Raw genomic sequence first — 144,179 nt, 5'->3', positions numbered from 1 at the left:
TTTGTGTTTGTGTTCAAAGTATGAGACGAGTCATGCTACGAAAGACGGGTTGTGTTGCTACCATAGTTTGGAGCAAATGCCTCGTGCTACTTGAGATGACACGTGCTTGTACGTTGAACACAACAATCCTCTTGATCAATGTTTCAAACTTTTAGTTGTGAAATATTGGGTAGTTCAAACTGGAGTACGATTGATGGTCGATGTTGAGTCTTATTTATGTGGTCAGTGGTGAATTCTTTGCCCTGAGATTTTCCCAAAAATTAGTATCTAAAACCCTAATTTTAATTGTCAATTTAATTTCTCAATTTTATTTAATTCTCGTTTAGTCATAATATTCATCAATCTTTTTATCAAACTTAATTTAGGAATTTAATAATTAAATTAGTTTAATTTCCCGTTTGTCCCTATGGATCAATACCTGGACTTGCTATTATTCTAAAAGAATTTGGTATAGTTTAGTGTTTATTTTTTGTGTGTGAAACGACCCATCAGAACAACCTTGAAAACTCGGCAAAAATAGGAGGGAAATAGTAGGAATCAATATTAAGGTGAGTTATATTATACTTTGAGTCACCATAACATATTTTACGTATATTTCGAGTTACCATAACTTATTTTATGCAGTTCATGTTCTATAAATTAGATTAATATTTCAATTACGTTAATGGTTTTTTGGACTCTATTTACTTAAATTGACACCCATGGATATGATTGTTTAAATTTTAGAAATTATTTGACAATGTTAGAAGTTATTTGACAATGATTATATAAATATTTATTTTTGTGAGTACCACCACGGGAGTCCCATGCTTTGGGAGACTTAAATAGTGATTAGCCTCTGATTGGTCACTATGTGGCCTTCTGTTTGTCTTGGATCTATTGACCCTTGTTTTAATTGTCACTCCAGTGACCTTTGTTTTGTTTTGTTTTATATCGTAGTTATGGTTATTTGTTTACATAACTTCTGGATTTCAGTTTCTGCCAATTAAATAATTTATGTACTTAAATTAAGTCCATATAATGTTTTAGCTTAAATAACTATCCATGGTTATTTTGAGCCCTACGCTCTTGGCATAATATCTCTCACTCTGTTGTGTGCTTATAGCTGTTATCCCTTTTAGGTGATGAAATATAAAGAAGGATTGCAACCTCGTGCAGTGGGACCGACATGGAATTTGATACGGATCTCTTTTTTTTTCTTTCTTTTTTTATAATTTCCTGTCATCGAATAATAAAATAAGAAAAACCCGATGGATGTATTTCCTTTTATTAAAATCGTAAAATAAGTAATGAAGTTAATTATCTATTTAATTATTTCTTACTTTCATTCCGCCTCCGCCTGCGCTACTTAGTTTGTTAAAATTAAAATTAACAAGTTACGATTCCAGCCCTAAGCAACCAGGGTTGGGTTGTGACATTGTGCTGTAATGGTCTATCTATATAAGTGTTGAGTGTGTGTGAAAAGTCATTTTTCCTGCTTTTTCCCTTCTCTTCTCTCTCCTACCGCCATTTCTAAAGCTCAAAGCTTCTATACTCTTGGTTTAATCTATTTCTATCCACTTTTGACTCCTAATCCTTGTGGTATAAAGCTTGAGCTCGTCGAGGGGAATGTTTTAATCTTATTGCATTGTGTTTTCGTCATTGTTGGATTTTTAGGTTTTTTCCCTCTTCGTGTCAAGAAGTAGGGATTTTTTTGATTATTTACAATACCTCGCTATAGATAAATGTGTGGTCCTTTTTATAACATGAAAAACATATTTGAGATGAGATTTTTGAAAAGCATATCCAAGAGGGTTTTTGGGTTTTATGAGATTAAGCTTACCTATATAGTTGATATGGGAAATTATAGATTATGTGAGCATGTTTAGGATGTTAGAAATGGAAAGCCCTAATTTTATTTAATGATTGTGATACATAGAAATGGTTAGTGTCATGTAAATGTTAAGGCATGAGTGTTATTGATGAATTGAGAGCATGATAATTAAAAAAAGTATTGTTAGATGACTATGATAATTTGGTTATGCATGCCTATGTAAATATAATGAGAAATGATAAATGAGAAGTGAGACAATGTTGATGGTTTAAATTAATGAATAATTGTACGTGTTGTGAATTGGGAACTTGTTATAGAAGATAAAGAGGTGATAATTGTTTTGGATCAAATTATATTGAAAATGTTAATAATTGAAGTCATGGAATCGATTATAGATTTAATTATGAGAGTTGTGTATTTATCATTTAGAAGTTTTGTCATTGCCTATCGGAGGAGGATGGTATTGACGTTGCTGAATAGATTATTGATGTTATATATTGTTGAATTAATTGTGTAATCTAGAATGTTGTATTATGTGATGAAGTGAAAAAGGAAAGTACTATATAGATTATTCACCCAAAAAAGTACTATATAGAGGGTCCATTTTCTTCTGGTCAGCACCTGGTAAAGGTGTGGCGCATTGACATAGGTTTCGTTCCTTTTTGGTTTGCGCCCGGTAAAGCATAGATTAAGGTTCCGTTCCCTTCCAGCTTTGGTCCAGTAAAGCATGGCACCTTGAGATAGGTTTCATTCCCTTTCGGTTGGCACCCGATAAAGCGTGTGTACTATTAGGCTATATGGACGTTTTGTTCCCTTTTGGCTAGCCACTAGTAAAGTGTGGCGCTTTGAAATAGGTTTCGTTCCCTTCCTTTTTGACTCACTCGCGCCTGGTAAACCATGTTGTGGTGATTGTGGCTGGACAAAGTCGGGTTATTTTATGTTTTAGTTTTATTCATTTATTTTTGTATGTGTACTGTGATACAAGGGGTGCCCAATTTGCCTTTCATGCCAGTGGCTAGTAAAACATGGGAGTACGTGTTAATGTTATTGTCATTTATGTTTTGGATTAAATTGTGGTATGTGCTTCATTTTCCCTTGTTCTTAAGGCCATAAAATATGGTAGACGTCCTTGTGAGAGTACGGAATTGGAATGCCGGACGAGTTTATTTGTCTAGTCGATTCACGAGGCTTTGGTAATGTATTAAATGGTTGAGGTCATAACCAGAATAGTTGGTATGCTTGAGAGTATGATTTAAACACGTGAACTTGTTTTTGAAAATAAACGTTACAGTGGGATTCTTTTGAATTAAAATGGAAAGATTAGAAAGATAAAAAATGGTTTGTTTCTTATTATGTTAAAGACGATCTTTTGAAAAAATGTACTTATGTGTGACGCCCCAAGTTTTTGGAACATCAAGGGAAATTAAATAAACAAAATGATTTATTAAATTAAAAACTTGATATTTTAATTGAAAATTCCAACTCCCATACAACCAAAAGTCCAACAACACCTAATAAAAACTTAAAATGTCCAAATACAATATTAAACAAAATCATAACGTCCTTAAATATTAATATATAAGATAATAAAATTTTATTCCACTATAGTCATGGCTTCAAGTTAGATAAGGCTCTATGTTAGCATCAACTCCATTTTCAACTTCCATTCCTTCCTCGCAAAATCTAATATTAAATGCTAGGACAAGCTTTGCAACACAGTAAGAAAACACAACAATACCAACCGTAACTACCAGGGATGACCCCTTCCAGAGATACATACGCAAGCAGTGGCATCCGTGTTCTGCCCCAAGGGAACGGTCTGTCAGGGGTACGTAACCTCCCTGTGTGCCACCTGTACATCCACCCTTATTCCAAAATCGATTACTGAAAAGGGTTCAAATAAGTCCCGTGCCATCTTAGGATTTCATGACACAAATTACGTAAGAATTCTCAAAATCAGGGCTCACCCTAAACAATCGGTACTAACCGTCAACCGTTAATTTCATACACTCTGTTGATTATTTTAGTTAATTTCTATAATAATTACAAAATTAGATCACCATTGACATTATACCATTTTAATATAATTTTTAACAAAAAAAATATTAGCAGATGTGTTTTACAATAATTTATCAATGTACAAATTAATGTAAATAGTTAAATCAAGTCATGATGTGAAATAATAATTTTAATTACTAAAATAAATTACGATGACACACATGCATGAACTACTAATTTTACAAGATCCAATTAAATAGACTACCACAACACTTATGTTTAGAAGTGGTAATCTTGGTTCTTTTAATATTTTGTCCAGAATTTTTAGAACACAAATCTCATAGTTAAAATTATAAATAAATTATTTAGGAAATTCTAAAATTCATGTAATTCTAAAAAAATCTTCAAAAAACACGTTATGGTCATTTTTCAAAAACAATTTCCCAAAAATAAATTATAATTAATTCTACAAAATTACAAGAAGTTACTTAACACAGATTGGTCACATTTTCAGAAAATAATTCCACACTGAAATTTATAAATTAAATCCATAATCTAAAAATTGAGGATGAAACTAGACTTCACAAGTTTCACTTTTAAGTTAGCAAACACCAGATTTGTCTAATATAGGATTTTTAGTAATTTTCCAAACATGAAGCAAAATTTGTCTAAAAATCCAGATTTAATTAAAATTTTATATAAATTCATACAAAGCTAAAAATAATTGATAAAAAATGTTTTGGTGATATAGACATCATTCTTAACAACTTTGTAGAAGAAACCATCTCAAAATTTTGAGTATAAAATTATCTAAAATTCGTACCAAATTCTAAAAGATTTAAGAACTTGTTAGTAAAAATTGAGCTAGGGCTGGATCGACATTTACTAAGAAATAATCCAAACTACACAACTTAAATGAAAACGATCAAACAACTGTGGTTCTGGTTCCAATGCCTTAAAAGACTAAGGACTTCTCTGGACTAAACAGTGACAGCAAAGTAAACAAGAAGGAAAACAAACTTTCTTGATCAAGAGATGGTAACAAAGTAGATTGAATAAAAAGAAACAACTTCAAATTGTTGTATCAACAGATGGTGACAAGGTAGATTAAATAAACAGAAGCAATTTCGTACTGAAATCACCCATGCTTACTCAACAAGTACAGATTACAATGATATATACTACTCCTAAATTACAATCTCAACTACTCCTAAGTTTAAAAGCTAAGTTGTTATGTTGTTGTTGATGCCCTCCTCTTTTCTGCCAATCTCTGGCCTTTATACTTCTTCTTTCACACGTCCTCATGATCTCCCCAACCTACAACTGCTGATGTGTAACTACTGCAACTGTTCCTTGACTTCTAGGCTTTTCAACTACACTAATCCTTTCCTTATGCCTATCAATCTCCCTTTTCTTCAGGTTATTTCATGCCCGCCAACTCTTTTAACCTTCTCTCGACAGAGAAAAGCTCCTACTTTGTCTCATACTTACTCCTGAAAAGCTGCCCACTAACTCCATGATCACTGCCAGTAACTGCTCCATCATTTATAGTCAGCCCATATGCAAAGACCCACTCTCAACTACTAGTCATGCTCCTCTGACGCTGGACATCCACTCTAGACTTGGCCACGTGTCCTCTATTAACTGGACCATTTGTTGATAGAACTTAGCAAAAATAGTTGCAAACAGAACCATAAGATCAAATCAAATAAAATCTTCAATCATCTATTTAATATCACAAATTACACATGCAAGATTATATCATAATTTTAATACTACTAATTGTGGGGATGTATTTTCTGAATACCAACACATGGCATGGTGACGCCGACGTGTCAGCCGATGTGCCACGTGCCCTGGTAGTTAAGCCGAGGTAATCTCGGAGAAGCCGAGGTCATCTCCGAAGATATCGGAATCCGAGATAAGGGGCAAGAGTCCTAAGGCACAAAGGGGACTGAATCAAGATAAGGATAAAACTCTCAAGGAGTTTATCTTTATCACTTAAAAGAGTCCAGAGTAAACAGTGAATTAGAGTTCATAGAAGTCATACTTCTAGTGGAACTTGGATTAAGTATATTATAAAAGAGAGGCACCCCCGTGGGTCTAAGGTATGCAATTTATACTTTGAGTATTCAGTTTAGTACTTGATTATCTTTGAGAGATATACTGACTTGATCGTCGGAGTGCCCCCGGGTGGAAGAACCACCGCCAGAGCCTTTTTCCTTCTGTTACAGGTTGCTAAAGCCATCTATTCTGCCTGTGCTCTCCAGCTGATCACTAAACGGGCAGTGTGGTCAGATTTTCACCCACACAATTTGGCGCCGTCTGTGGGAACGAAGGAAGAATAGATGGCCAGTAACGGACAGCAAAATATTGGGGATGACGCTCCCACTGGGAGTGGCAGACCAATTGATCTTGACATCGAAGGAGATAACCACAATACAGAAGCCCGTGACCAGGGTCACAGAAAGAACGACGTCATCCCAGAAGGCGACACGTCAAAAAGAGCAAACCAAGGAAAGTACTACAATGAAGATAACCTCCAGGTATGGAGGGACAGGTGCCTACGGAGGGATGAGGAAGTGAAAGAACTAGCAAACAAGTTGGCGGACCTCCAGTCAGTCGTCAACTTCATGATGCAGAATAACGTTATGCAGCCACCATACCCGCTGCAAGATACGCCGATGCCAGCGAACAACACTCAAAAGGATGGAAGAAAAACAATCCCCGAGGTCCCTCAGCATACTAGAAGCGGAAGGCATTCTCACCGGCCTTCCAGGGAAGTCGGACGGGAAAAGCCGAGGCAAGAAGAGTCCCGAAGGACACACCACATGAAGAATCCAGACCCCAAAGAACATCAACATGTTCAGGGGCAAGTACTCCATTTTGACACATCCCATGAAGAAAGATCCAAACGACCCCACCACGAGGCCGAAAGCAGTGTACCAAAAAGACTAAAATCCAAAGACAGCCGAGCTCCAAGGAGGAGCAAAGAAGACTTAAGGGACTACCTCAAGAGGAGGCAGCAGAATGCAGAAGCCGAGGTAAACTCCCCAGTGAAACCGAAGACAGCCTTCTCGGTGGAACTGGACAAATTCGAACCGCCCAAAAGATTCAGTATGCCGAGGTTTCAAATCTATGATGGTAAGTCAGATCCAAACTTTCATGTTGGGCTATACCTGAATTCAATGGCGTTATATAGCGGAAACGAGCCGTTGCTCTGTAAAGTATTCCCCTCATCCTTTGGGGAAATTGCATCTGATTGGTTCCATAAGTTACCAAAAGGAAGCATAAAGACATGGGAAGGCTTGGCCGAGATGTTTGTGGCCAGATTCGTGACCAACAAGCTACAACCCCTGAGGGTTGATGCTTTGATGGCTCTACGAATCACCAAAGAAGAAGGCCTCAGGGCCTATGCGAAGAGGTACTACGAGGTGTTCAACCGAATACTCGAATGCAACCAGGAAGTAGCAGTCGTGTCCTTTAAGAACGGCCTGAAAGATGACTGCCCTCTACGGAAGTCTTTGGCAATAACATTGCCAAAAAGCATGGAAGAACTCATGGCAAGAATTGAGAAATACGCCAGGGCCGAAGAAGATACATCGGGAAACAAAGAGGTGAAACAAGAAAAGGGAAACGGCTCGCCAAAGCGAGGTCGAGTCAACAATGGGCCGACCAAACAAGAAATAGAATTAAGAAATAAACAGGCGGTAACCACAGTATTCCGGATCCCAATCCATAAAATCTTGGATCGGATTCGAAATCAACCTTATTTCAGGGCTCCAGCAAGAGCACCAGGGGAATTCATGGAAAGAAACGTTGGTAGACGTTGTGCCTACCACAATGAAGAAGGGCATCCAACTCAAGGTTGCAGAGCCTTAAAAGCACACTTGGAAGACCTAGTGAGACAAGGCCTTCTAAGGGACCTGGTCGATGAGGCCAGAACAAGGGAAGAACAGGCAAGGTTGCCTCAAGCACCAGCGGCCGAGGGTGGTTAATGTGATCCACTCAAGGGTCAACGAAAACGAAGTCAGAGGAGAAACCCAGAGGGTAAGACATTTACAGCATATCTATCAAGTCGGGGAAAAGAGACATCGGCCAGAAGAATGCCAAGGGCCAATGATAGCCTTTACTGAAGCCGACCTAGAACTGGTCCAACATCCGCATAATGATGCCTTGGTAGTATCCCTCCAGGTTGGGGAGTGCCAAGTTAAACGCATCCTAATAGATCAAGGCAGCTCCTGTGACATCATGTATGTCAGATGTTACAAAGAGCTAGGCCTTCACCCCGATGACCTAGAACAATCAAGCGGCCCGATGGTCGGCTTTAACGGAACGCCGACATGGCCACTGGGTGCAACAAGCTTAGAAGTACAAGCCGGCACTAAGAAGATCAGGACGGAATTCCTGGTAATTGACACACCCTCACCATACAACATCATACTGGGAAGGCCGTGGTTGCATGCAATGGGGGCAGTTCCCTCGACGTTGCATCAACTACTCCGGTTCCCAACAGAGCATGGGATTGAAGAAGTCAGAGGGGATCAACTACAAGCCAAAAATTGCTCCATGGCAGCAATAAAGTCCACCTGTAGTATACGGGAGCCAAAGAAAGCAGAAGTTGAAGATGAGGACATAGAAGTCCTTGAAGACGTCGGGAAAGAACCAGCCGAGAAAAGCGAAGAGGCGCTAAAGAAAATCCTCGTCCAGGAGGGCGACGAAGAACGATTTTTTCTTCTCGGCTCATGCTTAGCTAGAGAAGAAGAAAAAGAACTGGAAGATTTTTTAAGGGCAAACATAGAGGCGTTCGCCTGGACACCATATGAAATGCCTGGCATTGACCCCGAGGTCACTTGCCATAGTCTGAATGTCGACAGATCGGCAAAACCTGTGATTCAACGAGCCAGAAGGCCGACGTTAATGCACGTCGAAGCAGTCGAGGAAGAGGTAGACAGACTCCTTGAAGCCAGGGCCATCCGAGAAGTCCAGTACCCAACGTGGCTGTCTAACACAGTAGTAGTAAAAAAGAAGAATGGCAAGTGGAGGGTTTGTGTAGACTTCACCAGCCTCAACAAAGCTTGCCCGAAAGACAGCTTTCCTCTGCCCAAAATCGACCAACTGGTAGACGCCACCTCGGGACATGAAAGGATGAGTTTTTTAGATGCATACAGAGGGTACCACCAGATTGCTATGTACCCTCCAGATGAGGAGAAGACCGCGTTCATCACCCCGAAAGGCCTGTACTGTTACAGGGTAATGCCTTTTGGGCTGAAAAACGCAGGAGCAACCTATCAGAGGTTAGTGACAAAGATGTTTAAACATCTTATTGGTAAAACGGTAGAAGTTTACATCGATGACATGGTCGTAAAGACCAAGAAATCAGAAGGTCATCTTGCCGACCTAAAAGAGGTCTTTGACATACTCAAACGATATCGGCTCCGACTCAATGCCTCGAAGTGTGCCTTCGGAGTTGGGTCAGGTAAATTTCTAGGATATCTGGTAACAAGAAAAGGCATTGAGGCCAGCCCAGACCAAATCAAAGCCATCCTGGAACTACAGAGTCCGACATCGGCAAAGCAAGTTCAAGTGCTCACTGGAAGGGCAGCAGCCCTAAACCGATTCATCAGCAGAAGCTCAGACAAATGCAGACCCTTCTTTAACCTGGTGAAAAAAGCCACAGACTTCCTATGGACAGAAGAATGTGAAGCTGCCTTAGCCGACCTAAAAAAGTACTTGACCACAACCCCGGTCCTTTCTAACCCAATCCCAGGGGAGGAATTGTTTTTGTACTTAGCAGTCTCTGAACACGCAGTCAGTGCAGTGCTAATCCGAGAGGAAAAAGGGGAGCAGAAGGCTGTCTATTATGTAAGCAAGACTCTGGCTAACGCGGAAACAAGGTACCTACCACTGGAAAAATTAATGTTAGCCTTGGTAATGGCCTCAAAGAAATTAAGCCATTACTTTCAGGCACACAAAATCGTGGTCCTAACAGAGCACCCGCTGAAGTCCTTATTACATCAAGGAGACCTAAGAGGAAGGATAGCAAAATGGGCAGTAACTCTAGGCCAGTTTGACCTAGAATTTAGGCCAAGAACAGCAATAAAGGGCCAAGTTTTGGCCGACTTCGTCGCAGAACTCACACCTGAAGCCATCACACCTCGGGCTCCGTCGAGCCAAGATGAGCATCGGCCCGACAAGCAAAAAGAATCCCAGTCAAAGAAAAAAAAGCAAGAGAAAAAAAAGCTCAGACCATGCAGGATCTACATCGGCGATTCATTCAGACTATTCGTCGATGGAAGTTCAAACCGCCAGGGAGCAGGAGCAGGAGTACTGCTGATATCTCCAGATGGAGAAATTGTAGAACAGTCCATCCGTCTGGGGTTCAAAGCCTCCAATAATGAAGCAGAATATGAAGCATTAATTGCAGGGCTAAAGCTAGCAGCAGCAGCAGAGGCAGACGAGGTAATTGTTTTTTGTGATTCACAATTAATTGTTAACCAGTCAATAGGAGAATTTGCAGCCAGAGACGAAAGAATGTCGGCATATGCAAAGGAAGTCATCCGACTGGCAGTCCTATTCCAGAACTGCAGATTACTCCAAGTAAGCCGAGATGACAACACCCACGCCGACGCGTTAGCCAACCTGGCCAGCTCAATTCAAACTGGAAAAACAAGGACAATTATGATCAACTACATGTCGGCCCCGAGCATAGACAAACAGAGCACTGAACAAGAGGCAATGTGCGTGGGCTTTGGACCAAGCTGGATGGATGCAATCATTGCATTCCTAAAAGAGGGAAAGCTGCCAGAAGACCATAAAGAAGCGCATAAAATAAGGCTGAAGTCGGCCAGATTCAGTCTAACAGCGGAAGGTCATCTCTACAGGAGGTCGTTCACTGGACCACTTTTAAGGTGCGTACACCCTTTGCAGGTTGAAGATTTTCTGTACGAGATTCATGAAGGAATCTGTGGAAGCCATACTGGGGGCAGATCGTTAGCCCACAGGGCCATTACCCAGGGGTATTGGTGGCCCTACATGCAAAAGGATGCCGAAGCTTATGTAAAGAAGTGTGAACAATGTCAAAAGTTTGCACCTTTAATACATCAGCCAGCTGCCGACCAAAACCCAGTATCCAGCCCTTGGCCGTTTGCCCAATGGGGCATGGATCTGGTTGGACAACTTCCCCAGGCAACTAGGCAGAGAAAATACTTGCTGGTAGCAACAGACTACTTTACAAAATGGATAGAGGCAGAACCTCTTGCCAAAATCCGAGATGTGGACGTCAAGAATTTTATATGGAAGAACATTATCACAAGATTTGGGATTCCAAGAGCAATAGTTGCCGACAACGGAACACAGTTCGACAGTAAACTTGTCAAAAACTTTTGTGCAAAATTCAAGATCAAGAATTATTTCTCAACACCAAGTTTTCCTCAAAGCAATGGGCAAGCAGAGGCATCCAACAAAGTAATCCTGGATGGAATAAAGAAGAGGCTCCAGGCAGCAAAAGGAAAGTGGGTAGACGAGTTACCCAACGTACTTTGGGCGTATCGAACTACGCCGAGAAGATCAATAGGAGAATCCCCCTTTGCCATGGCCTATGGCACAGAAGCAGCCATCCCATTAGAGATCGGCATCCCAGGGATCAGAACCCAGGGAGTAGAGAATGGCACCAATGACATACTCTTAGCCCGAGACCTGGATTTATTGGAAGAACGAAGAGAGAAAGCTGCAATTCAGCTCGCAATATACCAGCAACAGCTTGCCAGAGCTTACAACAAGAAGGTTAATCCAAGAGATTTTCAAGTTGGCGACTTAGTCCTAAGAAAAGTCGTCGGGAACAAGAAGGATCCCAGGGAGGGCAAGCTTGGCCCAAACTGGGAAGGACCCTACAGAATTACTTCAGTATTAGGCAATGGAGCATATCGGCTTGAGGACAATGAGGGCAAAGCATTGCCCAGGCCTTGGAATACTTGTAATTTGAAATTTTTCTATCATTAGATAAACATCATTGTTTGGCCGATATCATCAATAAAGTCTTTTCAGAATCTTTCAACATATATGATTGATAAAGTTATGCATGGATGTTTATTGAAGACATATCAAACCCAGGCAGAATTAAGCCGATGTTATTCCTTATCTTCACTTGTTGAAATTTGTAGCAATTTACAAGTTGAAGTTAAGCCGATGTTATTCCTTAATTCACTTGTTGAAATTTGTAGCAATTTACAAGTTGGAATTAAGCTGATTCCTTATCTTCACTTGTTGAAATTTGTAGCAATTTACAAGTCGAAGATAGGCCGAGGTTATTGCTTAAGTTCTCATAGCAATATGTGGGTTGTTTAAACCCAAGGGAAGATGCTTAACACTTGTTGAAATTTGTAGCAATTTACAAGTTTATGTTAAGCCGACATACGATCACCCGCTGAGGTACACAGAAAGTTACAGGTTAAAATAAAGGCTAAGTATATTGTTCATTACTTGTTGAAATTTGTAGCAATTTACAAGTAGGTAAGACTTAGATAACCGTTTAAAACTTGTTGAAACTTAAGAAGAAGCTTGGAAAAGTTTACATTCCGAATTATATGTTTTATACTTGTTGAAATTTATGAAAAGATTGCAGGACAGTATCCTGCCGAAGTAAAAGTTTTATGATTATACCCGAGGTATGAAACCCCGAGGAGATTGCACAAAGGAAGCAACATGGGGAAACATGCAAAAATTTTATAAGTACAAGACTATGCAAAGCAGTCAACAGAATATTACAAGATTGGAACATCCAGAGGAAGAACTGTTGCAGTTACATATTGAAGAAACCACGTCGGCCAAAAGAAAGAGTTTTGCATTAATCCAGAAAGTAAAAAAGTACAAAGCGCAAAAAATAGAAAAAAGAAAGAAAAAAAGTACAAAGGACAATTTTTTCAAGATTCTTCAGTATTAGCCACTGCAGGGACTGGGACCTCGGACGACTCTGGTGGTACCTCCTCGGCCACTTTCTCCGCTTCTATCTCGGCATCAATCTCAGCGATTGTTGACTCAACACTTCTTTCTACCAAGAGAAGATTGGACGATAGTTGCCCAGTGGCAGTCTCCTTGGGTGCCCCCTCAGCCCCATCACCCTCCTCATCCAAAGTCAAGTCCATAACCTGCTCAGCAGGAGGAGGGGACTTGGCTTCGACAGCATTCTTGGGTCTTCTCACCAAGGCGTCACCATCATCTTTTTCTTCTTCTTCATCCACAGCATCGGCCTCAGACTCTGATTCACCTTCAGGTGGAGGAGGAGGAAATGGCAAAGGGATGGCATCAGCATTCTGAAGGGGCGAGTCAACAGGGAGATCAAGCTTCTTTATCAGGGACATCCAACCTAGGGAAAATCCCCTGTTGCATGCCTGCCTGACTTGAAGCTTATAATCTTCTGCGACATCGGCCATACCTTGGGCATAAGCCTTTTCATCGGCCTCTTTGATTTCGGCCTCTTTGGTGGCCAGAGCTTGCTGGAGTTCTTTCTCCGCTTGGGCCTTCTGAACCTCGGCCTCTCTTTTCTCGGCCTCAGCAACTTTTCTAACGGCCTCAGCAGCTTCGGCCTTCTCAAGAGCTAAAGTTTGAACTTTAGTTGCAGCCTCGGCTTGATCCTCCAATTTTTTCATTTTTGCTTCAAGAGACTTGATCTCTCTCTTCATAGAAGATGCTTCCCTTTTCATATCAACCAACCTTTGACGATTTTCAAAGGATTGCATGGAAAATGAGTGGGCATGCTGAATGGCCTGCAGAAAAACAGAAATGTGAGACAGTACTCTCAGTGAAGAACGGAAGAAAAAAAATCGCAAGTACAAACAGAAATACTTACTTGAGCGGAATGTTGGAGCATAAGAGCGTAATTTTCATACTCACTAAGCTTGCTATTTCGCTCCAAGTCATTTGGTAGAAGAAGAGCAGTGCTAAGGGCGACAGCAACATTAATGTCGTCAGCACTTTCTCTAGCCATAATGGGCCTATCCTCCAGGGATAGATCAGGGGCCCAGGGGACGTCGGGTTTCTTCGAAGCCGAGGTCGTCGCAGACGATGACCTTGGCCTCTTTGTTTGTGTAGACCCTGAGGGTTGGCCCTCAGCAGACCTCTTGGTTGAAGTAGAGGCTGATTTTTTGCTTTCAGCTAGCTTCGAAATCGGCAGAGCATCCTCAGCCTCAGCATCTGTAGCCTTGGCCTTAGGCTGAGCCTTTTTAACTCTCTTTGGTTTGGGTGGGAGCATTGATTGCGTTGGTGCGGCTTCGGCGTCAGTTGGAAGGTCGGCAAGAAAGTCTTGGACAACAGGCCTTGGACGAACCATTTCGGCAGTCTTTACAAGCTTTCTTCGACATTTACGTTCAGAAATTGGTATTAAGTAGGGGGCCGAGGTTGATGGAAGATCGGCTGGGTTAGATGTGGACTCTTGATCTGTTCGGGATGTAGAAGCAGTTAAGGTTGTGGCTGTGGGTGGAGAAAGACTCTTCTTCCTTTTTCTTGGGACGTCGGGTAAGGTGGATTTGTATGTAGGGATGAAGTTTAGTAATACTGGGGCTTTTCGTTTATGGATTGGAAGGCCAAGAAGTGTTTTCAGATCTGTTCCTGGGAAGAAGGATTGACGAAAAATTTTCGGTGGCTGATGAAGATCTGCAAAGAAACAGACGTCAGAAACAAAAAGTATGAAAGTCTTAAATAAAAAACAACTAAGTGTTGACTCAGGGCTCTTACTCTTGCCCTCTGTGATTGTTCGAGGACGAGGGTAGAGGTGGACATCTTCATCTGGGCCAAATTCCCAATTTCCAGAAGCAATGAGAAAATCATCTCCAGCCCCCTTGTTGGAGTCTGGGAGGTCGGCTATAATTTTGTACTGAGTGGATCTCGGCTTAAGGTAATAGACAAAACCCCTATCCTTCAGATCAAGAGGGCACATAGTATAACAATATTGAAGGTCGGCTAGGGTGATTCTAAGGTTTTCTTGCCTAGCTAAGGCAATAATACCGTTAATTACCCTATAGGAATTGATAGTAAGTTGCATGGGGTTCAGCTTATAGAAGTGGAGAACTTGACGAAAAAGGGGATCAAGTGGAAGCCGAAGACCACATTCGGTAAAAGCAACTATTGGAAAAGGCATTGTATGGTCTGTGGGCACGATGGTATCATTATCCCCAGCCAGCTTAAGATGAACGTCGGCTGGGATAGAGAATTCTTGCCTAAAGTATTCAAGTTTTGTTGGGGTATTTACCCTATGCCTCCACATACCCATTATGTCGGCTTAAACTAAGAGGAATATGTTTCAGAAGATGGGCGTTTTTCAGGTTTCCCTAAAGATTAAGGGTTCTACAGACAAATCCCAAATCTATGAGGTATGAAGATAAAGATCGAGGGCACAGATCTGGGGCAGATACAAAAAAGAGAAAACAAAGACGAAGTTTCAGATTCAAGAACAGAGGTATAGTTCTCAGAAACAATAGAGATACAGAAAAAATCAAGAACAGCAGCAAAGAGAATGATGAAAAAGCATAGAAGTTCAAGGTAAAGCCACAAATTCAAGATACGAATAAATCCAAGACCTCGAACAAGATCAGTAATGGCAACAAACAGACAAAAGCACATAAAAAGAATGGAAGAATTAAAGGAAAGGGCCTTACCAGGACAAATGAAGCCGAGGCAATGCTCGTCGAACCCAGAAACCGGTTGCAACAGCAAAGAAGGCTTTGCGAGAATAAGGGATTAAGAGCAGTTCCAGAAAAGAAATTGAAGCGATGGCAGATTTGAGGAAGAAAAAGCTTTCAGAGAGAGAAAGAGCAAGAAGACAGAATGAAAAAGTGAAGGAAAAGAAGAGGCAAAAAAGAGTTTTGTCAAAAATTTGAAACGGCGGCAAAAATAGGGCAATTATTGCGCCTAGAGCAACGCACGCGTCAGACGGCGCAGACGAACAAACAGATAGCTTCCAGGCGGGTCACAGACACGCTCCAATCAAAACAAAGCACGTGAAAAAAAAAACAGTTAGATATGCATGACAGCTCATGCGCGTGGGAGAGTACGACCGAAGCCTTGTTCTCCGAAGAGAACACGTCGGCTGAAAGTAGATAATCTTGGCTAAATAGTTTTTGAGCCATTACTCAGAAAAGAAGTGACAAAATTTCGGAATAGGTTCCATCACCTCAGAATGCCGAGGTAATAGAACCTAGGGGGCAGTTGTGGGGATGTATTTTCTGAATACCAACACATGGCATGGTGACGCCGACGTGTCAGCCGAGGTGCCACGTGCCCTGGTAGTTAAGCCGAGGTAATCTCGGAGAAGCCGAGGTCATCTCCGAAGATATCAGAATCCAAGATAAGGGGCAAGAGTCCTAAGGCACAAAGGGGACTGAATCAAGATAAGGATAAAACTCTCAAGGAGTTTATCTTTATCACTTAAAAGAGTCCAGAGTAAACAGTGAATTAGAGTTCATAGAAGTCATACTTCTAGTGGAACTTGGATTAAGTATATTATAAAAGAGAGGCACCCCGTGGGTCTAAGGTATGCAATTTATACTTTGAGTATTCAGTTTAGTACTTGATTATCTTTGAGAGATATACTGACTTGATCGTCGGAGTGCCCCCGGGTGGAAGAACCACCGCCGGAGCCTTTTTCCTTCTGTTACAGGTTGCTAAAGCCATCTATTCTGCCTATGCTCTCCAGCTGATCACTAAACGGGCAGTGTGGTCAGATTTTCACCCACACACTAATATATAAATAAACTTAAAACATCTAACATATATAATCTCAAATTCATATGCACCTACAAATATAGCTATGTCAAGATTTTTAGCCTCATAGACATTTGAATAAAATCTGATTTTTTTTTTTTAAAATCTGAATTTGAAGAAAAAGAATGAGAAGGTTTTGAGAATTTTCTTACTTAACAATGAGATTGAAATGAGGTGGTAAAATAGTAGAAAAATTCTAGCCATCTTCTCTTCTTCTATCCTTCTTCCTTACTCTAGCTTTACTATAATAATAATAATAATAATTATCTCCGATCAGCAAGTGAAAAGAAAGGATGCTAAACACTCCCATATATAGATGAGATCAGCCAACCTCACTCATTAAGCATATCCCATCAAATTTCCTTTGTCCAAGGTTAATCATCACTCTACTTCTTAACTTTGCATGTAAAGGCACAAGTGGTGGGGTCACTCACCCTATCGGCCACTTAGTTTTTTTAAATTTTTTTTTTTTTATCAACAAAGAAAAAAGGAAACTTTTATTGATGAAATGAGCAAATACAATCAACAAAAACCATCAATAAAAGAAGTAAGTGCAAAAACATCATTGCCATCACTCCACAATCCCAACTAGGTTGGCACCAAGGAGGAAGCTTAATCATTTGTTTGCACAAAACCCACCAATTGGTGAGATGCCAATCCAAAACAGAGAAATTAAACAAGATACAAAAATGAAGACCCCCCATCCACTCCTCAAGCACTGCCAAGCCACCTACAACAAAACTCCACCAGCAATCTTATGAATAATACACCAACAAACTTAGCTAGTGTGTTGCAAGAAACACTCTGACTAACTGTAGCTTCAAACATCCTTCAACCTTAAGCATGAGATCCTTGTAGGATTTACTGGTACTCCAAACTGAGGCCTTTTGAAAATAAAATACATATCTTTTGTTAGTATTGTATAGACCCTCACCCATCTCTTAGCAGATAGCCAAAACATACTTACACTAATACTTAATCAGACTCCACACCTTTGTGCTCTTTACCAATCAGATTGCAACGGACACCTTAGCAGAGCATCAACAACAGCAGTAGCGAAGTTTATTCTCAACAGCAACAGAAGGCATTAAAGCTTAACCGCAGCAGCAGCCACAAGACAGACAACAACCGAAGCCAAACACCCAACCTACTAGCAGTAGCCTCTTCTTGCGGTCAATACATCAGCAGCTCCTCCATTACACTAAATAGAAAATCTGCCATAAATTTGAAATAATGTCATGCACAGAATAATGCAGATCCTTCAACCTGGACTTTGCCCACAATGCCACTCTAACCTTCACCAACTCCTCCAAATTCACAAAATGAGGTTGAGCATTATTAAACAAACAAGCATTTCTTAACTCCCAAACTGACCATAGCACAGCCATAGGAACAATTCTCCACAACATCTTTACCTTCTTTTTCACCTTAAAACCAGCCCACCAACTAAGCAAAGACTGAACTGATTTAGGAATGGCCCAACACAAACCCCACCAATCAATAATCCCATACCACACTTTCCAAATACTACTACAATGCAGCAAGACATGACTCTGAGTCTCCACCTTTGTCTTGCAAAGAACACAAAGAATGTTTGCATTAGACTTGAGCACCCCAACCCTTTGCATAAAAGCAGCAGACTTCATCCTACCTCTCCAAGCTAACCAAGACATGAATTGTACCTTAGGAGGTGCAATATTCTTGTAGATATTCATTACAAATCTGAGATTACACCCTTTATGCGAAGCCATTCAATCCCACACAGAGGCTATAGAGAAAACACCAGATGGATTAGCCAGCCAAGTGCACTAATCCTCCACATTACTCCTTAAACTGGGTACAACACGAAGGTACTGATACAAGTCAGCCAGATCCTCCTCTTCCCAAGAAAAAAGCTGTCTTCTAAACATAAGATTTCAATCATCACCATCATTTTTCCTTTGTACAAAATCAGACACTGAACCATCTTTATGAACTGACAAGGAAAAAAGTCTAGGGAAAACAAAAGAAAGGCTCTGGTTATTGCACCACACATCCACCCAAAATTTTGTCCTAATGCCATTTCCAATCACAATCTTAAAGTTAGAGAAAAAGAACTCCCTCAAAGATGGATTTCGAGCAGCTAAGAACGGAATATCCTTCCATAAAACAAAAACCCCCCCTAACTCCACTAACAATGGACTCCTCCTACCTCCAAGCTGACCATACTTGCTACACAGCACTTTTTTCCGTAAGGCCTTGTCTTCCCCGCCAAATTTCCACCACCATTTGATCAACAAGCACTCATTAAATTCACTAAGCTTCCTCACACCAAGCCCACCTTGACACTTATTTTTACACACCTCCTCCCACTTAACAAGATGCACTTTTCTCTTCACCTCATCACCACCCCACAGAAAAGTAGACTGAATTCTATCCGACTTGTTAGCAATGCCGACAGGCATTTTAAATAAAGACAGAAAATACACAGGCATTTCAGATAATTGTCACGACCTAAACCCGTCCCTATGGGTTTAGCACCGTAACTTGCTAGTAATTTGAGATTACCGAAGGCCTGCTTAACAGTAAGACAGTAATACTGAGTACAAAGGCTGGCGGAAGCCAAAACAGTAATAAAAGATGTCCAATGAGCTGTGACAGTATGTATGCAAAAAGACTTTTCATATCATATACACATTCAGAACAAAACAGTACATACATACATCATATACAGATATTCAGGTTAGGGACCGGATCCCTACCATAACAGTACGGTACAATATCATTCAATCTATACAGTAATTACAAAACAGATACAAAAAGGGGGAAAACTAAAACACCCCAAAAGCCCTAGCTTGAAGGACTTGGAACCTCTCAGTGAGGCACAGTGGTTGGCTCGACAAAACTGGAGTTTACCCTGATGCTTCTAGCAATGGTCCGGTGCCTGTACACATACATATATATATGAGCAGTGAGCTAAAGCCTAGTGAATAACATATACGTAAAGAGGTTAAGAATGAATGTCCTTTCAATATTGAAAATAGTCATTTATCAGCATATCAGTCATTCAGTTTGTGGCTCATAATTCATGCCATAACAGTCATTCAGAAACTATAATAGTCATATGTGGTACATCCAATAGCAAAACAGTACAGTAGGCCTTATCAGACTGAACAGTCAGTTGATGGCCATCATATCAGTAAACAGTAGTGGTTCCAACATGGGAACCGACAGAGATCTCTGTGATAGTAGCAGTACAGTACAGTAACAGTAGGTTGCTATGGATGCCACGAATACATTTCACACATAGGACATCATTCATTCAGTAATAGTATTATTTCAGAAAACAGTACAGTTCAATTGTTCAGAAAATAATCATTATTGAACATATATTTACAACATTGTTACTCACAGAGTTCTGGGCTACAAATAAGCTAGTACGCGTCCTCGGATGCCAACCCTACACAGTTACAGAATGAACACACACTAAGTTACACAGTTGGGAAATAATAACTTAATCCCTATCTTGACTCGGTGTGGTTCTACATCAATATCCTCACTAAGATGCCTTAAACTAGGCCTAGGAATGCCTAGGATAGAATGAGGATGCAAAGATGCACTTTAAAAATATTTTCAGAATTTTCAAAAAACAGAGGTCCCGCTCGAGCATGGGTTTCCCCGCTCGAGCGGACATGCAAACAAAAGGCTCTGCTCGAGCGTAAACTTTCCCGCTCGAGCGGACTGCAAAAGTACTGGATGTGTGAAAATCACGCTTGATAGGCGCTCGACACCAGCTCGAGCGTGTGACACAAGTCCTCGCTTGAGCGTGCAAAACCCCGCTCAAGCGGACTATAAACACAACAAAAGTGCTGGATACACGAATTTCCCGCTCGAGCGCCACTTACCCCGCTCGAGCGGGAGTCCAAAATCTGGAATTTCCAGATTTGGACTTCAAGCTCAAAATCAAGTTTTAATGCATCAAATTCGATCCTCTTGGGCCAATTTTCTGGAAAACACTTGTAAATTCATAGTTTAGCATGATTCAAAGCTCAATTTGTAAAATCAAGGCCCAAAGGTAGTTCAATTGAATACAAATTCAAACAAATTCCATGAACATGATGTAAAACATAACATGCATGAATTTAATCAACTTCAAGCTTTCAAAACATGAACAAATGAGTCAATTCTTTCTATAACAAGATGAATTCATGGACTAAGCTCAAGATATGAACATGCATGTGGAATTTCATGAAGAGCAACCTCAAAATGCAAGACCATGCACATGCATGCATGGATTAAGCTCCAATTCAACATCTACAACCAATTTATGATCTTAAGCTCCTATTTACCATGAACCATGCAACAATTAACTTGAATTCACAAACAAGAAGGTAAATGTCCTACCTTAGGTCTTGAATGCAAGATATGGGAGCTTAATTATGCAAATTATCCTTCAATTCCTATAATTTCCAAGCAAAACCTCTAAGTTGGACTCAATTTCTCTCACTCTCTCACTCTAGTCGATTTTAGCTCTCAAAGTGGCTGAGGAAAAGGGTGCTCAAACAATGTAAGGGTGAGAAGAGGAGTGGTCTAGCATAACCCACTAAGTGGCAATTTGGTGAATAATCAACCTAATGCAATTTAGCTTTATTTAATCTAATTTAGTCATACCAAATCACATTTCAATTAAATATACCAAACAATCACATAAATGCTAATTAACACAAAACATCAATCAATTTCAGATTCAGCCGCCGATAAAGCCTTCAATTTGCAGTTTAAACATAATACATGAACAGATAATTTAGCAGTCAAACAAATAGAAATGCATTTAAACTAACACACTCAATCAATCAGTTCAGATTTTCAGTCAATCAGTCAGTTAACATGCTTAATCATAGATTAGCACTAATCAGTGGTGTTATTAGTGAACAGGAGTGAGGGTTGTCATAATAATACAGACTTGATCAAGGTTAATCTACCTGCAAATGATAGACATCTCCTTTTCCATAGTGCTAGCTTCTTCTTGAATTTGTCAACTACTGGATGCCACATTCTCTTACACCTGGGATTTGCACCTAGAGGCATACCTAGGTAATTCAAAGGCAATTTCTGAGTTAAGCAATTCAGCTTTTTGGAAAATGCCTGAACCAATTCATCTTTAACACCAATTCCACATACTTTACTCTTATGAAAATTAATCTTAAGCCCAGACATTACTTCAAAGCATCTCAAAATTCTCTTCATCGTAAAGATTTCCTCCCAGCTTGCCTCACAAAAAATAATTGTACCGTCCGCAAACTGAAGATGAGACACCTTAAACTGACTATGACCCACTGTAGCTCCTTTGATGAGACCTAACTCTTTTGCACTTTCTAATAAGATATTCAGATCTTCCGCCACCAAGTTGAAGAGAAAATGTGAAAGAAGATCACCTTGCCTTAGACCTTTGTGAGGCGAAAATTCTGAAATTGGGGACCCATTAACTAACACAGAAACTCTAGCTGATGATATACACGCCTTTATCCAACCCACCCACTTTTCACCAAAATCAAAATTGTACATCATGGAGCACAAGAACCCCCAATTCACTGAGTCATATGCCTTCTCGAAACTCCTCTCTTCTTGGATTTTTTCCATCAGTGAACCACCTCATTAGCAATTAAGATTCTATCGAAAATACATCGGCCACTCAAAAAACCGGACTTCGCTTCACTTTTTATCTGAGGAAGAACCTGCCTCAATCGTCTAGATAAAACCTTCGCAAGAATTTTATACACTGAGTTTACCAAACTTATAGGCCTAAAATCAGACAACCCAACAAAACAGTCCTTATTTGGAATGAGTGAAATAAACGAACTATTTACACCTCTAGCCAGCATCCCATTTAAGTGAAATTCCTTCAACACCTGAATAACCTCATCCTTCATTATGGGCCAACACCTTTGGAAACAAGCTAGATTAAACCCGTCAGGCCCATGAGCCTTATTCCCATCACACTCTTTCACAGCAACCCAAATTTCTTCCTCTGTAAATTTAGATTCCAACATAGCTGCTGCTTGTTCACTTATTTTAGTACTGACACCAACTAATGTAGGCGTACTCTCCCACTCCTCTGAAAATAACTTCTCGAAAAAATTCACCACTACTTGCTTAACCAGGACTGGCCGAACCACCAAAGACCCATTCACTGCCACAAAATCAAGCATATTTTTCCTCTGTCTTCTACTAGCCATCATATGAAAAAACCTTGAATTCTTATCACCATTTTCAGTCCAAAGTAACCTGGATTTTTGCTGCCACATGTTCTCTTTTTTTCTCTTTAGGTCCCAAACTAAACTTTGCACCTCTCTTCTACGACTTTTCTCAAACTCCTACAAATCTCTAGACTCAGCATTTAGGTCTCACTCATGCAATTCATCCTCAGCTTTTTTCAGTTTTTCATCCACATCACCAAATACTTCACTATTCCATCTTCGTAATTGACCTCGCAAGTGCCCCAACTTTTTCATAATCCTATAACTAGCCCACCCACTTACCTAACAACTATCCCATGCAGTCTTAACTGTAACAACAAAATTTGGATGTAAGCTCCAAGCATTAATACACCTGAATGGTTTTGGACCCCAGTCCCTCTCATCAGTTATAATGATAACTGGACAATGATCAGAAATACTTCTATTTAATCCCCACTGCTTAAAGGAGAATTTCTCAAGCCAGCCAATGTCCAAAAGAAATCTATCTAACCTGCTCCACCTCTCACCCTCCGCATCATTGTACCATGTAAATGATCTTCCTAACATTGGCAAGTCCAACAACTCCATAGTGTCAATAAAGCCATTGAAGTCCTTCATCCCCCTATCTCTTCTTATGCACCCTTTTCTCTCACTCATAAACCTAATCTCATTGAAGTCACCCCCAATACACCAGAGACTTGAAAAAACTACTCTCAATTTGGACGATGATTCCCATAAAGTCCTCCAGTCACTAACATCATTTGGTGCATACACATTAACAACTACACATTCAAATGAGTGATTAAGTATTCCTGCCATCAAAATAAAACTTTTGTGGCAGCAGCACTCTTTAAGTTCAAATACCTCAGGATTCCATAAGCAGAGAAGACCACCTGCACTGCCGTCGGCACCCACCTTCAAAAAGCCCACATCCTCAGCTGGCCACAAAGACTTGATGAACCCAACTTCAACACTGCTTTTCTCAGTTTCCTGAAGTAGCAAAGCCTCTATCTTTCTATCATTAACTAGCTTCTTAATGCTCCTTCTCTTCTCTGGTTTTCCCAATCCCCTAACATTCCATGTTACTATCTTCATCTATAAATGTCAGACACTCACCTGACCCCCAGAGCCTACTGAACAGCCTAAATAGCCCCTTCACCCTCCTCCACCATCTCCCTATCCTTCAATTCCAGCATTACAATTCGGTTGACAACCTCCTGCTCCTTATCTTTACAATCCATCCCACAAGGTAGCAAGAGCCTCCTCCCGAATCTCTCTCCTCCTTCTTGAAGCATTACTATGTCAAATTGAAGCTGAAATTGCGGCCACAGCAGCTCAAAAAATAGCACCATTTTTTAGACTTAGACTGGGCAGAACCCCTTTTTGTAATGCAAGACTTCGATGATGCTTGACTCTTCTTCTCAATTGAGAACCTTGCTTCTTCCCCTTATTATTAGTCGTACCCCTCCTAGCCGCAATATCCTTATCCTTCTTTGATCTAGGACTGGTTTTGGACAAAGAGATGGCCCAATTTGATATTGGGCTGCACTTTCACTTAAATTTGAATCTACCTCAATGGGCCCTGCAACTGTTGCCCCAGACTGAATTCCACTTAAAACAACTTGAAGATTAATATTGGGCCTTACACGATCAAACTCACAAACACTTTTTACAAATTCAGATGAACAAACACGGCCCACCTCTTTTTGCAATTCAACTGGCGCCTCATTCCTTGAGCTCATCACCAACTCCAAACCTTCTACATTACCACCTTCATTATGTTGTATACTTCCTAGACCATGCTCTATTGCATTGACCACCATATCTGCCAACGCCTCATTAACTCCATTCATTTGTACCTACTCTCTATCCACTGTGTCCTTTACTGAATTTGCCACCACATCATTATCTGCCACATCCGCTAAATCTTTTGCCACCTCCTTCGAATTATCAAACCCATCGTCCTCATCTTCTTTGCTACCTTTATCATTGATTAACTTCTGTTCACAGGCAACACTCAAAGAACTTGACGCAAGAAACTCGAAATTCACCTCCCTTGTGCAATTTTTGGACAAATCAAATAGTGGGTAATCTTCACAAACTCGAACAGGAAACTTGCATTCATTGCACTCCAAAAACACCACTGTATTAATAACCTCCAATGTAGATGTAACAATCCTCACCCTACCATACTCAAAGGTGTAAGGATTATTGATAGCTTCTTCTAACTGCACCACTTCACCCCAAATGCTGCCAATATCACGAAATGTATTAGTACTCCAAAAATTGATTGGTACACCCATGCAAGAAATCCAAACACATCGTTCAGTTGAGATGGATTTTCCTTTCCCTCACTCGGTTATAGAGTCACTCCACCGAGAAATCCACGCATCCATACACGCTCTTTCTTCATTCATTTGTTGCTTTGAAGAGAATGTTAAGATAGCTAACTTACCACCTCCACTTCTGACTCAAACTCCTTTCATGCGCTCCTTTACCTCTGCTTCAAATTCGTGAAATGACGAAAATGCTTTAAGACTGACCAACGGGCTTTCATACAACCATCCATTACCAGCCTCTCTTGCTTGAACTACCAACTTTTCTTTCCAAAAGTCAGTACTCTGCTTCACAACTTCTGCATAGGATTGCCAATGATGGCTCTACATTCCTACTTGAGGAAATACCTTCTGCACCCCACTCATTATCCTCTTTTCCCCTGTAAGGCACTCCTTTCCCCCCATGCGCTCTGATTTCTGGACATCTGCTTGCTTCACCCTTAATGTCTTATTATCACACCATAGGCCATTCGCCTTTTGAATTGCCATATCAGCGGCTACCTTACAATCATACCTCACAAAACCAAAACGTGTTCCCAAACTTTTCCTTCGCTTTGACGGAATGAACACATCCTTGACAACTCCGAACTTTCCAAACAGAGAATACAAACTCTTAGGATCCATAGAGTTTGGTAAATCATCCACTAATAGTGTAAACAAACCTTCCTTCACTGATCGATTTCCTTGCAAGCCTACCCTTCTTCTACGAATCACCAGATTCCACCCTCCTCTCTCCATTTGTGAAACAGAACAAGAAAGATATTTGTGGATTTTAAACCTAATGATGTATAAGTGAGATGATTGAATGAAGTAAAATTTTCAACCAAAATATTTAGGAAGGGTAATTATTAAGTTGATCATTGTCAAAAATAGTTACAAATGAAAAATATTAAATACCCACAAAATTATTTATTCTTAGTAATAATTTTGTTAGTTACTAAGTTGGAATAGTTTAAAACTAATTTATACAATAATATATTTATTAAATAGTCTTTAGACAAAATTAATTTATTATTCATATCTTATATGATATTTTTAAGAATAATTAAATACTGGTTCTCACATATGTAAGTATATTTTTTATATGAAAAATCATATTACATATATTTATCTCGTGTAGCATTCATGATCATAGTTATTCATGTGCTGGTATTATTTTGAGTCATTAAGATATCTATTGGACTACATGCTCATGCTATATTGTTAAATACCTTTTTCAAGTACAAAGTTGAAGAGTAGTTCAAGATCAAGGGATCGTCTTTATTTGTTGGCCAATGGACCTAATTCTTGTAGACAGAGGTGGTGTTTAGAAAAGAAGTTTTTTGATTTTTTTTTTCACTAAAAGACAAATTTGTGACAAAACCAAAAAAAAAAAAAAATTAAAACAAAATATCACATCAAACCCCATAATTATTTCACTTTTTCTCTCACAAACATCACATCCAATCACAAAAAAACTCAACTATCTTCCTAAATACAAAAAAAAATTTCTCCAATAATATCATACAACTAAAAAAACTTACAAAAAAACACCCACAGAATGCCATTGATGTACTAAAGGTTAAGTCTTTTTTTTATTTTATGTATTAATGTAAGGTTAAGGACATTTTTATTTAACTATAATTCATTTTGCATCGTATGTATGAACTGGAATTAAATAATAATAATGTTTATGATAATGTTAACCGGATTATAAAATAGGGGGCCTGAACTAAAGCCCTAGCTTCCTAAGTATTATTTATCAACAACATAGCTCAACATAGCACTTCAGGAGTAAGACCTATATCAGCTAATCATTCTTTATCAAAGATATTCTTCATCCAAAATTTATCTCGCCAAACGCTCCAGCTAAAAGTCCCAACTCAACTAGGTATGATATTTTGATATTCAGACATTGCATAAATACAGTCAGTTAAAGTCACTTGGAGGGCATGTCGTAGCAATACAACAAGAAGAAAAACTTCCACTCCTGTTCACTTGGATCAAAGAAAGTGAAAGTTTTGTGGCATTTGTGGGGGGACACAATAATAGCATTGGAAAAGGGCACAATGGACTACTCCAAATCAAGAAGCCCAGCAGACAACACAATTAGGGCTGGGGACACTCAGTGGGGTGATTTCCAGCACTCCCACCTCTACGTCGGAGGCAGCAAGTGAAAGATTTAAAAAAAAAAAATTATAGATCAATAAAAAACAGTGGAGATTGTAGGGGTCACCCACTGAGGGCCTGGGACAATTTTCGACCACTACCTTTATAAAAGGAAAACCACCCTTTTGAAGAGACGTATGCCTTATCTTTACACGCAACAGACAAACTTTGGTTCTCTCATAGAGGATTACCATCTAATTTCATCATTGGAGGACTCTCGAGATGGACCCCACCAATCATAAAGTTTAACAGTGTTTTATTTGTGCGGTAGGAGTCATCTCTTCCTTGAATTTCTCAAGCGATCTATATGAGTAAATTTCTTGGTCTCACACAAATAAAACTAAAATAATGGTGTTGTGAATAAGGAGGGATTGTAAAAGAGTGTTGTTATTAACACCTTAATTAATATTTTAGACTTTCATTTCTTTCATTTTTTTATCATAATAATAATTTTAAATGAAATTATTAAAAATACATAAATTATTTTGAAACACTCTATTTCACAATTAACCCACTTACTCACTAAATCATAGGATAGAGTTTATGAAAACACTCACCTTCATCACCACTCACATACTCCAAAACCCTCAAAACCTATACACCCTAAAAACCCTTCAAATCCCTCTGGCGAAAACGGCGAAAATGGTAGCAACTATTCACTTCTCTAGCAACGACAATGGCAATGACAATGGCAATGAGTGAGTTTTTCCTGCAACCTCAATACCATGAGACAAATGGAGCATGACAATTGTACGGGAAAGAAATAAACCTTCTCGTATAATCCTATTGATCAAATCTGCGCTCCTTCGTACGGCGTCGCTTTATCACCTGAAAACACAAACGTGAGCTAGCCGGCGGGTATGTGCCGGAAACCTCTCCGATGCCTAAGTCAGTAAGCTTGACAAATAGACAAAAGCTGTGTATTCAGAAAACAAAGTTGTGTTACCTCTCCATAGGTGATATTGGTGAGCTTTTATAGGTTCCATGTGGCACAATCCAAGTAAGACTCTTACTCCTCCATGTAGAGTCCTCCTAGGATTCATACTCCTGAAGGATAATGCTTATCCTTCAACACCCCCTCACTGCTTAAACCAAGTGAGATGGTTTTACCATGGCCAGACTACCAATATGACCGAAGTAAACATGACTATGCATAGCCGCAGAATGAGCCGAACTAGCTCTTCATTTTCCTGCTCTTACGTCGGCTTCTCATGTACAACCCATGGCGTGGTTAGACCGAACTAACATGTCATGACCGGTGTAACTCCAAGACCGATCTAACTCCAAAGTACCGTTAGACCAATCTAACTTCGATCTTCTGTTGGACCGGACTAGCTTCAAAATATCCACACGACCAGAGTAACTTACATGGCCATTTTACTCGGCCCTTTGTACTGCGGCTCATAACGGTCCATTACCCAGCTCGGCCCAATTTTCACATAAATTACCCTCTCAACAATCTAAGCTTAGAGGAGGTTCGCAACTTGGATGAGGTTGACCTAGTGCGCTTTTTGCTCTAATTCTCAGGCGACGGACCCGTTTACGGCGATATTACACCAAGTTGGTAGGTGGGTCCTTACGATCGAAGCTATCACCAAGAGAGGGATTACAACCTTTTTTGACAAACTACTCGAATGGACAGGGGATCCAGCAACTGAACGGCGAATGGCAACCATAACCATAATGGTCCTAAGGTAGTGAAATTCCTTATTGGCTTTGTGTATAAAAGGTTTCCGATTATCGGAAGCAGTTCCCCTCCTGCAGCCAAAGTGATAGCGGATGTAGCGCATTCCATTTTTAAAAATAATAAAAGAAGAACTTTCAAACGTAAATCCAATTAAATTATTCAGTAATGATAAGTTTTTTAAAAAACACACAAAAAAAATGGTGAAACGATTTGATTTTTTTTCCTGTAACTCTGGAAAATATGGCATTAGTTCGGCAACCTCTAACCGAACATTATTATTGTATTCGATACTTTGGATCTAAACTTTTTTATTCATATGTTCAGCACTTTAGATGTAACCTTAATGTATACTTATATTTTTGGGGATTATTTACACAAAAACTCTCTAAACTATTGAGAAGTATCACTTTAACCCCATAAACTATAAAAGTGTACAAATTGATCACCTAAACTATTGAGAAGTATCACTTTACCCTCTAAACTATAAAAGCATATAAATTAGACCCTCTAATGGAAGGGGTCAAAGTGAAATATGTCAACAGTTTAGGGGATCCATTTGTACGTTTTTATAGTTTAGGGGGCAAAGTGATACTTTTCAATAGTTTATGTGGTCATTTTATACGTTTTTATAGTTTAGGGAGTCAAAGTGATATTTCTCAATAGTTTAAGAGATCTTCATGTATATAACCCTTTTTTGGGTTATGCGATGAATTTTAGTTTTCTTTGTTACTCAAACTGGTTGATGCATACTTATCTTTGTTTGTTAAACTTTGATGGGTCAAACTTGTTCACAGATATAGGACCTTACGCTTTTATAATGGTCGGTAACACAGGTCCAAACATGTACAAATTGTTCAATAACACAAGTCCAAACATTGGTAATTTGTTCGGCAACACAAGCCCAAACATGGCGGTAGAAAGAGGTTGGCAGTTAGAAATCGGCTGTGATAGAGATTGACGGTGGAGAGATCAACAACGCGACTCTTTCGATGGTGAGAGAAAGATTGGTGAGTTCAACTGTTAAGGGTTTTGGGAGATGAAGAGTTTTTTTGGTGAGTGTGATGTTTTTAGAAGGATAGTTTTGATATTATTTTGAGGGTTCTTAGAAATTTTTAAGGATTTGAATTTTGTAGGTGGGAGCCGAAAGAATTTAGAAGTTCTAAAGTGTTAATTGTTGGAATGTTAATAATCAGCACTCATTACAAAAAAAAATAAAAAATAATTTTGAAATTTCATTTGATTTTTATAATTTCTTTTGATAGCCAACATAAATAAGAATTATTCAGGCTGAATGACATTCATTAAAGGAATTTAGTAAATGAATAGTCTAAAATTTAATTATTTAAATGAGTTTTTTTGTATTTAATTTTACCCCCAAAAAGGTAATTTAAAATTTTCTAAAACTTTAATATTGAATAACTCATCAAGATTAATTAATGCAGTCTTTTCTTCATCTTTTTCTTTCATTTTTAATTTTTTTTTCTTCACATTTTCATTTTTGAAGAACTACTCAAATTGTTTTCTGTCATAGTAAACATAATATTGATAGCCTCTCACCTCTTCATATATGACTTGGATCTTTTCTTTTGTAAGGACGAAGACATCTTTTTCAACAACATCAGACCATTCATTTCTCTAGTTTGGGTTTCTCAGCAATTAGATCTAAACTTTGTTTTTATTTGCGTTTCATAATACACTTAATAGGTGTGCACACTTTGTATTTAATATATATATACACACATGTATAACCACCATAATCCATCACCAAAATAAAATAAAAAACAAAAACACACACAGATATCAACCCATCCATTGCCCTCTTGTTGTGATGACTTTTACCGTTTGTGATGAAACTTCCCCGGAAGGAGATGAACATGATGAGCTCTAGTCGTTATTAATCTATAAAACTTACATTCTAGTCGTTATTCACATTACATTTCGATAGGTATTCAATTTAATAAACTTGACGAATTTTTTAATCGTACAACAAAATAATGTAAAATAGACATATATTTCCATATATAATTGATATTATATATTGCAAAACAAATATGGATAAGAAGGGATTATGTATCCTATTAATCTAACTAGATAACCAATCCTACATTAATCTCTCATGTTTGTTTGGGCGGACTGGATTAGCATTCCCATGATTAATAATCCTGGGATTACAAATCCGTTGGATTATGTATCCTATCTTAACTAAAAGTCAAGTTTAAAATAATTAGTCCGTACTTCAATTGTTTAACCAAACATCGGATTAATAATTTTATTGGACTATTAGTCCAATCCCAAGCTCATGTCCACCCAAACAAACATGACCTTAAATTATTAATCGCCTCATTACTAATCCTACGTATCAAATAGAGCCTTGAAACCCAAGTTGAAGTTGAGGTAAACTAATGAAAAATGAAATTGCATCTCAAGGTTGGTATTAGGAGCCTAATATGTTTTTTCAGTCGTAATTTAAAAAAAAAAAAAATAGACATGCGTGTAAATCTTAATAAGTGAACTTATTGTCCAATAGATTATATGATAATTAATGGCGTTTTTCATCAAACACTATAAAAAAAAATCACTAATTGTTAATTTTAGGGACAATTTGAAAATATTGTCAAAAACATGTCACTTATTATAAGTTTTAACGACAATTTAAAAAAATTGTCACAAAAAAAATTTTATTTTTAACTTTTAGCGACAATTTATAAAAACCATAAAAAAAAAAATCACTAATTGTTAATTGATGGCAACGTATGCAAAAAATAGTCATAAAAAATTATTTTTAACGACGGTTTTACTAAGACTTTTTTTCAATAAGATTTTATGAAAATTAAATCCAATTATTAAGAGTTATGGGTAGTTTAGCCTAAAAAAATGGCACGTTTCAATTGGGACTTCTAAGATTATATGGGTCATAATTGCTGCCAAATCGGTGTGAAGTATGACAAAATTACACACTGCCATTAGCATTACTTAACCACATCCATTGACCGTTTCTGTCAAAAATGGTGGCTGTGATTGTCCTGTGCGGGGGTTTTGGAATTGAGGGATGGTGGTGTACTACCGGTTGAGGGCAGTAGCGGTGGGTTCGCAAATGACACTGGTGGTAGAAAAGAAGAAAATGGAGAGAGAGAGAGAGGGAGAGAGAGAGAGAGAGCTGGCACTGGTGGACGGCCAGTGGCTGGTGTGTGGCGTACAGCATGGGCGTCTCTTGAATTGAAAAAAGGTTAAGAGGACATGCCAACGGGTGAAGCTGAACTGAGAACTGTATCCAAATGATACCAAAAATACCAGAAACAAAGAATGGGAAAGAAAGGTTTTAGGAATCTTGAATAACCATAGAAACATGATCCCAGAACAAAGCTAGCTGCACAGTAATAACTCCAATTGATCTACAAACCAAAAAATCTTTTAGAAATCCAACCCATTTACACTCCGCCGACCCATAACAAGTTCAGAATTTTTAAAAACAAAAATATTGTTTTAAGAAAGGTGTCTTTAGTTACCACATGATTTTTATAGATAGCATTCTATAGATTTATAACTGCTCTTTCCATATGCGGCCAGCCACTTTAAGCTTCAGCTCCTGCCCATCACCACCGGAAAAGAAGAGTGCCAAGTTTCTCTGGATAATCAGTCCATCCAGACTATCTCTAACTGTCTTATGAGTATCACGAATGCTCCTTGGAACTCCTTGCCATGTTAGTTTCCTCCCATTCCCACCAACTTCCAAACTGTAACTGAACTTTTTGGCCTCGTGATCATCCCCCATAAACCGCAAGAAGGCCATGTAAACAGGTGCCATTCCTATATTGAATGCCTCAAAGTGCAAGCAAAACTGGTGGCCAAAACAGTTGAAAACCTGCACCAGATAACAGAACCAATCATGTTTCTCAATTCTTTTAGTGTTGATGGATTGAACAACAAGGTGTTGCCAATGTTTTAAATGAAATAAAATGTTTCTGGGGATGCAAGATGATAAAGATAAAAGTGAACCAAGCATTTTTGTATCGGTTCTTGAGAAAAAACAGGAAAAAAAAAAATAGAAAAAGAACTAATTAATCTCTTCTTTTTGTCTTCTTTCAGGCTAAACAAAGAACTACGCATAACAGGCTTCAAGGAAAATTATGTATCACCCATTGCATGGACAATACTAAAAAAAATCAGATAAGTTGGTCAATGCAAATAATCAATGTTTGATAGTGTAAAAAGAGTTGGACTGGTGATCAAACAAATTAATTGGACAGGTAAAATGAACTACCCTAGCTTAATTAAAGCACCAAAAAAATTTAGGATTTGATCATTATTTCCTCGAGGAAAAATTTATCAAATAAGTCAAAATCTGAAGGATGAAGTTAGTTGCATGGAAGGTGGATAAAGGATGCAAAAGTGGGAAGAAAAAAAATTAATTCAATTACTTTTGGGATTGGGATTTGATCCTTATCACTAGCACGCACAAATTAGTATAAAACCAAGGCTAATTGCTAAGACTAACAAAGTTTTGTCATATTAGGCTTGAGAAATAGATAAATTGATACACACATACATAGTAGATATATATATGTATATATATATAGAGAGAGAGAGAGAGAGAGCTCACTGTCAACATCCATGTAGCATTTTCAACATCTTGGGGATTGGATTTGACATATCGATGGTTGAACGTACAGCCATCATGCATGTCAACCTTGTGATCATCCTTGAGATGCGCAACAAGGAACTGGATATCACCATTGGCATTGCATTCAGCTCCAGCATAAGGGCAATTATATGGGCGGAACCTGCAATTCTGCTCGTGCCTGAGTCTGCTATGGTAAGGGAATATATCTTGACAACCCAAGAACTGGTATCTGCATGGCAGTTCAAGCATTTCTGCTATTTTCTCCAGAGCCACACACCTTATGTTTCCAAGCTCTTGCCGGCAAATTGGGCAGCAATTGTGTACTTTAGTCTTGCAGTTCAAACATATAGTGTGGCCATTGGGACACTACATACAGGAAAAAGAAGATTTTAAAAGAAATATATATATATATATGTTCTAAGGGTCTTGCTAATAAGTGCCCCTAGGACACCAGAAAAGGACAAAAGATATGTCAATCTCAAGGCATTAATTACAAAATTCAATACACTTTTTATGAATTTCAAAACACTTTATAATCATTTTACACTTTTTCAATACATTTTTTCTCAGTCTCAATATTAATTTGCCAGGTTATAACAAGAATGAGTTCTGAAATCAACATATAAGTCAGGCAGAAATGAAGACAATGGACCGCAACATCATAGCTACCAGGAAATTCAGTGTATTCTCCTGCCACTTCAGAAGGCAAGGTGCATGGTTCAAGCCACAATAGGGGGGAGAGAGAGAGAGAGAACTGCGTACTAGTCCTATTTTTTGCTTTCACACAAAGAAAAATGGAAATAGCCTAAATAATATCGTGTAATGGGTGTAATCTTGACAGTAATGAAAAAAAAGAAGCTTTTTTAAGGCCCATTTGGTTGAGCAAATTGAATTATTTCATTCGTGATTAAATAATTCAAAATAAATGCGATTGTAAATGAGTTCACTTAAAAATTTGTGTAGGCATTGAACTAACAGGTTTTGAATATCCCAAATTTAGATTAGGTCATACTATATTTTAAACAAAATGAAATGATCACTTCTAAATGTTCGTACAGAATGCAAAACATGCAGATTTTGAGTTGTTTCACTCTTGCAACCAAACACATTTAATTATCTAATTGAAAATTGTCTAATTTTGAATGGCCCAATTCACATTTTGTGACAACCATAAGGACCCTTGGTAAACTAACCCAAAAAATGAGATGAACAAGCTCTGTAGAGCTAGTTATCCTTTTAAGGTTTTTAAAAATCAAAAAAAAACAAAAACAAACAAACAAAAAAAAACAAAAACAAAAACAAAAACCAAAAAAAACAAAAAACAAAAGAAGACAAAACAAAAACATACATTGTTTTGCATCAATCTCTAACAATAGCTGCTTGCAAGAAATATCCATTTCCTTGTGTCCAAAGAAGAGAATTTTCTACAACATACACCATATTGACTTTCGTAGTGGCAGCATTGATGAAAAACATGAAAGAAAGAAAAGAAAAAAAAATGACAAATCTGAAATTTTACATAGAGCACGTTTACAGCATCATGGAATCAAATTTTGCAGTGTTCTTAAGCCTCTATGTTTATTTTAATTTAGTACGTTGTTGGATAGGTTTATCTCATGATAATTTCAATCGTAGATGAGCAATAGTCATAATCCTGTGAGAATATTAGTGTATCTCTATATACGGTAGTATATATTTTGTATATATGTTGAGAGATTGTGAGGGATTGTAAATATTCTCTTTCCTTTTTAGTCTTAGGGTTAGGATTGCTATATAATCACATGTATCCTAGTATTACATTCACAATTGAATATACAGATTATTATTCAAAAATCTTACATGGTATCAGAGCTATCACTGAAACCCTAGAAGTTGCTTGTCTCTCTACACCGTAGGTCGTGGTCTTCTCCCTTTATCGCGAGTGACTGCTTGTCTAGTTCTTTTATTCGTAGGTCACTCTCTTTCTCTCTCTCGATCGACTGGTCTGTCTAGGTTGATTTGTTCATCAGTTGTTTGGGTTCAACTCGCGACTCCTCTTAGCCTTAGCGAGTCACGAAACCCTTTCAAATCATCTAGGTTTAATTTCTGGTTTTTTGGTTCACTGGTCTTCTCTCTCTAGTTTTTTGGTTCGTTGGTCTTCATCTTCGGCTTCTCTAGTTCTCAACTTGCGATCTCTCTCCTTCTCTGATCATCGCATCTGCTAGTCGTGACCTACCTAGTTGCTTCGACTGGTATTGGTTCGAAGAGACAGAAAAATCATGGTCTCTTCTTTGCTTGAGACTCAGGATTCGTATCTCTCTCCTTCGGGGCTTCGACTCTGAGTGGTTTTTGTCTTCTCTGAGGCTGTTTTCTTCCGATTTATGAGTTGCCCACTAATACTTGACTTATCCAGTACTGTGTTTCTTGTGTTTTTGGCCTATTACAGTTTGACCCATCTAGTTCTAGTTCTGGTTCTGGGTTTATTACACTTGAACCCCTCAGCTTTCTGGTTATTGTGATGTCTCTAGATTCTAATGAGTGTGCCTTCTGCCATCAAAAGGACCATTGGAAGTACCACTGTCCCAAGAACGGACATCTGCCTGCCTCGTCTTCTCTACAGTCTCAGATCCAATTCCGCGCTCCTCCTCAAAATACTTTTCAGCCTTCCACTGCTTATACTAAATCTGCTCCGGCTCTTGATTCTGACTTGACTCCCTTGAGTGCACAGATTGCTCCACTTCAACATATATTGTCTACCTCACAGCTATCCCTGTCTGGCTCCTCTCTTTCCTCCCTTCATTCAGGTTTGCTTGGGTCTTCTTCAAGTATCTCTTTGTCTGTCTAGATTTTGACTCTGGCGCCTCTCATTATATGACTCCTCATGTCTCCTTACTTTAAAATTGTACGCCTTTTCCCTTTCATATTACTGTTGATACTACTAATAGGTCTGGTATATCTGTTATATCTGTTGGGTTTGGCCTATGTTTGATATGTCTGCTGTCACTATTCCATCTGTCTTTTATGTTCCTCAGTTATCTGTCAGTTTATTATCGATCAGCCAGCTTAATGTCTCCGGTCTTGATGTTATCATTTTTTCTTCTATCTATTTTGTGCAAAATCGAATGTCCAAGCAATAGATTGAGATCAGCCATAGAGTTGGAGACCTCTATGTGGTGGAGAGCTTACATCTGCCTATGACTACCTCTCCAACTGGTTTTTCCTCTTTTCAGTCAGATTATCTGTTAAGTCCTTATTTGTGGCCGCCTAAATTAGGATATTTGTCTGTTGACTGCTTACAATCTTTAGCTTAGTTAGGTTTATTGGGTAAAATTTCTCTTAATCAACTTACCAAGTGTCAGGGGTGTAAACTTGTCATTTTAGTCTTACCTTTTTGTAAAAGTACTTCTATTTAGTTCATATTGATGTCTGGGGCCTTTCTCTTGTTTTCACTAAAGAGGGTTCTATATACTATGTGTCATTTGTTGATGACTGCACTCGTTACGCTTGGGTTTTTCTTATAACTCATAAGTCTGACTTCTACCAGATATACCGTACTTTTCAGTCTATGATTGCTACACAGTTTGGATCTATTATTAAATTGTTATGGTCTGACTTGGGTGGGAAATATTTTAAAACTGAGTTCTGTGAATATTTGGTCAACTTGGATACCATCCACCAAACTTCTTGTACTGATACACCCGTCCAAAATAGTCAAGCTGAGCGTAAACACCATCATCTCCTTGAGATAACTAGGTCTCTTCTTCTCTCTACCTCTATTCCAGCTCCATTTTGGGGTAAAACAGTTCTTATCGCTACTTTCCTTCTCAACCAGCTGCCAACTCCCTTTCTCTCTGGCCGTTCTCCTTATGAGGCTCTATTTTCTCAAATGCCGAATTACTTCCTCCTTCACGTCTTTGGATCTGCTTGTTTTATCCTTCTTTCCCGTAAAGATAAAACCAAACTTAGTGCCCGGTTTGTCCTCGACGTCTTTTTGGGTTACAGCCTTCCCCAAAAAGGCTATCGTTCCCGTCGCCTTTATATCTCCCGCCATGTTGCCGTTTTTGAACGCTTGTCATACTTTCAACTTCCTCCTATCACTGCCCCGGTTCCAAAGAGGATTTGGTTAACATAGATCCATTTCCTTCTGAGGTCCCTCCTGATGAGTACATCTCTACTGTTCCCCATGAGCTTGTTCCCTCTTTTCCTCCTACCCACCCTCTTGTTGAATCCTTCTCTATTGTCCCCAATGAGTCTGTTCCCTCTTCTCTTCCGTTGTTAGTCTATTCTCGTTGCAAGGTTGTTCCCTCACCAATTGTCTCCTCACCTACTATTGCCCGTCCTGCTTCTAAAGACACTAATCTTGTTACATGCCGAACAGGTTGGTATTTTAATACATGTTTTTCTAATTCATATCGTACCTTCTTGTTTACTGTTCATTCTTTTTCAAAACCCCAATCCTACAAGGAGGCTCGTCAGGATCTTAATTGAAAACCAAGTTGATCACAGCACCAGCCTTTGTACTACCACCAAGTACGGAGGAATTTGTTATTTATAATGCTACATCTTATAAGGGATTGGGTTGTGTCTTAATGCAAAACAACAGAGTTATTGCTTATGCTTCACGCCAATTAAAATCATATAAAAAGAATTATCCAACATGTGATTTAAAATTGGCAGCCGTTGTTTTTACATTGAAAATATGGCGTCATTATCTATATGGGGCTACATGTGAAGTGTTCACAAACCACAAGAGCTTGAAGTATTTGTTCACGCAAAAGGAGCTCAACATGAGACAAAGGAGGTGGCTAGAATTGATGAAAGATTATGATTTGCAAATTTAGTATCATCTTGGCAAAGCAAACACCATGGCAAACACTCTTAGCCGAAAGTCAATGGAGAACTTGGCATGCTTATTCACCAAACAAGGAGACATACTACAAGATTGCAGAAAATGGAAGTGGAATTGGTCTTACATGAGACTGAAGGGACTTTAGCTGCAATTTCAGCCCAACCATCAATCATTGAAGAAATCAAGCAAAAGCAATTGGAGGATGCTTACTTCAAGAAAGTTTTTGATGATATTGATTCAAAGCCATGACCGGGATTCACAATCAAAGATCAAGTGTTGCAATCTAGAAATACCAAAATGTATCAAAACCTCAAGCAAATCTATTGGTGGAAAAACATGAAAAGGGACATAGCAGAATTTGTTTCTTGTTGCCTTCAATGCCAACAAGTTAAAAACAGAACACCAAAAGCCAGCCGGTCTACTTCAACCTCTCTCTATCCCAGAATGGAAATGGAAACATATCACGATGGATTTCGTAGTTGGCTTGCCTCGCATACCAAGAGGTATGGATTCAATTTGGGTCATTGTAGATAAATTGACCAAGTCCACCCATTTCTTACCTGTGAAATCTTTTTACAACGCAAACAAACTTTCTACCTTGTACATGACTATTTCTATTGTGTCAGATAGAGACTCCAAATGTGTATCTAGATTTTGGCAGAACTTGTAGAAAGCAATGGGAACAGAACTAAGGTTTAATACCGCTTTCCATCCACAAACCGATGGACAATCAGAGAGGATGATACAAACTTTGGAAGATATGCTTCGTTTGTGTTCTTTGGACTTCAAGGGGAGTTGGGAAACTCCTGTACCCTTGTCAGAATTCGCCTACAATAACAGTTTCCAAGCAAGTATTGGCATGGCACCGTATGAGGCACTGTATGGAAGAAAATGTAGATTACCAATTTGTTGGATGGACGTGGAAGATAAGCCAATGTTGGGACCTGAAATTGTTCAAGTCACCACTGAGAAGATCAAGATTATTCAACGACGACTCAAGACTGCCCAAAGCTGCCAAAAGAGTTATGCCGATTTGAGGAGGCACTTAGAGCTCGAAGTTGGATATCATGTGTTTTTTAAGATAACTCCAGTGAATGGCCAAACTCAATTTGGGAAGAAAGGAAAGTTAGCTCCACGCTACATAGGGCCATTTGAGATTTTGGAAAAGATTAGCCCAGTGGCTTACCGGTTAGCACTACCATCAAAGATGGAGCAAGTCCACAATGTATTCCACATTTCCACGCTACGGGGTTATACTTGGGATCTTTCCCATGTGATAGATTATCGCCGATTAGCCATTGATGAGGATTTAGAATACGAGAAACGACCTATTCAAATTATTGATTGTCAAGTGAAACAATTGGGAAACAAAGCTACACCAATGGCGAAGGTAGAATGGAAAGAACACTATGGGAGGGATGCTACTTGGGAAAAAAGGATGAAATGAGGATGAGGTATCCCAGTTTATTTCCAAGCTAATATAAGGTAAGTTTGGAAGACCAAACTTCTTATGGAGGGAAGAATGTGACAACCAACCATTCATGCATAATGCATATCATGCTATTATTGCTTTTGTCCGTGTGTTATATGCTGATGTGAAATAGGACTTATTAGAATTAGAAAGGAGGAGAAGAAGTTAGTTTGGAACCTCATGTTTAAGACTTATTTGTTTTGTGCAATGAATTAGGGGATGACTTTAGACTTGATTTGAAAATCATAGGATGTGCTATTGCACTAATTGAGGAGCTTAAAGATCCTGGTATAATACGCTTGTCCATTTCATGCTATATGAATTTTTGCTAATTGGGATTAGTGTTAATTAAGTATGATTAGTGAGCCTTAATTAGGATTAACTAAGTTAAGTGTGATGAAGTTAAACCTAGATTAATTAGTACAAAACTTAGTTAACTAAGTTAAATAAGCAAGATTAGTTAAGCTAAGCAAACAAAAATTAGATAATTTGATGAAGCATACATACACCTCCCCCCTTTTTGTCCCAATTTAGTCTTTGTCCTACCTTACCTTATAAAAGCCAAACCAAATCAAAGAAGAAAGAAAATCTGCTGGAAAAGAGGAGAAAGGGCTAGAGAAAAAGAGAAAAGCAAGAAAAGAAAAGAAAGAAGAGAGAAAAGAGGGGACATCCAAGAACACCAAAACTCATCCCTCAATAAAACTAAGGTAAGATTTTAATCTCAATTCTTGTAGTAAACCCTCCTAGCATCTAAAATCAAGAAAACGTTAGGATCAATTTGGATTAACAAGGAAGAATTGAAGGAAAGAATGAGGAAGGGTTGGTTAGATTGTAGAAGTAGGTAGGAGACCTAGAACTTCATCACGTTGAATTGGTTTTTGATGTTCGTGATGCATTTAAACTTTCATCTTCATATGTTCTTTTGATTTTCAATAGTTTTACCATTCAAGTTCGTGATTTGAAACAAAGATAAAGAAAGGTTTTGGAAAAAGATTGAATTCCTCAAATTCTTAACAAAACTTGTAGTTATAGCCTTTAATCTTGAAATCAAACTAAGTTTTGATGCTAATGATTTGGAAAATGATCATACTTTCATGTTTGTTATCAAATTTGCATGATTTAGATTGAGTTTGTATGAACCCCTAGCTTAGAACTTGAAAGGAGGAAGCTTAGAACAAGAAGGAATTTTCGAACTAAGCAAGTCATCCACTTCTGCAAGTGCGGAAGTGATTCCCGGACGTGCGGCCAGATAAATCACAAATTTAGTTATGAAAAAAAGGCATGTGCGGCCCACACATGCGGATTGAGCCCCGCACGTGCGGAAATGCCCTGTTTTGTGCACAAGTTTGTTTTATAACCCTCTCTCACATAAGACACTCCTTGTACGCCTTTGACACCTAGTTGAGACTTGAACTAGACCTAGAACAACACTAAAAACATGAAAGAAATCTAAGGAAAACACTTAGCTAAGTTTAGACACTCAAATTGTCATGTTTGTTGAGTTTGTTTAGCACTTCAATACTTTGTTCTTGTTTCGTATAGGTCGAGCTTCAAAAGAGAATACCTAGTGTTCAATGAGCCATTTGTGAGTAGTAGTGTAGTAAAATTATGTTTGTTAAAACTATGATTCAAAATGCAAACCTATGATATATTTAAGGAAGTTATGACATTGTTCTACTATGAATGAACATCCTATACCCTTGCATCATGTATTAAAATGACATCTTGGATCATGTTTGTTATTAGGAATCATGCCAATAATCTCTAGGTAACTGAGCTCCTCTTGCCACCTTTTGTGGACTCTTGATTCGAAAGTCTTGGAATGTTCATCGCTATGTATATGCTTGTAAGTTAAACTTGTTGTCTCGACAAAGTTATATTATGTTTGAAATGATCTTGTGCTTGGTTTTAATAAAATTTATCGTTGTTCATTCATTTACCACTTTATTGTATTACTATTCACTGGGCTTTGGGGCTCACCCCCCTTCCCTATGTATGTAGGTGATGATGAAGAACAAGTTAGAGAAGAAAGGTCAAGCCAAAAGTCTTTTTCTTTTTGTTTTGTACTTTTGGGAACGACGGTTAGAGACGATAGCCTTGTATATATGTTTTGCTTTTTGTTAAGGGTATGTTGTAAATGTTGCACTTTTCTTTTTGTGTTGTTTGGACTTGTAAATGTCAAAGTAAATAAAATGAGAAGCTTGCTTGTTTTATTTTCATATGACTTATGTTCATGCTCTAATTGGACTCTTGGTAATTAATGGACAAATGGTTCCGCATAAGCTCTAATGTTTTTAGTCCAGTCTTGTCTTGCCTTGTCTTGCTAGGCCTTCAGTAGTCAGGCACTACTGGCCGGTCACTACTGCTATCCTGTTTGGGGCGGGGCGGGGCGGGGTCGTGACACTTGGTTAGCTGGTTTATGGGTTAGTTGGGTTCGCTGAATTTAAGTGTAGTTTGGTGAGGTTACAGGATGGAAGGGTTAGGCTTAATGAGCCGGTTCATTTTAAGTTGTTTCTAGGCTGAGTTTCTAAAATATGTGCGCTGAGTTTGGGCTGCACTGACTGTTTGGGCTGAGGTAAATGGGCTGGATAAGGTTTAAGGGATTTTGGCATTGTTAATAGATTGCTTGCCTTGGATTTAAGTGGTTCAGAGGTATAGACTTGTTTTGGGTTTATTATATGGCTCGTGTTATTGATTTTGGCTGGGTATTTATTTAATGGGCTTGGAGGTCAGGATAAGGCTGTATAAGGTGGTTGAATTGCTGTGTTGGGTCTTAAGGATAGGTGGATCAGGTTTAAGGGTAATGGGTTAGGGTTTTATAAAACCTGGTTTGGGTTATTGGGTTAAACAGATCAGGTCTTGGTTAAATAGACTTGGGTCTGGATTTTTCCTTGGGTCGGGTTAAGTTTATAGATGGGTTGGGATTTGATTTGGGTTTGTGGGTTACCTGGCTCCAATAGTCTACCCAGAAATCGACTTCAATGATGGAGTGCGAGGGAGAAGACAATGCTAACGGTGAAAGGCGACGACGATAGGGTGGCGACACTAGGAAAGGATCAATGACAAATTGGATTGACCCAGATAGCCCCTTGTTTTACGGTTCGGGCTCTGACTCCAACCAACAAAGGGTTTCCCCAGCAATATGGGTGGCAGTGGTGCTTGCAGCTCAACACGAAACAGTGGGAGGGAACAGAAGACAGTCTATGACATGAAGATTTCAAACCCAGAGTTTCGTCGCAGGCTTGCTTCAAAATTCCAGGTTGCGATGGAGAGGCTGGTGATAAATTTCATTAACACTTCAACGGTGGGCAGCAAAAACAATGGGAATTGAGGTAGGATGATGGATTTTATTTTTATTTTATTTTTGGAGGAGACGGTGATCGGGCAAGGAAGAGAGATGGAGAACAGTGAATGGAGATTTAGCTTTGATACCAAATTGATGTAGGGTAAGATAGAGAGAAGAGAGGGAGAACTCAACAACAGTGTTAAAATTGATGTATTATTGATTGTTGTATGTTATTATGTTTACAATTCCTATATATAGAAGAGAAGAATAGGTAGTAGGTGGAGTAGGTGAAGTGGAGTAGGTGAAGTGGGTGGAGTAGGTGTAGTGGAGTAGGTGATAGGTTTTAACAGCCCCCCGCAAACTCAAGGGGGATAGAAACTAACCAACTTGAGTTTGAAGAGAGTAACAAAACAAGAAAATAGACTAATACATAAAATAAAAGAGGATAGGAGACACTGTATGGTCGTGTCAGACCGTTGGTGAAGACACTGGATGGTTGTGTCATAACGTTGTAGAGGACACTGGATGGTTGTGTCATAACGTTGTAGAGGACACTGGATGGGTGTGTCATAACGTTGTAGAGGACACTGGATGGGTGTGTCATAACGTGGTAGAGGACACTGGATGGTTGTGGCAGACCGTTGTAGCAGATAAAGTCTGGACAGTTGACGAGGTCACACCGGACCGATGGAGAAGCTAACCGGAATCAATGTCGGAACAGTTTATGGGGTCATGTCGGACCGGTGTAAAAGTCGCACCCTCAAAAGGTATGCCCAATCTTTCAAAAGGCGTGCCATCAAAAGGCGTGCCCAATCCATAAAAAGGTGTGCCGGACATTATGGCGAGGCGCGTGACTACCTTGGCTTGCGCGCCCGTTTTGTCGTCTGGCGTCAAGTGGCGCGCGATGCGCGTATCTGCCTTGGCGATTTAACCAAGACGGAGGCTGAGGCTGAGGCTGAGGCTGAGGCTGAGGCTGAGACAAGAAACTGCGAAAAACCTCTGAAAAAAACTCTTCGTTGTCTGAGAGAGAAACTCGGTAATATTCTGTAACACTCTGTTGCCCAGAAAATGGCCTCTTCTTCCTGTGGTCTGCTCACTCTCTTTCCAGACCTCAACGAGTCAACAAGAGAGATAACTGGTGCGGTGGCCCGTGAACCTCAACCAAACACCTCTGGTTTTGCTCCGTTGAACTTTCCGATGCGGTCTGTGGAGCAAAAAATGGCAGTGCAAACGGATATTGAGGCCAATCAGTATACATTGAAGTCATGTGTGGAGACCATGACGGCGGTCACAAACTTGTCGCACCGGCTTCAGAGTAGGACAAATGAGGTGCAACAGTTAAATGCCCAACTGGCTCTGCTCCAACGCATGTATAAGGATGCGCGAGCAGAGATAAGTGTGCTAAAGGCGGAAAATAAGGAGCTGAAACGGAAGGCCACCGTGATGTTCCGATTTGGAGGTCCGCCATATGCTGTAGTGGAGGAGCAGGGTGGAGTGATCGTGCCCAGTGGAGTAGAAAACAAGGAGGCAACACCGTCAAGGGCCGCCCAGGACGGAGGCAAGAAGAAAAGACCGGCGGAACGGAATAGGCGAAGAAGTGAGGTCGGTTGGTGGCCGGCTGCAGAAAAGAAAACAAAGCTGTTGGTGTTGTGTGGTGGTTTGTTGTTTTTTTTTTTTTTTTTTTTTTGTGTGTAAAATTGTGATCGGGGTGGATTCCTGAGATGAATAAAATATGGTTTGGTGTGCAAAGCTATATGGTATGAATGGAATTGGAAAAAGATTAAAAATAATGTGAAAGAAAAATAAAGAAAAAAAATAATAAAAATATATTTGAAATCAAAAATGAAAGATGGGGGAAATAAGGAAAGTGGTTTGGAGAAAATAAATAAAAATAATGGAGTTGGAAATCAAACGGAGGAGAGATGATGATGTTTTTTTTTTTTTTTTAATATAATATAATAAAAAGAGATATATATATATATATATATAATAAAGAAAGTGGGGAACAAGAGTGTAATGAAAAGAAAAAGTATAGGTTGGAGAATCTGAACATCGTGGGTGAGTAAAAGAAAAAAAATAAAGAAATGAAAAGAGGGGGGACAAAAGTTGGTGTCTAGGTGTGATGATAAATAAATAAGAAAAGAGGGGGACAAAAGTTGGGCGGTGGTAGAAGCAAAACAATAAATAAATAAATAAAAAGAAAAGAAAAGAAAAGAAAGAAAAGAAGAGAAGGAGATTGCTGTAAGGAATGGTGAAAGTTCTGATGGAGGTGCAGCCAAGAGGTGCAGCCAAAGGTAGTTGAAGTCGTGTTGAAGATTTACATGCACTGTGAAGGTTGTTCAGAGGATATCAAGTACCGCATCCACAAGATGCAGGGTGTGATGACTGTGGATACAGATATGAATAACTCCCAAGTGACTGTGAAGGGAATGTTTGAACCGAATAAGCTGGTCGAGTACATCAACAAAAGGGCAGGCAAACATGCTGTGTGCATGGAAGAAGAAGATGGCGCAAGTGGCGAAGCCGGACTTGGCGAAGAGGACGGAGGTGAGCTGAATGAGCCAGCTCGACTCGCAGGTGAAGCCGTGGACGACAGCGACTATTCCGATGATTCAGTTATGGGATTCGTGGCAGGAAATGGAAGGTATGTGTAGAGGTCCGGCGGGCGGCCAAGGCGAGGCTGCCGCCCGCCGGTGAAGCAGAATGACTAGATTGTTAACCTTGCTCTGATACCATGTTAAAATTGATGTATTATTGATTGTTGTATGTTATTATGTTTACAATTCCTATATATAGAAGAGAAGAATAGGTAGTAGGTGGAGTAGGTGAAGTGGAGTAGGTGAAGTGGGTGGAGTAGGTGTAGTGGAGTAGGTGATAGGTTTTAACAAACAGCCACAGCCAAAAACCTCTCAAACTATTATTCTCAAAACTGAGTATTACAATGCAAATCCTATAATTTATAACCAAAAAGAAACCTAACTCAAATAGGAAACAAAATCAACCATCTCTTGCTATTTTTTTTTATTTAAGTAAATCTCACTGAATAATTATAATAGGCTACCAATTACATTTATGAGACCAAAAAATCTTTGGGCCCATGGGCTTCACCCTAGACTTCCAAATCTGATAGTTGGATTCCAACCAGTTAAGGGCTGCACCATCACCTTGTGAGGGTGAAACACCTATTTCCCTCTTTTCTTCCCTTTCATGCTCATAAGCAGGTTACTATTATCGGGCTATTGTTTACTACCATAGAACAACACCATTTTCAGGCCATAAACCTTAGCCAATCTAGTTCAAATCGTCCACAACCTGTTCCTCTACCCTTTTGCCACTAAATTCACACTAAAAATTCCATAAAATAGTTGTTGCCCAAAGTTATCTTGCATCATGCACAACCTATGCATGATCAAGACACAAAGGACATGCATTCTGTTTACAATGACTACATATTATATAAGTGAAGGAACTTGGGCTCAAGCACAGTGAAGATATCTCTTCCAATTACCAAACCAAATATGAGAGTATCTAAAATATCTACATGCTCATCAGCATTCGCCGTGATAATTTTTTGTACAAAGTTTGCAAGTGTAGGTGAGTAAAATATATATTCATGTTATTTTTGCATTACAGTATACATATATTTCATCATATTATGAAACATAATGAAATTATTATATATACAGAAAATGTATGCCCATAGGGAATCATTAATCAGAGTATTTATTTTCAGGACACCTTGATCATTTTGAACATGAAGATCATATGCGCTTTGTAGTGTGACTAGTGTAAAAATAAGTACCAATGGGATACACAAACATAACTGATATTGTTTTCTTGTCATTTTTGTAAAACAATTTGTAATTCAGGAGTTATTTAGCAAGAAAGCAATTTACTTCAAGAAGCTTAATAAAATAATTTCCTGTTCGATAATTGTAATGGATCTTACAATGTTGGGAGAAGTAATGGATGGTTTGTAATATTTAGAATACTTGGAAATAATTTCACTGTTTCTAAAATAAACAGGATAAGTTTGGGATTTAATAATTTGTTGGAAGTATTCGGATAATTTTGTAGATTTTCAAAATTTGTTTCTGTGGTTAATTTAATTCTGCAGTGAGAAATGAGAACACATGCATGCACTGTCCCCACCCACCACCGCACAAAAGAAAAGGACAATTGAAAGGTTGGTATAAAATGTAGGAAAAAAATAAATAAGAAATAAAACAAAGGAATTCCACCCAACATAAAATGAAGTAAAATTTATTCAAAATTTTCTGTTTAACTGAATTATGATATCATTTCCAGACCCCACAGTAGCAGGAGCCTCATTCATTGGCCTTCCCTTTATGATATCCTTCAACTACATAAAATATTCTGTTCTATTATTGGCAATAAATAATTATTTACAAATTTTATGCATTATATAAAAGGCCTTTGACATTACATTTTACAATACATCAACACTGCCACTAGGCATCAATCTTGATAGCTGACATTATTTGTCCGGACATGTCAAACACCCAATGACGTCTTAAATCCTAGTTACTCAATTTGCATGGCTATATCAAATCATTAAAGTAAATATATAAAGTTTGCTTAACAATATAAAATCTCAAGCATTCTCAGTTTATCAGTCTCAAATGTTCAAGGATGTACCTGATGAATGGGAGGGTACATTAGATTTAGGCAAACAGGGCATTCAAGTAGCTCATGTACAGCACTATTTGATGCCATTCCACCAACCTTCCCACCACCAACAGAAGCCGATTTTCTGAAAGTGGAATTTCTGAATTCCATTTCTGTAGGTGCTATACCATAATCAGCAAATGCAGTGCGAGACTCAAGAACATCTTGGTAGACACTTCCTCCAGGAGCCATGTCTTATTCTTCAGTGTTTAGTTCGCTGATCTCCTTTCTCTTTCTGAACTTATACCACAATATTCCTGCTTCACTTTCCAATGTCCTTAGATGGTCCTATCCTGTTTAACATAACCTACATTAGAAGTTAAATTGGTAGAAGCTCTATGTAACAAGGAAACTTATATGCATTTGAAGTTAAATTCGTAACTTTATCTTACACTGAAATTTATTTTATCCACTGTAGCATTTTGTATAAAGGGCATTTATTCATAAATCCCTATTCACCTACTTATATTCTACTTAGTCCAAATTATTTTCTTATATTCCAATAAGTCCTATGTGTGACATAGTTACCAACATACCCTTAATAACAATATTCATATTGACAGTGTAAATGTTCCGTGATGGGAACGTTCACACTGTCAATTTGAACATTCACACTTTCAAATATGAATGTTTACATCACCAAGTTGCCAAGCATTCAAAAAATATTTGTAAGAGTAAAATTGTCCATAAAATATCTTAAATATGAGAATAAGGATTTGGTGGATCAAATGTCCAAATGATAGAACTTATTGGAATAATATTTAGATTGATAGTGTAAATGTTCTGTGATGGGAACGTTCACACTGTCAATTTGAACATTCACACTTTCAAACATGAATGTTTACATCACCAAGTCGCCAAGCGTTCAAAAAATATTTGTAAGAGTAAAATTGTCCATAAAATATCTTAAATATGAGGATAACGATTTGGTGGATCAAATGTCCAAAAAATAGAACTTATTGGAATACAAGAATATGTTATAGATTAATTGGGACACAAGTACTTGAAAAATGATTTCCTAATAAGTCTCCCTTTGTATAATTATGTAAAGCAAACTTCATATCAGATTAAGAAGACATGATATCGCAATAAAAGGAATGTTGTAGAACTGAAAAAGTGTAAAAGAAATATCAACCATAAATCTAATTTCACAATTAATATGATACTATATCCAGGGGAAATTCTTATGAAGAGATAACATCATGTGGTCCACAGGATAGGATTAAGTAATGTCATAAAGTATGCATATGCAATTATTTGGGACACACAACATGATCCACCCAAAAAATAAAAATAATACTAATGATGCGGGATGAGTGCAAGGACCACTCTCCTATGAGTTACCCAAAATAATATATAGCAGCAACAAATGGCTCTAGTTTTAGGTTTGCAATTAATCACTTATGAGGCTGTAGAAGTAGCAAGTTATAGAGATTTGGGGTTTGTATGAGGTAATATAAGAGTAGGGTTTTGGGAGTAAAAGGATAGGATTTAAGAGGCTGTCAAGGGGTTGTTCTAGGCACCGTGAACAGTACCCAAAAATAGTAATTAGGTACTGGTTTAGTCTATGTTTGTGTTTTATAGTTGGATGGTAGAAGGATAAATACATTAAGGCTGTAAATTAGGTTGAAGGTAGGAAATCTTTTGACACAAACTCATGATGCTAAATCCCAAAAGCCACTTCTTGATTTTTTATGCCTCTTTGTATTTATTTTTTTCTTGAACTCTTTATGGCATGCATCAACTAATTTCTAAAGCAAGAAGGCTTGTAAAATATTATCAACGGCAAGAAAATCAAGCCTTTTACACCATTATTACTCGTGCCCATAAATCTTGGTTTGAATTGTAAGATTTCTGAATGAATAAAGTATATTCAATTGTATAAAATACAAAGAGTACATCTGATTTAAATAGCAACTCTAGGACTAAGACTAAAATAGGTAACAAGAATAATTCAAAGAATATTCACACAAACAACCTAATATTCTCACATGAATATCATCTGCAAACTTTACATAACACCTTGCAAGGTCCCAAACCCATTAAAATCTGCAATAGAAAACCTAATCTAAATCGTAACTGTATAGGCAATGCAACATAGCCTTAAGAGTGGACCAAAGGTTAAAGCTGCTGTCAAGCAGTAATTCTTTGAAAGGACAGATCTAGCAATTTCCTCACCTTGTTTGGGGAAGTTCCAGCTTTCTAAGCTCTCAAGCCATTTCTAAGCTTAGCTCTTAAATCAAATCAATGGAGGCTTGTTACGTATTCCAATACTAAGGTAAAGGCACACACTTCCCTAAATTGCACCCTTTTCTTGTTTCTCTTTTTGCCTCATTAGTGTTAAATTCATCGTAATTATGGGTTTTATTTTTTATTTTTTCATATTATACATTAATGTTTGTCTTAATTATTTATATTAAGTAGTTATTGTTTGTTTACTAATTTAATATTCTCTAGTAATTACATATACCAAATTATGACAAAGTATTCTCAATTAAGTAATAATGAATATCATAACTAAATTCATTGGAATCATACAAAACCAATTTTATGGAATTCAAAGCTTAAAACATGCTTATCACTGATGTCTAGCAGGGCTGTGCAACCAATAAGAATTCACAGCTCCCATGTCAAAGTCTCACTACGTCCATTATATACGTCTTCGGCTTTGAAACATGACCACAATAGCAGCTGCAATCATGATTTAAAATCTAGCTATAATTCTAATAAAACAATTAGAGAAGATTCCAAAATTAATAGGACAACCATCTTTAAATGATTTAGGTGTGCCTGAAAAGGTATGAAAAGGACAAGCTTTTATAGAAACAAGCACTAATAAGTAATAGGATTTATTCAATTGAGAGATGAAAATTAACAATTTGGCAGGTCTAATAGGGCTACAATTGAGCCTTGTTACTTTTGACCAGCTTCAACTTGGGCTCGGTTCACTAACAAGGTCATTCAAGTTCCTTCCCTGTTTAAATAAGTCAATATTGAACATCCTTCTAGAGCTCCTTTAATGAAGAAGCTGAGCTCGAGTAGCCCTTGGCTTGGTTAGGATAGCCTATGTTCATGAACTGAACATGGATAATGCGGCATTTACAATGTTATCACATACTAAAATGTCTTCTAAAATTCAACCAACATAAGAACCTGAGTAAGAAAATCAAGCAAAATATATAATAATTCCATTGAGTCAAACTGACACCTACACAAGTTTAGATGGACACTACGAAGAACAAATACTTCCTAGAAGGTGTGGTGTCCAACATGGACAAATATTGGACTCTGACACTTGTGAGACACATCCTGACATGTGTCAGCCACACATCCAAAAAAATCCTACTATTTTTTTTCCTTTCTAAAATCAAACATGCTTTGTACACTTGGAGGTCATGTAACGTGTCTATTGCCTAGACATGCAAAAAATGATGAAACACATGGGCCTTTACGGATGTTTTAAGATAATAACTTCAGAGGCGATGATTAAAATATATGGATTTATATCTATTCATCTGTCCTCTTTTAAACTCGTTAAATTTAGAAACCTAAAATATAAAAATTTCAATTTGTTTGGAAATAGATATCAAGACTTCCTATCCGCATTTCTTCACAAACATATAAAATGTGAAAAATGATTTCTTCGTATATTGATATGGTAAAATATAAATATGCTTGTAACATGAACAATTTATTATTTTCATGTATATATTTATATATATATATATATTATTTGTCATCATATCTCATGACATGTCCATATAGTGTCTATATATGTCCTATGTCTGCTTCTTGCTTCCCAGGATGGAACAAAAACCACTATAGTGTTATCCTTTTCTCTTCCTAAAATGGGTATATTCCATTGCCAATTCCCTTTGCAATCTATAGAGTTACACCTTCATCATCTTCTCCGTCAAACTCACTTACCGTTATGTCTACAATTTGTACCATAGATGAAAATCAAAATTAAGTTATGGCAACCTTCATTTTCCAAATCTCATTATTTATGGTTTAAAATCTATAGATTTCGTTTCAATTCCTCACATTTAAAGGTAGATCTATGACATGGATTTGAGGAGTACACTAAATGCATCTTTGTGACTTTCATCTAAGGTTAACATACAAATGTGTACATTTTTGTACATCTCTCCATAATATATACATACACAAACATACATATGTGCATATTGTTTACATGAGTGACAATGTTTGATTGAGACTAGGGCTTTCTTTATTTTATCTAGTGGTGCAAACATGCTTGAGCTAGGATAAGCCCATGCTTGGCCAAAGATTGACATAACAAGTTTGAGCTTAACTAGGTGTCACAGGGTGAGACTGTTAAAATTTACCATCACCTACCACACACTTACCATCACCTACCACACACTCACCTACTACACTCACCTACTCCTCACCTGCCACCACCTACTCCACTACACCTACATCTATATAAGGAACCATTTGTAATAGACAGATATAACAATATTCATCAATCAATAATACATATATTTCTACATGGTATCAGAGCCATAAGATTTAGGTCTATATTCCTTTCTTTCCGGCGGGCAGCCAGCCGGCAACCATGACTTCGCTGCCCGCTGGAATTTTTCAACACCTCCACAGAGTATGACTCCATCCAAGCTCTCTCTCTCTCTCTCAACAAACCCTAGCCCCTTATCTCACAGATATACGTACATATACATCTATATCTATATATATGGCTTCTCTGTTTCTGCCATCGCCTTCGTCTTCTTCAACATCATCATCTTCTTCTCTGTTCTCTCGTTGCTCGTTCAACCACCGGAGCTTCCTTCTCAATAAATCTCGTTCTCGAATAAACAGCGTCAAATGTGATCTCGGTGAACCATTGAATGGAAAGCCATGTATTCCGATACTTGTTGATGGAGCTCCACCCAAGTTCTTGCATCCAAGCGTCTGGAGAGTGCATTTAATAGAAACAATACCCGGTTGAAAATTTTCTCTGGCACAGCAAATCCTTCTCTTTTTTTATTTAATGGCTTGCACCTCCCAACCCATGTGCACCCTTCTTTTTCCCAGAACCCAACCTATGTGTCCCCCTCTTTTGCTTTATTTTATTGTCCCCCTCTTTTGCTTTATTTTATTTGAAGTTGTATAATGCTCATTGCTCAAGTCATGAGTACCAGACCAAGCTACACGTAAACAACTACACCACCGCCCCCAACATTATCTTTATTTATTTTATTTTATCTTCTCTTTTTTATTATTAAAAAAAAAAAAAAAAAACACCCACGTTATTTCTCACTTTTCTTTTATTTTAATATATATATATATTTATATTTTTTTATTATAATATATTTTTCCTATCTCTCTGTTTATTTTATTTTATTTTATTTTCTTTTTCCATCAATATTTCCTTATTCTACAACTCGTTAGTGAGCATCCCCAAATATTATTATTTATTTTCTTTATCCGTTGTTTTATTTTATTTTATTTTTATTCTTAAACAACACAACAACACCAAATAACACCACAAACATTCCACACACTTGTCATTTTTTCATGCCGGGGATCAATCCCGATCACCATTTTCCACAAAAAAAAAAAAAAAAAAACCAAACAACAAACAAACAACGGAACAGTGGGATTTTTTCTTCTCTACTCTGCCGCCGGTCTCTTCTTCTTGCCTCCGTCCTGCGCGGCCCTTGACGGTGTTGCCTTCGTGTTTCCCACTCCACTGGGCACGATCACTCCACCCTGCTCCTCCACTACAGCATATGGCGGCCCTCCAAATCGGAACATAACGGTGGCCTTCCGCTTCAGCTCCTTGTTTTCCGCCTTCAGCACACTTATCTCTGCTCGCGCATCCTTATACATGCGCTGGAGCAGAGCCAGTTGGCCGTTTAAATGCTGCACCTCATTTGTCCTACTCTGCAGCCGGTGCGACAAGTTTGTGACTGCCGTCATCGTCTCCACACAGGACTTCAAAGTATACTGATTGGCTTCAATGTCAGTTTGCACTGCCATTCTTTGCTCCACAGACCGCATCGGAAAGTTCAACGGAGCAAACTCCGGGGCACTTGGTTGAGGTTCCAGTGTCACCGCACCAGTTCTCTCACTTGTGGACTCGTTAAGGTCTGGAAAGAGAGTGAGCAGACCACGGGAAGATGAAGCCATTTTCTGGACAACAGAGTGTTACAGAGTGTCTCTCTCAGGAATCTCTCTCAGAAAACAGAGTGTTACAGAGTATCTCTCTCAGAAATCGCTCTCAGAAAACGAAGAGTTTTTCAGAGTTTTTCTAGCAGGTTTTTTGTCTCTGCTTCCAAGCCTCAGCCTCTGCCTCAGTTTATAAAGACCCTGACGAAGAGGCAGACACGCGCATCATGCGCCTCTCGGTGCTCGCCGACAACTTGGGCGCGCCTTTTGATGGCACGTCTTTTGATGGCACGCCTTTTTATGGATTGGGCACGCCTTTTGATGGCACACCTTTTTTGAAAGATTGGGCACACCTTTTGAGGGTGCGACTTTTTAAGGGTCCGACAAGACTCTGTAAACTGTCCCGACATTGATTCCGGTTAGCTCCTTCAGGGGTCCGACAAGACTCTGTAAACTGTCCCGACATTGATTCCGGTTAGTTTCTACAAGGGTCCAGCAAGACTCCGTAAACTGTCACAACATTGTCTGCTACAACGGTCCGACATGACCCCATAAACTGTCTTCTACATCGGTCTGACACCCCCATACAGTGTCCTCTACAACGTTATGACACCACCATACAGTGTCCTCTACCACGTTATGACACCACCTTTCAGTGTCTTCACCAACGGTCTGACACGACCATACAGTGTCTCCTATCCTCTTTTATTTTTATGTATTTTCTTGTTTTGTTACTCTCTCCAAACTCAAGTTGGTTAGTTTCTATCCTCCTTGAGTTTGCGGGGGGCTGTTAAAATTTACCATCACCTACCACACACTTACCATCACCTACCACACACTCACCTACTACACTCACCTACTCCTCACCTACCACCACCTACTCCACTACACCTACATCTATATAAGGAACCATTTGTAATAGACAGATATAACAATATTCATCAATCAATAATACATATATTTCTACAGAGACAAGTAGACAAGACTGCGCACAAACAATGTAGACAAGACTAGCAAGATAGTGGGGAGTTACACTGCTGATCCATCCTTAATATAGCTTCCTAAGCCACAAAGTGGTAGGAGCTGACACCACCTAGCTTGAGGAGTCATAATGGCTTCTAATAATCACACACACACACAAACCTTAAAAAAAAAAAAAAGCCTTGTATTCCAATCAAGTGGGGTCAACTATATAAATCATTTTTCTTCATTCGACTCAATCAAGAATTATATGATCAATTAAATTAAATAAATTCACATCCTTTTTTAATACCGCATTCTATGTCATTTCAAGTCTTGCCTTCCCCCTAAATTTTCATTTATGATGATCATATCACTCTTCCTCACCGTTGCATCTACAAGTTTTCGTTGCACATAACCAAACCATCAAAGTTTGTTCTCTCTCTCAACTTAACTTCAATAGAGCTACTCCTACCATTTCACAAATATATTCATTTTTAATTTTGTCTTTTCTAATCTTACCATATATGCATCTAAACATCCTCATCTTAACTATACTCACTTTATGAATATGTAGTTTCTTAGTTGACCAGTATCCTATCCCGCAAAGAATCTTTGGGCTTACAGTTGTTCTATAAAATTTTCTTTTCAAATTTGTTGGTATTCATCAATCACATAATACCAAAAAAGCACTACTCTACTTGAGTTAGTCTACTTTAATTTTATAGATCACATCATCTCCAACGTTATTAATAATTGAACCTAGGTAACGAATATGTTCACCTTTTTGTAACAACTAATTTTCAATCTTCACTTCTCTATTATTTCTACTTCTATTGTTACTAAATTTACATTCCATATATGTAGTTTAGTTCTACTTATTTTAAACCGTTTAACTTGAGTGCTATACTATATTTAAACTGATTTTTGGACCCAAGGATATACGACAAAATGTCCATAGATTCTCTCATATATGCAATAGTAGAGAAAGTGGGCCCCTTGTTGCAAAAGAATGGACAATGTGCGCACATGGTGTTTTGGCATCTGACCTTCCTGAGGTCACCTAATCTGCCTAGGTGGGTGGACAGATTGCACTTCAGTGACTTAGCAGGCAAACTAGTATATTGATAGACAATTCGGGTTAAATTAACAAATTATACTAGTTAAATTCGCAAATCACGGACAGACTCAATGTCGACCAATAATTAGTGATTCATACATGTACCGTAGGTTTGTCACACATTTTTTTGCCAAAACATCTTTCCTTTTAAAAATTGGTTGTTGGAAGCATGAACACGTGACCATATATATGGTTATCCTACACTTTAATCGTCACACCACTATAACGCTAATGTAAATATTTGGTAAAAATGCATTCTTCATTATATTAACAGCATTTTCTTTGCAAACACCAAGGATAAGTATTTTTTTTTTACAAACAATCAATATAAAAATAATTTATATAAATGTATTTATGTAAATATATGTTAAAATCTACCATCACCTACTACACCTACCACCACCTACTACCACCTACTACACACCTACCACTACCACCTACTCCACTACATCTCCTATATAAGGAGCCCCTCACCATTTGTAATATACAATACACATCAATTAATAATACATCAATTTTTAACATGGTATCAGAGCAGGTTTAGAACCTAATATTTTCGCTTCCCCGGCGGGCGGCAACCTCACCTTAGCTGCCCGCCGGACCTCAACCTAGTCTGCTAAAATTTTCTACACATACCTTCCACAGCCGTACCTCTGCAAGAAGAGAAGCTTCGCTCCATCATTTCCTTCCACGAATCTTCTTCGTGGCTTTCGCACTCTTTCCACCACTCCCTCACTGTTGACTACCGACTGGCAGAGCTCGTGCGCCATTTTAGCGAGCAAGGTGGTGTCGCAGCAGCAAGACCACCGTGCAGAGCGGGAACGCCGACAACATCACCACCGTTACACGGCCACCAAACCCTAGATCTCGTCACCAGTCGAGAACTCCCTCGGCGGTAGCATCCACCGGAACTAAGATCTCCTCCTCCGCCACCGACTCCACATCGTCGGCGAAGTCCAGTTCCCCATTCACCACTGCCTTCTGGCCCTCCCGGGCGTCCAAAACGAGTACCTCACTCGCGTCATTAGCCATCCTCAGGCCTTGGCTCCTTGAGCAGACGAAGAGAAATGGCGGATGACTTGGTGATGGACTTGGAGGCACTTCGTCCACTTCAAAGCATTGCAAAGAGGCCCCGTGTTGTCTCTCTCATTTCCTCTGAAATTCGCAACTTGGAAAAGCTGTCGAAAGGGGCTGCCTCTACAGTGACCTCTCAAGCACAAACTCCAAGCCCAGCTGTTGCACCCTTCCACAAACAAATATAATATATTATATAACTATTATGTTAACTATTATATCATATAATATATTATATTTTGATATATTATATAACTATTATGTTAACTATTATATAATATAATATATTCTATTTTTATTGCCAACACCGGCCCACGGGAAAATTACACTTGAATCTTCCTTTATAATGCACCACACTCTCTCTCTCCACTTTATCACATGCGCTTGTCCCTTTTCTCACCTCCGTTTGCTTTTCAAATTCATTTCTTTTATTTATTTTTTTTTCCAAATCACTTTTCATCTTTTTTTTCAATACCCACTCTCCAATAATCTCTCTTTTGTAGGGGCCCTCACCCCCACTTTATTTTGAAACCATCACACTGATGTTTTTCATATAATCCATCTCCAAATATTTTTATCTCTTTTCTTTATCCCTTGTTTTCTTTCCTTTTATTTTTATTTTTAAACAAACCAAACCACAAAAAAAAAAAAAAAAAAAAAAAACAACACAAACCAAACTTTTACAAACTTGTCATTTCTTCATACCGGGGCTCAACCCCGATCAGCATTTTACACCAAAAAACAAAAAAAAAAACAAAAAAAAAAAAACACAAAACACACATCACAGGCGGGATTTTTCTTCTCTACTCTGCCGCCGGTCTCTTCTTCTTGCCTCCGTCCTGGCCGGCCCTTGACGGTGTTGCCTCCGTGTTTCCTACGCCGCCAAGCACGTTCACTCCTCCATACTCCTCCACTGCAGCATATGGCGGACCTCCAAATCGGAACATCATAGTGGCCTTCCGCTTCAGCTCCTTGTTTTCCGCCTTTAGCACACTTATCTCTGCTTGCGCATCCTTATACATGCGCTGGAGTAGCGCCAGTTGGGCGTTTAACTGCTGCACCTCATTTGTCCTACTCTGCAGCCGGTGCGACAAGTTTGTGACCGCCTTCATGGTCTCCACACATGACTTTAAAGTATATTGATTGGCCTCAATATCAGTTTGCACCGCCATTTTTTGCTCCACCGACTGCATCGGAAAGTTCAACGGAGCAAAACCAGAGGTGTTTGGTTGAGGTTCACTGGCCACCGCACCAGTTATTTCTCTTGTGGACTCGTTCAGGTCTGGAAAGAGCGTGAGCAGACCACGGGAAGAGGATGCCATGTTCTGGGTAGCTGGACGGGAAGAAGAGGCCATGTTTTTTGGGTTGCTGAGTGTTTCAGCGAAGCAGCGATTTCCGACTGGTACTTTCAGAGAAGGACTGGGCAACAGAGTGTTACAGCGTATCTCTCTCAGAAAAGGAAGAGTTTTTTTTCAGAGGATTTTAGCAGGTTTTTTTGTCTCAGCCTCTGCCTCAGCCTAGGTTAAATAGCCAAGGCAGTCACGCGCATCGCGCGCCACTTGACGCCAGACGACAAAACGGGCGCGCCAGCCAATGTGGTCATGCGTCTCGCCATCATGTCCGGCACACCTTTTTATGGATTTGGCACGCCTTTTGATGGCACGTCTTTTGAAAGATTGGGCACACCTTTTGAGGGTGCGACTTTTTAGGGGTCCGACAAGACTCTGTAAACTGTCCCGACATTGATTCCGGTTAGCTCCTTCATGGGTCCGACAAGACTCTGTAAACTGTCCCGACATTGATTCCGGTTAGCTCCTTCATGGGTCCGACAAGACTCTGTAAACTGTCCCGACATTGATTCCGGTTAGCTCCTTCATGGGTCCGACAAGACTCTGTAAACTGTCCCGACAATGATTCCGGTTAGCTCCTTCATGGGTCCGACAAGACTCTGTAAACTGTCCCGACATTGATTCCGATTAGTTTCTACAAGGGTCCAGCAAGACTCCGTAAACTGTCACAACAACTGCCACAACATTGTCTGCTACAACGGTCCGACATGACCCCATAAACTGTCTTCTACATCGGTCCGACACGAGCCAGTGTCTTCTACATCGGTCTGCCATAACCATACAGTCTTCTACAACGGTCTGACACGACCATACAGTGTCTCCTATCCATTTTTTTATTTTTCAGATTATTTTCTTGTTTTGTTACTCTCTCCAAACTCAAGTTGGTTAGTTCCTATCCCCCTTGAGTTTGCGGGGGGCTGTTAAAATCTACCATCACCTACTCCACCTACTACACCTACCACCACCTACTACCACCTACTACCACCTACTCCACTACATCTCCTATATAAGGAGCCCCTCACCATTTGTAATATACAATACACATCAATTAATAATACATCAATTTTTAACAATATATATCTATGTATATCTTAGAATACAAATATACATGCTCTAGCAGTGGTCCCTCTCTCAAGGTATTTTCACAAAGGATGCTATCGTGTTCTCGCTCTTGCTTTCACCTTTGCACGGTTGCACCTGCTTCGTGAATTGATTATCTAAATCCTACCTTGGTGCTAGCACATCTTGGGAATATGATAAGTGAACTAAGTCGCATGTGTGACTCATCGTGGGCTCTCTCACTGGAATGGTTACGTTCCTGATGTGTTTTGAGCTAATTGGGCTTCGCTCCCCTCTGCAAGATCCGTAAAGTCTAACTTTATTCAACTTATTTCATCATCACCAAGACCCTTCCACTTTATAAGAAATTCCCAGAATGTCTTCCTTGAAGAGTTGGTCAATAGATCAACTAAGATGTCTTTTATACTATTCTTTTCCTTGGTTGTGACGGTCTCCAATGTAGGCACATTGCAAAAGGGGTCTTCCATCTTAAGAGTAATAAGGCTTGAGATAGCTCACCCGAAAGACTAGGTGAGTCTTCATCCAGCACAATGGGTCAATCTTGTAAGCACACTTTCCAATCTTCTTCACAACGGTGATCCGTCGCTCATACTGCAAACGAGTATCTTGTTTAGTCATTGCATAAATGTAGGTAGGAGTTTGACAAGCACTTGGTTTCCTGGCCTAAACTCCAAGCTATGTTACATGGACTCTTCAAATTAAATCAAATACCCGTGTCGGACACCCGACACTCGGACAAGGGTATGGGATATGTGTCGGATACTTTTCAACGGATACTTCTTATATAATTGTATATAACACTATTATTATATGTATATATTGTTATATAATTGCTATAAATGTCATTTTGACACTATAAGTTACATATAATACCATTTTATCTCACATATTAGATTAAAAATATAAAAATATGACATTTTTTTGCCGAGTCCGCGTATCCTTAAATTTATGATTTGATGAGTCCGACCTCTAGATACATACCCGCACCCGACACCCGTATCCGAGTCCATGTAACATAGACTCCAAGGCATCCACCCACTTCATCTTGCTTGTAATTTTATTTAAGTAGGTGTGAACAAGGTTGATGTCCTTTTGCCAATCTCAAGCACATTGGAAGGCTCTTGGTGACCTCCATGTAAGGTTCCCTCACTATGTGGGGGCAAAATTGGTTGGTGTCCAATGACTACCTTAAAAGCACTCATGCCCACCAAGCTACTCTTTTGGGCGTTCAAACATAAGTAAACCACATCAAGACTTGCACCCAATTTTAGTGAATAGCATTGATAGAGTAACACAAGTACTCCTATAGGATGCAATTTAGATACACAATATGGCCATCTATATATGGGTGATAACTCAATGACAACTCGAGAAGCTGAAAGAGCTTAGTCCAAAAGGCACCAGTAAAATGTGTCTCTTGATCATTAACAATATTCTTTGGCATCCCTAATAAGCTCTTATAGTTTTGGCAAGGGCTTGAACCACCTTGCTTGTGATTCTTGGGCTGGTCTTGTTAGCAAGTGAGACAAGTGTGCATGTACTCTTCAAAATCATCACATATGGGACCAATAGTATCCTCACTCCAACAAAGCAAAGGTCCTATAGTACCACGGATATCATGCGCATTTCATGTCATGACAGACAAGAGTGTCATCAAGCCACAGGCCTTAGGCACAAAGATCCTATATTACCCATTGTTAGAAGCAACACATCTTACACCCAAAGCCAGAGAGTTTTCCCTGTTCGATAACGTTCATTTTGTTTTGCACCAAGGAATCCTTGTCTAAGGTGCTGAAGTGGTGCAAAGAATATACTAGCTTCAAGTACTTCACATACTCCTCTAGTATAGAACTATATACCACCATATCATCAAGATAAACCACCACAAACACACCTCATTCATGAGAGTGCAAATGTTACCATACATTGGTAAAACCAAATGGCATGCCCCAAAACTCAAAAGATCCATACCAAGTGACGCACTTTGTCTTAGCTCAGCCCTCGGCTTCTTCCACACTCAGTAATATAGTAGCCCGACCTTAAATCAAGCATTGCGAATACATTGCCTTACTCAATTGATCAAATGAGTTGACAATGAGGGGACTTAGGTACTTGTCCTCGATGGTTATCTTATTGAGACACGATTGGAAGAAAAATATAACATTTCATTAAGTAAAAGGATTATTTACAAGAATATAGCATTGCACTAGCATACCCTGCGACAACACATAAGCATAGGCAAAAGATTAGCAAGTTAATGGGAAGAAGTAGTTACACGGCTGACCCTTTTCTAACCCATTTACAAAGTAACAATAGGAAGCATCACCCTTGCTTAAGAAGTCATAATGGATTTTAATAAATAGAAGAAAAATAAATCACATCACATCTCAAATACTACTCCAAAGGTCTATATTTACCCTAATTTTTTAACCCAAGTTTGTGTGGCAAAATGTCTCTACATTCTTTCATATGCTCGATGGTGGCGTCGGTGGGCAGTTGCACAAGTGGGGGCACATGGCTGCAAGGTTTGTTGGGCATCCATCCTATGTTGGTACCAGTAGTCTTGGGAACATGTTAAGTGCACTAAGGTGCGTGTGTGAGCCATCATGGGTCGCAGTGGAGAGACCTTTGACACTAGGCAACCTTGCCCAGTCACACGACTTTACTGAGCCAAGTCCAAACAAAACCTGAAGCTCACTCTCAGTTCATTTCCACCACTAAGATCTACCATTGTAAGACCAGCTGAGTACAAATGCCTTTCCCCCATTACTGTGATAATCTGTAGGGTGCAAAGTACATGCCTCATCCAAGAGGAAACAGCCTCACCAACAATATTTTATGCAAGTGACACAAAGTTATGTTATGTGTGCATTCTATAACGGCAGAAACATGCACATAGACACAACAAGACATGGATAAATATCACATATGTCTCTGCCAATTGCCATTGTATGCATTTTTTTCTGTTGGATGAAATATTTTAAAATGAATGATGTGCTTCTTTTTTTTTTTATATACTATGCACAGACATCATTAAAATTTGGGTGTGTAAGACAAAAAATACAACACTTACCAGACAACATATCCAAGTTGCATGAGATTTCAACGAACCTTGTCCCAATCCTAAGACATCTCGCAGCAAGACATTTACCCTAGTCCATGTAAAATAGGCACATACACAGCACCCAATGCTCTTTCCAAAAAAGGTTTGAGAGATTTTAATCCATAGCTTCCATAAAATTTAAGTTTTCCATTTACAAAAATTCTAAACACACTGACAGTGCTCCAAATGTAAAACACATAACAAAATTCCTGGTGCTTCATATGCATACAAAAGAATCGATACAAATTCCCAACAACAGTAACCCTAAACCCTAAATCAAGTAAAATAAAACCTGTGTAATTATATAACATATATTTTTATCTGGAACATAAATAATATCGAAACAATGAACATAGGAAAATCTTCTTCTTTTTTTTTTCCATAAAACAATCACCAACTTGACAAGAGAGTATCTAAATTTTCAGATTGGTAATAAAAAGATTCTGAAATCTAGTACAGGATATTTAATCTACAACACTAATTCATAAAAATGAGTGAGCATTCTAATCATCTGACCATATTCAAGCAAACTAATAGCTGTCCTAGGAATCAAAATCCGATATGTACCAAAACGGAAACCATAAATGCCACGTTTCAACAGGAATCAAAATCTGATATATACCAAAAGTGAAATGGTAATGCCACCATTAAATTTGTTGGTTCCAGGGAAAAACAAGGTATATAGAGTTAAAAACAAAAAATAAAAATAAAAAATACCCGGCCACATATTTAAATGAGGCCTTATCTTATTGAGCCTTTGAAAATCGGGGCCTAACGGCAATAAGAATTTTTTGAGATTTGCTTGGTGGGTCTTAAGACAAACAAGGTTGAACCAACAAAATATTGGTAACATTGAACACCATCCATACATACAGAAATGATAATTTCAGTCAAACCACCTCAACAGAACAAATAAACAGGAAAATTTAGTGCTTTAAATATAGTTGTTTACAAGTAGAAACATGCATTAACAATACATCCAAAATAATGCAATAACACAGCAATAGGATTGAATTCACCTAAATGGTTATACGAAAATTTTAAAAATCACAACTAGGAACATTGGGGCAAACACAAGATTTCAACTCCATTGCTAACAAAATAAAAACGGAGAACCAAATTCAGAAGCACATTGAACATTATCTCAGTCTTTTCCACACGATTCTTGCATTTTATATCAAATTCCACGAAAACGAAGATTACCCAGAAGAAAATCTAAACCTGGTAGTGTGCTCAGAAACTTCAAACAAACAAAATCGCCAAGATAAACCTAGTCAAAATCAATCGCACTCCATCAATCAGCAAGAGAATCGAGCAGAGAGAGAAGTGAACTGATCGAGTCGGGAAAAACCCAGATCAGATTCTGAGCAGAAAACCCATGTAGAGAGAGAGGGACAGAGAGAGAGAGAGAGCATCAATCAATAATTGGGTTGTGAATGTGATTGGGCTCCAACAAGGTGACACGCACAGTAGGAGAGGGGCTGAGGTGGAGCACAATCCGAGAAGCCGTTTCCCCTGAATTTACGTGCGTTGGCCGGATTTGGTATATATAAAAACAAGAGTCAAAGGCTTCGGTGTCCCAATCTATGTAGCTCATATTGGTTAATATCCATGGATACACGAGCATAATCTATATAAATATTTAAATTTTATTATTTTAATATAATTATATTGTACTCTATGATACACAAGCATAATCTATATAAATATTTAAATTTTATTATTTCAATATAATTATATTGTACTCTATCAAAATTGTAAATGCATAACATTTTTTTCCCATTTCGTTATAAACTAATAAACGAGAATAAACCATATCATCAAATTTTAAATTCAAACCTCAATTTTATTAATTATGTCAATATAATGAGTTAATTTATATGTCTGTCTCTTTCCTCTCATGCTATTTTCTATGTAGTTATTTGCCATTAATAAAATTGAACACAAAACACATAATTCAAATAAGAAATATAGAAAATCTTTCCTACGTCTTAAATATCTAGTAACAAAATTGTTATTCTCTTAGTGTCACCAAACCACAATAGAGAAGAAGAGTCGTCAATGGACATCGTCACCCATTTGTTTTTCTTTTTCTATCATCATCAGCGAATGACAATAGACGTTATCTTTCATTCTTTCTCTTGTCGGCAACCAACAACAACACAAATTTCATCTCATTCTCTTTTTCTCATTGCACTTTCTATATTTTACTCCTTTTTTATTCTCGTCGTCATCGTCTATTCATCGCTCCATTCTTTCTGTCCTTCCCATCTGTAACCAACATCTACCTCCTTCATTCATTTAGCATAATTGACCCCTTATCATCTTTCCCTTAGCACAACTCTCTTCAATTTTCTTCTTCCCTTTAATGTAACTTCTTGCCTCATTTTATTTCCCAATTCCTCCCATCGCAATTGTCCTTATGCTTCCCAAGTTGATCGCGATGTGAAGGTGGTGGTAGTAGAGGTGGTTGTATCCGATTGTGATAATGCTAATGTAGACTGTTGCGTTTAATTGTTATGATGGTAGCGGAGGTGGTTTGTGTTTGATTGTAATGGTGGTGGTAAAGCGATGACGTCCAATCATAATGGTTGTGATAAAGGCAACTTCATGAGATTTTGAGGTAACGGTTCATTTTTATTGTCTATGCTAATAAGAAGAAGAGAAAATGAAAATATATTGGAAATTGGGGTTCGGTTAAGTGAGAAATAAGGTTGTAAGGGTAAATTTATTATAAAATAGAACGTATTTTATAGAAGGCTAAAAATGTAAATTTATTATATAAGTTTATTCTTCCATTAACTTTACCTTTATTGTAAGACAATTTAATGTAATTATGTCAAAACCATGAAATTTATTATATTTTTTCAAACAACAAGTGTAAAGCTGTAAATGAATCAAGTTGTTCATAAATAGCTCAAGGTCGGCTTGTTTATTATTAGAGCGTATGTTCAATTTTTAGGCTCGTTTATTAATTTAGCCGAGTTTGAGTAGTCCTAAGCTCAGCTTGATAAGACTCGTGAACATAAAGAAAATAAATTAGTATTTATTATTAATAATATATCAAAAATTTTAATATTTTATTTTATTTTTCTATTTGTATTTGATATTTGTATAAATTTACATATTTGATTGATGAAATTTATTATTAATATAAGCATTTTACTCATAACTTTTTTTTTTTTAATCTTAATAAGTAAATTAATTTAAGTTTAGTTTTTTTCAAGCTCGAGTTTAAGCCGAGTTCAAGTTTATCAAATATTTGACAAACCAAATTTGAGCTTGAGCTCGACTAATTTTTAATAAATAAGTCTGAATACTTAAAAGTTTGGTTTGGTTTAACTCAGCTCGTTTATAGCCCTATTCAAGGGTGATCGGTGTAATTTATTTAAATTTTTATTATTATATAACACATTAATTAATAAATAAATAAATCTGTATAATAATTTTTAGGGTAAATTACACTTACACCCCATGAGGCTTGGGTTTAATACATATCACCCCCTGACATTTGAAAAATTACACTAACCCCCCGTCATTATAATTATTTAGACAGAATGAAGACATTGAACTCATACACTCCCTCTTTTCATGCTTTACTTTACTTCTTTTGTTTTTTTTTTTCTCCTTTTCCTTTGCTTTACTTTACTTTTTTTTTCAATGAAATTTTCTCTTTTTTTTACTAAAAGTTATTGTCTTTATACAAATAAGAGTTTGTGAAATGGACTATTAATCACAGAAATGTAAACATAATTTTCAAAATATCAAAAAATAAAATATAATTAAACCAAACCTCAGAAGAGTCAGTGTAATTTACCCCAATTTTTATATTTGAATACACATGCCTATATGGTCCATATTGGTGTTGTCAGTTTAATTGTGGAGTTTGTACAGCTCACAATTGAGAATAGTTATAGCAGAAATTCATTTATGAGTAATAAATATTAAATGGGTACCAGATGAGTTGTTGTCTTTAATGCGTGACATGAGTGTTATAATTTTTTTATATTTTTTTTTCACTGAGAAGGTGACATTTCGCGCACGCAACGTTTGAAATATTGTTGATTTGAAAAATATATAAGTCTCAAATTTTTTATTAAATAAATGATTAATACAGTTATAAGGTCTATAAAATTATGGATCTCATATTTATATGAGATATTTAATTATTTATTTAGTAAAAAATTTAATATTCTTATTAAAATAAATAATACGAATATTATGTAAATAATTTTTATAACCTACTTAGGTCATCTCCAACGGTTCACCAAAGTTGACATCAAATTTAAATTTTGATGAAAAAATTACTGTTTGGTGCTCCAACGGTTGCACCAAATCGATATCAAATTGAGATTTTACCAAATAATTCATCAAACTGAGGACAACATACAGATTTCACCAAAACACTGTGTGTGACCGTTGGAGGGAGAAACCGGTCAACCAGCCGGTTGCCCGGCCGGTTGACCAATCGGTCGACCGGTGCACCATTTAAGCCACTGGTTCGTTTGAATCCTCAGTTGGTTGGTTTGAACTGGTTGGTTTGAACTGCTGCCTCGCGTGACCGTTGGAGAGCAACCGGTCAACCGGACGGTTGACTGGCCGGTTGACCAACCGGTCGACCGGGTTGGGCAATTCGGCTACAGTGCACAACTAGCAAGAACAGGTTTGAACTGGTTGGTTTCAACTTGTTTGAGCTGGTTTATTTGGACATAGGCTAATTTGTGGATTATGAATAATTTGAAGGTGATATAAATTTAAATTCCCTATATATTTGACATACATATTTCACAACTAGCCGTTACAAAAAAAATAAATAAAATTGGCTGACCGGTCGACCAACCGGTCGCCCCTTTCCCCGGTTCACAAAGGTGGGTTCAAACAGTTCAAAAGGGTATAAAAAAAAAAATTACACTTACCAGTCGACCAACCGATTGCCCCACGGGATTTGACGCACCATTAGAGCTAGTGATATCATATTTGATGAAATGAGTCATTTTTTACTCTGATTTGCTGAAAAAAGAAGTTCACCGTTGGAGATGCTCTTAATTTATACATTAATTTGGCATTTTGTTGACTTTTACTACCAAACACTCCGGGTGCGTTTGGTTTGTGTTTTGAAATAAATTTTTTTTTAAAAATTATTGAGAGCATTTGGAATTTTTTTTGATTTGTTTGGTTGTATATTTTGAAAATAGTTTGTACGTTTTGTATGATTTGATATTTTGTTATAATTGAGTAGATGTGTGTGAGAGAAAAAGTGATTGAAAAAGAGAGAGGAGAGAGAAAAAGTGATTGATTAATTAATATGTAAGAGAGAGAGAAAGAGATTTTGGAAAAAAAAAAATTTAATTGAATAAAACAAAATTTTGAAATTTTTTCTCAAAACTTGTATCTTGAGATACAAATTAAACAAATCATTTGATACCACACTCCATCAAAAAACAAGATAAAATTTTTTTAAAAAAATTAAAAAGTTTAAAAAGATAAAAATGCTAAAAATATTGCGTGGTGATTAAGATGTTTGGCCATTGCATATCATGCATTTTTTTTTTTGTTTTCTAACGGATTTTTGGTGGGAAGCTATAACTTGGTATTTTTGGCTAAAAAAAGTTATAAAATTTATGATATATTATATTTTCTATCCCTAAATTATTATTAAACTAGCAGATGATCCATGCCTACGGCACTCCAAGTTTAAAAAAAAAATAAAAAATAAAAAAAAACCACATTCAAGTTAATACACTTTTGACCAATGAAAAATAAAAGTTAAGACAAACTAATGTAGCGCTTTCATACTAGTAAAAATTCACCACATTGTAGTTATGATCCATTCAATCCATTAAAGATTCTTCATATTCAAGATTAAACTCCGTGTCACCATGTGTACAAAACTTTCAGTATACACATATAAACAATTACAACCATTTTGAATTCCCTTGTCCTTTTACTTTGTAATTACAATATGAAATCAGGAGAGATTAACTTAACACATATAGTTCATGAATTAATTTGAAACCAAAAAATAAATAATCATATATTCTGTATGTATAGCCTCAAGTGTAGTCCCACTTTAAACTTGGTTCAACTTCTCCCATATGCATTTTAGATCTAATTATTTCTTATTGCCAGTAGCACACCACTATAAATGCATGATGCTTGAAAAAGATCAAAAGATCCATTTGCAAATCCAGATGATATTTCGAAAGGAATTACAGTCTCACAAACTAATATGTTTCAAATGGAACCAGTTGATCTTTTCACGTTAAATAAATTCATTCCCCCCATTACATTATATGCATACATATGTGTATGCGTTTATAGTATTTAAAGAGGGACTAACAATAAAAAGAAAAGGCTTTTTACTAACAATAAATTCGTCTCCCAGTTGTGCAATCCATGTCACCTATTTGTATATTCCGTCACCTAACAGCCTGTAATTCAAGTGATGAAAATGAACAATAGAAGAAAAAAAAACCAGAGAAAATTTTAAAGAGGAATGGAGAGTGGTACTTTAAGAAGAGCAATTTGATAAGGAAGTAGTGGTTACATGCTGGCAAAGAGAAAAGACTGAGTGGGTGAAGTGGCTATTGGGCATGTCAACATCGTTAATTCCTCTGTATCAAACTGATAAACATCAATCCAACTTCGATTTCGGTGGCTGATGTTACATGAGTGAGTGAGTGAGTGAGAGAGAGAGAGAGAGAGAGAGAGAGATAGAGAACTTAGCCATTCAAAAAGCACCCAAATGGTTGTCATAGCATTCAAATTACGTTCTAAAATCTCCTTGTTACTCCATAATGGCACATTAGCAACTACAAATTAAAAACTAAATTGATATTTGAACTGAACATCCAGAGTCATCGCCTAGATGTTAACAAAGAAAAATTTGGAAGAAGAAATGATAAAGTTCACAAATTACAATTTAACGATCAACTAATATTAAAAACTCAAATTCCATAATTTAGGAAAGTGGGCAAACTCCCAATTATGCCAAATCCACTTGGGAAAAAATATTATTCTGTGTTCAAGTAAAAAAAAATGTAATTAGCATAATCACGCTTTTTATCAAAAACGTGATCTAGTCAAAAACCCACAAATGAAACCAAATCAGTAGTAGAAAATGCGAGAAAAGTTATGATGAAATTCAGTCAATGGTGGAAAGTACTCCAAAACCATATGGATAGAAGGTAAATTTCAGTCATTACCACAACTTCTCACACTTTCAATTCAACTTAAAAAAATGACAATTTTCTATTTTGAATTCCACGCAAACTGAATGCACCCAACCAAACCAGTATAAAATTAAAAAATTAAAAATTAAAAGGCAAATTACGATTTAGCTGAGAGAGGAAAGAAGTGAATCAACAATTGTTAACAACTCTATTGAAGCTCTATTCAAAACAAAGGTTACATGCAAAAACAAAATAAAATGTCCCAAATGAGCGATACTCAACAAAACATCCCCCTCCACAAAACTTTTTAGTTCAAACTTCCCAATTTCATTTGATTATTCAAGTAAAAATGATAAAATTTACGATGAAATCATGAAATTGCCCTATTTATACCCAAAAGACAGTATATATTCATTTTACTATTACCCAATATTATTAATTGAATTGAATTGAATTGAATCAATCTGACAAAGATATGAGCTATATTGCACATTGTTTTCCTATGCATTTGTTAGTTTCTTTAGACCAAGAATCAAACCATCTAATTCAAGTAATCAATCAAAACCATACACATATACAGATGCCAAACTAATAATATAAAATTTAAGCTAAAGATGTACTGTTTTATGTCAACATCAATAACCTACCAATCAATAATACCAAGAACAAAAAGAGATTAGATTCCACAATGAACATAGTTAAATCATTACACTATAAATAAATAAAAAAATAGAATTTGGAAATCAAATTGAAAGCAAAATAGAAGGCTTCTCTATTAAATCAACTAATAATGATGAAGTTTAAAACAACCAATTAGAGGATTCTATGTAAATAAGAAGACTTTTGTTAATGAGATTAATCAAAGATTGAACAGCATGATATTACAAATCCAAATAATTAAGTTATGAAATTCAAAACCAATTAACTGGAAAAAAATTCAAATATTAATCATTAACACAAAGAAGCCATGAATTTTAAATCTTAGTAAATAAAACCTCAAACTCAACTTCTATAAGTATAAAACAAATTAAGTCATGAATTTACCTTTTATGTCTATAACTCATGCCTCAACTTGAAATTGCTTACATTGGTAAAGTTTTGAATTCCATGGAAATTGAATACATTTGTACCAATTAAAAATAAAAAAATAAAACAAAAAAACCAAAATTTTATTTAGGTATGACTGAGATAGGCCGTGGGAGTGAGTGGGAATCATTCCATTATGAATCTTCAACCTAAAACAAAATCCAAACACACGGGGGCTCAACTGGTGGTGTATGATGAGATTATAAATGTACATTAAATATTGGGGAGGAAAAAACAAAGGTGAGAAAGGTTCAAATGAAAACCTCTTTATACAATAATACAATAACAACATACTAAAAACCCTAAAATCCCGTACTAATATACCAATAAAAGCATGAAATAACAACACATTCACATGAAAAATATATCTAAAAATCTAAGTTTGGGTGCTCACCACAAAAAAGTTATTGAATATAAATCTTGAGAGAGAGAGAGAGACAAAGAGAGAGAGAGAGAGAGAGTCGACACAAATCAACTCTGTAGAGCATGTGTTGGTCTTCAAAATCAAAGAATCATGGAAGTCAAAACTTATTGAAGTCAACTTCCAAACTGCCTATAATAGCTATTGACATTGGTAGATAAAAGAAAATAATTAATTATCAAGAAAAATAAAAACCAATATAATGGCTCATAACTCTATATAAGCAAAGGAAACCAGACCAAAGTCATTTGAATTTATAAGTGAAAACAAAGCAATATCCCCAACAAATTATAAACAGAAACCCCAATCGATTTTAATTGCCTTGAAATATTAGGGTTTCATTTGGGTTTAAAGTTCTATATATGGTGGAGAGGATCACCACTTATATTTGAACAAACTTGCATGTGCTCAAATCATTAGAATGTTATTATTACAACTAGAAACTGGAAGTTATACCTTACCTTTTGAAGAATTTATGGATAGGCACAGAAAGATAATTGAATTGTTTTCTAAGGGATGACCAACAAAAGGAAACATTAAAATGTTTTACTAAGAATGCAAATCAAATACTTACCACAATGTTCAGATGCGAAAGGTTGTTAAAAAGTTTCACTTCTTCCTCAAGCTCTCTAATGTGAACCTATTAAGCAAATTTAAAGCAATGATTCATATATATAAGACCACAAACACAAAGCTTCATATAAATGTAAATAAAACAATTAAATTGGAAGTGATTTTCTACTTTGAAGCACTCGTACTGCAATTGAAACATTCTTAGATATATACCAATACCAAAAATAATTGAAAAAAACGAACACAAAATAAATAAATATATCCAAAAGAATCACCATAAGCAAAATATATCTTTTAGAAATGAAGGAGCACCAAATCCAAAATCAGTAAGAGCACTTCTCAAAATAATAATAATAATAATAATAATAATAATAATAATAATAATAATAATAAAGTACAAGAACATTACCCCAAAACAAAACCCACTGCTCTCATCCGCTGTGCACCACGACTTATCATCATTCTACAAATCACCACTGAATAATGTTCTAGATAAAGCTTAAGTAAATACAAAAGTATTCAATAAATACCAAAAATATTTTGTCTAATTTGAAACTATGAGTAAAATTATGACCATCTATTTTATTTTCAGCTTAATGTTGACAGTCAGGTTAACCTTAATGTTCACATTAACCCATTTAATATTAACAATCCTCAACCCATTTGACTAACATGAAATAAAAATGGGTGTTAACATGAAACCAATATTTTTTCTTTAACCCCCATTTGATTTGATAGAGAGCGAGAGCTTTGTTAGTGAAGGTGGGGATGATGGGATGAAAAAAAACAGAGTATCTAAATTTGTAGGAAAAATATAAGTTAATTACTGATACTATTCATAGATAAATTCAGCACTGACAAAGTATCCTAATTTCTAAAATTTTGGGCTGAGATCTAAGTACCGAAAATTGGAAAAGAAATTTTAAATTACAATAAGGAAAAGGAAAAGAAATTAAAAAAAATTAATTCGTCCAATAGACTTGTAACATTAAATAATTAAATTATACTTGAAAAATTATTGAATATTCTTGGAATGCCATAAAAGTATATACACATGGTACTTCTGATAAATGAGATTGCAAAAATAAAAAATAAAAAAAATGAATGAGAATGACTTTATCTCTATTTAATTGACCAAAGTAGGTCAAGTCAATTTTGACAATTGCTTTTCTTGTACAAAAAGCCTAAGTTCACGTTTGATTTGTTTTTGTATAATTTATTTTTTTAATTCTGACCCATAATTTATTTGTTTAAGGTTTCTATCTTGTTCTTTGATTTTTTTTTTTTAATGCATTCTCTTGGCTAAATATTGGCCCCGTTTGATGTAACTGTTAAAACAGCTTATAAATTATAACTTAACAGATTATAGATTATGACTTTAATTAGAAGTTGTTAATCTGTTTGGTGTAACTGTTGAATTATAGATTTAAGTTACTGAGTAATGTTTGTTAAATAAGCTGCGAAATAGCTTTTTCAATTAATTTTTATTTTTTGTTTGTCTACATTTCTCATAAAAAATAATAATAATAATCTATAGTCCATTTGAGTCTTTTTCTATTTTTTAAAAAATAAAAAAAATAAAAAAATTTAAGAGTATAACCATAAATTAACATGTCCACAGCAAAAGCTGATAATCAGAAGTAAGGGGTGAGCAGTTTCTTAGAATCAGCTTTTTTGAGTTAAAATAAGCTGTTAGAATCAGAAGCTGTTTGAAATAAATTTAACCAAACAGTCCAAAATAACTTTTTCAAAACTAAAAGTCATAAGTTGGCTCTGAAAAGCTGAAACAAACACCCCCATTGATGTCTCATGTATTGATTTCTCATTTATTAGGAGAAATTAATAAGGCCCACTCTTAAAAGGATGCACATCATATTAATAAAGTTTGTTTATTTATCTCAAAAAAAAAAGAGAAAAAAAAAAGAAAAAGATACACATCATAAGATGGTTATGAATTTTTATGATGAAAATTACCAATGTTTGTGGTGTGTGTTGAAGTTAATTTGTGGTAAAATTATAAATTGCAAATTTATTGTGTATGCACCAGTTAAAAAAAAATATATATATTATTTTATAGACATACCATATGCACCCTTTTACGTTGTGTTCGGTTGGGGGATTTGGGGGGGGATTTGGGGAGGGATTTGGAAAGGAAAACGGAAACGGAAAAAGTGTGTGAAACTATGTGAATTGTAATTATATTTTATTCATATTTTATCTACCATTTCCATTTCCAAGTCCTTCTTCAAATCCCTCAACCAAACATAGTATTTGGGATACACATAGTAGCAACTTCGATTATATTATATTTATGTATAAGGATGTTTTAGATGAAGTTTAATCTCGGTTTCTTCTTTTTTTTTTTCTTTTTTTTTTTGTGTATGCGTGTGTAAATTCCATTGAGACATTTTATCAAACACTTAATAAGCAAGAAAGATAGAATGGTTATTGAACATTTTAGTAACAACCAAATGATAATAATGGCAGAACAACCATTCAATAGCGTAACTCAATACAATAGTCCCACAAATTCCTACTAAATCAAAGTAAATGGGTTTCGTGGAACCCAACGAACTTCATACATGTGTGTATATATACATAGATAATATATATATATATATATAAGAAAAATCAACAAAACCCATAAAAGTATACTCAAAATCCTACATGCATCTAGAAAATTAAAGAAAAACAATACTCACAGTTTGATTTTGGGAATCGTTCTTTCTCTATTCATTAATGATCAATTGATGATCTTTATGGCTTCAAAGAAAAAAAAAATCTGTAATCAATATATACACACACAGTAATCTATTAAAAAAGAGATGAGAGTATTACTTTTACTTTGCAAAACTGCTTAAGAAAGAGATGAGAGTATTACCTTCTTTTTTGTGTGTGTGTGTAAATTCCATTGAAATATTTTATCAAACACTTAATAAGCAAGGAAGATAGAATGGTTATCAAACATTTTAGTAACAACCAAACGATAGTAATGACACAACAACCACTCAATAGAGTAACTCAATACAATAGTCCTACAAATTCTTACTAAATCAAAGTAAATGGGTTTCGTAGAACACAACCAACTCTTCATATATGTGTGTCTATATACATAGATAATATTATGTATAAGAAAAATCAACAAAATCCGTAAAAGTATACCCAAAATCCTATATGCATCTAGAAAATTAAAGAAAAACAATACTCACAGTTCGATTTTGGGAATCGTTCTTTCTCTATTCCACTAATGATTAATTGATGATCTCTGTCGCTTCAAAGAAAAAAAATAAAAAAAAAATCTGTAATCAATCTATACACACAATAATCTATGAAGAAAGAGATGAGAGTGTTACCTTTACTTTGCAAAACAGAGCACCCAACAAACCCACTATCTGCGAAGTCGCCGATCTGTTATGTATTAGGTTTTCGAGGGAATGAGTGACTAATAGGGGTGAGGCTGTGACCGTTGCTAGTGAGATTGAAGATGAAGAGTGAGCTTTAAGAGTGAGAGATGAGAGAGACAACTCAATTTTGAATTTTGAATGAGAGAGAGAGAGAGAGCTGAAAAGAGAGATGGAAAGGAAGAAGAAACATAAGGAGAAATTTATATCCACCGTAGGATGTATGTGAACAAACAATCTCAACCATTGAAAAATAATTTGTTTCTTGGACATTTTTTAGCTGTTGGATTAAATTAATCTAACAGTTCACATTTTGACAAAGGGACAAAAGTCCCATCAGAATTCAAAAACAACCCTTTCTTGTTATATATATATATATATATTATATTTGAACATTTGATTGATATATACACTGATCTCATATATTCAAAAATCTAATCAGCGAATACGATCTCAAAATCTGAAGATTTCACTGTCGACGATCTCGCCGTTTATCAACAATAGACGATTTGCCACCAATAATCTCACCAAATTTGCTTTGATCACATGCTCTTCGGCAATCTCGAAATCTATTTCAATAAGAGCTTATATTTCAAACCTGTATCAAATTTTGAGAGTTTCATCAAGATTGAGAGTGTTGATTGAGTTTTAGAGGTTTTGCTTCGATCACGTGTTTGATTATTGTTCAAGTTTGACCAGGTATGTTGATTTGTTGATTAGTTTTTTTTTATTTATTATGTATGATCTGATTTTGTTTGATAAAATTAGAGCAAAATTTTACTCAAGTACTATGTGCTCTGTTTTTGTTTAGGAGTAAAATTCTACTCTGGTTTTATATGCTCTATTTTTGTTTGATAAAATGAGAGCAAAATTTTGCTCTGGTATTATGTGTTATGTTTTTGTTTGATAGAATAACAATAAAATTTTACTCTGGTAGTGCGTGTTTCTGTGATTTGTTTTTGGACTCGTAGTGACAGTAAAATTTTACTTTGATTGACAATAAATTTTTATTGTCAAGTGATTGCAGATTTGAAAAATAGTTCCACTTCTTATGTTGTTATGCAAGTATGGTGATCGTAACATTGTGTTGAAGGTTGTGTCAAACTGCACATTAAAGGATTTAACCGATTTCTATTGTTTATTCATGGTATGTTCCTGAATGGCAAATATAAGGCCACATTGTTATCAACTACAATGAAGAATAGGGATCAAGGTAGATACTATTGTCAGTGTCTTACAAAGTAAAATTTTACTTAATTTTAGAGTAACATTTTACTTATTTTCTGAGTAAAATTTTACTTTTAATTATAGTAACATTTTATTGTTCTACTTTTTTAGCCTTTTGTGTATTCTACATACTAATTGGAAAATGTTCTCTTTTTTAGATTTTTTCCTCTTGCAATTGATATTGTCGATATAGAGACTATGAATAGTTGTGGATGATCTTGTTGTCTTTTATCCAATTTATAAGAAGCTATCCGATAGGCCAATAAAGAATATGATTCCATTTAGGGGTGAGAGCATAAGATGAGTATAGTGTAGTAGATGTAAGAAGTACGGTCATAACAGAAAAACTTGTAAGGAGACATTGTCATGAAAGACATTATTATTTTGTAATAAAAGTATGAAAATAATGTAGTATTTTTGCAATAACAGTCCATTTTTACTGTGTTGTTGAATGGTTGTCTATCCAATTCACTAAGTTGCTTTGTAATTCAATTTGACACTTTAGTATATTTTTTTAATGTTCTTGATTAGTTTCATGTAAAAAAAATTGTAATGGAGCTTGTTCAGTAGAAGTGAAGGTTTTGAGTAAAATTTTACTCTAAAAAACAATAAAATGTTACTGTCAGAAACAATATAGGTTTAGTATGAGTTCTACTGTAAAACATATCTAATATGTACCAACATATGTACCCTTTTTATTTTTAAATTTCAAAATAATATAACTTTTGATTTAGATGTCGGTTTTTAATAAAATTAGTATTTTTAAAATTCTCTCATCAAGATCTATCAAACAAGATTCAGGTTACTATGAAATTCCTTTAAAAAAAAGTAAAACAAAATATCATCGAAATTTACGTAGACAGTAAAATTTTACTATCATTATCAAAGTAAGGCAAAATCGCAATGTCTTTCAGAGTAAAATTTTACTCTAAATTAGAGTAAATTTTATTATGATTCAAAGTAAAATTTTACTGTCGTTAAGCAAATCAGCAATCAAACTTTATTTTCATTAACCAAAGTAAAATTTTACTGTTACAAAAACAAAGTACATACTAGAGCAAGGAATTGTAGTCGATTTTTACTTTAGACCTATGAACAAACAAACAAAAAAACTCTTGATTTTTCATTGTAATATATCAATTTATCATTTTTTTGACATATATGAAGTCATTTTATCTTAGATTTGAAGTTATTGATCTCAAACATGAATTCATAGCCATCAAATCTAATATGGTGATGGTTGACGGTAAGGATAAGCGGTGAAGATGTGCGATGCTGACAGATGATGGAGATGGTGGGGGCGATGAACAACCATCGAGGTGGAGTTAGTAGAGACAGAGAGAGAGAACTATAAAAGAAAAAGAGCTTCTTTGACTTGTGATGGTTGATTTGAAAGTAACGACCGATAGAAGATGATGAAATCGTTCAATAACTTCAAAACATTCAATAGTGGCACTTGAAAATCTCTTATTATGTTTCAATTTTTGCTTCAATTGACTGTTTTTGAAGGAGGGTTTTCGAATCAAAGGTTTTTGAATTTTGATAGTTTTCAAACGAAGAAAAAGAACAAGAGAGACAAACAGCTCAACTGCTTGCTATTGCCCATATATATGCAAGGGTATTCCTATCTTTTCATCTTATTTTTTTAATTCTGAAAGGTTTTGACAGTATTAATTTAGGGTGATTCCACTTGTACCACTATTTTACCTCTTTACACCTTCCATATGAATTTTTTTTTTTTTCGATATGATCCATGTGTGAAATTACCTTTAAGGACAAAAGACTAAAATTAAATATATTGTGTTATCTCCGTACACCCTTTGATCTTCAATCCCTACTCCTCTTTTTCCTTTCTTAATTTTTCTTTTCTCTTACACATCTCTTTTCAAAAAGTGAGAATCATAGTATTTTGATCATTAAAGAAAGCAATAGATGAAGAAACGATGGTGAAAAACCATCAAAAAAGTGAAATGGTGAGATTTTTTTTATTTATTTGGTAAGTTTTTGTTTCGTTTTTTTTGGATTTGTGTTCGACTTTCGTTCGGTGGTTCGAAATTGAACAAAATAAAATAGTCCGACAACACATTGTCAAATAAAAAATATAAGTATCGTAACCAACTACCGAATAAAAGATACATTTCCGGTAACCCCAAACCGAATTTTCTTAATTTGTTCGGCTTCTCATTACCATATATTTTCAGTTTCATTTTTTTTATATTTTTTTTTATATTTTTTTGCCTGGGAGGATTATACTTATACTTATACTTATACTCATTGCAACAATGCAAGTACTACAATATTAGTGGACTCTAGTCGTGAATTCATTACAGACGAGGTTTGTTAAGTTTTTTTTATGAATACGAATTTTTCTTATTTTTAATTTGTATTGAGTTTTATTAATAATTTGACGTATAAATGTATTTATTATCTTTAGATTTTTCGTAGTCATGAAGCATTAATTAAATGAGCTTTTGAAGTTGGGAAAAAGACTGGATTTGTCATTGTTATAAAGACATCAGATGTGGGAGGCAATGGCAGAAAACCAAAACTTACACTTACTTGTAAAAGAAGTGGTTACTATAGAGACAACAGGAAGATCAAGGGGAAACGATTGAGGTTGATAGGTTCTAAAAATTGTGGATGTCTATTTCTATTAAGGGAAAAAAAATTACCTATAAATTATCAAAACGAATTGTGATAACATATTTGATTGATGGATACAAACAATGACAGATTTTATAGATGCGTGTTTGATTTATGAATTTTTTTATGGATGCTTCAAGGAAACAGTAAATCTTTCAATGTATAGCAACGGGAGCCTAGGCAACTCTATTGTAGTTTGGCAACATGACATTAGAGTAATCCCATTTGTATAACAATGTATCACTGAACATGCACTTTACAAGTGGCCCAAATTAATTTTTTGTTATCATCTAATTTGGCGGCAACATAATGCTGGGGAAAAAAATAGTGTTTGGTAACATGGCACTGGAGTAATTCAAATTAATTAGCGTTGTATTACCGAACAAGCCCACCACAAATTAAAAAATCATTGTTTAGAAGAAAGTGTCTTTGTAAATGTATTGTAACAAAATGTTGGAGAGATCTATTTTTTCCGGCAGCATAACACTGGAATAATATAAATTGTTTAGCACCGTGTTACTAAAATTAGTGGTGTAAAGAGATGAAATAGTTAATTTAGGGTTAGTTTTAGTGATATATTGGGGGTGTAATGAGAATTATATTTTTTTTTAGTGGTGTAATGAGATGAAGGATGTAAAGAGGTTCAATAGTGGTGTAAATAGAATCACCCTTAATTTATTCCATATCCTTTACACAGAAAAGACCTAATAGGAGGGGTTCTCACCACAAAACCCTTTAGTTAACTCAAAGACATTTCATTATTTTTTTGAGATAAATTACACTGATTTTCCTTGAAGTTACTGACATTTATAAAGACCTCACTTGAAGTTTTAAAAATAACACTAACTTCTCCTTTGATTTGCTTTTAAATTTCAAATACACCCTTACCACTGCAAAAATTTCGATTTTTTGCCACAAATACTCAAAACGCCGTCTCAAAAACTTTTTTGTGATGGCAACTGACTTTTAGCGACGGCAAGGGGGTCACAACAAAGGGCGTTGCCAAAATTTTTTTGCGACTGGAAAGTGTCGTTGCCTTTGTTTTACGACGGCAAAGTTGCCTTTTTTGCGATGGAATTATGTTGTCGGCAATAATATGTAAAAATCTAAGATTTTTTGAGATGACACTGTGTTGCCGTCGCTGTTATTTGCGACGGCAAAAAATATCGTTGCTAAAAGTGTTATTTGCGACTGGGGTACTTGCCGTCGCTAAAAGTTATTGAGATAGCACAGACACGCCGTCACTAAAATATTATTTGTGATGACAAACAAGACTGTCACAAAAGGTTTTATTCCAACTATTGGCAATATCTTTTTCGACGGCAATGCTGACGTCGCAAAAAAAAATCTGGTTCTTATGTTTTTTTGAGACGATGTGATGCTGTCTCAAAAAAAAAAAAAAGCAATAAAAATATTAAAAATATAAAAATTACCTGTATTAAATGAAAAATAACTAAAAAAGAAACCAATAATTATATAATAATATAAACATTCCAGTATAAAAATAACAATTCATCTATAATAAAAATATTCTTTCATTCATCACAACACACATCAACAAAATTATCCCACTATATAATGTTGCATAATACATATACAATGTTTAAATACATAATGTTGTTCACAAATCAAAAAAACATAAATCAAAAACAAAAGTTTTCCTCATGATTCTTTCGTGGGTAACAAAAACAAAAGTTAGTCGTAATCTACCTCCCACCTGCATTCCACAAGAAACAAACTGCTACTCGAGAAATATCTGTAAACAAAAAATAAAAATAATTAATGACAATATAATTATGTGTTAATATTTTAATTATAAAAAAATATAAAAAAATTAACTACTATATAACTACAAAGATAATTAAGTAAATAATTTTGGCTAGACAAAAATTCGGCTCTAACTCCCAAATCGGGAACCCGATTGGAGTCTTCTCCCACAAGTCTTTTGTGCTTAGGCGGTCGTGTGTGCCAAGTTTTGTGCTAAACCAACGCTGTTTGGTGATTTTGGGGCGTCAACACCTCGAATTCAAGTTTCTTAAGGAACTAGTTTGTCTAGACCAAAATCTGGCTCTAACTCCCAAACCGAGAACCTGATTAGAATCCCGTCTTCTCCCATAAGTCTCTTGTGCATAGGCGGTTGCGTGTGCCAAGTTTCGGGCTAAACCAACGCCGTTTGGTGATTTTGGGGCGTCAACACCTCGAATTCAAGTTTCTTAAGGAACTAGTTTGCCTAGAGTGAAATTCGGCTCTAACTTCCAAATTGGGAACTTGATTGGAGTCCCGTCTTCTCCCACAAGTCTCTCGTTCCTAGGTGGTCGTGTGTGCCAAGTTTCGTACTAATCCGATGCCGTTTGGTGATTTTGGGGCGTCAACACCTCTCGAATTCAAGTTTCTTAATAAACTAGTTTGCTTAGAGTAAAATTCGGCTCTAACTCCCATACCGAGAACCCGATTGGAGTCCCGTCTTCTCCCACAAGTCTCTCATGCCTAGGCGGTCATGTGTGCCAAGTTTCGTACTAAACTGACGTCGTTTGGTGATTTTGGGGCGTCTACACCTCGAATTCAAGTTTCTTAATGAACTAGTTTGCCTAGAGTGAAATCCGACTCTAACTCCCAAACTGGGAACCCGATTGGAGTCCCGTTTTCTCCCACAAGTCTCTCGTGCCTAGGCAGTCGTGTGTGCCAAGTTTCGTGCTAAACCGACCCTGTTTGGTGATTTTGGGGCATCAACACCTCGAATTCAAGTTTCTTAATGAACTGGTTTGCCTAGAGTAAAATCTGGCTCTAACTCCCAAACTGGGAATCCGATTGGAGTCCCGTTTTCTTCCACAAGTTTCTTGTGCCTAGGCGGTCGTGTGTGCCAAGTTTCGTGCTAAACAGACACCGTTTCGTATTTTGGGGCGCCAACACCTCGAATTCAAGTTTTTTAATGAACTGTTTGCCTAGAGTGAAATCTGGCTCTAACTCCCAAACCGGGAACCCGATTCGAGCCCCGTCTTCTCCCTCAAGTCTATCGTGCATAGGTGGTCGTGTGTGCCTTGTTTCGTGCTAAATCGACGTCGTTGGTGATTTTGGGGCGTCAACACGTCGAATTCAAGTTTCTCGTGCCTAGCTTCTATCCTTTTGGGCTGTGTACAATTAATTTGTGGTTATTCTTAGCTTAGAATGTGTAATAACCCTGATCCACAATTAGCCACTAATCAGTAGTTAAGGATGTTAATTAAATGAATAAAATAAATTATGGGTTTATTTTGTGATTTGCATGATATTTGGCTTACTATTTGTTACTTGTAGAAATATCCGTCTGGAATTCACTTTAATATGTAAATTGAAAGCCTTATCGGCATTCGAAACCGAAATTGACTCCACTAGTATGTTATTTGGAATTTTTAGAACCATATGGCAAGTTTTATTAAAAATTAATTCAGTCTGATTCGTTAAGTTGCGTTTGGCAAGCCTTATGTTCTAATTAGTGTATTTTAGCATCATAACTTTATATGTGAGCCTTAAGCTCATTTTTTAGCTCAATCCTTTTGCCCCTTAGTGCTAAAATCTGGTGAAACATTTTAGAGAGAGAGGGAGCACAATTCTAGAGAGAGAGAGGAAGAGATTGAAGAAGAATTGAAGGTTATAACTTGAATTGATTAAAGATTGTGCTAGTACCTAGCTAATTGAAGACTCTAGGTATGGATTTAAGACTTAATTATGACTTTTAACCATCAAGTAGATCATTTCAAGAAGAATTTGTGATTATGTACAAGAATTGGACCAAAGATGATGTATTTAGAACTAATTCATACATGCATGCTTAGTTTCGTTTAATTTCATCATTTAGAGCATGATTCATATCATCCATGTTTGAATTATCATGTTCCTTCACTTAAAATCATGTTTTGGGAAGAATTTCTTACATGCATGGAGCTTATGAGCTCAATTTGCTAGTTTCATGAGGTTTGAAGAAAAGATTTTACATGCATGTTGTGTTCATGAACATTCATCATGTTTTAAGTTGAAATTGTGAGTTTTTAACAAACTCTTGGGCCATGATTTTATGAAATGATCCTAAATTCTTCATGTTCTACAAGTTTACTATGCTATCTCAAGTTTTGGGGCCCAAGAGATGTGTTTTGAAGGTTAGAATTCGAGTTTTGAGCTTGAAGGTGCAATCTGAAAATTCCAGAATTTGCATCTACGCTCGAGCATGGGAGTTCACGCTCGAGCGACCAGTCTGAGTCTGTGCACTCTGCTCGAGCGACCAAAAGTCTGCTCGAGCATGAAATGCAAGCTCCCAGAAGTTTCATGTCTTTTGCAGATCGCTCGAGCGAAGGAATGTGCGCTCGAGCGACCATTCACATTTTGCATGTCTGCTTGAGCGAGGAAAGCTATGCTCGAGCGTGGACCTTATTTTCAGAAATTTTTCCTAAGTGTTCCAAGGCATGTTTTGGCATCCTCATTGCATCTTAGGCATTCTTAAGCCTTAATTAATCCATAGTAATAAGGTTATGGGTTAGAAACACACTAAGAAAAGAATGTACTAAGTTATGAGATTCATGAGTGTGTTTTAAGCAATGTGTTAAGGAAGAACAAGAATCAATGTAGTGAAAGCTAAGCCTTAATGGCCACTTGAATGTGTAATGATAAGACGTGCTTGTGTTATGTATTTTGTGATTGTAGGTCGAGACTCGAGGATTGATTGACCGCTTACTGGAACCACTGTGAGTAACGTTATCGTAAAGATACGTTTATATGAATTATGTTCCAAATGAAATGTGATAAGCTATGTTTTCTGAAATGATATCTGTTTTTGTAAATGAATATTCCGTATTTGAAACCTATTATGGCATCCATAGATAGTCCCAAGTCATGGGGGACGGTATGAAAATGTGGGTCCATGACATTCATGTGTTTACGAGATCTCGTTAGCCACTTCATTGTGGTGACATGTGTTTAATCGGTATCTGGAACCGATTACTCTAGTCGGAAGACGTTCTGTGATGTGTTCTATGGGATGTACCATTATTATGTCCTGATATGGAAATGACTATGCTATGATCTGTTTTCCGCTTATGATATGTTCGGATTTCGTTCACGAACCCCTTTACATTAATGTTATTCATTGGGTTTTACCTCATTATGTGTATATATATGTATAGATGAGCATTCTGGAGCCCGAGCCTGAAGGCTTTTGTCTGAATCTGTGTCCTGTTGTCAGCCAACCATTGTGCCTCACGTGGAGGTTCCCGAAGTGTCCTGTGTTCAAATTCTGTTAGTTCTATGTATATGTATGACTTGTTTTAATTCTGTTGGCTGGACTTAAGATACTGTAATGTGTGTGGGTATAATATATGAATGACTTTGATTTATGTATATAAAGTTTTTAAATATTCCGTTTCATATAAGTCAGCACAGCTCATTGGACAATTATATTTATGCATTTGCTTCCGCTAGCCCCTTAATCTTGTTAATCTGTTCAGAGGCCTTCGGTAGTCTAAGGATTATTGGTCGGTTACGATGCTAAACCTATAGAGGCGGGTTTGGGTCGTGACAGAATGCAAAGATACATTTTATACCTGATCTTCTGGTGGTGGTGTATATGGATTCTCTTCTCATGTAGATTCCATAAATGCTCGGTGGCCACTCGATTTATCAGGAACCTATGATAGTCAATACATAATGTGTTAATCATATTTGAATTTTATTATATATATGTACATATATGTTGTGTGAAAATTTAACTATCAAACAATTTAATTTATATCAAACCTGTCTGTTGGGATCTACACTCGCCCCCTGTGATACAAGGGCCATCATCTCAGCTCTCATCTACTGTAAATGTGTAGAGAAATATGCTCGCATCTCCTCCCTCAGCTCCTCCCTCAACTCATCCCTTAGCTCTGCACCAACCTGCTGGGTGATCTAAATAATAGTCGATGGCTGGGGTGTTGACTGTGATGGCCCAGCACTATCTTTATACACCGCTCTCCGAGGCACAGTTCTCCCGTATGTGCGACAATATCCATGTCCTTCATGACGTATCAACTCATGGAAAATGGCATTCCTAGCCTCCAAAGTTCGACAATCCTCAGGTAGCATGGAGAGTTAACGATTAAATTCATCCTGTATTGAATAAGATATACACGTATATGTGAAATTAAGATGGTTGACACACAAGAAAATAAAAAATAAACTTTAAATACAATGTTAGGTGTTTGGAAACTACCAAGGTCTAGATAACCTCAGGGTCATCTGCTCTACGTGTTATAAGCCAAACATTCATCTTATCAATAGACTCCCCCTTATTGGTCAGCTAGATTTTTTTAGAAATATGAAAATTAGAATCCAAATAATTTTCAAATATACAATGTTTATTTATATACAAAAATAAAACAATAAAATATAAACCTCATGCCGTATCTAAGCGAAAGTAGTATGCCCTGTGATATGAGCTATGTCGTGAGCTCGCCGATTTTTAGCGTTCCTAGTTGCAATTTTTTATAACAGGTTCAACAAATGTAAGTATATAAATATGATTTGTATGTTTACATATCATACATATAACTTATTTGTATACCTTAGCATCAGAAGTACGCCAATACTCCACAAGTTCTTCCCACTGACTTGGCACAATATGCAAAGGAACACCATTCTTCAGATTAAGATCAGAACTTCTAGACTTGAAATACTTAGTCTTAATCTTATTCTTGTGATCCTTCCATATGCTGTTGCAGGTTTTCATGCAGATTGGCTTATACTCCTATGGACATATATTCAAACTGTCCTATAAAACACAATTTCAAAGTTTAAATAATAATAACACAATTTTGGAATTTGAATTTTTGGACAAAAATATACTTTTACCTTCACATCCTTCCAGATAGCATCAAGAATATTATCAGGCACAGTGTTCCCGTCAAGAAAAGTAAGAGGAACAATGTTACCATTCCGCACAATAATGCCAAGTTAAGTAGTTAACTTAGACACGTTATCCTCTATTAGACAGTAATTTTCATCAAATTGTATGTCCAACTTTGTACCAGTACCCCACTCCTTAATGTCCTTGGCACATCCTCTACCACGTCTAGTCAAGGTTGATGAAGAACTAACATGACCTACGAAATACAATAAGAATAAAAAATATGCATCACTAATAAACAAATGCAAATTAAAATAATGTCAATACAAATCGAATACTTATACCTGAGGTGGGCTGTGAAGAAGTCGCAGGGTTTGGAAAATACAATGAGAATAAACAAGTTATATATAATGAGAATAAATAAATAAATATTTAAATAATTTTCATACAAATCAAAGTAAATTTATAGACTTGCAGATGGCTCATAAGATGATGACTCTAGTCAGGATGATAGCTGCTGTGGTGCCACTGATGGTGGACACACCGATGGTAAACGTGGAGGCTGAGTAGATGATAGCTGTTGTGGTGCCACTGATGGTGATCGATGTGGTGGCACTAATGGCCCCTCTGATGGTGCTTGATGTGATGCCTCCTCTAATGGTGGTGCCACTAATGGTGGTCGCTGTAGTGGCTAGTCAGATAGTGGTGGCACTAATGGCCCCTCTGATAGTGGTCAATGTGATGCCTCCTCTGATGGTGGTGCCACTAATGTCCTCTTACGTACCACATCGGACATCATGCATAGGGGATAATCAGGCTTCCTCTTCCTTGCCGTAATAATCTGCAAGTGCCATCACATTAACTGACATTAGAAACATAGAGAATGGTTTTCAATCAACTATAATATGACATTAATTGAACTAATACAATTACAAAGACAAAGTAAATTAAGAAACTGATGAAGATACCTCTTAATTGCTTCAAAGTAAGCAGATACCTCTCAATTTGATACATCCATCGAAACTAAATCGCTCCACCCAATAATGCTTCGTCAGCTAGATGTATAGGTAAGTGCTCCATTATATCAAAAAAAGTCAGAGGAAATATTTTTTCTAGATGACAAAGTGTTACAGCGATACGATCTTGAATATATTGCAAATCCATCACACGATTCACTTTGGAACACAATTGTCTAAAGAAATTGCTTAATTCAATCAAAGGTTCAATTACATTCTTCGGTAACGATCTTTGAATAGCCAATGGAATTAGTTGCTACATCAGAAGATGAATATCATGGCTGTTAAGACCCCTAATACTTCTATCATGTAACCGCACGCGACGCGATATATTGGATGAATACCCGTCGGGAACTCTAACTTCCTTCAATAATTTCAAGAACAAATCTTTCTCATCCTTGGTCATCGTGAATTGTTCTGGTGGTAAATAAGCTTTATTCGACCCTCTTAACTGCAAATGTAGGGGTTTTCTAATATTCATTTCTTGTAAATCACGCCGAGCATTAACACTATCCTTCGATTTTCCCGCAACCCCTAATATTGTCCACAACACATTTTCACAAACATTATTCTTTATATGCATCACATCGAGGTTGTGTCTTATTAGATTGTGCTCCCAATATGGCAGTTCATAAAAGATACTCTTTTTCTTCTAGCTATGGATGCGATGTCCAGTTTTCTCTTTCTCAACTTGTCTCATATGCCTCTCCTTAAGGTCATCCCTCTTGTATTGGGTTAAAATACCGTCACATTCTAATTGTAGCAATATCTCAGTTCCAGACAACAATTTTGGTTTGATTCTGAATTCCCGACTACCATCAAATGATACTTTATCCTTTCGAAATTTATTGCCACTAGGTAAAAATCTACGATGACCCAAGTATGATTGTTTCCTACTATGCTTCAACCAACACGATGTAGTTTCCTTATTGCAACACGGACATGCATATTCACCTTTAGTGTTCCATCATAACAAGTTTGCATATGCAAAAAAATCACTAATTGTCCACAGTAAAGCTGTATACAGTTGAAACATTTGATTTGTTGATGCATCAAATGTGGAGACATTGTCATTCCATAGTTCTTTCAACTCCTCAATCAACGGTTGCATATACACATCAATCTTGTCACCAGGTCCTTTCGGGCCGTCAATAAACACAGATAAAATTAGATATGGTTGCTTCATGCACATCCATGGCAGCAAGTTATATAGAATGAGCACAACAGGCCAAGTGCTATGAACTATGTTCATCGTCCTAAATGGGTTAAACCCATCAGATGATAAGCCAAGCCTTACACTGCAGCAATTATTACTTAAGTCAATATTTCGACGGTCAAAATCTTTCCATACAAGGGAGTCAGCAGGATGCCTAAAGATACCATCATCAATTCATTCCTCTGCATGCCATCTCATTAACTTGGCCGTCTTGGATGACATAAACAACCTCTGCAACCTTGGCTTTAAAGGAAAATACCTCATATGTTTTGCAGCTATTCATTTGCCACCTTTGTTAGGACCATTTGAACCACCATCACCATTTGATTTCCATCTAGAATTGTTGCATATGACACATTAATCAAGATTGGCGTCCTCGTTTCGAAACAACATGCAACTGTTGGGACATGCATCCCACGTCTCATACGTAAAGTCCAAATCTATTGCGACCTTTTGAGCTTTATAATATGAGTTCGAGAGTTTCACACCTACCGGGAACGCCTCATTCAATAACTTAAGCAACATGTCAACAGACTTGTCTATCCACTGATTAAGCACCTTCAGATGTAGAAGTCGAACAATGAATGACAAAGATGTGAACTTCTGACAACCCGGATACAGTTCACTTTGTGCATCTTCAAGAAGTTTGAAATACTTTGCACACCCTCTCATACAAGATGTGGTTCATTACCCTCAACACTTGTATCGACATGTGGATTTCCTATGGCCCCTTTGTATCATTCCAACCATATCATCCCCAATGTCTAAATTAGCTAATGTTTCATTCTCTCGATTACCATGCATAGATACGTAAGATTCCCCATGATTAATCCAATGTTTGTACTTTTTAAAAAGACCATTCAAAATCAGATGCTCCCATACACCCTCTCGTACGAGATGATATCGATTCTCACATTTCCTACACGGACAACTAATCATCGAACCTTCAGTCCTATTGGTGTAGGCAAACACAAGGAATTGATCAATCATATTAATGTATTCTCTCGACATCCTATTTGGCAAGTCAACCCAACTCTTATCTATCATCTGTTCTTCCCTTAAATATCTCTTCTACAAACATCCACAAAAATTAAACATTAAATAACTACAAAACATGATTAATTTGAAAAACAAACAAACAAACAAACAAACAAACAAACAAATTGTCTTAAAACATCAGTCTAGAATTGGGTTCACAGTTTGAGAGTTAGAGCCGGATTTCACTCTAGATAAACTAGTTTCTTAAGAAACTTAGAATTCGAGATGTTGATGCCTCAAAATCACCAATCAGCATCGGATTGGCACGAAACTTGACACACAAGACTGCCTTGGCAGGAGAGACTTGTAGGAGAAGATGGGACTCAAATCGGGTTCTCGATTTGGGAGTTAGAGCCGGATCTCGGTCTAGGCAAACTAGTTTCTTAACAAACTTAGAATTTGAGGTATTGACGCCCCAAAGTCACCAAATGGCATTGGATTAGCACGAAACTTGACACACACGACCGCCTTGGCACGAGAGACTTGTGGGAGAAGATGGGACTCGAATCAGGTTCCCGATTTGGGACTTAGAGCCGAATTTCGATCTAGGCAAACTAGTTTCTTAACAAACTTAGAATTTGAGGTATTGACGCCCCAAAGTCACCAAATGGCATCGGATTAGCACGAAACTTGACACACACGACCGCCTTGGCACGAGAGACTTGTGGGAGAAGATGGGACTCGAATCAGGTTCCCGATTTGGGAGTTAGAGCCGAATTTCGATCTAGGCAAACTAGTTTCTTAACAAACTTAGAATTTGAGGTGTTGACGCCCCAAAGTCACCAAATGGCATCGGATTAGCACGAAACTTGACACACACGACCGCCTTGGCACGAGAGACTTGTGGGAGAAGATGGGACTCGAATCAGGTTCCCGATTTGGGAGTTAGAGCCGAATTTCGATCTAGGCAAACTAGTTTCTTAACAAACTTAGAATTTGAGGTATTGACGCCCCAATGTCACCAAATGGCGTCAGATTAGCACGAAACTTGGCACACACAACCGCCTTGGTATGAGAGACTTGTGGGAGAAGATGGGACTCGAATCGGGTTTCCAATTTGGGAGTTAGAGTCGAATTTCGGTCTAGGCAAACTAGTTTCTGAACAAACTTAGAATTTGAGGTGTTGACGCCCCAAAGTCACCAAATGGCGTTGGATTAGCACGAAACTTCGCACACATGACCACCTTGATACGAGAGACTTGTGGGAGAAGACAAGACTCAAATCGGGTTCCCGGTTTGGGAGTTAGAGCCAAATTTCGGTCTAGACAAACTAATATCTCCTCGGTACTTAGAATTCGAGGTGTTGATGCCCCAAAGTCACTGATTTCTCCTGAAAATGTTTGAATTGAAAGATATAACAAGTGTATTCACAGTGTCAAATGTTTTTTATACCAACAATGAACCGTAGTGGTTGGTGAACTATTTTATTTATATGCTATCGCTTTTGTATGTGTGTGCGTGCGTGCGTGCGTGTGTGTGTGTGTGTGTGTGTGTGAGAGAGAGAGAGAGAGAGAGAGAGAGAGAGAGAGAGAGAGTTGTCTTCAGTAATGTAATCCAACAGCAACCAATGTTATAATTGTGGATTGTTCACGTAACTTCCATTCATCTATTTATTGTTTTTATTTAATGTAATCCAACAGCAACCAATGTTTTTATTTAATATAAGTCTTTCGTATTTTATTTATTTTCTTTTTAATTATAGTTTAATTTGGAGTTTTATTAACATTTGGTTTCTTATTTTATTAGGGATTCCAATTTTCAAATATTATTAGGGTTTTACTTTCCGATTTTAATAAACTATAAAGAACTTTAAAAATGAAACAACCCTTTTTCTTAATAGGTTCAAACAAAGCAGAGGCATGTAAAGATCCAACTTTTAGTAAACCCCAGATAAACCTTATTTTAGCAAAAGATGGGAATGTGATCTCCTTCCATGCTCTCTAATGCAACCTTTTCAACTCCATGAAAAAGGATAAACCTAAGGAAATAAATAGGGAGGAAATTTCTGGATCCCTAAATCTGGAGTATTAGAATTAGAATAAGAATAGTTAAATAGAAATGTATCATGTTCAGAACATGCATTTCAAAACATAAATTGCCTGGGTATTATTAGCCTTTTATGATATATTTTTAAGTTTCAAAGCATACTGTAGGAACAAAAACAGAAAAAACAAAAACATATTGGATATGATGAGAAAAACCATTGATATCTATCTAACAAACTACAAAAACTTCAGATGTGACATAAGGTTTGCATCTACATCTAAGGCTCATCACTAGCATTTCTATCTTTCAGATAAGTCTAGATTCATAACAGACTAATTAATGTTAAGAAATAAAGTAAAACTTTTTCATTAAATGACCATAGACAGATCTAGATTAATCGTAAACTTATGTATCTCTCTCTTGAAACCCATATAGTATTTCTTTTTTAAATATTTTTTCAAAATTAATATATATATATATCATTTTCATAAGCCCAATTGACAAATTCATAAGCCTGCATCAACAAGAACAAGTAATACTTTTTTTATTTTTATAAATAAAGATATAAAGATATTTATATAAGTTAAAGAGAACCAAAGCAACAAGTAATACTTTCCAGTTTAATTTGAATAAACCAATTCATCAAAATAGTTATAGTTAGTGATCCAAAAGGCCATTAAAATTCATAATTTCACCGCAAAATTTATAGCTACGTGAAAAAAGAATACAACCAGAATTGATCCAAGAAAAAAAAGACTTACATAATCTTGATCCAACAATCTGAGCTGTCTATGGACCTAAAGCATCTCAAAACTCCATTCACCACATCCTGATGTTGAAGAAAACAACAAAATTCAGTAAATTCAGAACATAAAAACCAATAAATCCCAGATCTGTAAGTCACAACAATTTATTTAACAAATTACAAAGTTTGAGAATAAGATTCAACATATCTAACCCTTACCCATATTTTATTTTATTATTATTTTTGCACAAACCTTACCCAGATTTCTGATTATCTTCTTTTATGTTAACAGTAAAACTGGTACCCAAAAAAACCCACAAATCTGTTAACCCCAAAACCACTTTTCCACTACGAGTAAAATGATCTATCAAGAACATCAACAGACAAAGTGGTCAAGAAACCCTAAATTGGGAACCAAAATTGGGACAAAGTTTTATAAATAAAAAAAAAACACAGAAACCCAATTCACATGAGCATTTATAAAAATTAAATCTGTGACAGAATTGCTGGATTTTAACAAAAAAAAAAAATTACTGTAACCTTAAATCTGTGACAATTCACATTTAAAAAAAAAAAAAACAGAAACCTTGATTAGGAATTAATCATGTAAATTACTGGATTTTAACAAAATTACTGGATTTTAACAAAAATGACTGATGTAATCATGTAAATTACTGATGCATTTACAAAATTACTGAATTTTAACAAAAAATAATCATGTAAATTAGGAATTTGGGAAGAGAAATTGGAGGGAAAAAACGCAATGTAAGTATAGAGTGTTTGGAACAATTTTGTTCTCTCTTACCTTTAGTCCTGTGGAGAGGTGTCCCTTTGAGCTTCCAACTTGGGCATTTTATATCGAGATTCAAGTCAAGGGAGTTGAGAGTGGAGTGAGATCTGGAGCACGAAACTCGCTGCTCGTCACTCCGGCAAAGGCCGTCGTTCACCCTCGTCACTCATCGTTCACAGTCGTTGCTGCTCGTCATTCCGGCGAAGGCCGTCGTTCACCCTCCTTCACTCCGGCAATGCTAAATGCGAGTAGGGATTTTGACGATTTTGGTTTGGTGATTTTAGGGATTTTGGTTTCAGATGGATTTTGATTTTGAGGATTTTGGGGATTTTAGGGACTTTGGGACACATGACCGTGAATGGGATAGAAATGAGCGGGACACCAAATATTTATTTTTTCACGACGGCATATTTTAACCGTCACAAATGATACATAATTAACCAATAAAAACGACGTCGTTTTACCCATATTTGTTTGTGATGGGCTTTTGCCGTCACAAATAGTCCACAATTTGCGACAGTAACTTCTTACCATTGCAAAATAATATTTTTTGCGACGGTATACCGTGCGTCGCAAATGTTCCTGCATTTTTCTTTTACAATCATTAGCGATGGAGGTCAGCCCTGTCGCAAAAGGTCATGTTTCTCGACGGCAGATATACGCTGTCGCAAAAGACTTTTTTTGGCGACAACAACTATACTGCGTCGCAAAAAAAGGCAGTTACCCCGTCACAAAAATCTTAGTGTTATTTGCCCTGTTTTCTTGTAGTGCACCTTGAAGTTCCTGACATTTATAAAGACCTCACTTGAAGTTTTAAAAATAACACTAACTTCCCCTTTGATTTGCTTTTAAATTTCAAATACACCCTTATGTTAATTGACTGTCAATAACGATAGCTGACTTTGTTAAGGTCATCAATTTACTGTATTATATTTCTTATGTTACGCTCCTTTGCCTATAACCACCTCGACACAGTAGGCCTCCCTTGCCAGAGTGCATAACCGAGCCTTTAACCTGTTTGAATTTTTTTTTAATCAAAGTTAAAAATTAAGCTAATTTAAAAATTAATTCTCAAAATAAGTCAAAACGTTATTTTGTAAATACATTTCCTTAATTAGAATGTGTATTTACAAAATATGTTTTTAACATTTTTTTATAAAATAATTAATAAAAAATGGAAATCATGATATATATATATATATTTATAAATAAAAAGCTGAAAATGTATTTTGTAAATAAATTTTCATAATAATTTGTGAAAACGTATTTAAAAATAAGTTTTCATCATAATTTTTTTTTAAATAATTAATAAAAAATTGAAATCATAAATTTTTTTTTGAAAAATAAAACACTGAAAACGTATTTTGTAAATACATTTTCATCATAATTTTTGCAAAATAAGTTTTCATCATAAATTCTTTTTAAAAAAATAATTAATAGAAAGTCTGTTGAAACTAAAAATGTATTTTACATTTTTTTAAAAATAATTAATAGGAAAAAATAGAAAACATTGTAATTTTTTTTTTTATAGAAAGCGTTTGAAATAGAAAACGTATTTTGTAAATACACTTTTATTTAATTTTTAAATATTTAATAGTGTTGTATTTTTGTAAATACGTTTTCGTCATAATTTTTTTAAATAATTAATAAAAAGTAGTTGAAATAGTAAACATATTTCGTAAATACAATTATTTTTTCAAATAATTAATGAAATTTTATTTTGTAATTAAGTTTTTTTTTATTTTTTATTACGAGATATGATTGCAATATAATTTTTTAAAGAAAATAAAAAACGTGTTTTTTTAACATATTTTTTATTTATTTATGTTAAAAACAGGCTTTTTTTTTCTTTTTTTTTTTTTGTGCATTGCATCTTATTACCAATATACACATTTTTTTTTCTCCCTGACTCTCACTCGCCGTTGTTCATTTCACTTCCAACATAATTTTTTTTAATATTGAAAACATGCTTTCAACTTAATTTTTTTTAATGCTTTGCATTTAACAAAACAAAAAATAGAACAAGTTTTATTTTTTTTATTTATTTATATTGAAAACACGTTTATAAAACACTTTCATCATTTTATTACCATTGCTTTTGACACAAATTTTTTTATTTAAAATAGAAATCGTGCTGCCAAAACACACCTTCAACATAAGAAGGTTTTGTCCATTCCATATTGAAAGTAGGAATGGCAATGGGTTGGGCCGGGGCCAGGGATTGCACTCCCTGTCCCCAAAGGTCAAAATATCCCTGTCTTCGCCCCCTATTCTCGGCGGAGAACCCATCACCCCCCACCCCCACCCCCACCCCTGCCCCCGCTCCCGCCCATGCCCCCAACTTAACTTTGAAAATTTAGATTTGAAAAATCTCCAGAAAAGCCCCAATCATAAACAACTTAACAAAAAAAATTTTTTAGATAACTCAACAACTCAACTCAACAATCATCAACAACTCAACAATTTAGTATGTTTGTTCATTACACACACACACACATATATATATATATATATATATATATGTATCTATCAGATCTAAGAAAACCCCAACAAAAAAATAAATTTAGAGTTGAAAATAGAACACAGATCAGATCCAATCACACACAGAGATCAGATTCAATGACACAAACCTTAACCAAAAAAAAATTGAGTTGATCCAATCACACACACTCATTTCTTCAAGGACGAAGCCGACCACGATGGCGATGAAGATACCGTCGCTGCCACTATCTCAGATTGGTGCCCCAGATCATAGATCGTTATCATCTTACCTTTGTTTGCTCAGGTTGTCAAGCTCTTCATGATCTGGTTTAATCTAAAAATAGGACACACATACAGAGAGTGAGTAAGAGTGAGAGAGAGAGAGAGAGAGAGAGAAAGATAGAGAGAGGTGGTGGTGTCGGCGACGGTGGAAGGACACTGGAGATGATCTTCAGATCTTCTAGATCTAGAGATAAAGTCGCTGAAGACATCATGAGGCAGTGGAGACGAGGCAGCAAACGAGGTATGAAAAAGAGAGAGAGAGAGAGAGAGGGAGAGAGAAATGGTGGTGTCAGTGACGGTGCAAGGACGAGAGAGAAAGAGACAGTTTCACAGAGTAGAAGGAGAGGCGAAGAACGAGAGAGAGATAGAGAGAAAGAGAGAGAGAGTTGAAAATCTGATTGAGATAGATAAACCCTAAACACATGCATATATATATATATATATATATACGGGGTAACGGGGATGGTTTGGGGAAATTTCAGGTCGGGGGAACCTATCACCGTCCCCGGCTCAAAAATCATTAGGTATGTATTTTTTAATACTAGCCCCGGTCCTATGGGGAATAATTTTCTGGAAAAACCTAATTTATCAGGGCGGGGTGGTCCGGGTGTAACAACCCGTATTTTATGTCCTAGTCATGTTTGCATGCATTTGTATGTTTTGCCATGTTAAGTCGCTGTAACAACCCATATTCATGTTGTAGTCATGTTCATGTTCATTTATATAGCTTTGCCTTGTTAAGTTTGCATTCATGAATCTTGTCTTGTTTTGTGTTTATGTGATTTGTCTAAGTGTTGTGCGCCTGCTTTGATCCTTCCTTGGTGTCTCAAGCCTAGGTTATGTAAGCCTAAGTTATGCCAAGCCTAGGTTACGTTACGCCTAGATCATTCCAAGCCGAGGTCATCTTCAGTCTAGAAGTATCTTGGAACCCCTTCGTTTGACCTCCACCTTTGCTTTGACATATTGGCCGAGATGTCATTATCTAGGCCGAGGTGTTAATCACCAAGGCCGAGATGTGTATTATCTAGGCCGAGGTGTTACCTTTACACCCGAGTGATCTTTGTCCTGGAGTGGTATGACCTAGACCGAGGTGTGGCACATCTAGGCCAAGGTGTGGCACATCTAGGCCAAGGTGTGGCACAGCTTAGGCAAGCGTTGTCCTTCCTAGCCGAGGTCATTGTCACCTTAGTTGCCGAAGCTTTGTCCTTAGCCAATGTCACCCATTGTCGGAGTGCCTTACCGAGTAGCTTGTTAGATACGCTTTGTCATAGTCTTGTCTTGTCAACCCATCACCTTTTTGAAGAGAACCAACCAGCCGTTGCCACGTGTCCAAGCTGAGAGTTAAGTCAGCCGGAAGAGAGAGAAACCTATCATTTGTTATATCCTTGTTTTGAAGAGGAGAGAAAAGCTCTAGAAGAGGGAGAGAAGTTCTTGAGGGAGAGTAGATTTCCAAGCTTGATTCCTAGAGATCGAACCGTTAGATTCGTGTTCGAAGGTTAGATTCTAAATCTGCTCTTGTCGTTCCTTATGTTTATGTTGTTGCATTGCATGATTGAATATGATTTGTAAGCTATGCATTGCTTTGAGGTTCGGTTTTAGAAAGAGAAAATAGCATTCATGTGTTCTTCAAGAAAAGTCATGTTTTGATCCGAAAGCTTATGCCAAGATTCATGTTTTTGTGTTTGTTTTCACATGATTTTCAAGTATGGGTACCCAGGTCCATGTTTTCGAACTCATAGCATGAAACCCCAGATTTTGTAAATAAAGATGTTATGATTTTAGCATCCATGTTCTTCATGTTCTTCAAGATCTTCATGTTCATGTTCTTCCTGTTCTTCACGGGTAGAAACCTAGATCTCCAGACCTCACTTCCCGAGGTGTAGTCCCCGAGATCACTCTTACCTAGACCTCACACTTAGGCCAAGCATCATATCTCACCTTGGCCTATCTTGCATGATCACTTACACCTTAGTTTGCCTTGTGCACACCTCGGTATGCAGCCGCATGCCGAAGCCTAGGTAGCCACACCTCGGCCAGGAAGTGTGGGACCTCGGCAAAGACCTGGTTGGTACCCAGCATGTCTTCCTGACATATAAAACAGTGTTTTGACTTCCAACATGTTTTCCCAAGATCATTTGCATACATGTGAGACCTATTTTGAGAAGTATGTTCAGTATGCTTTGCCATGTGTTTGTAGGACTTGGACCTTTGCCTTGACCCCGACGTCCCAAGAACTAATGTGAGTGGTATTTTTAATAAAGTTATGTTCTTAAGGTTTTGATAAAGCTTTGCCTTGTTTTGATAAAAGTATTTGTTAAACATGAATGATATCCCTATTTTATGAATCAAGTATAAGCTTTGTTTTGAATGACAATGTATCAAGTAAGCTTTGTTTTGACGACATTTTTTTCGAAAAGTCCCTTGTGCTGGAGGACTCTAAACTTGAGCAGCACCCAAGTGTTAAAGGGCTACGGGCTCTTGTAACATAGGTCCCTTGTGCTGGAGGACTCTAAACTTGAGCAGCACCCAAGTGTTAAAGGGCTACGGGCTCTTGTAACATAGGTCCCTTGTGCTGGAGGACTCTAAACTTGCGCAGCACCCAAGTGTTAAAGGGCTACGGGCTCTTGTAACATAGGTCCCTTGTGCTGGAGGACTCTAAACTTGAGCAGCACCCAAGTGTTAAAGAGCTACGGGCCTTCTTACTTGGTCTTGTTTTGCCACTGGCGGTTTACCGCGTGGGTCTTGTAAGTAAGTAAGTAAGTTTTGAAGGACCAAGGTTATGCCGAGGTTATGTTATAAGATTTGACGCATGTTAAGTATGTAAGTTTTGCAAGATCAAGTTTGATGAACAAGATTTATTTTGTATTTTGAACAAGCTATGATATATGTATTGTTTTGACAAGGACCTCGGGAATCATTCATTTAACCCCTTTATTACTTGTACCATTCACTGAGTATCCAAGCTCACACTCCCTATGTATATATGTAGGTAACAAGCAAGAAGTCGGCTACGCCGAGATGTGTGTTTTGCAAGATGTTTTGGATGTATGTTATGTCGGCAATGTTTATGTCGGCAATCCTGAATATTATGTATCTTGACTTGTATTTCATGTATTTCGTTTATGTCAGCAATTTTGAAGCTTTTGTATTTTGTTCATGTCGGCTTGAGAAGTCTTTTTCCAAGATGTAATATGTATTTTTGTACTTCATCTCTATTTGTATTCAAGTTGTAAAGCTATGTAAAGATGTATGTCATTCCATTTGACTTATGCACTGCTCTTATGGACCACTTGTATTTTAGATTATTGCTTCCGCACTTGTGAGCCCCATATATTTATACTCTGATCGTGTGTGAATTTTGAAAGTTGGCCTTCGGTAATCTCGAATTACTGGCCATCACGGCACCAAACTACTAGGGGCGGTTTGGGGTCGTGACACCGGGTCCCCATCAGGCCGGGTTCAAATTGCCATCCCTTATTGAAAGTGTGTTTTTAAATTATTTTTTTAACACTTTCAGCATTTTATTATCATTTAAAATAGAAACAAGTTTTGAACATATATTTTGTGAGTAATGTTTTTCAACTTAAAATTTTTATTTGAACGCTTTAGCATTTTATTACCATTGCTTTCAATGCAAGTTTTTTAAAATGTAACAATTTTTTTTTTTATATTAATTTTCAGTACAAGATTTTATATATATATATATATATATATTGTTTAAGAAGCACAATATAATGATTTTATTTAAATATTTTCTTTTGGATATATGCTAACATAACATATACATATAGTAAGCCCCACATACATTCATACATTCATTCAGGCCTCGTTTGGTAAGTGTTTGTTTTAACTTAACAGTTAAAAAGTTACTAAAATAACTAAAAAGCCTATAACTTATACTAAAAAGTCAAAGATTTCATTTTCTCTCTACTTTTTGCATATCTTTTCGTAAAAAATTAAAAAATCATCTCAAACATACTAGTTTTTTTTATCTCATATTTTAACCAAAAAATTAAAAAGTTACTAAAATAGCATATTCCCGTATATAAGAACTAGCATATCACCCGTGCTATGCATGGATTGTGTTTACAATTATCTATATATGTGAATTGTGATTTTTAAATATTTTTTTTTAAATGTCTTCTTTTTTTCTTTTTTTGTATTATATTAAAGTTTAATATTTTGATAATAATCATATGTGTTGGACTTTTCAAGGAATTAAATGTCTTTTTTTTATTATATTATATTAAAGTTTAATATTTTGATAATAATCATATGTGTTGGACTTTTCAAAAAATTTTTTTTATGCTTGTTCTTAATGCATTAAAGTATTATTATAAGGGATAATAATCATATGTGTTGGGACTCTTCAAGGAATTCATGTGTTGGATTTCAAAGAATTTTTTTTATACTTGTTCTTAATGCATTAAAGTGTTATTATGAAGGTAAGGCTTGGGAGTTGGGAGAAGTTAATAAATGCTAAGATTTTTTTTTTAAATCAAAAAATCGGGAAATTTAGATTGCGAGATTGGATCTCCCACAAAGCTTGGGGCTAAAAACCCATTTTTACTTAATATATAATATAGATATAGATAGATAGATAGATATATCTTTTTATTTTTATTTTTATTTTTGTGTGGTTTCTATTCGGGTATTTTTTTTTCAATTTATTTAAGATGGAGTTGTGGGTATCTTTTTTTTTTTTAATTTAATTTATCCGTGGTTTCCATTTGTTTTTAATTATTATTATTTGGGTAAGTTATGATGCGAGTTAGATGTGTGATAGACATGTGAGTTTTATTGATTTAAAGTTTATTTAGATAAACTTTAAAGATTTTTTTTTTAGTTTTATAGTTTTTTTTGTTATGTTATAATATAATATATAAAATATAGGTAGATATCTATAGCTTTAATAAAAAAATATTATCTGATTTTTTGGGGAAGAAAAAATGAATGCAAGTTTTAATATTTTTTTTTGAAAATTTGTGAGAGAGATTAAGAGAGAGAGATTATGAAATATTTTTGTTATTAAATAAATAAATCAGTCAATAGTTTTTTTTAATCTATTTTGTAAATTAAAAATCAATAATTTTGAAAAATTGATTAATTTGTCTTATTAATTGATTTAAAATTTTGATAGATATACATAAAAAAAATACATAATTATATTATTAAATCATAATTCAAATTTAGATGTTATATCTTTTTGAGATCTATAGCTAAATTCTTATATTTTTATTTTTTATTTTTGTGTGTAATCATAGTATATGGGAGAAATTGAAAATGGTGTTGCAATAATTATGAGAGAAGTCAAAAGAGATTGTGGGTTGGGAGAAGTCAATAAATGCTGAGGTTGGGTTGGGAGAAGTCAATAAATGCTGAGATTTTTTTTTTTAAAATCAAAAAATTAGAAAATTAGAATTAAGAGATTGGAGCTCCTACAAATTTTGCGATTAAAAATCTTTTTTTACTTAATATATAGTATTGATAACTCAACCCCATTTGGGGACTTACTTTTTTAGCCAAAAAGTCAAAAAGTTACCCTTTTAGCCAAAAAGTCAACAACTCAAATAAAAAAGTCAAAGATTCTCTTTTCTCTCTACTTTTTGTACATCTTTTTGTAATTAGCCAAAAAATCATCCCAAACATATAAAATTTTTTTACCTATTTTTTTAATCAAATAACTAAAAAATTACTAAATTAACCTGTTCCCAAACGAGTATCCTTCATCTTTATTCGTACTAGTGCATAATACCGGTAATACTCTGCAAAATTTGAGACCATGGCTACATATACCTACAAAATTGAGCAATAGTAAACCTAATTAAACTCGTAACCCATTTATTACGGAGATTTCTCTTATGTACTAATTCTCACTTAAATCAGGAATCTCAGAATTCGAATAATCAAAAAGGTTAGAATCAAAGACAAGTAAAGGATCCTTCATGATTGTGAAAAAAATATTTTCAAAAACAATACATGATTTCAGTTTTTTATTAATGATTTTTTTTAAAAAAAAAATTATTTTAAAAAATTGTTGAAAACTTTTCATGAAAAAACGTATTTACAAAATACATTTTCTAAATGATTTTTTTTTTTTTTTTTTTTTTTTGTATTTGAACAGGAAATGTATTTTGTAAATATGCTTTCATGAAAAAAACGTATTTACAAAATACGTTTTCTAAATGATTTTTTTTTTTTTTTTTTGGATTTCAACAGAGTATGTTGTAAATACGCTTTCATGAAAACGTATTTAAAATATGTTTTGACCCATTCTGAAAATTAATTTTTAAAGCAATCTAGTTTTTTAATTTTGGAACCAAAAAAAAATCCCAAATAGGTTAACGCCCCGTGCATGACCACCCAATCCACCAAATATTTAAGGGTTATTTAGGATGATTTAAATAAGTGCATTTTTTTATCTTTTTACGAAAAAATGTGTAGAAAAATAAAGAGGTGATGTAATAAAAAAAAATAAAAAAATAGATTATTTAAGGGATGCCAAACCACCCCTTATGACAACCAAAGCACTGATTTGTCATGAAGGCAACAATTAGACTACAATTGAGTTGCAGGAAGAAAACAAGCACATGTTTATAAACATCCACAAAAAATTAATTATATACAAAAATTCAAAGGTGAGTATGGCCCGAATTGATCTAGATTGGGATAAAATTAGGACTAATTTGATAACTACAGTTCTTAAAAAATTGAAACCAATACAATCCGTTTAAATCGTAAAATTAATCCGAATCAATCCATTTAAATACGGATTTGATCGGTTTAGAATTACAGATTCGAATTATTAAATAACAAAAAAGAATATAGAACATTTTAATTTCATAAAACATAAACATAGCATAATATTAGTTTCACAATAGCAACATTTCTTTCCATAATAGCGACATACTGTTATAGAATTTAAACAACAATAAGAAAACTGGTTCTATCATAAATATTTATTTAGACGATTACAAATTAAAACTAAAAACTAACAAACAAAGCCAATAAAAGAAAATACTATGCGGGTTTAAGTTTAGATTTAGGTTTTATATGGAATATGAGAAGATACTATAATAGAGGGTGTATAATATAAATATAGGCTATTTGTATACGGTCTGAATCGATTCTAATCTGGAACTGTGGGGTCCAATCCAGAACCGATCTGCGGACTATGAATTTTTAATTTTTCAATTCGGAACTGAACCATAGATTCAAAAAATCAATCCAAATCTACCGGATTGGACTAGACTGGATCAAATTACGGATTTCACGAATTCGATACTCAGCTCTACAAAAATTCATAAATCCAAAAAAAAAAAAAAAAAGTATATAAAAACTAGATTTCTATAATAATTTAGTAATTCAGAAATCCAAAATTGAGAAATATTCAAACCCAGTATGTGCATTCAAAAATCGGGGCCTAACGGCAATAAGATTTTTTTGAGATTTTCTTGGTGGGTCTTGAGATAAAGAAGGTTGAACCGACAAATATATGGGTAACATTGAACACCATCCATACATACAGAGGTTTGTGGCTAAAATAGTTACAAATAATAAAATAAGTTATTTTAATTATAACAAATAAAATATTATATCTAATTTATAATTATTATATTATTCTTTCACAAAAAAAAGTTAAAAAAATCAAAAAATTCTTTCCAAACTAAACTTTTTAACTCAGACTAAAATAATTAAAAAAATCAAAAAACTATAAAACCAATCAAATTCGCAAACGGAGGCTAAGTCAAACCACCTCAACAAAACAAATAAACAGGAAAATTTGCCTTGTTTGGGAACCTTCCATTTTAACTAAAAAGTCAAAAAGTTATTAAATTAGTCAAAAAGTCAACAATCTATACCAAAAAGTCAAAGATTTTCTTTTCTCTCTACTTTTTGCACATCTTTTCGTAAAAAGTCAAAAAATCATTCCAAATATACTAATTTTTTTTAACTCATATTTTAGCCAAATAATCAAAAAAATTACTAAATTAACCTGTTCCCAAACGAGACCTAAATATAGTTGTTTACAAATAGAAACATGCATTAACAATACATCCAAAAAAAAAAAATACAATAACACAGCAATAGGATTGAATTCACCTAAATGGTTTATACGAAGATTTTAAACATCATAACTAGGAACATTGGGGCAAACACAGGATTTCAACTCCATTGCTAACAAAATAAAAACGGAGAACCAAATTCAGAAGCACATTGAACATTATCTCAGTCTTTTCCACACGATTCTTGCATTTTGTATCAAATTCCACGAAAACGAAGATTACCCAGAAGAAAATCTGAACCTGGTAGTGTGCTCAGAAACTGCAAACAAACAAAATCGCCAAGATAAACCTAGTCAAAGTCAATCGCACTCCATCAATCAGCAAGAGAATCGAGCAGAGAGAGAAGAAGTGAACTGATCGAGACGGGAAAAACCCAGATCAGATTCTGAGCAGAAAACCAATGTAGAGAGAGAGGGACAGAAAAAGAGAGAGAGAGAGAGAGAGAGAGAGAGCATCAATCAATAATTGGGTTGTGAATGTGATTGGGCTCCAACAAGGTGACACGCACAGTAGGAGAGGGGGGTGAGGTGGAGCACAATCCGAGAAGCCGTTTCCCCTGAATTTACGTGCGTTGGCCGGATTTGGTATAGAGAGGTAATTTAGAGCATTAAATTTGAAGTTCTAAAAACGTTACTAATGATGTGGTAATGTAAAGAAAAAAAAAATTAAAATAAAGGCCAAATTATCACATCAGTGATAGGATTCACATGATGTTACATCATTAATAGTACGTTAAGGTACATTAAGGTTATGTTTGATTCCACAAGACTAATAGTGAGGTATTAACAATCCTATGAAATTAGTGTGGTATTCACAATCCCACCCCTATCCCATTACTAATAATCCTATAAATTTGTTGGATTAACTATCCATTGGATTAATAATCCTAAAAAAAATGTCAAAACAAACATAGGATAATTGGGCCAACGGATTAATAATCCTAATCCCATACCCTAATCTTTCCAATCAAACATGCCCTAATGGTACTAAATTAATGGTATAAAACATTTTTCTTTGGTATATATAAGAACAAGAGTCAAAGGCTTTGGTGTCCCAATCTACATATCTCATATTGGTTAATATTCATGGATATTTAAATCTTATTATTTTAATATAATTATATTAGACTCTATCAAAATTGTAAATGAATAACATTTTTTTCCCCATTACATTACAACGTAAAAAATGAGAATAAACCATATCAGCAAATTTTAAATTCAAATGTCAATTTTATTAATTATGTCAACATAATGAGCTAATTTATATATTTGTCATTTTCTTCTTACCCTATTTTCTTCGTAGTTATTGGTCATTAACAAAATTGAACACAAAACACATGATTCAAATAAGAAATATAGAACTTCTCTCCTACATCTTCAATAGCTAGCAAAAAAGTTGTTATTCTCTTAGTGTCACCGAACCACAATAGAGACGAAGAGTCATCAGTAGACATCGTCACCCATTTTTTTTTTTTTCTATCATCATTAGCTAATGACAATAGACGTCATCTTTCATTCTTTCTCTTGTTGGCAACCAAGACAACACACATTTCGTCTCATTCCTTTTTTCTCGTTGCGCCTTCTATACTTCACTCATTTTTTGTTCTCGTCATCACCGTCTATTCATTGCTCCATTCCTTATGTCCTTGCCATCTGTAAGCTACCTCTACCTTCTTCATTCATTTAGCATAATTGACATCTTATCTCTGTCTTTCTCTCAGCACAACTCTTTTCTACTTTCTTCTTCCCCTTAATGTAACCTCTTATCTTATTTTATCTTCCAATTCCTTCTATTACAGTTGCCATTCTGCTTCCCAATTTGATCGCAATGTGAAGGTAGTGGCAGTAGAGGTGGTTGTATCCAATTGTGATAATGGTAATGCAGGCTGTCGCATTAATTGTGATGATAGTAGTGGAGGTGGTTTTGTGTTTGATTGCAATGGTGGTGGTAAAAGCGACGACGTCCAATCCTAATGGTTCTGATATAGGCCACTTCATGAGATTTTAAGGTAACAGTTCATTATTTATTGTCTATGCTAATAAGAAGAGAAAATGAAAAGAAATTGGAAATTGGGGTTCAGTTAGGTGAGCAACAAGGTTGCAAGGGTAAATTTATTATAAAATAGAACGTATGTTATAGAAGGGCAAAAATGTAAATTTATGATATAAGTTAATTCTTCCATTAACTTGACCTTTATTGTAAGGCAACTTAATGCAATTATCTCAAAATTATGAAATTTATTGTATTTTTTCAAACTATAAGTGTAAAGCTGTAAACAAACCGGGTTGTTTATAAATAGGTCAAACTCGGCTCGTTTATTAAAAACAAGTTTGAGTTCAATTTTTAGGCTCGTTTATTAATTAAGTTGAGGTCGAGTAGTTTCAAGCTCGGCTTGATAAGACTCGTGAACATAAAGAAAATGAATTAATATTTATTTTTAATAATATATCAAAAAATTTAATATTTTATTTTATTTTTCTATTTGCATTTGATATTTGTGTAAATTTACATATTTGATTGATGAAATTTATTGTTAATATAAGCATTCTTATAGAGTGTCGTTTTGGCAACTTGCCAAAAAAGCTGCGTTTTACGGCTCGTCCCAAAAAAGTCAAAATGGCTTTTACCATTAAAATCATTTCGGGAGGTTAAAAAAAGTAATTGATAAAATTACAATTATACCCTTCATACATCAAAATGAGCCACACATAGGTGTAATTGTAAATTTACTAAATTGAGTGGGGGTATTTTGGTCATTTAATTGTAATGTGACAGCATAAATAAATATTAACTAAAAAAGTCAAAAATAATTTTTTATTAACTTCCCAAATCACTTTCTAAAAAAGTTTAAAAAATTTGATAAAAAATCAAAAGTTAACTTTTTACCATTTCTCCAAAACACCTCATATTTTACTCATAATTTTTTTTTTTTTATCTAAATAAGTAAATTAATTTAAATTTAATTTTTTTCAAGTTTGAGCTTGAGCTTGAGTTCGAGCCGGGCACGAACTTATCAAATATTTGACGAGTCCAATTTGAATTTAAGCACGACTAATTTTCAATAAACAAATCAAAGTATTTAAAAGTTTGATTTGATTTGACTCAGCGCGTTTGTATCCTATTTAAGGGTGATTTAAGGAAAAATGTTTGTATCCTATTTAAGGGTGATTTAAGGAAAAATGTTTGGGAGCATTAATTAGTGCTCTCACTAATTAGGTGGTAGTGGGTCTTGTCTTTAAAGATGTGATGTTTTAGTCTTGGAGTTGTATTTTTTTTTTTTTACTTTTTTAATACATTAGTGCTATTAGTGGTGATGTTTTTAGTGGGATGAATCATCGTTGGTGATTTAAGGGTGATTGGTGTAATTTATTCAAAATTTTATTATTATATAATACATTAATTTATTAAATAAATAAATTTGTAGATACACCTGTCTATATGGTCCATATGGGTGCTGTCAGTTCAATTGTGGAGTTTGTAGAATAGTTCAGAAAATCATTTATGAGTAATAAATATTAAATAACAATGATTTAGATCATTAAAAAATATATTATTAATAGTATTAATGTATTGAAAATGATAAAAAAATAAACAAGGCATAGAAAGTAGACAAGATCCACTGTCACATCATTAGTGGTCCTTCTAGTGTTCCCAAACATTTTTTAATATTAAATGGGTACGAGATGACTTGTTGTCTTTAATGCGTGAGTTGAGTGTTATAATTTTTTTTTTGTTTTTTTTGTTTTTTTCACTGAAAATGTGACATTTCGCCCACGCAATGTTTTGAAAAGTTGATAAAAAATTAATTTTTGATTTTTTATTAAAATTTTTAACTTTTTAAAAAGTGATTTAGAAAATTGATAAAAAGTTGACTTTGGATTTTTTAGTTTAATATTTGTTTATGGTGTCAAATCAAATTAAAATGATCAAAATATCCTTACCCAACATAAGAAATTTATTTTTTTATTTTTTTGTCATAGCCCCCAATTTGTAATTTCACACTTGCGTTTTTGGCACTTCCCAAGGGAAATTCTATTTCCACCACCCTAATAAACTCAGGGCAAATTTTTTCTCAATACACATCTCTATTAATTTAATTATTAAGTAATTATCTCAATCCGCATCCTTAAAATTATAAATAAATCCTTCACTCATATATACACACACTTTACCATCAAAATACACACACTTTAATTTATCCCAATTTACAATTCTACTTCAAACAGGAGGGAAGAAGAAGTTCAAACAGGATTAAAGCAAAAATATCTTCACCATCATCATCCTATTTCTTGAAGAAGACGATGCCCCAAAATTATAAATTGACTCGGTTCTTCAAACAGGAGAGAGGAAGACGATGCCCCAATTATATAAATTGACTAGGTTCTTCGGTGCAAAAATATCTTGGAAATATTCTTGATGATGTCGCCACTACCCTCTTTAATTGACTTCAGCCCACCTTTCCTAGGTTCTTCAGTGCATGCTCGGGGAAAATTTCAATTCGGTTCTACAGAGCCGAAGTAAGTAAAATAATTCGGATAATAAAAACCAAAAATAATAACAAAATTCGGAATTCTAGTGCCGAAAATATTAATTTTGTTCCGCACTCTAAGACCGAATAGTTCTAATGACTATTATAGTAATTTTTAATTAGGATATAATTGTCATTAATTTAATTTTTCATTAAGTGTGTTCACTGAGTTTATTAGGGTGGTGGAAATAGAATTTCTCACTTCCCAAACTAATTTTGTTACGTTTTTGCCACTTGGACATTTTGACAAAAACGTGCTTTTTATTTTGGTTCCCAAAACCGCAATCAATTTGATCATAAATATGAGATCGTAATTTTGTAAATTTTACACTCATATAAAATATTTAATTATTTATTTAATAAAAAATTTAAAATTTATAGTATTTTTCATTTTTATAATCTATTTATTTCAGTCTGTTACATGCACTAATTAGTGTACTAACTAATGTACTAACACTAGTTATGACATTATTATCGACTTTATTCATTAATTACATTACAAATCTCAAAAATTCTTTAAATTATATCACATCATTAATTGATACACTAGTTAGTATATTAATTAGTATATATAACATTATTCTATTTATTTTAATTTATACATGGATGTGGCATTCAATTGTACTTTTTAAGGGCCACCAAACACCTGGATTGTTTTAAAAATATGGTTAAAAATTATTTTTTTGATTTTTTAATTTTTTTTAAAAAAATATATAAAAAATGTGAAATAATATGACTTAAAATGAATTAAAAGTTAAAAGATGACTTTTAATTATCATTTCAAAATATCCCCTTGATACCGCACACCATAAAAAAAAAAATAATAATAATAATAAATATTTAAAAAGTTTAAACAGATAAAAATCGTAAAAATATTGCGTGGTGATTGAGAGGTTTGTCCGTTGGCATATCATGCCATTTTTTTTTTTTTTGGGGGAAGCTATAACTTCGTATTTTTGGCTAAAAAAAGTTATAAAGTTTAGGGTTTAGGGAAAAGTAGTCTAGGGTCCCTCTCTCACTTTTCATAATGGAAGAGATTCACAAAATTATTTTTTGATGTCTAAGGTCCCTAAACATATATCAAAGAAATTTGACTCTTTGCCCACGATTTCTACGCCTTCTTCAAACATTCCATCACCGAGTTCACTTCTTCTTGCATACAAGCTACTCACTCTCAGTCCAATCCAATTCCAATTCAAGTCGATACACTCCCAAAATATATATATATATATATACTAGTAACAACTTTTCACCCAAAAATGGCGTCTAAAACCCTTGTTCTTGCTCAAACACGTCTAGACCCACGAATTGTGGTCTCGACGGAGCTGTAATCCTCCAAACAATTTCCTCAAATTCAGTCCGATGCAAGCTCGAATCCACATCTCCAATCGAACAGTCACAATTGATCAATCTTCACGTCTCTTGCTTTTACGAACTCAAGGTTTCAATCACACATACATTTATTTGTTTGTAATTGGGTTTCATTTTGTATGTATTGATTGGTTTTAAGCTGGTTTTGTAGACTGCGATGGTGTTGATCGAAGACAAAGAGGTTCACTTGGTGGCAATGCCGAGCAAGCAGAAGAAATTTCCGTGTTTTTGGTGCTATGCGGTTCCGTCCGGTTTGTATAATGCTTGTTTGGGGATGTTGAATTTACAGTGTCTTTCAATTGTGTTTGATCTGGATGAAACTCTGATTGTTGTCAATACTATGAAGTCGTTTGAGGATCGAATTGAGGCTTTGCGGAGTTGGATTGTACACGAAACAGATCCAATTTGTATGTCGGGAATGACTGTTGAGATGAAACGATATGTCGATGATCGAGCTTTGCTTAATTTCAAAATTTCTCTGGACACATCACAGAGAAATTTCAAATTTTCAAAATTTCTCTGGACTTCCCAAACCCAGAGAAATTCTTAGACAAACATTTTCAGAGATTCTCTCACCCAAAGAATTTCTCTAGACTCCACAACCCAGAGAAAATTCCCAGACAAATATTTCCAGAGAAATTCTCTCAACCCAGAGAATTTCTCTGGACTCCACAACACTATTATTTCAAATATGGATATTTTTCATATACAAATCATTTATGTTTTGTTTCTAGTGTCATTAGATTGCATGAGAATAAGAGTTGAACTACTTTATATGAGCAATTTTAGTCCCCTGGAACTGTAAGCTATGTGAGTACATAGTATCTTAATTACCAACACTAATAATTTATTATGACACTGAATAATTACAGTGAAAGATTACATATGCTTAATACTCTCTTTCACCTAGATCTTAGACCATGCTGTCATCAAAATTAAACTTTTGAAAATAAAAATAAAATCTGAGGATGTTAGAAAACCTTTAGAAAATAAATTGAAGTATTGAGATTTAGATGAAAAAAAGAGGATAATGATGATAATAATGACGATGATCATGATGGGTTGTGTGGGCATGATTCTCTGTCTCATATCTCTTTATTCATTTATTTTTAATCTTAAAACACGTATCGCCATTAAATTAAGTTGCAAAATTTAATTTTAAGTGTTTGAAAATGAAGAAATAAAAATTGAAGAATGCATGGCATACTTGGAGCCAATCAGATGAATCCATGCAAACTTGAAGAGAAGTAAAACCCATTCACCTAAATTTAGCATATAAAGAGAAGCAAATTAAGTGATCACAAACAGCTCACTCCAATCCTTTTAAGAACACTTCATCACAATCCTTCTCTTTGAGTGCTCTATGAATTGAGAAAGAGAGAGAAAGAGGTTGGTGTTGAATGGGGTTAGAGAGAAAGGAGAATGGAAGGGGCAGAGAGTTAGGAAATAAGAAGGGAAGAAAAATGGAGATGGTGGTGGTGGGGAGCAGCTTAGGTTAGCATGCAACAGAGGAATAGGGCTAAATTACAAATTCACATGTACTGCTTACCGTCCCTGCAGTTGACCTTGAAGAAAGAAATGTGTTGCGTTCCATTCGAGATAACCCAAAATCACAAACCTAATAGCAGTAAAATTCAAGTCAAGATAAATTAGCTTTGGAACATGGGTAATATTTCACCAAACAATCTTAATGATGAGATAAAGAAGCCACAGAGAAATTTCTCTGGAGAGTGGGAAGTATATGGAAGGCAAAGAAATCAGAGAAATTTGAAATTTCTCTGGAGAGTCCATGAAAGGCTAAGGAGGCCAGAGAAATTTGAAATTTCTCTGGACTAATTTTCTCTGGATCAACTTGAAAGACCTTAGACATTATGAAAATATTAGATGTCTTTTATGTTATAAAATCTTAATACGATGGACCTTTAAAAAAAAAAACCCCTATGGTTTATTACATTTTCTATTATTGAATTATTATTAAACTGTCTGTTTAGTCATTTAACTATCGATTGAGGCCTTATTTGGCAATATCACTTTTTAGCCTAAAAGCCAAAAAGTCATTAAAAAAACCAAAAAGCCAACCTCCTACATCAAAAAGTTAAAGATTCTTTTTTTCTCTCTACTTTTTACACATCTTTTCGTAAAAAATCAAAAAGTCATCCCAAACATACTAGTTTTTCTTACATCATATTTTAGTCAAAAAGCTAAAAAGTTACTAAAAAACCTTGTTCCCAAACAAGGCCTGAGTATATTTCTCTAAACTATATAAATCAAAGTCTACTTAATTTTTAAATTATCAATTGAATATATTAAATTATTAAAGTATTTAATTTAAACCTATTTAGTTCCTGAAATAATTACAAGAAAAAAAATATAAACTCGTAAATATCAAAAATTATTAAAAGACTCTACCTAGTTAAAATTTTATTTTTTTTAAAAAAATAATCTAAAAGTTTATTCAATCTTTTCCAATGACTACGTGCTTACTTTTATTTAGCATTATATATCGAATTTTGTTTATAATTTATAGTTTATTGTCTTTGAATTTTTCAGTGAGTTCTTTTTATAACTTAATTAATATATTATTTTATTCTATTATTATTTGGAACGAAATGTCATTATTTAAATTATTTGATTTCTACTTCTTTAATATATATAATACTCATATAATTTTATTGACAAGACTGATAAACTAAGCTCTTAAACTAATTTAAATACATAGTGAAACAAAACACTTTTGAAAGGCCAAATAAAAATTTAAGATTTTTTTGAAATAAAATTTAACTATTTAAGGTCTTTTACTAATTTATAATATTTATAGGTTTATATTTTAATTTTTGTAATTCTTTTAGGGACTAAATATGTTTGAACTAAATATTTTAGGGATTTAATAGATTCAATTGATAGTTTAGAGATTAAATCGACTTTGATTTATTTATTTTAGGGACTTAGTAGACTCAATCAATAGTTTAGTGACTAAGTAAATAATTTGAGATAGTTCAGGGGTAGAAAGTGTAATAAATCCTAAAGTTTATAAAAAAAATGCTAAAAAATCAAAAAACTATTCAAAAAGTAAAATTATACACTTTAGTAATTAATTTTTTTTTCTTTTTCTAAAAAATTCAAAAACTTAAAATGTTTCTAAAAATAAAAACTAAACGCCAACAAGACCATAGTATATTAGGTCACATACCTTTTTAGTTAACTCAAACACATTTCATTATTTTTTTAGGATAAATTACACTGACTTCCCTTAAGATTACAGACATTTATAAAGACCTCCTTGAGGTTTTAAAAATAACACTAAGTAGAGTTGAGTAGCGGATATACCGATCCGTATGAACTGACTGAACCGAACCGATTCGCCGCATTTTTGACAGATGCGTGATGACTAGCTGATGGTTGCGGATTGATTTTTTCAATCCGCCTAGTTTTGGACGGATGGCGGATTTGAGGTTCCTTTGGCTACAACCGAACCGTCAAACCGTGAGCACTCTTAGCAATTTGTAAGATTTTATATTTTCAATTTGTTTAGATATTCTATTTGTATTTTCAATTAAAAAAGAGTTTAAATATTATATTGAATATATTCTGTTGAAAAAGAGTTTTCAACTTGAATATATTTTTTGAATTGAAAAAAATAAATGTATTATTTATTTATATTTTTTGGTTTTTAAATCTAACTCTAAAAATAATAAATAAAAAAGATGATATATGCTGGTTGGTTTTTGTTTTCAAAAATACATATAGATGTAACAATATAAATGCATACAATCTCTACTACTGCTCTGTTCATGATTTTGGTGGTTTGAATTGTTTTTATATTTTAAGAACCACAGATTGTAATACTTTATGTAGATGAGGCATGTTGTAATTGTAATATGTGGATGAAGCATACAGTGATTGTAATACTCTAAAGTTTCAAACTTTGTTTCTTTGGATGAAGCATGCAGTGATTGTAATACTTTTTTGAGTCATTGACAGTAATACTTTTTTTTTTGTTCAGGAAATGCATAAGTTAAATTATGTTAAAAATTTATAAAATTTTAAACCGCCAAACCGATTCACATTTATCCGCCAATCTGTCAATCCGCTCAATCTATATCCATCGAATTGGCGGACGGATGCAGATTGATTTTCTCCAATCCGCCAATCTGGCAGACGGATGGTGGATTAAAGGTTCAGTGGCCGCAACTGACCCGCGTCCGCCCCTAACGCCAAGGGTGTGTTTGATTGGACAGACTGGATAGGGGGAATTAGAATCCATCGGACTTGAGTCTTGGGACTGTGAATCTCCGAACTATTTAGTTGGATTGGATATGTATCCTGTGTTTATTTTTTCATGGGATTAGATGTCTAGAAAGAACTATTTTTAGTGAATCCAACGTTTGGTTTGACGGACTAGATAGGATAAATAAACAAAATACTATTTTACCCTTTTTTCAATTGTTTACTAAGTAATAGCAATATTAAACATATCTTTAATATTTTAACAATCCCGCTACGTAGCCCGATTTTACTGTGGCTCGACTGCCCCGAATTTCAAAACGACGTCGTTTTGAATTTTTATTTTTATTTTTTTTCTTTCTTCTTCTTCCTTTTCATAACTTGCAGGTTTCAGAGGAGAGAAGGAAGAAAGAAGAAGAAGAAAGAAGAGATATCAAAAAATTGAAAGAAAACCAAACCCATTATAATCAAACCCAGAAATCAATTTTCTATAATGGGTTTGGTTTATTTTATCAAACAAGTAATCTTTGGGTCTTCTTTCTTTCAATTATACAGTTGTGGACATTTGTGTTCTTTCTGAAAGCTATATTACTTGATTACACTTCTTTCTGGGTTTTCATATGAGTCACATCTATTTTTCTGAGCATGCCCAATCTATATCTCCCCCGTCTCCTTTATCTATATGAAAATATGAAATTCCTTTACTCTATGTATAATTTCCATCATGAATGTTATTATATTCATGACCCAAAAATCAAAACCACAATCCAAACCAAAACCATTATTTTATCAGAAAGAAGAAACGAAGACAGAAATCAAACCAAAAAATCAAATCCACAAATCAAAAATCAAAAATCAAACCCACCAACAAATTTTTTTTTTCTTTTTCCTTCATATTCTTCATCAACAACAACACATCATCATCAACAGATCTATGTGTGTATCAACATATATATATATATATATATATATGAGAGAGAGAGCCACTCATCGACGCCGCCATCACCGTCTCCTCTGTACGCCATTACCGTCTTGTCTGTGTGTATACACAGATCTGTGTATACACACACAGATCTGCATACATCTATTCCCTTACTCTGTTTTTCTTCTTCTCTTCCTCATTCTCTCCATCTTTTTTTTCTCCTTCTTCTCCTTCTCCTTCTCCCTCTCCTTCTCTTCCTCCTCTTCTCTCAATCTTTTCTGCTTCTCTCTCTCGCCTCTTCTCTGTGTCTTCTGTCGGTTTCAGAGAAGGGAAAAGGCAAAAAAAAAAGAAAAAAAGAAAAAGAAAAAAAGAAACCCAAAACAACGTCGTTTTGGGTTTCGAGCCAAATTCGGGCCAACGATTTCGAGCCCTCAAACAATTTTCATATTTTAATTATTTTTAGCTAGATTAAATAAAAATGTATTTTATTTTATTTTTTACACAATTAAATAAATTTATTTATTTTTAAATTAAATAAATAAAATATCAATAAAAATATATGTTATTTTTTAATTAAAATTTTAAATAAATTTGTTTTTAAAAATAATAATAATTAAACAATGAAATTAAATAAAACATCTTTTAACATTCAAATAATGAAATTAAATAAAATATAAACAAAATTTTAAAATAAAATATCAATAAAATATCTATAAAAATTATTTTAAAAAATAAATAAAACATCAATAAAAAGCTAAATAAAATTATTTTATTTTCAAATCGAGACATTTAAATTTTATTGAATTTTACTAAATATAATACATAATTAAATAGTAGATGGTCAAAATGATCATTTCACCACATAATCCCAACAGTAAAGGGTCCAGACGGACTCCATCTCCGACAGATTAAAAAAAAAAAAAAAACAAATGTCAGATTAGATGCTTCCCCCAAATTACAATCTACACAATAAATAATCTCCCCTAATCAAACATACCCTTCTCCTTTGATTTACTTTGAAATTTCAAATACACACTTATGTTAATTGATTGTCAATAACAATAACTGACTTTGTTCAGGTCATCAATTTGATTATGAAAAATGGTTGGCAGCTCGAAATCTCCCAGGCTCGAATGGCTCGAAATCAAAACGTCATCGTTTTGATTTTGATTTTTTTTTTCGTTTTTATCTGTGAAACGCAAGAAGAAAGGGAGAAAGAGAGAGAATGAGAGAGAATGAGAGAGAGGAGAGAAAAAAGAGAGAGAAGGGGAGAAAAGGTCGATCTGATCTTCCTTCCTCTTCCTCTTCCACGATCTGATCTTCCTCTTCCACGATCTTCCTCTTCCACTCCGCCATCACCGACGACTGCCATCACCGGCAGATCTGTTTTCTCTATTTTTTTTTTTCTGGATCTGAAGATGAAAGAAAAAATTAAAAAAAAAAAAAATTGTTGATGAAGATGTTGTTCTTGATTTTTTTTTTAATTTTTTATTCTAGTAGATCCAGATCTGAAGGTAAAGGAAAAAAAAAAAATTGGCTGATCTCTGTTCTGTTTGTTGTTGTTGTTGATGATGATGATATGTTGTTGATGATGATATTCTCTTCCTTCTCCTTCTTCCTCCTGTTCTTCTTCTTCTTCTTTCTTCTTCTCCTCTCTGTTTGAGTTGGAAAGGACGAAAAAAAAGAAAAAAAAAAATCCAAAAGACGTCGTTTTGGTATTTCGGGCCACTCGAGCCACGGGAAATTCGAGCTACCAAACGGGGTTGTTTTATTATATTTCTTATTTTATCCTCCTTTGCCTATTGCCACCTTGACACACTAGGCCTCCTTTGCTAGAGTGCGTCATCGAGACTTTAACCTATTTGGATTTTTTTTAATGAAAGTTAAAAAATTAAGTTGATTTAAAAATTAATTCTCAAAATGGGTCAAAACATATTTTATAAATACGTCTTCTGTTAAAATAAAATAAAAACATCATTTACAAAGTTTATTTTGTAAATATGTTTTCTTAATTAAAACACATATTTACAAATATGTTTTTAACATTTTTTTACAAAATAATTAATAAACAATGGAAACCATAATATATATTTTTATAAATAAAAAACTGAAAACGTATTTTGTAAATACGATTTCAGGGTCTGTTTGATAACGTTTATGTTTTCAGTTTATATTTACAACAATTTTATAAACTAATTTTTGTTTATTTTTTGTTTATTTTTAGAAAAACATAAACTACAAACGCGTTTGGTCATTGACAAAATGTTTAAAATTTTTTAAAAATATAAAAAAGAGTGAGAAATGACAAGTAGTGGCAAGTGACGACGGAAGATAGTGGTGGCAAGTGACGGCGGAAGACGGTGGGTGGTGGGTAGTGGCGGGTGGGTGGTGGTGGTAGGTGGGTGGGTGACGGTGGCAGGTGGTGAGTGGCAGGGAGTAGGTGGTGGTGGTGAGTGGTGGTGGCTGGTGGGTAGCGGATGGCGGATGGTGGTGGTGGGTGGGTGGGTGACGATGGCGGGTGGTGGGTGGTAGCGAGTGTGTGGTGGTGGTGGGTGGTGGTGGTGGCAGGTGGGTGGCGGATGGCAGATGGTGGTGGGTGGGTGGTGATGGCGAGTGGTGGTGGTGGTGGGTGGGTGAGTGACGGTGGCGGGTGGTAGCGAGTGGGTGGTGGTGGTGGTGGTGGTGGAGGGTGGTGGGTGGTGGTGGCAGGTGGGTTGCGGATGGCGGGTGGTGGTGGTGGGTGGGTGGATGACAGTGGTGGGTGGCGGGTGGTAGCGAGTGGGTGGTGGCGGGTAGCGGGTGGTGGTGGTGGTGGGTGGGTGGCGAATGGCAGGTGGTGGCGGGTGGTAGCGGGTGGTGGTGGTGGCGGCGGCAGGTGGGTGGCGGGTAGGTAGTGGTGGTGGTGGTGGTGGCGGGTAGTGGGTGGGTGGTAGGTGGCTGGTGGTGGCAGGTGGTGGTGGGTGGTGGCAGGTGGCTGGTGAATGGTGGTGGTGGTGGCAAGTAAGTGGTGGGTGGTGGTGGCGGGCGGTGGATGGTAGTGGCGGGTGGTGGGTAGTGGGTGGTGGCGAGTAGATGGCAGGTGGGTGGTGGCGAGGGGTGGGTGGCAGGTAAATGGTGGCTGGTGGCTGGTGGTGGCGGAAGACAGTGGTGGAAAATGGTGGCGGGTAGTGGCTAGTGTTGGGTGGTAAAAAAAAAAAAAACTCAAAACTCAAAACAGAAACACATTTTTTGTGTTTTCATTTTTTGGCCAAATTTATAAATTGAGACCATTGATTTATAAATCAAAAATTTTACCAAACAAGTTTTTATTTGAGTTTTTAAAATTTTTGTAAATATAAACGGAAAACTGAAAACGTAAGTGTTATCAAACGACATCTAATAATTTGTAAAAACGTATTCAAAAATAAGTTTTCATCATAAATTTTTTTTAAAACAATAATTAATAAAAAACTGAAATCATAATTTTTTTTTTGAAAAATAAAAAACTGAAAACGTATTTTGTAAATATATTTTCATCATAATTTTTGCAAAATACGTTTTCATCATAAATTCTTTTTTAAAAAGTAATTAATAGAAAGCCTGTTGAAACTGTATTTTACATGTTTTAAAAATAATTAATAGTAAAAAATAGAAAACATAGTAATTTTTTAAAAAATATTTAATAATTTTTTTTATAGAAAGCGTGTTGAAATAGAAAACGTATTTCGTAAATACACTTTTATTTAATTATTAAATATTTAATATTGTTGTATTTTTGTAAATATGTTTTCGTCAAATTTTTTTTAAAATAATTAATAAAAAGTTGTTGAAATAGTAAACATATTTTGTAAATACGGTTATTTTTTAAATAATTAATGAAAGTTTATTTTGTAAATAAGTTTTTTTTTTGTACGACATATGATTGCAATATAATTATTTTAGAATAAAAAACGTGTTTTTTTTAACATAATTTTTTATTTATGTTAAAAGCACGCTTCCATTTTGTTTTTTATTTTTTTGGCGTTGCATCTTATTATCGTTATACATATATTTTTTTTTTTTGTCCCTAACTCGCACTCGCCGTCATTCATCTCTCTTTCAACATAATTTTTTTAAATGTTGAAAACATGCTTTCAACTTAAATTTTTTTTTTAACGCTTTGCATTTAAAAAAAAATAGAACAAGTTTTTATTTATTTTTATATATTGAAATCAAGTTTACAGTACACTTTCATCATTTTATTACCATTGCTTTTGACACTTAAAATAGAAATCGTGTTGACAAAGCCGGCCCTGAGATTTAAGAGGCTTAAAACAAATTTCAGAAATGAGGGACCTTCTTACATTAAAAAAAAAAGGTTCATGGATAAAATCATAAGTTACAATTGTTTTATTTGTTTGTAGTTACAAAAAAATTTACTTGCACATATAATCATTAAAATTATAAACAAAACAATTTAATGAAACAAAATTAGGGCAAAAAAATTAGGAAAAAATTATTCAATTAAAATTGCTAAAACCTAGGTAAAAAAATTAGGGCAAAATTATTTATTGCACTAAAATCTAATAGATAAAGAAAGTTAAAAAAATAAAATTAGGGCCCATATATTGTATGTATTGTTCTTCTTGGGCCTAAACACCTTTTTTTTTTTTAAATATATATTTTCATTTTAATAAATACAGGTCAAACTGAACTTATAAATGAATATGGGCTAAACCATACATGGATCTAATAAAATATTTTGGGGATCCAATAAAATATTTTGAGACCTTTTAAATTGATCTTAAAAAAAAATAAAAACATTAAGCCTATAACATTTTACTAAATTTAAAAATCCTACTTTTAAACTAAAATTTTGAGATCTAAGGTACAGGCCTTACTGGCCTTGGGCCAGGCCGGCCTGCGTGTTGACAAAATACACTTTCGACATTAGAAGATTTTGTCCATTCAATGTCGAAAGCGTGTTTTTTAAATTTTTTTTTGAGTAATGATTCATCCTCCCTTTTCCCCCCACCCCCTTTGACCCCCTCTCTCTCTCATTGGTTATCTTTTCTTTTTCTTTTTCTTTTTTTTCCTGCTCCACCAATCATCCCCTGCCACGTGGCAAAGGGGGGTGAGGGGGTGACCCCCAAAAGGGGGTCCCAAGCATTATTCTTTTTTTTTTAACACTTTCAGCATTTTATTATCATTGCTTAAAATAGAAACAAGTTTTGAACATATATTTTGTTAGTGTTTTTTTATTTTTTTTTTATTTTATGAACACTTTAGCATTTTATTACCATTGCTTTCAATGCAAGTCTTTTAAAGTGTAACAATTTAATTTTATTTTTATATTAATTTTCAGTACAAGATTATACATATATATATATATATATATTGTTTAAGAACCACAATATAATGACTTTATTTAAATATTTTCTTTTAAATACATGCTAACACAACATATACATATAGTAAACCCTACATACATACATACATACATTATACATACATTCATGTGGGGACATATTTTTTGGAGAGCAACACATGGCCAAGGTGGCACTGAAGTGCCAACTGATGTGCCACGTGTCCTTAACTTGATGCCGGGGTAATCTCGACTAGACCGAGGTTATCTGGGGAGATACCGGAATCCGAGATGAGCGGATAAGTTACAAGAGTCTTAGGATGAGCGAGAACTTCAGCCTGGATAAGGATAAAGCTCTTAGGGAGTTTATCTTTATCTATTTGAGAGTCCTGGATAGGTATTGAGCCAGAGTCCATTGAAGCTGGGCTTCTATAGGGATCAGATCAGTGTTGGTTATAAAAGTAAGGCACCATCATGGGTCTAAGGTACGCTTTTTGTATTCTGAATAGTGAGTTAAGCACTTTTGCTATCTTTGAGAGATAACTGATTTGATCGTCGGAGTGCCCTCGGGTGGACGAACCACCGCCAAAGTCTTTTTCTTTTTATGACAGGTCGTTTGGGCGCAATCTATTCTGCCAGTGTTCTCGAACTGAGTACCTGTTTGGCAGTGTGGTCAGAAAATAACACACACAGTTTGGCGCCGTCTGTGGGAAAGAAAGGAGAATAGATGGCCAACAACGGACAAAAAGAAAAGATTGGGGACGACGTCCCTACTGGGAGTGGTAAGCACATTGACCCTAACCTGGAGGAGGATAACTGTAATGAAGGAACTCGGGATCAGAATCCCAGAGAGAAAGACGTCGGCAAGAAGGGCGACGTACCAAAGAAGTCAGACCGAATCAGGTATTATAACGAGGACGACCTCCAGGTATGGAAAGATAGATGCCTGCAGAGGGACGACGAGATGAAATGAATGGCGAACAAATTGGCAGACCTGCAATCGTTTCCGTTACAAGACACGCCGATTCTAGCGGCCAAGAACAATGCCCAGAAAGGGGGCAGAAAACAGTCCCTACAGTCCCCCAGCACACTGGGACCGAGGAACACTTTCACCGGCCTTCAAGGGAGGTCGGGCGAGGAGAGTCAAGAATGGGAGATTCTCGGAGGACGCATCGTACCAAGGAAACTGACCCCAAAGAACATCGGCATGGTCAAGAGAAGAAACTGTGTTTCAACTTAACTAATAGAGAAAGGTCCAAGAGGACTCATAACGACACTCGGAGTAGCGCATCGAAAAGGCTGAAATCTATTGATAGCCGAGCTCCTGGACGGACCAAGGAGGATCTAAGGGATTACCTCCAAAGGAAGTGACAAGATGCTGAGGTAACCTCATGGTTAAGCCGAGAACACTGTTCTCGGTAGAATTGGACAAGTTTGAAGCCCCGAAGAAGTTCCACATGCCGAGATTCCGGATATACGACGAGAAGTCTGACCCTAACTTTTACGTTGGCTTGTACCTGAACTCAATGGCACTATACACCGAGAACGAGCCGTTGCTCTGCAAAGTGTTCCCCTCATCCTTTGGGGAAATCGCATCAGACTGGTTTCACAAGTTGCCGAAAGGAACTGTGAAAAGTTGGGAAGGCTTGGCCGAGATGTTTGTGGCCAGGTTTGTGACAAACAAACTACAGCCATTGAGGGTGGACGCCCTGATGGCTCTGAGGATTGGCAAGGATGAAAGCCTTAGGGCCTATGCCAAAAGGTATTGTGAGGTGTTCAATCGGATACCAGGATGCAACCAAGAGGTGGCGGTCGTGTCTTTTAAGAACGGCCTGAAAGATGATTGCCTGCTTCGAAAATCACTGGCAAAGACATTGCCAAAAAGTATGGAGGAACTTATGGCCAGGATAAAAAAGTATGCCAGGGTCGAGGAGGACACGCCGGGAACAAAGGCGTCGAAACAAGAGAAGAAAAATGGCTCGCCGAAGTGAGGCTGAGGTAATGGTGGATACAATAAACCAGAAACAGAACTAAGGGTTGCACAGGCAATCACAACCATATTCTGAATTTTGGTCTACAAAGTCTTGGAAAGAATTTGGAGCCAGCCCTACTACAGAGCACCAGAAAAGCTTCTTGGTGAATTTATGGGAAGAAGTCTGGGGAAACATTGTGCCTACCGCAATGAGGATGGACATCTAACTCAATGGTGCAGAGCCCTAAAGGCACATCTGGAAGACCAGGTAAGACAGGGTCATTTAAGAGACTTGATAGATGAGACCAGGACAAGGGAAGAGCAAGCGAGACTACCTCAGGCACCAGCAGCACCACCCTCGCCAGCACCCAACCGTAAGTAGGCGGGCCTCGAGTCATCAATGTGATTCACTAGAAGGTGAATGAGAACGAGATACATAGGAAAACTCAGAAGGTAAAACACTTGCAACATGTGTATCAGGTCCGGCAGAAGAGACCTAGGACAAACGAGTGCCAGGGACCAGTGGTGTCCTTTACTGAAGATGACCTAGAGATGGTGCAACATCCACACAACGATGCCTTGGTAATATCCCTCTATATTGGAGAGTGCCAGGTAAAGCGAATTCTAATCGACCAAGGTAGCTCTTGTGACATCATGTATGTCAGGTGTTACAAAGAGTTTGGCCTTTACCAAGATGATCTGGAACAATCCAATGGTCCAATGGTCGGGTTCAATGGAACGCCGACTTGGCCCCTGGGAGCAGTGAGTTTGGAGGTGCAGGCTGGCACCAAGAAGGTAAAAACTGAGTTCACAATAATTGACACTTCCTCCCCTTACAATGCTATCTTGGGAAGGCCATGGCTACATGCAATGGGGGCTGTTCCCTCAACATTGCCCCAGCTGTTATGGTTTCCAACAAAACATGGAATTGAGGAGATCAGAGGGGATCAAGTGCAGGCAAAGAATTGCTCCATGGCAGCAATGAAGTCCACCTGTAACATACGAGAAGCAGAAGCAGCAGAGATTGAAGATGAGGACATGGAGGTCCTTGAGGACGTCGGCAAAAAACTAGCTGAGAAAAGTGAGGAAGCCCTAAAGAAGATCTTAGTTCAGCAAGAGGATGAAGAACACTTCTTCCTCATCGGCTCAGACTTGGCCGAGGAAGAGGAAAGAGAGTTAGAAGCATTCTCGAGAGCAAACCTTGAGGTGTTTGCTTGGACACCGTACGAGATGCTTGGCATTAACCCCGAGGTCACTTGCTATAAACTGAATGTGGACAGGTCGGCTAAACCTGTCATCCAACGAGCAAAAAGACCGACGTTGATGTATGTTGAGGCAGTAGAAGAGGAAGTGGATAAACTTCTAAAGGCCAAAGGCATTCAAGAGGTAAATTACCCGATATGGTTATCAAACACGGTGGTTATGAAGAAAAAGAATGGGAAGTGGAGGGTCTGCGTGGACTTCACCAGCCTGAACAAGGCTTGTCCCAAAGATAGTTTCCCATTACCCAAGATTGACCAATTAGTGGATGCCACTTCAGGGCACGGAAGGATGAACTTCCTGGACGCTTACAAGGGGTACCACCAGATAGCCATGTACCCCCCAGATGAGGAAAAGACTGCATTTATCACCCCAAAAGGGCTGTATTGCTACAGAGTAATGCCTTTTGGGTTGAAAAATGCAGGAGCAACTTACCAGAGATTAGTGACTAAGATGTTCAGACATTTAATAGGCAAAACAGTAGAGGTATACATTGATGACATAGTTGTGAAGACCAAGGAACTTGAAGATCATCTAGCCGACCTGAAGATAGTCTTTGACATCCTAGGGACATTTTGGCTCCGACTCAATGCATCGAAGTGTGCATTTGGAGTTGGGTCAGGAAAATTCCTAGGATACTTGGTCACCAGAAAGGGCATTGAGGCAAGCCCAGATCAAATCAAGGCCATTCTGGAGTTAGAGAGCCCAACGTCGGCAAAACAAGTACAAATGCTGACTGGAAGAGCTGCAGCCCTAAACAGATTCATAAGCAGAAGTTCTGATAAATGCAAACCTTTCTTCAGTTTAGTAAAGAAAGCCACAGACTTCTTGTGGATAGAGAAGTGTGAAGCCGCCTTGATCGACTTGAAGAAATACTTGACCATAGCTCCAGTTCTCTTAAATCCAGTACCTGGAGAGAAGCTGTTCTTATACTTGGCGGTCTCAGAGCACGCAGTAAGTGCAGTAATAATCAGGGAAGATAAAGGAGAACAGCGGGCAGTCTATTACGCGAGTAAAACCCTAGCAGATGCCGAGACCAGAAACTCAAGCCCTGCAGTATTTATGTCGGCGACTCCTTCTAACTGTTTGTTGACGAAAGTTCAAACTGACAAGGAGCGGGGGCAGGAGTAGTGCTAATATCACCAAATGGACAGATGATGGAACAATCCATTCACTTGGGGTTTAAGGCCTCAAACAACGAAGCAGGATATAAAGCACTGATAGCAGGATTAAAGTTGGCAGCAGCAATGGAAGCCGACGAGGGAATGGTCTTCTGTGACTCCCAGCTTATCGTCAACCAGGCAACAGACGAATATGCAGCTCGAGATGAAAGGATAATGGCCTATGTAAAGGAGGTGGGTAGACTGATGGCATTGTTCCAAAATTGCCGACTACAGCAAGTCGGCCGAGATGACAACAGCCATGTCGATGCCTTGGCCAACCTGGCTAGTGCAATGAAACCAGGAGAGGCAAGAACAATAATGGTTGACTACTTGCCAGGACCAAGTGTAAAACCACTAAAAACAGAGCATGAAACAATGTGTGTGGAAATGAAACCAATCTGGATGGATGCAATAATAGTATTCCTTAAAGAGGAAAAACTGCCAGACAATCAAAAAGAAGCACACAAGATCAGACTGAAGTCGGCAAGATTCAGTCTGGCAGTAGAGGGGCATCTCTACAGAAGATCTTTTACGGGTCCCCTATTGAGGTGTGTACATCCTTCACAAGTTAAAGACTTATTGTATGAGATACATGCAGGAGTGTGTGGAAGCCACAATGGGGACAGGTCACTTGCTCATAGGGCCATTACTCAAGGGTACTAGTGGCCTTATATACAGAAAGATGCTGAACCCTATGTCAAAAAGTATGAGAAGTGTTAGAGGTTTGCACCTTTGATACACCAACCAGCAGCATACTTGATGTAACGCCCTCAAAATAATATATAATACCCAACATTTTAGACATGCATTGATACAAAAGAAATCAACCATTTCTATTCATCAGAGTAATTCTTACAACTGTATTACATGTTAACACCAAAAGCAAATGCCCTATGGGCTTACAGCTTTTCAAGTTAACACTTGGTTACAAAAACAAAAGAGTACTAACTCAATACATATTAAGCCCTTGGCTTGAATTTACATGTAATACATCAAAATAAACAAAAAAGAGTCTTCAACTCTCATCATCATCCAAGCTATGTCCTTGGAGGTGGCATACTACCTGTACCTGAAAATAATGTCCCATAAAGGGTGAGCCAACGCCCAGTAGAGATATGCTAAACACAGTATGAGCAATGACTAAGATATTAGCAGTTGATAAATGTTCAGTTTTCATAAACCAATTCATAACCCATTTCCATTTCACTTCAGTTTCCATTTTTTATCAGTTTCACAATTTACAACAACGGCTCAGAACCTGGCTAACCACTTATATGAGACAATGACTCATATTAAACATTCCCCATTTTTACAATAGATAAACATACTAGTTGTATCAACATCTCAACAGATAAGCATACAAGCTGTATCCTCATTTCAACAGATATGCATATTAGCTATATCAACACTTCCAATGACAAGCATGTGAGCTGTATCAACACATTATCTGACAAGCATATGAGCTGTATCAGTGGAGTCCATCCCCTATCTCCTCCCAAACAACATCCGATTTAGAGGTCCATCCCCTATCTTCCCCTAAACCGTGGAGTACATCCCCTATCTCCTCTCACATACACAATGTATATACACATAGGTCATATACACAATCAATCAATACATAACGTTAATGTATTCTATCAACCGTCATACTCTATGACATATCCAATTGATTAATTTTAGTTTGCCTAATCATCATGCATTGTCTACAACAATCAAAACTACCCTCCACCGGTAGCCCAAGCAATTATTTCTAACAGATAATAAAAGCTCCAACAGATGAAATATCAATGTTTTCAGAAGTGAACGACTTATAAATCCAACTCCACTATTCAACCATATAATGAGTCAATTTTATTATTCCCAACTCAATTCCATATAACCATTATTTTCTCAAATTAATCATATAACCAATTAGGGTTTTCTACCCCATTTCCCAATATTAACCCAATGGCCTATATATCAACAACCAACAACAACATCATTATTTTGAAACCCAAAATACATATTATGAGCCCAAAACCACAAAACCCTCTTTAACACATTTTGAAACCCCAAGTCCCAAAATTACCCAACTACAACACTTTATCAAAACAACTAAAAATCTATGTCAAAGACCATAAGAGTGAGTAGGAATTCCTACCTCAAATTCGGAGCCCAAGGAAAGAAGGTGAGGAAACTTGACGTGCTCCAAAACTCAATATTTTCGGATCAATGGATAGCCCTCGACGATTAACCCAACTCTTGTGAAGACCAAAGGTGGGGAAAACACTTTAGCTAGATCAATACTTAGAGAGAAGTTATGGTTTTAGAGAGAGGAGCTCTCAAATGGCTTTTTGGAAAAGTAAGAGAAAGAGAGAGAATGCAAAAAGTGATTTTAAAATGCCCAGCTGCCAACTAATATACAACATTCCCGCTCGAGCGGAGAACACAACGCTCGAGCGTCAAAAACAAAATCTGGACACGCTCGAGTGCAATAAGGCCCGCTCGAGCGTCAAGACACAAGAATAAAGCACATCCGCTCGAGCGCGAAAACCAGTCCGCTCGAGCGTAGATTTCCCCCTCCCAGAACTTACACCAAAAAGGTACTACCCGCTCGAGCGCCGGAGTACCCGCTCACCGCTCAAGCGTAAAGAAACCCGCTCCGCTCGAGCGTAAAGAAACCCGCTCGAGCGTAAAAATCACACCTGCAGAAGTTTTGCAGGGACACAAAAATCTGGGAGTGTGCAATATCCGCCCGAGCGCAAAAGGACCCGCTCGAGCGGAGCGACCAAAAACCCGGCAACAAGATTTCAGACCAAGGTTCAACCCACCTGTTCGAAACAAGCCCAACACATCCTATAACTCAAACAAACGGAATTAAAGGATGACAACAAGATAGATACAACACTCAACTCCACGGAACTGAGTCCGGAATACAACAGAACAGTCAAGGGACAACCGGGATCGCTATAACCTCCCCCCTTAAAGAATTTCGCCCCCGAACTTAAACTCGAGTTTTTCAAAAACAGGTTTTCTCCATTTTCAACAATGTTACAACATAATATTAAACAACCCGATCCATTACCGTTCAATCCCATCTCTTTTCAAGAGGCATAACACAATATTCATAACAACCTGCATTATCAACATGCATTCCTTTGAAATCTACCAATTTCAACCTGTTCCTCACAATTTCTTAACACATGCAACATTAAAATTATGCTTGCATTTCCACAATATACTTAACATACGCAATGTTAAAACCAACCTTCATTAACGAAAACATTCACAACGTTTTTCAACTTAAGACATATACAATGCTCTTAAAGTTCAACAATATTACAGAATTTCATTACAAAATTACAGACCAATAAACATGTCCGGATACTTCTCACGAACTTCCAACTCACGTTCCCAAGTGGCTTCCTCCACTCCGTGATGTTTCCACAAAACCTTTACCAAAGGAATGGTCTTGCCTCGCAAGACTTGATCCCGCCTATCCAAGACCCGTACCGGTCTCTCCTCATAAGAGACATCCTCATCTACCTCAAAGTCGGTCCAATCTAACACATGGGACGGATCCGGCTCATATTTCCGAAGCATACTCACATGAAACACGTCATGCACTCCGGACAACTGCGGTGATAAAGCTAAACGATAAGCAACCTCGCCAATCCTGTCAAGGATCTCAAAGGGACCAATAAACCGAGGGAATAACTTCCCACTCTTCCCGAACCTCATCAAACCTCGCCTAGGTGATATTTTCAAGAAGACATGATCACCTACCTCAAACGCCAAAGGCCTCATTCTACGGTCGGCATAACTCTTTTGGCGACTCTGGGCTCTAACAAGCCTCCTACGGATAAGCTCAACTTTCTCCGTCGTCTCCCTAACCAACTCCGGACCCAACAAAGGTGCATCACCCACCTCGGCCCAACGCACTGGAGACCTACACGGTCGGCCATACAAGGCCTCAAACAGTGACATACCGATGCTAGATTGAAAACTGTTGTTGTAGGCAAACTCCACCAAAGGCAAGTGCCTCTCCCACGTCCCACTAAAGTCAAGGACACAACCTCGAAGCATATCCTCAAGGATCTGAATAGTATGCTCGGACTGCCCGTCAGTCTGAGGGTGATAAGCCGTACTAAAGGTCAACCTAGTGCCCAAGGCACTCTGCAAACTCTGCCACAACCTAGCTGTAAAACGAGGGTCTCTATCTGAGACGATCATCACTGGGACCTCGTGCAATCTCACTATGTCCCGAATATACAAGTCGGCAAGATGATCCACCGAATCTCTCACGCGCATAGGAATGAAGTGCGCCGACTTAGTCAACCGGTCTACAACCACCCAAATGGCATCACTACCCCGCTGAGTCCTCGGAAGACCTACAACGAAGTCCATAGTGACATGCTCCCACTTCCACTCGGCGATAGGCAAGGGTTGCAACAAACCCGCTGGCCTTTGATGCTCGGCCTTCACTTGCTGGCAAGTAAGGCACTTTGATACGAAAACAGCTACATCTCTCTTCATACCCCGCCACCAAAATTGGCGACTCAAATCCCGATACATCTTAGTGCCTCCCGGATGCACCGCAAGACGTGAATGATGGAACTCTCGGAGTACTTCCTCTCGGCAAGACTCCGGCACAAACAAACGGTCCCGGTATCTCACACTCAGGTCGGGATACACCGTCAAACCCTTCTCAACTTTTCCACTGGAGATCTTCTCTCGGAAGGACTCTACTTCAAGGTCACCTCTCTGTGCCTCTAATACTCGGGTCACAAGTGTAGGCTGTGCAACAACAGAAAACAAGGCCGCAGCCTCAACAGATTCGCCCAGAAGCAAATCAAATTCTCCAAGTGCACCCAACATCTCCCATTCCCGGATGGCTATACAAGCTACATCACTAATGGATTTTCTACTAAGGGCATCGGCCACCACATTGGCCTTTCCCGGGTGATAGTGCAACTCAAAATCATTGTCCTCAATGAACTCCATCCATCTCCTTTGCCTCAAATTCAAATCTCTCTGTGTAAACAGATACTTTAAACTCTTGTGGTCTGAGAACACCTCGAACCTCTCACCATAAAGGTAATGCCTCCAAATCTTCAAGGCAAAGATCACTGCTGCTAACTCTAGGTCGTGTGTAGGGTAATTCTTCTCATGTATTTTCAACTGACGTGAGCCATAAGCTACCACTTTCCCCTCTTGCATCAACACATAACCCAAACCCTCTCGTGAGGCATCACAGTAAACCGCATAACCCAACCCTCTCTCCGGAATAATCAAAACCGGAGCGGTGGTCAATCTAACCTTCAACTCTTGGAACGACTTTTTACAAGTCTCACTCCACACAAACTTGACCCCTTTTCGCGTCAACCTAGTCAACGGCGAAGCTAGCCTGGAGAAATCTTTCACAAACCGATGGTAATACCCAGCTAATCCCAGAAAACTGCGGATCTCAAATACACTCTTAGGCTGTGCCCAATCTTGCACTGCCTCTACCTTGGATGTATCAACAGACACCCCTTCCCCGGATACCACATGGCCTAAGAATTTCACCTCTCCTAGCCAGAACACACACTTCCCAAACTTGGCATACAGCCTATGGGCTCTAAGCAACTCAACCACCACTCTTAGGTGTTCCTCGTGCTCCTCCTCAGAAGGCAAATAGATAAGAATGTCGTCTACGAAAACGACTACAAATCGATCTAAGAATTCCTGGAAGATCCGGTTCATCAAGTCCATAAAGACTGCCGGTGCATTGGTGAGCCCAAACGGCATCACCAGAAACTCATAATGGCCATACCGCGTACGGAATGCCGTTTTCGGAATATCCTCCTCCCTGAACCCTATGTCAAAAAGTGTGAGAAGTGTTAGAGGTTTGCACCTTTGATACACCAACCAGCAGCATACTTGATGTAACGCCCTCAAAATAATATATAATACCCAACATTTTAGACATGCATTGATACAAAAGAAATCAACCATTTCTATTCATCAGAGTAATTCTTACAACTGTATTACATGTTAACACCAAAAGCAAATGCCCTATGGGCTTACAGCTTTCCAAGTTAACACTTGGTTACAAAAAAAAAAGAGTACTAACTTAATACATATTAAGCCCTTGGCTTGAATTTACATGTAATACATCAAAATAAACAAAAAAGAGTCTTTAACTCTCATCATCATCCAAGCTATGTCCTTGGAGGTGGCATACTACCTGTACCTGAAAATAATGTCCCATAAAGGGTGAGCCAACGCCCAGTAGAGATATGCTAAACACAGTATGAGCAATGACTAAGATATTAGCAGTTGATAAATGTTCAGTTTTCATAAACCAATTCATAACCCATTTCCATTTCACTTCAGTTTCCATTTCTTATCAGTTTCACAATTTACAACAACGGCTCAGAACCTGGCCAACCACTTATATGAGACAATGACTCATATTAAACATTCCCCATTTTTACAATAGATAAACATACTAGTTGTATCAACATCTCAACAGATAAGCATACAAGCTGTATCCTCATTTCAACAGATATGCATATTAGCTATGTCAACACTTCCAATGACAAGCGTATGAGCTGTATCAACACATTATCTGACAAGCATATGAGCTGTATCAGTGGAGTCCATCCCCTATCTCCTCCCAAACAACATCCGGTTTAGAGGTCCATCCCCTATCTTCCCTTAAACCGTGGAGTACATCCCTTATCTCCTCTCACATACACAATGTATATACACATAGGTCATATACACAATCAATCAATACATAACGTTAATGTATTCTATCAACCGTCATACTCTATGACATATCCAATTGATTAGTTTTAGTTTGCCTAATCATCATGCATTGTTTATAACAATCAAAACTACCCTCCACCGGTAGCCCAAGCAATTATTTCTAACAGATAATAAAAGCTTCAACAGATGAAATATCAATGTTTTCAGAAGTGAGCGATTTATAAATCCAACTCCACTATTCAACCATATAATGAGTCAATTTCATTATTCCCAACTCAATTCCATATAACCATCATTTTCTCAAATTAATCATATAACCAATTAGGGTTTTCTACCCCATTTCCCAAATATTGACCCAATGGCCTATATATCAACAACCAACAACCAACAACAACATCATTATTTTGAAACCCAAAATACATATTATGAGCCCAAAATCACAAAACCCTCTTTAACACATTTTGAAACCCCAAGTCCCAAAATTACCTAACTACAACACTTTATCAAAATAACCAAAAATCTATGTTAAAGACCATAAGAGTGAGTAGGAATTCCTACCTCAAATTCGGAGCCCAAGGAAAGAAGGTGAGGAAACTCGACGTGCTCCAAAACTCAATATTTTCGGATCAATGGATAGCCCTCGACGATCAACCCAACTCTTGTGAAGACCAAAGGTGGGAAAAACACTCTAGCTAGATCAATACTTAGAGAGAAGTTATGGTTTTAGAGAGAGGAGCTCTCAAATGGCTTTTTGGAAAAGTAAGAGAGAGAGAGAGAATACAAAAAGTGATTTTAAAATGCCCAGCTGTCAACTGATATACGACATTCCTGCTCGAGCGGAGAACACAACGCTCGAGCGTCAAGAACAAAAATTTGGACACACTCGAGTGCAATAAGGCCCGCTCGAGCGTCAAGACACAAGAATAAAGCACATCTGCTCGAGCGCGAAAACCAGTCCGCTCGAGCGTAGATTTCCCCCTCCCAGAACTTACACCAAAAAGGTACTACCAGCTCGAGCGCCGGAGTACCCGCTCGAGCGCCACCGCTCGAGCGTAAAGAAACCCGCTCGAGCGCAAAAGGACCCGCTCGAGTGGAACGACCAAAAACCCGGCAACATGATTTCAGACCAAGGTTCAACCCACCTGTTCGAAACAAGCCCAACACATCCTATAACTCAAACAAACGGAATTAAAGGATGACAACAAGATAGATACAACACTCAACTCCACGGAACTGAGTCCGGAATACAACAGAACAGTCAAGGGACAACTGGGATCGCTATACTTGAACCTAGTGTCCAGCCCTTGGCCATTTGCCCAATGGGGCATGGATCTTGTTAGACAACTTCCTTAAGCAACTGGACAAAGGAAATTCTTGCTGGTGGCAACAGATTACTTCACCAAATGGGTTGAAGCTGAGCCCCTTGCAAAGATTCGGGACATTGATGTAAAAAACTTCATATGGAAGAACATCATCACCAGGTTTGGGATCCCAAGAGCAATAATAGCAGACAATGGTACTCAGTTTGACAGTAAGCTAATCAAGAGCTTCTGTGCAAAGTACAAGATCAAGAACTACTATTCCACTCCAAGTTTCCCTCAAAGCAATGGACAGGCAAAAACATCCAACAAAATAATATTGGATGGGATTAAGAAGAGGCTGGAAGTAGTAAAGGGAAAGTGGGTGAATGAGTTGTCCAGTGTACTCTGGACATATCGAACTACGCCGAGAAGATCAACTGGGGAATCCCCATTTGCCATGGCTTATGGCACAGAAGCAGCAATCCCACTGGAGGTCGGCATCCCAGGGATCAGAACCCAGGGAGTAGAAAATTGTACCAACGAGGCATTTTTAGCCCGAGATCTAGATCTATTAGAAGAAAGAAGGGAGAAAGCATCAATTCAGCTAGGGGCATACCAGCAGCAGCTTGCTAAGGCTTATAACAAAAAGGTCAACCCACGAGGGATCTCGTCTTGAGAAAAGTCGTCGACAACAAGGAGGATCCCAGATACGGCAAGCTTGACCCAAATTGGGAAGGACCTTATAGAATCATCTCGGTCTTGGGCAATGGGGCATATTGACTTGAAGACAGTGAAGGCAAAGAGTTACCAAGACCTTGGAATACTTGCAACCTGAAATTTTTCTATCATTAAAATTTCCTTTTGTTTTTAAGTTTTTCTGTTATTAGCCGAAGTAATTAATAAAATTTTAGCTCGATTTTTTGATTTCAAACTTGTGTAAAACAATTGACCAGTCACTTAGCGATGTTTCTAATTGAAACATGACGAATAACTTAGACTTATTATATGGCAGAGTTGAATTATACTCGCATATAATAGAGTTGAACTAAGTTGGCGATGTTTCTGATTGAAACATGACGAATAACTTAGACTTATTATATGGCAAAGTTCAATTATACTTGCATATAATAGAGTTGAACTAAGTTGGCAATGTTTCTAATTGAAACATGACGAATAACTTAGATTTATTATATGGCAGAGTTGAATTATACTTGCATATAATAGAGTTGAATTAAGTTGGCGATGTCTCTGATTGAAACATGACGAATAACTTAGACACTAAATACATATCAGTTGGACCAACAAAGACCGAGGTTGACAACCTCGGCCAGTCTCCGTTTAAATCTGATCTTGGCGACAAGATCATAGGTACATACTTAATGTGAACATAAGTGAAACTTAAGTTCACATTAGGGGCCAGAGAGTTGGAGAATATGCCTGGAAGTTGGAATTTATAAGCTAAAGTTGGTTCAACACTTGTTGAAATTTTGAGAAGAATTTACAAGTTGAAGTTAAGCCGAGGTCATGTTGAAAGAAAGTTGGTTTAACACTTGTTGAAATTTTAAGAACAATTTACAAGTTGAAGTTAAGCCAAAGTTATTTTTAAAGAAGTATCTGCGCATTTGCCGAGATTACCGTGTTACCAAGATTTAGAAAATAATGGAAGACAGAAAGAAAGTGAAGTGGCATGTTTTAGATAAACACTTGTGAAAACTTTCTTACAATGCTTTTCAAGTGTCAAAGACAAGGCCGAGATAAACAGTTAGTCAATATATTTGAGGTATTTTACCTCAAAGAGATTACACAGTTAAGGTGTACTTTGAAGGTATGCAAAATATTCTAAGTATGGAATCATACAAGACAGTAAAGGAAAGACAAGCACTCAAACACTTAGTCAAAAAGGAAGACTTGCATTCAAAAAGAAACAAAGAACTTCGGCTTACAAAAGATTACTTGTTCAGAATACCAAAAAAGGGCACATCGGCCAGATACAGAGTTAACATTGTTTAAATACAAAATATTACGGCTAAGAAGAAAACAGAGAAAAAATACAAGAAAAAACAGAAATATCCTAAGTGTTAGGATTGGCTTTATCGGCTGGGGTTACACTTTTGTCGGCTTGAATCTCAGCATCAATTTCTTATAAAGTCTTATCCAGACTCTTCTCAGAGCACTGGATCTCAGCCTCGGAAATGGATGGCTTGGGGGAGATGCCCTTGGAGGCCAAGTCATCCTCCTCATCCTGAGTCAAATCAATTTGGTCATTAAGGGTGGGAGACTTGGCATCAACAGTAACCTCCTCCTCCACTTCGTCGGCTTCATCGTCTTCGGCATCCTTCCCGGGCTTTGGAGGGAAAGACACCTCGAGCTGGTTGATGTCTCGAAGGTCGGAGTCTAGAGGAATAGCCAACTTATTGAGGGTTGCCGTCCAACCAAGGTAGTAACCTCAGTTACAAGCCAGGTTGACTTGTTGCTTGTATTGGTCGCAGACGGCGGTCTGTTCCTCTTCAAAGGCCTTTTCATCGGCCGCCTTCACCTCGACCTCTTTGTTAGCAAGGGCCCCCTGAAGCTTGGCCTCCATATCGGCCACTTTTACGTTGGCGGTTTCAAGGTCAGCCCTTGCAGCATCGGCTTCGTTTTTCGCCTCCTTGGCCTTTTCCTCAGCCAAACTTTGAGCAATCTTGGTGTCCTTGGCCTGGTCCATGAGGGCGCGGTTGCTGGCCTCGGCTTTATTCAGAGAGGATAGGAGCTTGGCTGCTTCTTTTTTTTTCTTTGCCAAGTCCTTCCTCATCATCTCAGTTTTTGTGGCATAGGAGTAAGCGTGCTGGATGGCCTGCAAAGAAGTAACATAAAGTTAGCAAAATTTTACTAAGTGTGGAAAGATTGTCAAAATTGAAGGCAAAATATTTACCAGAACTGAATACTGCATCATGAAGGCAAAATCTTCGTATTCATGAAGCTCGGCCATACAGTTCATGTCCTCGGGCAGAAGAACTGCCGTGGACAGGGCTGCGCCGACCTCAAGATTGGCAGCACTATCACTGGCAGTAGGAGGTTTGTCGTCGAGCATGATCTTGACCGCCCAGACCATACCTCAGGGATAGCTGCTGCCCTCTTTGGGGTCTGACCTCGTCTTCTTAGTAGGTGGGGCCTCGGAATTTGGGTCCTTGGCAGGACGCTTTTCGGCAGAAGGGGTGGTCTTCTCAGCCTCAGCTAATTTGGAGATAGGAATAGTGTCCTCAGAATCAATCTGAGTCACTGTAGCCTTCGCCTTGTCCTTCTTCATGCGTTCTGTCTTAGGGGTTGGCTGAGGAGAGGAAGAAGACTGGTGTAGACACCCCATTTTTGACCGTCCTCAAGACTTGGACGTCACCATTGGAACACTCGGTGATTGTCCATGTTTGTGTTCATTTAGAGTTCCCGGAGGTCTCGGCTACGCGCCCTGCCTCAGGATCTCCGAACTCGACCGTTTTGTGTTTGGTTTTGCACCAAACACTTGTGTTTTGCCTTGGAGGGGCAGGGAATGCCTTGTGAGGCATCCCCACACATCACCGGCAGTGGCTAGAGGCCACCGGCTGGTTTTTATTGCCATCGGCAATGTATGTGGCCGGTCGGCATTATTTGTTGTCGGTCGGCAGTCATTTTTGTCAAAATGACATTTTTGGCCTGCCGACTACTGTTCATCTGCTTTTGCAGATATTTTAGGACAGCTGTGTGGCATTTTGGTTCCCCTCCATACACGTGTATGGAGGGATGCCCTCCTTGTAAGCTTGTGGTATAAGCTTTACAAGTTGGTTCCCTATAAGAGAAGGGTCTCTTCTCTTGGCTCGAGGGTTGGACATTTTAGAGCTAAAAAATACAGAGAAGAGCTCTGGTTTTAGGGTTAGGGTTTGATACACATTCTCTCTCTCTTTTTCTCTCTTGTGTGTGTCTAGGTGCATTTGTGTCTTACTATTGCACACAAGCACATAGTATTACACCTTCCCTTGGCTACTGAGGTTCCAAGAGGTTGTTCTTGAAGTTCTTAGGTGGTTTTGAGCTTGAAGAACCAGCTGGTCCACCATTGTTGAAGAGGGTCTTCAAGGGTAACAATTTTGCCTTTTTATTCCCCATTCTTACATTGTTTTTTTATCTATCTTAGAACTATTTTTGAGCTTAGTGTATAATACAAAAAGTTCTTTTTTTAGGCCCTCTAAATAGTTTGTTAAGAGTGTTTCGTGGTTTGGAGGTGTTTGACCCCTCTTAGGCCTTGAAAGGCCCCATTTTGTGCTGTTTTGTGTAAGCTTCGGGACCTTGGTGTTTGGGCCTCCTCACCACTGAAATCTTGAGGGATCTCAGAGGTGAGGATGGTGCCTTGAGGTCCTACGGAGGAGAGGGCCACCCCCTCTCCTTGTTGTCCTTGAAATGGACCATTTTTGGCCTCTTGAGGGAGCACCTAGCTAAGCTTCATGTTGACCATGCCTTAATTGTTTTTTGTGCTTAATATGTCATAATATGCCTCTGTTTTTACTTGGTTTTAGTACACCATGCATGCTTAGTATACCTATCTTGTAATGCCATGTTTAGGCCTTAACATGCCTTAGGTTGTAAACCGTTGTTCGAGCATGTTTTAGGTCTAGTTTTGTGAAGCTTGTGTGCTTATTTTGCCATGCTAGAGGTCTGTCCATAGTTGTTTGGGTCGACCATGGCATGTATTATATGCCCCCTTTGCATTTTGGCTTGTTGGCCTCAAGTGTGTGAGTATGTAGCATGCACTACTTCCTTTGTTCTAATGATTTGGCATCATTAATAACATAATTTCAGTCCCTTTGACATGCTTGTATGCTTGCTTTGGACACCTCTTTGAAGCTTTGGAAGCTTGACTTGCATGCTCCATGTTTTGGTCATTGTGCATGCTTTTGATTTTGAGCCATTTAGATGCCATCTAGGTGTCCATTGGGTGTAGTTTAGGTCTGCACTAGACCTATTTTAAGTCCTCTTAGCCTTGTAAGGCTTGGTTGATTTAGTCTTGGTTTAGGCCTCTTGGCTTGCCTTGGGTATTTGGCTTTGTTTGCACGCCTTGTTTGTCTTGTTTAATTGGTTTAACACCCTTTGTAACATGATTTTCAATGCTTACCTTGCATGCCATTAGTCCATGTTGTGCCTCTTTCAAGTGTGCTTGAGAGTTGCCTTTTTATGCTTAAGTGTTGGTCCTTGTGTGCATGCATGTTTGCATGCCATTTAGCCCTCATTTTATAGCACTTTGGCCACTGTTTTGGGCCTATTTAGAGCTGCCCAAACCATGCTCAAGTTCACCCTTTGCTTGTTTGCATGTTTGCCTCATATACTAGCTTGCATACTTGTTCATTGCTTGTTTGCTTGCCTTGCCATGTTGCATGCCTAGTCAATATGCTTAGGTTGCATTGCATGCATGCTTTGCCTCTTGATCATCCACGATTGAGGTTGAGTTCCTCATTTGTTTGTTGGTTTGCATTGCATTTTGAAATCAACATGCATAACTTGGTCTCTTGGCCCATCACGCATTGAAATACGCGATTGATGGTCCGAGAACCAAGGAGCGTGTCCTTTTGAGTCACTAACATGATAAGGGACATGATTGGTGCATACATAGTTTGAATTGTATTGCCATGCAAGTTCTGTCCTCTGCTGCTGTGAGTTGCAGGTTCTGCAGGCATTCTTTGCCGACCGGTAGTATATATTGCCGACCGGCAGTAAATCACCAGCCGATGGATTCTTTTTGTGCCGGTGACCACAATTCACTGCCGGTGGTAATTCTACTCAGCCGGTGGTGATTCCCAGTATCCAGAGAGGCATCCTTGAGACCTTGGCAGTCTTCAGAGAGGTAGAGCAGGGAAAACAGAGGCAGACTATGCATGGCCGTGCACTTCCGAGCAGGACCCGAGCATGCGCTGCATCTGGCTCTCCTCCCGAGGCGGTTTACTACTTTTCGTAGTTTAAATTAGTTTGTTGACTAATTAGGCAATTTTTAATATTTAATTAGCTTGCGTAGTTAATTAATTTGTATTATTTATTTGGTCCCTCCGAGCGAGGACAAATCTGTAATAAGTGTGTGTGAGTGGTGTGTATGTCTTCCAATCCCCACTTCTTTCTCCCATTTTGTTTACCTGCTTTGATGGTTAGTATTAGGGCACGTTTAAATTAGTATACCTCATGCAATGCATGCGTGCATTCATTCATTTGTCTTACATGCACCGGGCTCGGCGCATCATTCTAACTGCATCTGTATTTCAATTTCCAAATTGAACACGTGTTAGTTGTAGCATTTCACATGTCATCGTAGATTAGCCGAGCCTATCCTAATCACATTTTGCTTGTGTTGCATTAGTCATTTTAACATGAACTAGGACACGCATGTTTGCTAACTAGTTTATTGTTTTGGCACGGAGTACGATGTAAGTATTTTCGCTTTAGCATACTGTATGCGTGTGAATGCTATCATGACAGCATGCTTACCATGTGGCTAGATGCTTATGTGATAAACTGTCTGAATGCCTGTGGGTGAAGGTTGGATTCTCTGAGTTGGAAAAACTCATTGAAATCCGTATTTTAGCCTACTTGCGAGTAGCAAATTCCAAAATATTTTTCAAAACAAACGGATATGCAATGCTTTTTCCCAAATTAGGCAATCTAGTCTATACTTGTTTGCTGCGCGCATAACTAGTAATTCTAGGCTAATAATTGGAATAAGAACACATAATGTTTTCAAAAACGGATATCACGGTTAGTAGAGGCCGATCTTCGGATCGGGCGAGAGGGGGTGCTCATAGCTGACCTTCCCCAATCGTACCCTAGCTCCCGAGCCGAGGCAACCCTGGTGATGACGGACATGTGGCCTTCGGCACCGAGTCAGGGTTTCCTAAATTCCCCCATAAAAAAATATTTAGGTGGCGACTCTGTATCTGGCAAAGCAGTCCATGTTTGGCACTTCTTTTCAAAAATCTGTTTCTCAAAACGATTTACCAGATTTGGACTCTTTGGTTCAGATTAAGAACCGTGACACAAATCGAGTCCGAGCTGTAGTGACCCCTCAAATGAACAAGAACGGGACTCACCCTCCCGGGGCGTTCGGGGACGTCTACAACTGGACATTGACAACACCGGGAAGGTTGGCGAGCAAGTCTTCGACAATTGCAGGTTTTCGGCCCATCTCGTCGGCAGTGGCGGCTATTGTGACCCTTGTACCAAAATGAATTGTTGGTAGAGCTGTTGGTGGATTTGCTGGGTCGAAAGATGATGCCTCAGCACTTTAGTGTCTTCGACTTCGAGTCTTGCCTGCTGGTGCTTGCAGTGGAGCTCGACGTCGGTGCTGGCGTTGAGAAGATGGAATTAGCTGTAGAGCTGAGGTTGATGGCTGTTCTGCTGGGACAGAGGTTGATCCCTGGTCTGGACGAGATGGCAAGGTTATGGCAGGAGTGGTAGCAGAAGAAGAGGACTTACTCTTCTTCGGGATGTTGGGCAAAGTTGATTTGTATATTGGGATGAAATTCAGAAGCAAAGGAGCCTTGCGCTGATTAACAGGCAAGTCCAGCAACCTCTTAAAATCTTTACTGGGAAAGAAGTTTTTGCGGAAGTCCTTTGGGGGCTGAGGAAGAGCTGCAAAGACAAAACGAGTAGATGTTAGCACATACAAAAGTATCAAAATATAAAGACTTTAGAACGAGAAAAAGTGACACTTGGTTTTTACCATCCCCCTCTCTGAATACTGATTGGCTTAAAGGGTACATGTGGAGGTCATCATTTGGTGGGAACTCCCAGTTACCTAAGACGATGAAATAATCGTCTCCAGCACCCTTGTTAGAATCAGGGAGGTTGGCGATGAGTTTGTATTCAGTCGACCTTGGCTTTAAGTAATAAATGTAGCCTTTTTCTGACTTAAGGCCGCACATGGTATAGCAGTATTGGATGTCGGTTAGGGTAATCCTAGCATTCTCTTTTTTGGCTAAGGCAATTATGCCGTTGATAACTCGGAAAGAGTTGATGGCTATTTGCATCGGGTTAAGCTTATAGTAGTGAAGGATTTGGCGGAAGAGAATGTCAAGGGGAAACCTGAGCTCGCACTCAATAAAGGCTATTGCTAGAAAGGGCATGGAATTGTCTTTGGGCATGATTGAGTCCTTCTCCCCAGCCAGCCTAAGGTGGACGTCGGCGGGGATAGAGAACTCCTGTCTAAAGTGTTTAAGCTTCGTTGGGGTGTCTACCCTCCACCTAAACATTTCCATAATGTCAGCTAAGGGGGGAGGGTGTTGGATTTCAAAAGGAAGTGGTTTTGTGTAACAACCCTTACCTCTGATTAGTGTTAAACTGTGATTGAGCATGATGAGTAATTGATTAGAATGAAATTCTGAACTGATTGCATGAGTGTGTTGCTTTAAATGCATTCCTATCTGTTTGATTACTGAATGATCTGTTCGTGTTTTAATTTCGAACTGCGAATTGAAGGTCTTATCGGCGACCGAATCATAGATTGATTAGTGTTATATGCTAATTAGGATTTATGTGATTTTATGACAGGTTTAATTAAAATTCAATTTGGAATGATTAAATTAGATTAAATAATGTTAAATTACATTAGTTTGCATTACTACCAAATTGTCACTAGTGGGCCACTTTTAAAAGCATCTTGAGGCTTAATTCATACATTTTGTTACACGATTCTTCATCCAACTTCTAGACCAAAACCGTGAGAGAAAGAGGGAGAGTAGGAGAAAATTGATTCATCTAGAAATTTGGCTTGGATTTTGAAGAATTGTTCATTTGCTCAAGGACCTTGCTTAAGTAAAGCTTAATTGAAGAGCTTAGGTAAGAGCTCAACCCTTTAATTTTGTTTTTGAGCTACCTAGAGCTTGTATATTAATGAAATAGGTTAATTCATGGTTAGTTGAGTTAGAATTTAAGAGAGTGAAGCTAATTCATGCGTGCATGTACATGTTCTTGAATTTTGAGGTTGCTTTCATAAGAATTTCTTACATGCATGTTCATATTTTTGTTGTGATCCATGAATTCACCATGATTTTGAGCTCAATCTTGCATTTGATCTTGTTTTGGAACATTGGAATTCATAAGGGCTCATGCATGTTGTGTTCTTGCTATGTTCATTAAGTTTCATTCATAATTGTGTTCAATTGTCACACCTTTGGGCTTGATTTTGTAAAATGATCTTTGAAACATGTTGTATTATGGGTTTTTAAGTGTTTTCCAAAAAATTAGCCCAAAAGAATCGAGTTTGAAGCTTTAAAAGTTGAGTTTGTGCTTGAGGATCAATCTGGAAATTTCAGATTTTGGATCCACGCTTGAGAGGAGGACTTCACGCTCGAGCGTACACTCTGAGTACATGCACTTCCGCTCGAGCGTAGAAAGTCACGCTCGAGCGTGAAATGCATATGCTCAGAAGTTCATGTGTTTTGCAGCCCGCTCGAGCGAGAGAATTCACGCTCGAGCGAGGGTCTGAGTTTCACGCTCGAGCGGAGGTTGAGCGTCCGTCGAGCGTGAATATCATGTAACCAGTACTTTTCTTGAGTTTGCAGTTTGCTTGAGTGAGGGAAGTCACGCTCAAGCGGAGCTTCTTTATCTGCATGTCTGCTCGAGCGTAGAAAGCCACACTCGAGCGTGGACCCCTGTTTCAGCAAATTTTGAAAAGTGTTTTAAAGTACATCTTTGCATCCTCATTTCATCCTAGGCATTCCTAGGTCAAGTTTAAGGCATCTTAATGAGGATAATGCTATAGAACCACACCAAGTGAAGTTTAGGGGCTAAGCTATTAATCCCAAGTGTGTAACTTAGTATGTGTGTTCGTTCTGCAACTGTGTAGGGTTGGCACCCGAGGAGGCTGACTAGCCTGTCTGTAGCCAAATACTCTGTGAGTAACAATGTTGTAAAGATATGTTCAATTATAACTATTTCTGAACGATTGATTATACTGCTTTCTGAAATGGCATCGTTTACTGAATGAATGTTTGTCCTATTTGTAAACTGTATTCGTGGCATCCATCGTAACTTACTGTTACTATACCGTTCCTGCTACTGTTACAGAGATCTCTGTCGGTTCCAATGTTTGGAACCACTACTGTTTACCGTTTGATGGCCATCAACTGACTGTTCGGTCTGTTAAGACCTACTGTACTATTTTGCTATTAGATGTACCACATATGACTATTATGGTTTCTAAATAACTGTTATGGCATGAAATATGAGCCACTGATTGAATAACTGATTTACTGATACAATTGACTGTTTTAATTACTGAAAGGACATTAATTCTTAACCCCTTTACGCATATGTTATTCACTGGGCTTTAGCTCACTGTTTATATTTATATGTAGGTGTCCAGGCACCAGACCGAAGCTAGGAGCGTCAAATTAAGCTCCCGTTTTGTCAAGCCAACCTTTGTGCCTCACTTCGAGGTTCCAAGTCCGTTCAAGCTAAGGCTATTTTTGGGGTGTCTCAGTCGCACCCTTCTGTCTCTATTTTGTAATAGGTGTTTAAGACTTGACTGTACAATTATAGTTAGGGATTTGGTCCCTAATTTGGATGTTTGTGTTTATGACGCATGTATATATGTTTTGGTTATGAATGTGGCTTGTTTATAAAAGTCTTTTTGCATTCAGATTGTCATAGCTCATTGAACATCTTTTATTTACTGTTCGGCTTCTGCCAGCCCCTTATTTTGTATTACTGTCATTACTGTTTAAGCAGGCCTTTGGTAATCACGGATTACTGGCCGGTTGCGATACTAAACCCATAGGGGCGGGTTTGGGTCGTGACATTTTGTTAAGGTTTAAAGAACCTCGGCAAAACCTAAACGAATGCTGGGGCAAGAGTTTTGAGGATCCAAAAGGAATTTGTTTCAAATTTTCCTAAAGTTTGTAAGTTCTAGAACACATCCCAAAGCTGAGACTACAAAAACAAGGATTGAAGGCAAGAATCTGGAGAACACAACAAGAAAACAGAGACAAAAACACGATTCAGACTCAGGAAAACAAATAAGAAATCAAAGAACACTGAATAAGTTTGTGCAGGTGTGCAAGGCTAAGAACAGTGGCAAAATTGAGTGAGTGTGTGTGCAATTTGTACATAAAGGTCAAGAATCAAGAACTAATTGGACAAACAAAAAAATTGCATGACAGGACTTGCTCAAAACTTGCGGATGATAAAGTTTGAAACACAGATAGAGATTGGAGAGCATGAAGACATTCACCATGGCAATAGACAAAAACAACAGAGTTTGAAACTAAAAAAGGGGGGAAATAGTGACTTACCACAGAAAAAGACGCCGATATGAGATTCGCCGGAGTCTGACGGTGGAAATAGGTAGAGCAGAGCGGAGAGAGCTTCGTCGGAAGAGACAAATGGGGTGATTGCAGAGAGCTTCGAAGGAACGAAAATGGCTGTTTAAGAAATTTTCAGATAGAGAGGCTTAGAGTGGAGGGACAAATTGTGTTTGCAGAAGTGAAACGGCGTGTTTTTATCAAAACACGAAAAGGCAGCAAATCATAATTAGTGTGCCTAGGACGACGTGCTTGTCAGACGGCGCACGCAAATGTGACGCGACTCAATAGCGCGTGTCAGGTACGGTTTAACAGGGAAAGGACGCGTGGCAAAAACGGTTGAAATACCATGCGTGACAGTTCATACACGTGTTGAAACTCTTGGAGTTCTTGATTTAATGAAGTAAGGACGTCGGCTAGGGGAACGATC

General features: G+C 36.9%; 2 protein-coding genes across 7 annotated transcripts; both read right to left on the bottom strand.

The window, feature by feature from the left end:
• Positions 1–23,085: 23,085 nt before the first annotated feature.
• On the bottom strand, positions 23,086–23,877 carry LOC114321704 (uncharacterized). The gene has a single exon (XM_028268907.2). The coding sequence runs from the start codon at positions 23,875–23,877 to the stop codon at positions 23,086–23,088; it is 792 nt and encodes a 263-aa protein (XP_028124708.2).
• An 8,444-nt stretch (positions 23,878–32,321) lies between these two features.
• LOC145788592 (E3 ubiquitin-protein ligase SINAT2-like) lies at positions 32,322–104,223 on the bottom strand. 6 transcript variants are annotated; one of them, XM_082910853.1, is made up of 4 exons: positions 103,888–104,223; positions 47,819–48,141; positions 33,554–33,940; positions 32,322–32,815 (listed from the first exon to the last, which is right to left on the bottom strand). In XM_082910853.1, exons 2-4 carry the CDS (start codon positions 48,038–48,040, stop codon positions 32,492–32,494), a joined length of 933 nt encoding a protein of 310 aa, XP_082766979.1. In that variant the 5' UTR covers positions 48,041–48,141; positions 103,888–104,223; the 3' UTR covers positions 32,322–32,491. The 6 variants fall into 6 exon arrangements, with proteins under 6 accessions (XP_082766979.1, XP_082766974.1, XP_082766975.1 ...); XM_082910848.1 differs by lacking the exon at positions 103,888–104,223 and adding an exon at positions 63,891–64,300; XM_082910849.1 differs by lacking the exon at positions 103,888–104,223 and adding an exon at positions 63,873–64,290.
• Between the last annotated feature and the right edge of the window lie 39,956 nt (positions 104,224–144,179).

The sequence above is a fragment of the Camellia sinensis genome, unplaced genomic scaffold, assembly GCF_055761805.1.
Source record: "Camellia sinensis isolate YWXY unplaced genomic scaffold, ASM5576180v1 Unanchor1, whole genome shotgun sequence".
In the NCBI taxonomy this organism is placed as follows: Eukaryota; Viridiplantae; Streptophyta; class Magnoliopsida; order Ericales; family Theaceae; genus Camellia; species Camellia sinensis.
Note: the sequence above shows the minus strand (reverse complement) of the source record. Positions and strands in the feature narration are given on the sequence as shown.

Coding starts and splice junctions, on each gene's coding strand:
- LOC114321704 (XM_028268907.2), bottom strand. CDS start 23,877: ATGAAGATAGTAACATGGAATGTTAGGGGATTGGGAAAACCAGAGAAG.
- LOC145788592 (XM_082910853.1), bottom strand. CDS start 48,040: ATGGCTCCTGGAGGAAGTGTCTACCAAGATGTTCTTGAGTCTCGCACT. Junction 33,941..47,818: donor TGTACCCTCCCATTCATCAG/GTACATCCTTGA, acceptor TCCTGTATGTAG/TGTCCCAATGGCCACACTAT. Junction 32,816..33,553: donor ATGCTACATGGATGTTGACA/GTGAGCTCTCTC, acceptor TATCTGGTGCAG/GTTTTCAACTGTTTTGGCCA.